The sequence below is a fragment of the Lissotriton helveticus genome, chromosome 8, assembly GCF_964261635.1.
Source record: "Lissotriton helveticus chromosome 8, aLisHel1.1, whole genome shotgun sequence".
Classification (NCBI taxonomy): domain Eukaryota; kingdom Metazoa; phylum Chordata; class Amphibia; order Caudata; family Salamandridae; genus Lissotriton; species Lissotriton helveticus.
In genome coordinates, this window is record NC_136069.1 from 1,728,910,398 (window position 1) to 1,729,054,576 (window position 144,179).

General features: G+C 47.0%; 1 protein-coding gene across 4 annotated transcripts; it reads right to left on the reverse strand.

Moving 5' to 3' along the window:
* Nucleotides 1-9,968: 9,968 nt before the first annotated feature.
* On the reverse strand, nucleotides 9,969-115,669 carry LOC144773669 (uncharacterized). Of its 4 annotated transcripts, XM_078658819.1 has the most exons (6): nucleotides 115,590-115,669; nucleotides 110,767-110,872; nucleotides 90,673-90,779; nucleotides 83,659-83,705; nucleotides 83,458-83,515; nucleotides 9,969-13,934 (listed from the first exon to the last, which is right to left on the reverse strand). In XM_078658819.1, exon 6 carries the CDS (start codon nucleotides 13,189-13,191, stop codon nucleotides 11,458-11,460), a length of 1,734 nt encoding a protein of 577 aa, XP_078514945.1. In that variant the 5' UTR covers nucleotides 13,192-13,934; nucleotides 83,458-83,515; nucleotides 83,659-83,705; nucleotides 90,673-90,779; nucleotides 110,767-110,872; nucleotides 115,590-115,669; the 3' UTR covers nucleotides 9,969-11,457. The 4 variants fall into 4 exon arrangements, with proteins under 4 accessions (XP_078514945.1, XP_078514944.1, XP_078514947.1 ...); XM_078658818.1 differs by lacking the exon at nucleotides 90,673-90,779; XM_078658821.1 differs by lacking the exons at nucleotides 83,458-83,515; nucleotides 83,659-83,705; nucleotides 90,673-90,779 and having other exon boundaries at nucleotides 9,969-13,929.
* Between the last annotated feature and the right edge of the window lie 28,510 nt (nucleotides 115,670-144,179).

Below are 144,179 nucleotides of genomic sequence, written 5' to 3' on the forward strand. Positions count from 1 at the left end.
GTGCCATTTACTATTCTAACTCCAATTGAGTACATATTCAGAGAAAGTGCTGTTTAGTGAAAAAGTGCCAATTACTATTCCAACTCTGTGAAAACGCTATAGTAGGGAAAGTGCAGGATAGAGTCCAAGTGCCATTTACTATTCTAACTCCAGGTAAGTGCATATTAAGAGAAAGTGCATGGTTAGTGAAAAAGTTCCAATTACAAATCCAACTCTGTGAAAGTGCATGAGTAGGGAAAGTGCTGTATAGTGTCCAAGTGCCATTTACTATTCTAACTCCAAGTGAGTGAATAATCTGAGAAAGTGCTGATTAGTCAAAAAGTGCCAATTACTATTCCTACTCCATAAAAGTGCATGAGTAGAAAAGGTGCTAGATAGTGTACCAATGCCACTTTCTAATCAAACTCCAGGTAAATGAATAATCAAAGAAAATGCAGGATAGTTTCCTATTACTTTTTAGAATTCTAACTCAAATAAAGTGTATATTCAGAGAAAGTGCTGGATAGTGCAATTAAATAACAGGATGTGTTGGATAGTCTAAAAGTGTCACTTACAATTCCAAGTAGAAAAAAATACATTTTAAACTTAAAATCAACAGTAAATACAAATAAATATTTTTCAAATTATGTGTAAATAAGAAAAATGAAAAATGTGTGTATCTTAAATAAAATATAATGTATATTTCTTTTTTTTCTACAGGAAATGGCAAGCCAAAATACTGCAACTTACACCAAATCTCGAAAAGGGAACAGACTCCTGAAACATTGTGGGTATATATATTGTAATGAGAGGCTAAGTGAACCCAGGAGACATTGGAGGTGTGTAAAATATTATACCGCCCATTGCAGCGGCAGAGCGGTTACTGTTGGTGAGATAGTGGTAAGAACCACAGAACATAACCACTCTGCCTCTGCAATGGAGATTGAAATACGCGATACTATCAATGAAATGAAAGATATTGCATCCACCTCCAATCAAACTCCTGGTCAGATTTTGAGAGAGGTTGCTCAACATGTGCCTGGACATGTTGCTTGTAATATGCCAACAATCCCAAATTTGCGTAGAATTATTCAAAGAAAAAAGCAGGCAAGTAACACCCAAACTGTTACTCCTCAAACTTTTGCTGACATTGTAATTCCTCATGATTTAACTCTTTCCTTCTCTAATGAACCTTTTCTACTGTATGATAACCAAAACCCTCTGAAACGCATGTTAATATTTAGCACTCCCCGTAACCTTTTTAAATTAGAAAATACAGAAATTTGGATGATGGATGGGACGTTTAAAAGTACGCCCCATCCATTCACCCAAATTTACAGTATTCATGCTCAAATTAATAATAATGTAGTACCTTTAGTATACAGTTTATTACCAGATAAGCAAACAGCAACCTATACTGAGTTTTTATCAGTTATTAAAGAAAAAACTTCTGGAATCAGTCCTAGGAAAATCATATTAGATTTTGAATTGACAATGATGAATGTCATCAACAAATTGTACACGGATACCCAAATTCAGGGATGTTTTTTTCATTTTTCCCAGGCATATTGGCGTAAGCTTCAAAAAACATCCCTGGTTGCTGATTACTCGTCTGATAGCAAATTACAAGTCGAACTAAAAAAATTAACTGCACTTTGTTTTGTACCACCTGATAGTGTAGATGACTACTACACAGCAATTTCAGAGTCAGAATATTTTGTAGAACATGAGGAAAAATTGGCACCAATTTTAAATTATTTCGAAGACACATGGATTGGACGTCTAGGCAGATCGGGTCGCAGGAGGAAGCCACGTTACCATGTGGAGTGGTGGAATTGCTACTCAACCTGCTTAGAAGGTGGTGCAAAAACAAATAATGCCATAGAGGGATGGCATAACTCCTTCAGTCACACGATTGGCAAACACCATCCTAATTTCTACTCTTTCCTGAAAACTTTGAAGAAGGAGCAAAGTTTTCAAGAAATGAGACTTGCTCAGGCATTGTCAGGTATTCTAAACCCACGTCCTTCAAGGCAAACAAAGGAAATGTCTGAGAGACTATTGGGTGTACTACAACAATTTTCGTTGTGTGTGGCTTTGGATTACCTAGAGAATGTAGCTAATATTTTACATTTTTAACTATATTTTATGTAACTTACTTTCCTGCTTTGCCCTAAACTAATTTTTCAATATTTTAATTCATTTGAATTTTTTTAAAATTTTTTTTAAATTATTACTTGTCGGGTTCCCTTACCTTTTTTAGATTTTTTTCTCTCTAAGTACACCTATTAAAAATAAGAAAAAATTATTTTCTTATCTCTTTCAAAATAAAAAAACCCTAACATAATAGTTGTTAAAAATCTTTATGAAAACTAAAATATAAATAATTTGCATTCCATTTTTTTTTAAATAATGTAAACATTCTGAACGTACCAAGAAAATTTATACTATACAAAATAACACCCCTTTATTTTAGAAAATTGATGCTGGCTTGTAAAAAATTATATTAGTAAACTGGTACAATTATAGAAAAATATATCTGTTTCTTTATTATATTTTTCAAAAATTTCTGTGCTATTTCAAACAGAAATATTTTTTGTAAAAGATAAGATCCTTTTTTTTTTTTTTAAATTTAAAGCATTATTATTTGTTTTGTATCAAATCTACCCCGAAAAATTTGACTTTTTCATTATTTATTTCACACCAACCTAACTGCAGTATTTCTCGCTAACTAAACAACCTAACTGCAGTATTTCTCACTAACTAAAAAATTCTAATTGGCATTTTCACAAAAAAAAAATTACTACTTTCAATGAAAATCCTTTTTTTTCCAATATGTAAACAATTTCATTGTAAAATAACGGACCTCGATATCAACTTTCTCAAACAAATCGATAACATCAAAATGTAACTAAATCAATCAATTTTGAACATTTTTATAAATGCTCAAAAAAGCAAATAAACGAAACTTTGCATGGTATTTAAACAAAGATCTTTCTTTTAAATTCCAAAAAAACAGTTTTCTCTTATACAAAACAAGCCAAATGCAATCAATTTTCTAATAAAATGTTTCTAACATTTCCTATCTGTGTTCATCTAATGAAAAGAATCCAAACTAATCTACCACTACACAAAACATATTACGTTCAAAATGTATACAATATAAATCATCACTCTATCTTTTTAAACATATTTACCCTTTATTTGTCCCGAAAAATAATCCGACAATGGCATATAACAGTGAAATGTTCGGTGACATGTTGTAATATAATCAAAACAACCAGGGCTCGAGTCGGGGTACCACGCGGGTGGACGGCGTCCCCCCACTTATTTTAACGTATCTTACAGGGTGGACGCCGTCCCCCCTGACCAAAAGCTGGACTGGACAATGATGGTGTTACTTACCGGACCGGCGCACCGCCGATCTCCGAACCTTGACGTACTCTGCGCATCCTGCTTCCTCCTCTCTCCACCCCTCCCATCACCCTCCCCTGCCCACTCACTCGCTACCCATCTCATGCTCCCTCTCCTGAAGTCTGTGCCCCGCTCTCCCCTCTCGCAGAAGCTCCCCCCCCCCCCCCGCGATCTGTTCATGACCTGCTCACGACCCCACCCCCTTTGAGCCTTCACACTTTCTTAACTATGAGGCGCGCATCCTTTCCCCATTTCTCGTCCCCTCACTCCTCTCTTCCCGTGACTTCATTCACCCCCTCCCCCCATATACCCAGGGGCGAGCTGCTACTGGCCCTGAGCCTTTTACCAACCAAACCACAACTTCACAATGATGGGCCCCACCTCTGCGGGCTTCTTCGGACCCTGAGCCAAACGAGGCAGACAGAGGCTGACAAAGTGGTTCTGAACGCAACGACCTTACACACCCGTGGGAAAACTCCATCTGCGTTGTTGCATTTTTTAATTCCAGAGTTCCCAGTCTGCCCGAGACATACAACTCATTAAGAAGACGTTGAAAAAGATGAACTTGCCTCGGACAGTTTCAAAGAGAATGTAGACTATAAAGATCCCTCAGAAACAGTCATTTGTAGTCATTATTGACTTAGGCAAAAGAGGAGTCCCTGCAGCATCATTTGCTAGTCGGTCAAACAAAGAAGACTAGTTTATAACCCACAAATAAAAGGTTTTATTTGAACTCAATCACAGTTTCACAAGTAATGTTGCCACATCCCCCCCTAAGGAAAATTCCGGCTATTCGTTCAAAGTAAGATTCTGCAAGACATTAAGATACTATAGTTGTTTAAAAAAACAAAACACTTATGATAGTGTTAAGGAGCGGAGCCTTAGATGGTTCTGGAGTCCCCTAAATTTGAAACTCGCTTCATCAAACTGATGTAGCTAATAACACAGTGTTTATAACAAAGTTACTACGAACTGGATTCCACTAGAGTGGCACACTGGCAGTACCAAGTATCACATTCCAATTTTAATTACTGTATTTCTGTTTTTTACCTTTCGTGACGTCACTTCCTGTCGTGACGTCACATCCTGTCTCTGAGCGTCCCCCCACTTCTTTATTTAGGACTTGTGCCCTGAAAACAACTATTAGTTTAATAAGCAACCTCTACTTAACCTCTCATTACATTATATATATCTTTTTAAATATGTTTTAGTGTAAAATAAGTTCGAAAAGTTTCCTACCTTTAGCGCAGATCAGCTTCCTGCTACTTCCAGCAATCGGAAAATCCAAGATGGCGGCTTGCGTCGACGTTAACGTGAAGACGTCATCCAAAAACATCAAAATAGAAAATGGACAATTACATTATATTATATTATATGTTTATATTAGTTTCAAAATCTATTATTTGTTAATAATTAAAATCATAAAAATATTTGCAATTGAAATAAAAATATATATATTTTTTTACATTTAATATCATCAATAAACAAAATTTTAATCGAACTAAATGTGGTTTTTGTTTTTATTATTTTTATTTTAATCGTTATTAATTACAATAAACACATAAAAAATTATGTTTTTTATCACTTACCATTTGTCTACCCTTATTTCCTTCTTCTCCCTCCTGCATCCGTTATTTTAAAAGCATAGCAAACTTACCCGCGGATCCCATTCAAGACGTCAACGAAATAAATGAAGGACAAAACGCTTCATTGAAATCAATACAAAAGCGTGGGAAAAAGTATAAATATGAATTTATAAATAATTTTAAAAATATTATTATTTCATTAAAAATATTATAAACATTAAACAATATTAAATAGATTTATTTATTATTAATGCAACATTTTACAATATTAAATTCTTTTTTTAAATAAAACCTGAGTATTAAAATTTGATTTTTAATCTTCTTTACTTTTTTTAATAATGTAATATTTAATTTAAACTACCAAAAAATAAAGTATTAACAAACATGATATTTATGTTGTAAAAAGTACCTGAGTATTAATACTTAAATTTTAATTATTAATAAATAATTACCTAAATATTAATACTTTCAACATTTTTAAAATAGTAATACATTATATATATATATATATATATATATATATATTTATATATATATATATATATATATTTAACTAAAACAATTAATGAAATTATAAAAAATAAATGTTTATCTTAATAGCCCCATATAAATTATTAATCAAAAAATAAATATATAAATATATATATATCTGTAATACCCAAAATCTACTAATAATCACTAAATATTATAATTAATTTTAATAAAAAATAATGTAATAACAAACATGATATTTATCTTGTAAAAAGTACCTAAGTATTAATACTTAATTATGTATTTATAATACATAATTTTCTAAATATTAATACTTCCTATATTTATGAAATACTAATAAACTAATTCTATATATATATATATATCAATTATTAATAAATTAATAAATAAATAAATATATAATTCTCTATATATCTATATAAGTATTATAATTAATTTTTTTAATATAATAAATAATTATCTATATATCTATAATATCTACTAATAATCACTAAGTATTATAATTAATTTTTTAAAATAAGAATAATTTTTTTAAATAATTATATAAATAACTATCTATCTAAATACCCAAAATAAATTATAAAAATGATAATACGATGTAAATACATGCGTTGTAATAGCATTAGCGTTGTAATACCATGCGTTGTAAAAACATGCGTTGTAATAGTAATTACGTTGTAATACCTGCGTTGTAATAGCTCTACGTTGTAATAGTTGCGTTGTAATGGATGTTCCCCGAACTTCCTACTGACAATATTTTGGCCTAGCCATCATAACACAATGGTTAAATAATATGCTATGGAATGGTCTCTCAATTTAATTTTTCTTTTCTGTACCGACTTAAGAGACATTTCATGAATGTATATTTTCGTTTTGCTTTGTAAATAATTGAAGGTATGCTTTCTTATTAGCTCATACAGTGTACTTTCACCTTTGTTTTTTCATGTAAACAAACCTTTTCAAATGCAATTTTGTATTTTGGATGGGATTGTGAACACTTACTTTAGATTTGATCAGTGCTTATAGGTCTAGTCTTATTGAACTTAAGATCGTGGAGTGGGTGTTGTAAACTAATCTAGGACCCTAGTGTAACTTTTCCCGATTCATGCCCTTACATAGGTATACTTTACCCTATCCTTATATAGGCATAGAAATCATTTCCATATTTGGCCTGAACCTTAAAGCCCAAATACGGCAAGGCTACCTCCACTAAGTTCCGAAAATTCACAACGATGTCTTGGAGAAACCCGCCTTCAGCAGCTAGGATGTTCCCCCTGCTTGAATATTAAGTTATCCAAGAAATCCTGCAGTTTTCTGGGAATTGAACCTTTCAGTGACGTTATTAAGTCCAATCATGCGTCAAACTCGGCAGCTTCATGGTATAAATATGCCTACATTTGCCAATACTAACACACAGTGGTTCTTGGAGCAGATCGACTAACTACTTGCCCGACGCCCTGCAGCAGCAAGTGGGGAAGGTAGCCGACCCTCCAGCAGATGCACTGAGAGACGCTGTTTCTTCTCTTGCTGAGAAATCCAGCTCCAGTGTTTTCAGCTTACCCTTGCGGGTATCTGGGAGATCGAGTCCTGAGAGAGAGATACAAGACCTCCTTCATTCTAAACCAAGGTACAGAGCTGATTAGACCCATAGAGAATTCTTGTTTAGACTCTTGGCAGATTCTAGGCAAAGAATACTAAACTTAAAACTACTCCTAAACTTATTTCTTCCCTTGTGCTAGGCTTAGGTCAGGTACATCGGGATAGGCATATTTTAGAAGCACCAGGTGAGTACTTTTAGCTATTTATTTTATCATTGTATGTATTTTATGCATTTTATCTATTTAAAGCAACATATGGCTTAGAAACCATATCATGCTTTTACAGTACTACTTTATAATACGGTTTGTATTATATGCCTTGTACTTTATAACCAGCATTACTATTGTAGCAGTACATTTCTCATGCTTGAGATAGAAGACTGTTCAATAAATACCTTTTATTGAAAACGCCCTTCTCTCTAATTTCTCAGCAACTCTGGTGAAACTAAGTATAAACGATTGACTGAGTAAAATAGTTATCTATTGTTTCCACGACTCTGAAGATTGATTTCTTATTCTTGGGAAACAAAGTTGTCATGTTATATGGTTGTCTGAAACTAATCCCTTCTTGTGCTTTTGAGAAAGTTTCTAGTGACCTCTGAGCTAGCTGGCACACACATAATTAAGTCTAATATATTCAGCAGAGACCTAGTAGACCTCAGTCCTACGTCTAAGCTGCAGTATATATATTGCAATGCGCAGAGCCTATTGGGAATATAGGAACTACACTACACTCTCTATTTGCCAGCTACTGCAGCTACATGTAACTGAATACAGGTGTATGCTCATCCAGCCTTTTGAAAGTGCAATAGGCAATCAAAAAATAACCTGAATTAATGGTTCAAGTGAGCGGATCTGTCCATTTAGACCAGCGATTCTCAAAGTGTGGTCCCCTGGGTAACAGCAAGTTTACTGCACTTGGCACTAACATTAATAAAATGTTAAATAGCCAGCAAGCATTTTTTGAAAGGTCCATTTCAGTTAAAGAAAGGAAGTAACTTTGGTTTACTGCACCCCAGGTTTTCCAGTTCCACACTGTGCAATTCAGTTCAGCCACTAGATGCACATGCTTCGCTTCGCTTCCCCCACAACCACTTTACACCCCCTTTCCACCATCCTGCCGGCATTAGTGCGGTCCTCTGTCGCACCAAAGACCAAACTTTTCAGTCCCCAGGAAAAAGTTTGCGAGTACCTATGATTTAGACAGTAATGGGCAAACCCTTTCTATTTTGTGACTCAGCATGTCCTTGTGGTCGGTTTGCATGCCTCACACAGGATTTATACACAACCCTGGGGATGTTGTAAATACCATACTTGAAGTCCTCAGGTGCCAAATTGGTCAAACAGTGCTTGACCATTTTGGGAAAACCAGGATAAGAGTCATGATTCTTAATTTCCTTTTCCACACTCCCACACTCTAGAATCAGAGGCAGCAGCGAAAAAGTGCAGGCAAAGATCCCTGACCAGTTTCTCTATAGTGCATTACTCACCGGCACTGAGTGCGGATACCAGGAGGCTGTTTTCTACGGTGGTGAGCAGATCAGCTGTGGATGTGTCCCATTTCCGAAATGTTCTGCTGAAGAACTTTAGCACTCATCTCAGATTCGTAGGCTAACTGATGCATCCTGCTTAGCAGGTCCACAAAGTTGTCGTCCACCCTAGACAGGCGCTCCCAATGAATCAGGATTTGTTTCTGAACGGGCCAATGCTTGATTGTTTGATTTAGGGCTGACAGTAGGGGAGTGTGAGCTCCCCCTTCGACCATGTTTTTGGATACAGTACAAGGTGGCCGTGTTATGGTTTTACCAGGACAGTTTCCCTTGAATGAGCATGAAGGATCGCTCTGCATTCCAAAGCAATCGCTGTCAGTTTGAAGAATTGATGTGACAATCCCATTGTTTCCGTGTCCAGGTACCCGGACGAGTTTGAATAGTCGTGGTTGAGATGTGTTCCCTTTCTCATGAGTGAGGAGTAATGCTCACTTGCAGCTGAGGCTCCAGAAATGACCTGCCCCGTTCCTTGTGGCACCACTTGAGACTGTGCTGAACTCTGTTCCACTAACCCTTGACCTTCCCATTGACCCTACTCTTGTTACCACTGGTAAGCCAGACATTCTTACAGTGGGCACTTGCATTCTTGTGTGGGTGACTAATGCTAACATTAAGCTATAATTACGGTGCTTTCTGAAGGAGTTTGCGTAGGACTTTTCTGGGATGGAGTTTGATGTAGCCCTCAGAAAAGGTTGCATTAGCTGTATAGAGATGTGATTTCTTTGAATTTACCAAACACACTAATCTATGTAGCAGACACTGCTGCCTGAGTTTCTGCTAGGCATTGTTCTTTGCTGCTGTTCTTTATCGACCAGTCGTCCAGATATGGAATGACAAACGTTATTTATGCAAACATCTGCTGCAACCACCAGACACATTTGGTAAACACCATCAGGGCTGTTATGACCCTCAAAGGCTAGAAGTTGGGTTGGTAGTGTTGGCCATATACCACAACCAGTAGGTAGTGGTGAGGTCCTGGATGTATGTCGACGTGGAAGTAGGTGTCTTGGAGGTCAGCGGTTGCCATTTTGTCTCCTGTGCAGAAGGATGACATCCTGCAGCACGGTCATATTAAAGTGCTCTGAAATGACTTCGCAATTCAGTGGACTGAGGTCAAGGATAGACTGACAAAATGCAAGGAGTATACTCACTGGACCCCCTAGTGTGAGGGCACTACCTCAATGGCACCATTTGGTAGAAGTGCTTGTGGTGCCTCCTCTTGAAACACTCTCTGTGGTTCCTGACTCTTTGAGTGTTGTTGAGGTGGAATGTTTGGTGTTGTGATGTAGAACTCTGCCTTATTTGTGTAGACATTATAACCTTGCCTTCCAGTAACAGCTCCTTCCATCTCTTCTAGTACACCTCTTTATTTATTTATTTATAACGTTGACCACCGGGGGTATCAGAGCACTTAACAATATATGTGGCAAGAGGGTACATGTAAACGACCAAACATAATCAGAGAGGGAATCATACACATAAAATATCACAGCAGGAGAAAAAAAAACAAAGTGATAATTACACAGTCATAGGAGTCCGAACATCCTCATAACCCTTAAATGTCCAACATGGTAAACACAGCTAAAATTTCACTGTCAAAAGTGATCATATATTCTGCTGAGTCATAAAATGTCAAGGCCGCAATATACAAAGTGAAAATTCACAGACATGAAAAGACAGAGCATTCAAATGGTCCAGGCCTCCGGGCCACGGATCGACGGTTAGGCCACAGCATCCAGTGGCGAGGCCAGACTGAGATAAGAATTTCTTCATTAAGAGCCTTTTGGCTTCTTTCTTGAAGGGGAACGTGGAAGGATTCGTCCTGAGTTTGAGGGGGGGAGAGGGAGTTCCAGATACTTGGAAGCCATACCAGAGAAGGCACGATTGTAGGTCTTTTTTTTTCTCTTAAATTTATGGGGTGTGAGTGTTAGGGTGCTGGCACTTCTGGAGGCTCTCAAACCACATGAGGGCTCCAATTTCAGCGCGAGGTATTGCGGAGTCTGGTGGTGGATGGCTTTGAGTGCCATGCATGCAATTTTTAAGTGTAGCCGGACTTCATAAGGAAGCCAATTAAGGGCTAACAAGTCCGAAAAGATATGGTTGACTTTTTTGTGCCAGTTATGAGCCTAGCAGAAGAATTGAGGGCAACCCTAAGAGGAGCCGTCTTCACTCTGGGCAAACCACACAGCGTAGCACTTCCATAGTCCAGCTTTGAAATCCCTATGGCTTGCACTGCAACCTTAAGGTCAGAGCAGGAAGGTAGGGTTTGATTTTTCGGAGGATGTTGAGTTGGAAGTTCACTCCTTTGGTGAGGGAACTGATGTGCTTCTACATGTTTAGGTTTTTGTCTAAAAACCTCAGACAGGTTTTTTAACAACTACACCATTCCTTCCCAATGATAAGGATTTTAAAGAGAGGTTGACAGAGTTGATAATACTCTACTGTGTTGCGGCCCCCACTGCACCACACTTCCCTAATGTACCCGTTTTCTTAAATTTGTTCTCAGGTGGGGATTCCCATTTTTTTGGGCACATGCTATCTTCCCGACCGCATGGACGACCAGGGTGTCCGATGGGACATGATCTTGAAATTAAGGCTGGTTACCTGGTGCTGGTTTTTTATTTTTCCAACCTTTTGAATCCGAACCCAGTGGAGGAAAAAACAATGTGTTTCAGGCTTTGTCCTGGTGCATTGTGGGCTAAGGGAAGTGTCACAAGAAGACAGAAGACTTCTCTGAAGAAAAACAACGTACACACATCTATGCCCACCACTACACATCAGTAGTATGCAGACCATGTGATCTACAGCAGCACATGCTACAATCCTTGTATTTCCTTATTAAAGTGGATTATTTATTTTCTCACTGGTATGGATTTTTTGGTGTGTTTTTAGGCTTCCAAGTACATGAAAAGCTTTGCCACAATCATCACATTTATGTGGCTTCTCGCCAGTATGGATGCGATGGTGAAGCATGAGATATCTCTTTTTATAAAATGTGTGATCACATTCAGTACATTTATATGGTCTTGGACCTCCGTGGACTGCCATGTGCTCTTTTAAAGCAGAGGTTGAACCGAAAGCTTTGCCACATTTGATGCATTTATATGGTTTTTCACCAGTATGGATTCGGAGATGTACATTCAGACGTGCCATCTTAGAAAATGCCTTGTGGCATTCAGTGCATTTATATGGTTTAAAATCTGTATGGTTTGCCAGATGATCATTACGGGCACCACTTGTACTAAAATATTGGTCACACTCAGAGCATTTATATGGTTTCTCACCGGTGTGAATTCTCTGGTGTATCTTTAACTTTTCTTTTATACGGAAAGTTTTGCCACATTCATCACATCTATGTGGTTTCTCCCCAGTATGGATACGATTGTGCAGCAGAAGATGCCTTTTTTTATAGAAAGCTTTGTCACATTCAGTACACTTGTATCGTTTTAGACCACCATGGACTGCCTCATGATCTTTTAGATATCTTCTTGTATTGAATGCTTTGTCACATTCAGAACATTTGTATGGTTTCTCGCCGGTGTGAATTCTCTGATGTGTAACCAGAAGAGTTTTTTTAGAATATGCCTTGTCACATTCAGTGCATTTATATGGTCTGATCGCTGTATGGGATACCAGATGACTCTTACAGGCACCACTTGTACTAAAAGATCTGTCACATTCAGAGCATTTATATGGTTTCTCACCGGTGTGAATTCTCAGATGTGTCACCAGCTGTCCCTTTGAAATAAAAGCCTTGTCACATTCAGTGCATGTATGTACTTTCTCCCCTGTGTGCGATTTGTTATGTAGCAATAATTGACGCATTTGTTTGAAAGCCTTGTCACATTCAGAACATTGATATGGTTTTTCTGCTGTGTGGTTTCTCAGATGAAACACCAGCTGTGCTTTTGTTATGAAAGCCTGGTCACATTCAGTACATTTATATGGCTTCTCTCCAGTGTGGGTTTTCAGATGCACTGTCAGATGCCCCTTCTGTCTATAAGCTGCGCTACATTCAGAGCATTTGAATGGTTTTTCTCCAGTATGAACTCTTTGATGTCTTAAAAGATCTGCCTTTTGAATGTAAGCCATGTCGCATTCAGAACACTTGTATGGCCTCAGTCCGGTGTGTAATGCTTGATGCGTCTTTAGACTGTCACTTCTAGAGAAACATCTGTCGCATTCAGTACATTGGTGGGGTTTCATATTGGTGTGTACTGTCATATGCCGAGATAGACGATTTAATCTGTCAAAAACTTTGCCACATTCAGTACATTTGTATGGTGTCTTACAGGTACTGCTCCTCTGATGATTCTTAAGCTGACTCTTTTTAATAAAAGCCTTGTGACACCCAACACACCTATATGGTATGATTCCTGTGTGGATTACCTGGTGCGTCGTCAGACTGCCCTTTGTACTATAGGCTTTGTCACATTCTGAACACTTATATGGTTTCTCATCAGCGTGCTTTCTCTCTCTTGGCGCATTATGGATTAACTGATGTTGCTTTAGATGACCACGTGTATAGAAAACTTTGCTACATTCGCAACATGTATAACGCTTCTCCATCATGTATTCTCAAACATATACTTCCTTATAATTAATTTGACAATTAGTATATAGTATCACCTGTGAAGAGTCTCTGACAAGCTAAAAAAAACATAGGTATAGAATAAAAAATGAAGCGAGATTCAGGACATTTTATAAGGCCTCTACTTGGGTTACTGTCTCCTGTGGGGGTTTTAAATCTTCTTACTGCAGTTGCCTTTATATCACTCTGTTCCTGGCTTGCATTATACAATTAAAGAAATAGTAGCATTTTTCTTTCCTTTACATGACCTCACTTTGTAATACTTCCAAATTAGGTACAAATGTAAATTATTGACGAGGTGATGTAGAAGCGCTGTTCTCACAGTCAGTGCAGTTTTATGGCGACTCTGCTTTGAAATGAATTATGCAGATATGCAAGTCAGCCTTTAAGGAATCCTGTTGCAGTCAATACATTTGTGTGGTATGTATACTAGGCATTTTTTCACGTTTTAGTCTTCTCTTTACTGACGAGTCATACTCATTACACATGAATCACCTCTCCAGCGGTACACAGAAAGTAATTGTTCACACTGTCTCACTTTTTTTTTCATCAAGTTTGTTTAGCTGGCATTAAATGCTTATGTGCCTCAGAAGACTTTCTTCGGCACATCACTGTCATGGAGAGGGTTTGATTGGTCGGCGTATTCACTGCTTGTCGTGCTCAAAAGTAATACAAAATATTTAAATGTCCTGTTCCTCTTCTGGGAATTGTTGCAAATACTGTGCTGAAACAGAAATAAGAATTTAATAAGTGCCATGAGCTTTAAGAGAAATATTTAAAAAAATTGCAAAAATCTTTATAAAACTCAGAAACGTTGGTCTCTTCTTTTACTGAATGAAATGCAATGGTACTGTGCTAGAGACAATTGTAACATCATTTATGCATGGGAACCACTGTGATGGTAAGAGGTTTAGACAGTCTGGACTTCTGCTTTCTGGTTCTCTTGCTCTATAGCAGCAACAACACAGACACCAAAGTACTAGTGACCAAAGACCAAACCCCACGCAGTTACAGAGTAGGGCCTAGCAAATGTAACTCCATAACACAGTTTATCTGTTCACCTACTACACAGAATTGTACTTTTTCATTAAAGTTTTTGGCAGACCGAGCCTATACAGAGATGTTAAAGGGTCATTCGTTTTTCTTTGTTTGCTGCTTATTAATGCAGCTGCTCTATTTTTATAGACAAGGCTCCAACACTGAGCTACAAAGTACAGTTTATATGACTAACTCTCAAAGTGGGGCTAGAAAAATTAAAACATTCTCACTAGACCTGCAGGTCTAGTAACTTCAAAAATCTCCTTGACCTAACGATTCGATTTATAAAACTTTATTTCAGTCAATTTGACCACAAAAGCATTTAAACAATATCTTGCATTTCATTTATAATACGACACATAAAAAAAAATATATTCATCGTATGCCATTGTATAGTAAGTACATAAGATAACCTGTGGAAATCTATACTGCAATCAATCCCAAAACCACAGTCTGCATTAAAGTGCGTATGCAGTGCATAAATACAATTTACAATATCTGGGTTTTTTTTGTGCGTTTTTGTCCGCTCTATCTCCCATATCAACTATTCAAACAAAAAATGTGTTTTTATAAAGTGCTTGTATCAGACAATAAGGAGATTAACAACATCATCACTGGTTACATTAAAGTGCTTGTGCAATATATAAATGAACAATGTACTATGCCTTATTTCATAAAGTGTTTCTATATAAAAAAATTGCTTCCATAAACGAGAAGGCTAAACACATTGTTGTAGACCCTTAGACAGCAATTCTACTTAATTGTCCAACCTGCCGAAATAATGTACATCCTGATAATACATTGTTAAAATACTAAAATACACATACAATTCATAAAAAATACCTTCAGTTAAATGGGGATGTACACAGATTTAATCGCCATATTAGGGGGACATTTTTAGGAATACTCTGCGTGTACACCACATAGAAAATAAAAAGCCTACCACCGAAAATGTTATGGGGAGACTAGCATCATATTTCAGTATCCTGAAAGCCTCTGAGCATTGCCTAGTTCCCAAATTTCTGCATATCTGAATCAACCATCGTTTTCTGGCTTTCTTATAGCCAACACAGGAAAAAAAAAAAGTGGTATTCGGGTTCTTCTGCGCCATTGCAGGCCGGGCACCCAAGTGTTTGTAGGGCAGCCCATTTATTCGTAAAAGCGTGCAGCGGTAATACCCTGTGCCTAAATTGTAAATTGAGCTTCCTTGCGGCAGCCTGCTTGATATCATTGAGTACCGGCTCTAGTATGTACTGCTCTTAAATTCCCAAGAAAGCTACAGTAAGCTTTCCTACCTAATGGTTCCCCTATAACTGGGCCAGTTTGTACTCCCAGTATCACACCTTTAACTCTTTCCTTGACACTGCGGGACACATCGCTTCTGGATTTTCCCACGGATTACCCTGACCCATAAGCCTGAGGGTGTTCCTGACATAGATACGCCATGGTGGTCTCCACGCCCCAGGTAGACTCATCACCTCTCTTAGTTCTTCCCTGTACTCAACCAGTTCTGGAGTGACCCACAAGCATCTCCAGAATAAAAGGGGTCTCAGAGAAACATCTTCCTCAATTGACCTGACCCCCAAATCTAGTTGTAGCGGTATGAGTGGGGTACCACGGGGGGAGACCAAACAATTGTCTGACAAAGATGTTTTCTGCTTGTGTTAGGCTATCAATGCGACAGTGGCCCCACATTTTAGCTCCATATAGAGCAGCACCTCGAGCTTGTACCTTGTTTATTTCTAATACTGGGCCCACCAGTTTATGGCTAGAGTTTCGGAATACCTTGGTCAGGCCGCCTGTTCTTTGCACTAGCTTCAGGCTAGTTTCTTAAATTTGTACACCTCAGTCCAGTTTTTCTGTCATTGTGATGCCGAGGTAATCAAAGACAGGTCCCCTCTCTAGGGGTCTGCCATCTAAACATGGGTTTAGTCAGGTAATTTTGGCCAAGTTAAACACCATAAATTTTGTTTCTTGCAGGTTAATCTCAAGCCCTCTTTCCTTGCAGACGGCATCAAACTAATTTAGGACCCTCTGTATACCCACTGGGGATTTGGATAATAGCAAGGTATAAATTGGCAAACATCATGGCCGGGATGTTACGTGCTGCCAATTTGGGTGGACCTAAATCCTGCTCAGGATTTAAAAAGTCAACTAACCCATTTATAAAAAGACTAAAAAGGGTCGGGGCAAGGACACTTTCCTGGCATACGCCTCTACCTACAGGGATGGGTGTGGCGAGTTACCTGTGTTTGCCAAATCTTATTTGCGGGTACTTTCCTTCATGTAACCGTCTCATGATTCAACACAAATATAACGGGACCCCCATCTTGTCTCTTGGCACCAGATCAAATGCAGCTTTCAGGTCTACAAAAATTAGATAGAGGCTGCCACTCTATATAGACACGGTCTTCCAGTGTAATAATTGTAGCCTGAAGATCTGTTCCAGTATGGACATTATTCCTCTAAACCCTGCTTGAAACGGACGGAGAGCTTTATGGTCTTCCGTCCAACTCTGCAGGCGGTATTCAAAGATTTTTTGGCTAATGTCGATAAGGCTTATGGGCCTGTATTTGGTGAGTAACAACAGGGATCCTTTCTTATAGACTGGTATTATTCCTGCCCAGGCCCAACTAGCGGGAATAGCCATGCCTTGCATTACAGCGTTAAATAAAATCTGCCATGCTATACATGGCGTAGCCTAATTTAGGAGTATCATCCCTTGCCCACGTTTCTTGGAACATACAGATTCCATATTGCTCAATAAAACTCCCCCATTCAGGCCGGGTACTTTCCAAGATAGAACTCACAACCTCAATGGATCCGGCAGACTGTCTATGGCAGCAAGTTCTGGGGACGGGGTGCGAAATCCCGCCGGTGCACAGGTCTAACATCTGGGAAGTCTAGTTGATGGAAATACGGGACTGGCTGTTAGTTGTAACCCTTTTGGATTTATCCTTATTCCCCCTTAACCCTTTAAGTGCTGCCGTCGGCCAACGGTCGTCACGGGCACTACCTCCCCAGTGCTGCGTGCGACCGTTGGACGTCCAATTCAGCACTGGATAATGGACAGCGCAGCACTGGGGAGGTATATTTACAATCTCCTAAGGTGTTAATGTCCCTCTCGACCTCCCGCCTGGTGTCATATGCTGGTCTGTGATCTCCCCCACTTGAACAATTTTCACCTGTAACTCTCCCTGGAGATGGTGCGCCTTCAACCCATACCCCTTCTGCTCAAGTCAGTCCCCTCCTTCTAGGACACCAACTCTATTTGTTGTGGGAATACTGAAGAGTGGTTGCCTAGGCCGTTGGTAATCCAAGTTGTCAATTTGATGATTTTCATTTAAAGCCCTCCCCTCTTATCCATTTTGCCCTCTACAGTGTTGGGGTCTCCATGGGGGAGTAAAAATAACCTAGCGGGAGGGGTCTTATGGTCCCCTCCTGTCTCCAATCATCCCTCCTTAGGATTTCTCAGGAAACAAATGTGTTTCTAATATGTATCACTACAGTCTCCCTGCATTGCCTTAGGTTTCCAACCCACCTTAGCCAACTCGACGGGCTGTTAGAATTTCTCCTGCATCCTCATAATAAAATTGCTTGTTATTGGCTAACCAGAGCATGCATTTATTTTTTAGATCCTGGTGCAATTCCTTTTGCCCCCTCCTAAGCTCAGGAATACCAGACAGAACAACAACGTAAGGGGTTGAGGCTGGTGGTAAGTTAATACACCGCGGGGAATAATTTTCTTTATTAATTTCAATACTTTTAATGGGTCTTACCCTCTCCTGCTGTCGACTTTCTTGACATTGTCTACTGCTATGTGGATGAACAAGCGTTAAATTGGCCCTGGTAGAGCTTGCAGTACACTGTCTGGCTTGGACTGTAGCGGTAGTGGGGGGGGGGGCAGGGAGGGGGAACTCTGTCTGGAGGGAGGGGCAGCCTTGCTGATACTAGATGCAGCCTGGGCTTCTTGACCACAGCCAATCCCTTCTCTTCCATTTGTTACCGCTGCACTGGCCTCAAGCAACATGATCAGCTTATCAACCCTTTCAACCAACATTTTAAGTTCATTCTTTACAATATCCCTTACTTGAAAGTCCACCACTAGATTTGTGACCCATGTAGGTTGTTCCTTGACCCTATCAGTACTACTGGACAAACATCCTTCCCCGTTTTCAATATCATCCATTGTTTCTTCTGCTACCTTCTTTTTCACCCCTTTTCTCGTTGGTGCTTTAGGTTTTCCTTTTTTCTCTTAACACGTAGGTACTACCTCCGTACGTAGTCCAGGATTGGGCACTTCATCAATAGTTATCTGGGCCCTGGGATTGACACGAATCAAGGGTCACGGAGCTTGTGATGTGTCCAAATCTATTGAGGGGAGGTCCAGGTTCGGAGTGAGCGATAGCCGTCTCTCGGTCTGTTATATTTCTGTTGCCACCGATTCTACTGCTCTCTCTAACATCCTATGAATGGAGGTGGGTTGGACTTTGGTTTCGGGAGTGCCGTTTGTTTCTTATCAGCACAAATTCGCTTGCCCATTTTTTCTACTTGTTTTCAGCTTGCTCTATTGATATGGTGGTTGTGGGATAACCGCTTATGTTCTAAATACCAATTGCGGTACAAAAGGGGGTGGTGATGGACGGAGCATCTGCATCAATCAAATACTCACACCCAGTCAAAAGATCTGGGTTTAATCCATCACCGTTCTTTAGCCCACTCTGCCACCCCAGTTCAGACATGGCTATATGCAAATCAGTCTGACCCTGTTCCTCATGGGAACAGTCCAGCCCGAACTGCCAAGCCATGCCTTCCCTGAACTGGAAACAAGCTTCCGAGGACCGGTTTCTGGCATTCCAGCCGTCTTCAGCCCGGCTTGCTTGAATCCAGTGGCAAAGTGAGCAAGGGACTCACGTCTGAGCATACCCTGCCACACTTATGGCGGCCAAAAGCGGTACAAAAGGGGGTGGTGATGGACGGAGCATCTGAACCAATCAAACACTCACACCCAGTCAAAAGATCTGGGTTTAATCCATCACCGTTCTTTAGCCCACTCTGCCACCCCAGTTCAGACATGGCTATATGCAAATCAGTCTGACCCTGTGCCTCATGGGAACAGTCCAGCCCGAACTGCTAAGCCATGCCTTCCCTGGACCGGAAACAAGCTTCCGAGGACCGGTTTCTGGTATTCCAGCCGTCTTCAGCCCGGCTTGCTTGAATCCAGTGGCAAAGTGAGCAAGGGACTCACGTCTGAGCATACCCTGCCACACTTGTGGTGGCCAAAAGCGGTGATGGTGCAAACGGTGATAGTTTGGTCTGCCCTGTTCCCATGATGCACTGGGCCAGGGACCGACTAATTTGCATATAGCCAGGTTCTGAACTGGGATGGTGCAGTGAGCTAAAAAACGGTGATGGATCAAGCCCTGATCTGTTGACTGGGTAGGAGTGTTCTGATTAACTCAGATACTCTATCCATCACCACCCCCTTTTTGAAATATTTAGGACTGTTCCCATGAGGCACAGGGTCAGACTGATTTGCATATAGCCGTGTCTGAACTGGGGTGGCAGAGTGGGCTAAAGAACGGTGAAGGATTAAACCCAGATCTTTCGACTGGGTGTGAGTGTTAGATTGGTTCAGATGCTCCGTCCATTACCACCCCCTTTTGTAGCGCTAAATACCAATTGGGCACCTGCTTTTGTCTAGGCCATGTACCAATTAGTCCCAGATGGAGTTCAAATAAAACCAAGTAAAACAGGGGAGCCCGCCGGTACAATAAAATATATAGAGGGTTAATGGGGCACTGACCTTAAGTCAAGTAATGTCTAGGAACCGACTCCACTTACTTCTTTGGCAAGAACCAGGAAGGTAGCCCAGCCCAGCCTCGATCGGCCACAGAGAGCCCGCCCTTGGCCCAGGTACGCCCGTGTCTGTCCAGCGTTGCGTGAGTGCAGCGGCCCCTTAGTGCACCTCCTGGCGTGAAAACGAGATGGTGGACGGGCCTCCTGTGGCAGGTGATGCTGGGCACTGTGGTCTTGTTCCCCGCAGCAAAGACGGTGTCCCCGACCTAACAGTAATGCACTTGACCTCTGTGAGCAAATGTGACAAGTGAACAAGATTTAAAGGCATTTTTATAGCTCATTCACTTTGTGAGCAATAAAGATGCCTTTAAATCTGATATCTTGTCACACTTGCTCTGCTTACAGAGACAGAGGTCAAATGTCAGTCTTCCTTCCTACTCGCCAGAAAGGGCGAGTAGGACCCCAAAATAGCTCGCCCTAATTAAATCTGGCTCGCCAAGTGCTAGCGGCTTTTTGGAGCCCTGGTGTGTGAGGACAGAGAAACAAAAACATATACACACACTGTTTCAAAACAAGATTCTCACACATATGCCATTGTGTCTAAAGCTTTACCTGGCATGATCTACTACTCTATTTGTAAGGGCCCTTTTTAGGTCTCGCCTATCCCATTCCGCAAGGAATAGATAGGGGAGAATTTTAGTAAGCAAAATAACTTCTCAAACCATCGGCGGATTTCCAACAGTTCACGTGAACACAAACACGCGCTTTTCCCCTACAAGAGCTTTCATTGGCTCTTCACTTTGTGCACGCAGCTGCCTAGTCCTCCCACCCCCTCCCTCTCCAGCGCGCGCTCCACTCGCATCTGCCTGCTGCTCCCCCGCCCACCCCACCACCCCCCACACAGCAATGCCGAGAAGCTTGTTTCTTTAACTGCCTGCCTCCGAGACCTTGGCCTCGCACACCACATCACCACATCAAAGGCTTCTTCTCCCCCTCACTCACACCTCATCCCCATATGCTCACTTCTTCCCTCCCTCCCACTCTTTGAAATTGCTTTGCCGCCCCATGCCGTGCCTTTCACGCGCACAACATGCCATGCCCGCTTTCACTTTCTCCTCCCCCCCCCTCCCCACAGCAATGCCAAGAGCTTTTTATCCTATGTGTACTAGTTGCAGTTTGCCACTTGTTTATTTCCGGGAGAGTCGAGCGGCTGTTTAAGCAGAAATTACAGTGGAACTGCAGCAACAATGCATTCACAAGCTTCCTTGAAGTGACTATTCACAAAGAGAACACAGTGTCATTGTAAACTTATTTTAAGCAAGAGCGGTTGCACTGCATATTTCAGACACTCGCCCTTGTCTTTTATTTCCACATCACACAGAAGCGCCATCCGCAATACGTAAACAGTTGGAATGTCGGATTAAATATGCTTTTGATTATTTGTTTTCTCTAAAATGAAGCGCACCATTACAATAAATTTCCCTTCGCTTCACTCCAGCGTGTGCACGGCTGAATACAAAAACCTTTGCATGAGAAGGTACAAACATCAAAAGCCCCGTTTACTGTTCATTTATAACGCTCGCTTGCTGCCAAAAAAACAACCTCAGAGCTACTGCGGGTCCGTTTCAAAAGGTGTGCTTTGTGTCTGGTACTGTACCTTGTCTTTGTAGTGTATTTTGCAAACGAGTGAGTACAGCAGGTAAAGGTGGCCGACACTGAAGAGACAGTTTAAGAAGCCGAGCAATGCGGCGGAGCAATCCAAGGAGCCAAGCTTCTGGCTTCACGATGCTACATTTTTACAGCCAGTGTGCGGTAGATAGTTTATCTGGGTGTGTGGTGTGATGGAGTTGGCAGCCTTTGTTTGGTAAAGACGCATTTTAAGAGACTGCTTGCATTAGTATTGAGGATGGGGGCAATTCTAAAATCTATGTGAAAACCCCACATGAAATCAGCAGTATCCATTCACAAACAGGAAAGAGAAACATATACAAAGGTCCACAGGCGAGCACGCATTAACTAGGAATGTGTTATGTTTTGCAACACAGATTTGTATAGCGCTCTACTGTCATTAGTATGCATTTGCAGCACTGTGGTGGTGGAGAATAATTTGTGCATTTGGTTGCAGTGTGGGTTGGGGGTGTATGTGTGTATCCAGAGATCTTTTACAGTTTGGATACATGTCAGCTGAAGAGTTTGAGCGTCAATGTCCGGCTTGGGGTTTGTATATTAAGTAACTCAGACTATGGGGACGGAGGGGGCACACATGACAGATGGAATTTGAAACGGGCAGAGTTAAGGGTCTGGGCTGGATTGGTAGTAAGCTACATAGTGGTAACAAAGAAGGAGATGCTGGGATGTCAGGGGGCTACACGCGGGAAAATAGCTAAGATTTAGAATGAATGCAAACATTAAGGTGTTGACACTGAATGTGTGCGGTCTGAACGATAGGCTAAAAAGGCAAAGGGTAGCTTTACTGCTGAAGAATACACACGCAGATTTTATTTCCCTCCAAGAAACTCATATAGAGGGCAACAAACCATTCCTGTTGGAACAACTAGGGTTACGCCTGCTGGCACACTCAAAACAGGGGGCCAAAATTAGGGGGGTGGCTATTCTAACAAAATATTTTAATATAGGGACAAGGAATAAGTTAGAGGATCAATGGGGGAGATGGGCATTGGTCGAATGTTTGATTGGAGAAGATTGGGTTACCCTAGGCTCGATATATGGGTCAACGGATGATGATCCGGAAATATTTGAATTTTTAGACATAGAATTGGCCACGTGGGCTCCGAGAGTTATTCTATCAGGAGACTTTAATATTAATGGGGCCTTAGGATTAGGTTTAGACTCAAAGGGACAATATCAAGGAAGGAAAAAGAGAGTATGTAGGGCAATCCAGAGTATGGTTAGCAACAACTCATTGGTGGACGTTTGGGGGGAATTGAAGCCAGAGGACGCCGGTTTCACCTATTACTCAGCCCCACACCGCAAATGTGTCCGTCTGGATTACTTTTTTACTACAAGATCAATGCTGCCTAACATTATAGTCGAAAGATTGCCACGAATTTAATCCGATCATAATCCCCTGATATTGACAATGGAGGGCAGTGGATTTAGAAGGCAGGTAAAGACCTGGACATTTGAAAAAGAACTATTGAAGGACTGGGATTATATTTCACATATGCACTCATGGATAAAGGGTTTTTGGGATATTAACAGGGGCACTGCTACTACAGGGAATGAATGGGACGCCTTTAAGGCGGGGGTACGTGGTGAAACATTTAGCTATAGTTTAGCTAAACAGAAGAAAGAAAAGATTAAGAGAGATCAGTTAAATACGACCTTGTTAGAAGCAGAGCAGAGGCTAGCGCATGCTACTATAGTATGCCAAGAGGTGGTACAGCGTTCACTGGAGGTTATGTGTGCTAAGGCCGCAGCAGAAGAGGTCATAGCAGGGACAGCAGCCAAAATATATAATGCGCAAAGGGAGAAGTGCTATGAATACAGCGAAAGGGTGGGGCGAACACTAGCAGCTTGTACAAGGCAGAGGATAGCCAGGGGGGAAGTTAAAGAAATAAAAAACAGCAGCGACAACATGATTATAGACAGTGTGGGTATACAAGAGGTGTTTAGGGAGTTCTATGGTAAGCTTTATGAGGAGGAACAGGATAGAGATAGAGTGGAAATACAGAGATATCTACAAAACTTACCTAACAAAGTGCTACAGGATGAGGACAGGGAGTCCTTGGATGCTTGTCTAGGTTTAGATGAAATCAAGGATGCCTTGTTGAGCTTACCACTCGGTAAAGCAGCTGGGCCTGATCTGTTGCCCGGTGAGTTGTATAAGACATTTTTTTAATCTATTTATTTGGACCTAGTTAGAACTTTTAGGGAAGCACAGACAGGGGCATCCATCCCCGCGAGTTGGGCTGGGGCAGACATCATAATAATTCTTAAAAAAGGGAAGGCTCCCGCAGAGCCACGATCATATCGTCCCATAACACTGATCAATGTGGATTTAAAAATCTTCTCAAAAGCACTGGCAGTTAGATTTGCAAAAGTAATAGGGCAGCTAGTGAGTCCTAATCAACACGGTTTTATTCCACAAAGAGGCACCACACTGCATGTTAGGAAGATGATAACATTGTTCGATGCACAGGGAGTGGAGGGAAAACCAATGGCGGCCATGTTGTTGGATGCCAAAAAGGCCTTCAACGTGTTTCATGGGATTTTTTGTGGGCTGTTCTAAGGAGAGGGGGCTTTGGGCTAGGATTTATCAAGGCGGTTCAAACATTATATCATAGACCCGCTGCCTGTGTTAGGGTGAATGCAGGCCGCACCGCTCCCATTTCAATTAGCCGGGGTACGCGACAGGGGTGCCCCTGTTCACCCCTGCTCTTCGCAATGTATATAGACCCTTTGATCCAGAGATTGGAGCTAAATAACCAAATTTGCCCTTTAAACACCCAAATGGGGAACGTTAAAGTTCTCGCTTACGCAGACGATATTGCGGTCATCACACCCTCTCCTGCAGAGGCTATAGGAGCAATAGAGCAGGAAGCAGAACAGTTTGGTAGGGTGGCAGGCTACGCACTGAATAAAAGCAAATCACAAATTATAAAGAATACTCATGCAGTCTGCACAGACACTCGGGTGGTGGCTAAGGGGGTTTATTTGGGTATAACTATAACCGCAGATCTGGATAAACTGGTGGAAATGAATATTTGCCCTATCATCAGTAAAGCAAAGAACAATTTAGACAGGGTGCACATTTTACACATGTCCATAGTAGGTAGGGTAAATTATGTAAAGATGAACCTGGTGCCGAAATTTTTATATTTGTTTAGAACTATTCCATTGTTTTTTAATTTAACCTGGTTTAGCAGAATAGATAATATGATTAATCGATTTGTGTGGTCACAGGGTAAGACAAGAAGAGCTATTAGATTTATGTCATTACCACGGGAGAGGGGAGGATGGTCGCTTCCAGATCTAAGAATGTACTATTGGGCAGCAGCACTACAACAGATGTCAGGCCTTTTGGGTGGCGCCGAGATGGAAAATGAAACACAGGCAGGATCAATTGAGATCTACGGAATAATTCTCGGGGCAGAGACAGAGAATATATTTCTTAGATATACGGAACCAAGTTACTTTAAGAGGACTAGGTTCAAGACCATAGATGCGGCATATAGGGTATGGAAGGCGTTTAAAAAAAGCTTTGGCATGGGGAGATATCATGCATATACCAGACTTGGGGATGATCCTACGTTACCCGCGGAGATCTTTGCCGAAAATACATTTAGGGACTGGAGCAGCTTGGGAGTAAAAAAGATGGGAGATTTGCTAGGCCCGACAGGTGTACGCCAATTCGTAGGAATCCAACGGGAATTTGGGATCAGTAACAGGAGTTTTTTTAAGTACTTGCAGACAAGAAGCTTCTTGGCCAGCAAAAGAGGGGGCCCACTAGGGTTTGGCGATAATTCAATATTGCGAGTAATAGAAGAGGGGAAGGGCTGTACAATCAGGAGGCTGTATGCTGAGCTTATTGTTCATAGAGGGGATGATTTGGTCAAATTTGAAACTAAATGGATGGACACATTAGGGATTCCCAAGGGCGTGTTTGGAAAATCACTGCAGCTAGGTCAGGGGGCTCTGTGCTCGTCTGCTCTACAAACCCAACACTATAAAACTCTATACAGGCTTTACTATACGCCAGCCAGAATTGTCCAGTGGGGATGTACACAGGGGATCACTTGTCCGAGATGTGATAGCACGGAAGGATACATAAAACATATGTTTGCTGAGTGTCCGAATCTTCTCCCCCTGCTAAAAGACATAGAAGCTTCTTTTGACAGATCTTTGAACTATAAGGTAAAATTAACAGCGGACATAATCCTTTTAGGAGTTGAGACAGGCACTTTGCAATTACAATTTGTATACTTTGTATTTGTGGCCATGGCGGTGCTACGCCTATGTATAGCTACCGCTTGGCGGGATAAACTACCACCAACCATGCAACAATGGTTGGCAAGGTTGTTGCATATACATAATATGGAAAAGGCCATATATGCGAGAAAGGGGAAGAAGGGTAGGTCATTAGGCTTACAGATATGGAGCCCGATCGCAGAATGGAAAAATAGGATGGTTAGAGTTTAGACTGAGCAGGAAACCTTGGGTTTGCTGGGTCATCGCTGCTCCTTACCTGTTAGGCCTACCTGGTTAAATTTCCAGGCAAGGCTTTGCATATCTGGTTAGATTGGTCTTATTCTTTTTTTAAAGTTTGTAAGATATATCTTGTGTTACTGTCTTCTCTTTAGTTCACGGATTAGCCAGAATGTAAGCAATTTGTAAATGCTGAATACTATAACGGCCAAAAAATCCTGCCCTATATCTATAGGTAACCATATGTAACTAGACTGATCATAGGCTTGTTCTTGACATATACCTGTGTATTTGACTCTCTCGCTTAATTGAAATGTCCTGTGCGGGGGAGGGTGGGAAGGGAATAAATGTTGTAAAAACTGTTTAATAAAAACATTTAAAAAAAATATAAAAAACTCAGACTATGGTGTTGTGCTAGAGCCCTAAGCACCACTTTGGGCTTCTAGGCCCTGGCCATCGGGGGTGCTGTCACTCCGAGGGGCCTTCTTACACTCAGCCCGGTAGGGAATCCGTGGAATCTCCAGGGACTTTCACATGCCTCTGCATCTCCCCAGGCCCTTCCTTACCTCACCCACCAGCAGTTTACATTGTGATGCAAACCCCGGCGAAAGAAACCACCATTTACGAGCCCAAAGCTTCCTAAACTCAAAGGTGGGCGTCCCCATTGGTGTCTTCTTACAGCTCACGGAGGATGGCGTGATTAGCAAAGGGCCGACTGGATGAGCTCGAGTCACACTTTGTGTCCATATAGCACACTGATTACTTTGTTTACAGTCTTGTAACACTGTAGATAAAGCTTCAGTGAAGTGCTGTTGATCCCACTGCCCCTGCTCTTCAGCTTCCTCCCGGGTCTGCCAGTTTCACCATAGACGTAGGTGTCTCTCTCTAGGTCCTTTCTTTATTTATTGATTTGCAGTTTTATATAGCGCAAACTCGATTCGAATGTATTGGATCGCTTTACGTGAACATCAGTTATATTAAACAAGGTCAAAATCATTTTTCAGGCACGGGGAGATTAAATGATTTGCTCAGATCTGGATGCCCTGACTAGAACCTGCGACCACAATTCAAAAGTAGACAGCGCTGAGCTTGCGAGAGGCCACATCCTCCCCTCCCCTCTTAGGGCCTCACTGGAGCACCTAAGAGGCTCACTATACGTGTGGCACCTTGAACCCCTTCTCATTTTTAGGCACCTGAGCTATGCGTCCTGGGATATTTCAATTCTGACTCAAAGTTACAACACTCTCTCACAGACACTGAGCATTACCACTCAGAACCACCACATTACCACTCAGCACCACACCAGCACCACTCAGCACCACACCAGCACCACTCAGCACCACCACAGCATCACTCAGCACCACCACAGCATCACTCAGCACCACCACATTATCACTCAGCACCACCACATTATCACTCAGCACCACCACATTATCACTCAGCACCACCACATTATCACTCAGCACCACCACAGCATCACTCAGCACCACCACAGCATCACTCAGCACCACCACAGCATCACTCAGCACCACCACAGCATCACTCAGCACCACCACAGCATCACTCAGCACCACCACAGCATCACTCAGCACCACCACAGCATCACTCAGCACCACCACCACAGCACCACTCAGTACTACCACAGCTTCACTCAGTACCACCACAGCATCACTCAGCACCACCACAGCATCACTCAGCACCACCACAGCACCACCACAGCACCACTCAGTACCACCACAGCATCACTCAGTACCACCACAGCATCACTCAGCACCACCACAGCATCACTCAGCACCACCACAGCATCACTCAGCACCACCACAGCATCACTCAGCACCACCACAGCATCACTCAGCACCACCACAGCATCACTCAGCACCACCACAGCATCACTCAGCACCACCACAGCATCACTCAGCACCACCACAGCATCACTCAGCACCACCACAGCATCACTCAGCACCACCACAGCATCACTCAGCACCACTCAGCACCACCACAGCACCACTCAGTACCACCACAGCATCACTCAGCACCACCACAGCAGCACTCAGCACCACCACAGCATCACTCAGCACCACCACAGCATCACTCAGCACCACCACAGCATCACTCAGCACCACCACAGCACCACTCAGGGCCTCCACAGCATCACTCAGGGCCTCCACAGCATCACTCAGGGCCTCCACAGCATCACTCAGGGCCTCCACAGCATCACTCAGGGCCTCCACAGCATCACTCAGGGCCTCCACAGCATCACTCAGGGCCTCCACAGCATCACTCAGGGGCACCACCACATCACTCAGGGGCACCACCACATCACTCAGGGGCACCACCACATCACTCGGCGCTACGACAGCCATTCAACAACAACTGGTTCAAATATGTTCTCTCAATGTTTGAAGCTTTATTAAAAATGTCACAAAAAATGTTAATATTTCACTTCTGTTCTTGGATTTTCGTCACAATAAAATACACTGAACATAATCTTCACAAAAGTTATTTACAAAAGTTAAAGCTATTGCCATTATAAATTACAATCACTTTTATTTAAGTATTAATTATTTAAAAAAATTAAAAGCCATTGTTATTTGCAATATCAATACATCCAAGTCACGTAAATACAAAACATGTTGCATTACAAATTCTATAGGTGTCACATTTGCAAAAGTCACAACTATTGGCATTGTAAATGACAAAGCTATTAATTTAGCTATTTTGAAAACCAACAAATAAATAACAAAATTGTCTTTTTTTTTTTTAAACTTTATTTTGTTTTTCAGCAAAATGAACAACACAATCCCCCCCCCAAAATTGACATCGGTAACAAAATTGTCTTTTAATACCAATAGCTCAAACTCATTCTCCGAAGTATTCTTCTTCGCCTCCTCCTCACCCTCTCTTCCCTTTCCTTCTTTTATATCTTTCCCTCGGTTTTCAACAGCCAATCCCCAAACATCCCTAATCTTTCTCCTTTTTGTTGTTCTTCTTGTTCCCTTACTTCTAGTCATTATATTACTTTCTCGTCTCCTCTTCTTTTATTTTTTGTTCTCCTCTCATGTCCCTACTTGTTTTTAGAAGCCTCACAGGCAGCACTAAGCCAGGAAGATATAAACCACCTGTTATATTTGCATAACGATTTACACCAGGGTGCTAGGCTCTCTCTTACACATGGAAAGATGGGAGCACAATGTGCTTGTTAAAATACCCCTCACACTCTAAAAAACCAAGTAGAGTCATGCTTCATCATAGGGGTCTTCCCGCCCCTATAACGGGACGGGGCGTGCTACGACCAGACGGAATACGCGGGAGCACTAAGATGTGACAGAGGCTATGTGTAGGTGTATAGGAGTCAGTGAAAGTGTAGGGACCTAACACTAGTGAGTGTGCAAAAAGTGAAAAAATGGAAAAAATTTAAAAATTCCCTGGCTAGTAGAAAAAAACATTTATTAACTTCTCCAGCTGGGAACATTAAGAAGGGGTTGTGTGGTAGAGCATTAGCTACTACCTTGTCGACATGTTTCGTAAGCAGTCCCCTACTGCTTACTCATCAGGACCAAAAGAACAGTCCCTACTGTTATTTACTCAGTTTCTAACAGGTAATGCCTACTGTCCTATAAACAACCAACAAAAATAAGTTGGATGTTTAGGCCTCAGGGCATGAGTTGGCCCACGGGAGGCAGAAAAGATCGACCTATTATGGTCTCTGTAAGAAAAAGGAAGAGAAAAACCAACATAAATTTATGCACGGACATTGTTTTCTAAGTGGGAGAGAAAACAAACAAACAGGTCTTTTCTTGTAGGGGACCACAATTTCAAATGTTTAAAAGCGGTTCTACTTTCATACATGAAAATCAGCATGTATTCATGTGTCTCTTAGTATCACTGCCCTATGTGGGAGACACCAATGGTACCGTTTTGTCGGGACCTTTGTCATAATTTCACACACACACACTACCAATCGTGACTCAATGCACTAACAACACACTAACAAAAGAGGGGAGGGGGACCTCCTTGTAAAATGTTTCAGAGTTCGGAATGGTGACATACTTATCTCAGCAGTTATCATGCCCCATGAGGTTTTGCAGGCGAGGGGTAATCTGCGCAGATTTACTGAGAAAGACAAAGGTTCATTTCAGGTGTTTGTTTCTAAAAAAGCGCAGCGAGATATTAGTGCGTTTGTCTACCCCCGCGACCTGTTTATTAAAGACTCAAGGTCGGAGTCTATTACTTACGTCTCTGCTAGCAAAAGGAAAGCATTGTTCCTACCCCCGTGCACCTCCGAGGATTGCCGGGCTCAAGTGGCTTGATGTTTTTGAAAGCCGTTATGCTTCCGCGTTCATTCCGCGCTGGGTACCGCCCCCTCTGTTTTGTGCTAGAGCGTCAACCCGTTAAGATGGCGGCCCATTTTTGGCACAGCGAAGGCGCAAAAGATGCGGAAGTCTTTTTTCTTGTCTATTAAATAGGATCCTAGTAAAGCAATGATATTATAAAAATTTTCGAGACCTGATTAAATATAAATTCAAATTGGGCAAGTCAATTAGAATGATTTAAAAGGTTTCTTATTTTATAACTACAGCCTCGTGATGGTTAGTAGTAGCGATATGAAAAAGGAGGGATTTCTTGGGGGTTGATATTTCTTACCGCAGTGGATCTGTGTGCACGACATTTGCGCAGAGTACTTATAAGATATATGTAGAGACTTATTGCTGATACGCTCTCACGGTGGGAATGACTGCTGAAGGGAGATATGCTGGGGCTAGCCTACAGTTGGCTCCAGGGTATGTCATCATTCAGCCCATGTTTATGTGACTGGACGCGGAAAACCCATCGCTGTTCTTTTTCCAGCAGGAATCTTTCGTTACTTACTAGTTCTATTACTGTCCGAACATAAGAGCACAATCAAATGCAAAAAAACAAGTACAAAACTTACCGACCATTTCCTCGAAATGAACCACAAACCCGAGGAAATTAAATGGACAGTAATAGAACTAGTAAGTAACGAAAGATTCCTGCTGGAAAAAGAACAGCGATGGGTTTTCCGCGTCCAGTCACATAAACATGGGCTGAATGATGACATACCCTGGAGCCAACTGTAGGCTAGCCCCAGCATATCTCCCTTCAGCAGTCATTCCCACCGTGAGAGCGTATCAGCAATAAGTCTCTACATATATCTTATAAGTACTCTGCGCAAATGTCGTGCACACAGATCCACTGCGGTAAGAAATATCAACCCCCAAGAAATCCCTCCTTTTTCATATCGCTACTACTAACCATCACGAGGCTGTAGTTATAAAATAAGAAACCTTTTAAATCATTCTAATTGACTTGCCCAATTTGAATTTATATTTAATCAGGTCTCGAAAAATTTTATAATATCATTGCTTTACTAGGATCCTATTTAATAGACAAGAAAAAAGACTTCCGCATCTTTTGCGCCTTCGCTGTGCCAAAAATGGGCCGCCATCTTAACGGGTTGACGCTCTGGCACAAAACAGAGGGGGCGGTACCCAGCGCGGAATGAACCCGGAAGCATAACGGCTTTCAAAAACATCAAGCCACTTGAGCCCGGCAATCCTCGGAGGTGCACGGGGGTAGGAACAATGCTTTCCTTTTGCTAGCAGAGACGTAAGTAATAGACTCCGACCTTGAGTCTTTAATAAACAGGTCGCGGGGGTAGACAAACGCACTAATATCTCGCTGCGCTTTTTTAGAAACAAACACCTGAAATGAACCTTTGTCTTTCTCAGTAAAACTGCGCAGATTACCCCTCGCCTGCAAAACCTCATGGGGCATGATAACTGCTGAGATAAGTATGTCACCATTCCGAACTCTGAAACATTTTACAAGGAGGTCCCCCTCCCCTCTTTTGTTAGTGTGTTGTTAGTGCATTGAGTCACGATTGGTAGTGTGTGTGTGTGAAATTATGACAAAGGTCCCGACAAAACGGTACCATTGGTGTCTCCCACATAGGGCAGTGATACTAAGAGACACATGAATACATGCTGATTTTCATGTATGAAAGTAGAACCGCTTTTAAACATTTGAAATTGTGGTCCCCTACAAGAAAAGACCTGTTTGTTTGTTTTCTCTCCCACTTAGAAAACAATGTCCGTGCATAAATTTATGTTGGTTTTTCTCTTCCTTTTTCTTACAGAGACCATAATAGGTCGATCTTTTCTGCCTCCCGTGGGCCAACTCATGCCCTGAGGCCTAAACATCCAACTTATTTTTGTTGGTTGTTTATAGGACAGTAGGCATTACCTGTTAGAAACTGAGTAAATAACAGTAGGGATTGTTCTTTTGGTCCTGATGAGTAAGCAGTAGGGGACTGCTTACGAAACATGTCGACAAGGTAGTAGCTAATGCTCTACCACACAACCCCTTCTTAATGTTCCCAGCTGGAGAAGTTAATAAATGTTTTTTTCTACTAGCCAGGGAATTTTTAAATTTTTTCCATTTTTTCACTTTTTGCACACTCACTAGTGTTAGGTCCCTACACTTTCACTGACTCCTATACACCTACACATAGCCTCTGTCACATCTTAGTGCTCCCGCGTATTCCGTCTGGTCGTAGCACGCCCCGTCCCGTTATAGGGGCGGGAAGACCCCTATGATGAAGCATGACTACTTGGTTTTTTAGAGTGTGAGGGGTATTTTAACAAGCACATTGTGCTCCCATCTTTCCATGTGTAAGAGAGAGCCTAGCACCCTGGTGTAAACGGTAAAAAGTATATATACAAAAAATATCACATATTCACTTTTTTGATAGAATCTCTGTGGTTATAAAAGCTTACTTTGGAGGGTGATTCTATCAGTACCTCTACGCTTCTCCCTTTTGGTTTGGATCTACTGGCAGCGCACAGCTGCAGGAGCAACTAAAGAATTGAACATTTTCTCGGTTTCACCACCACTTCAAAAGTGATTCTGCACTACATAACTAACTCCTGACGGAGAATAGGGGACCCCCTTTCTTTGACCTCACCTCGTACTACAATGGCCGACCTAGGCCTAGCCTTCACTGAAGATGAAATCTCAAATCTGATGGCATCCCTGGGAACCTTTGATGGCCTAAATACTGCAGGCCCTTCAAATAAAAACAATGATTGGGATGAGCTGGAGGAGCTAAGGAAGACACAAATTAAGACAGCCCTCCATGGACTACTAATGTCTGAATATCTAAAAGTAAACACCGCACCATCTGGCCTTGTTGTCCGCAACGAACCTTTCATTTTCCTACATGACAAAACCTTTAAAATAGATTGGTCTAAAATTTCATGGAGATGTACCAGGGACTGGATAGTCCTTATTATCAAAACAGCAAGTAGATTGGCGAGTGAGCTAAAAGTAGAGATACAGACTATAGAAGTACGTATCAAAAGCTATGAATCTCCAGCTGATATCAAGAAATATTTAGACGAAATGAACAAAACCCTGAATGAGTTTGAAACTACTCTAAAAGACAGTAAATATGACAAATTAAAGAAAGACAACAGCCGATGGTCAAAGGAGAGGATCTATCCCTACATTAGGGATGATTACAAAACAACAAATGATAACGTAACAGATGACGAAGCATCGGACTCAGGCTCAAACAGCTCAAGCTCAAGTAGAAATAGAAGCCCGAGGGCACGGGGAAATAGGAGGAATTTCCGCAGACCTAACTTCAGGGGTGCAAGAGGATGGAATACCTTCAACCCTCCCATGATGTACTCTCAGCAACAACCATATGGACCACCACCCTTCCAGCATCCGCAAGGACCATACCCCAACTGGGGCTATCAACAACAAGATTACGGATACTTTGATCCATCGGCTCCTTTTTTAGGGGCGCGCCAAGGACGACCGAAAGGAAGGAATCGGAGAGGGTCCACAGTCCATTGGAATACCGAGGAAGAAGAAACTCCTCGAGTCGCAACGAGGAGCATGACGGGTGCCACAACGAGCAAGAAGTGAGCCTGATTGTCAACCTTTCAGACACTGAACTCACCCCTCCGCAAAGAAGGGTTTTGGAAAAAGGCCTGGGATATGTGCCTACAGCCAACATGGACAAATTCCATCTCTGCCAAGAAGTCCAAGAATTCATGCGACGCTTAAAACTGCAAGTCTTCTTTAAAGACAAAGAGGACACCTCAGACCATGCGGATACAAATCTGAAACCCAAATCCAATTTTACACCTTTGGACAGCACCCTTCCAGTCGAACTCCTTGCTTTTGAAAAGGCAGTAATGAAGGATTTAGAGAACATAAATCCGAATGAAAAGCGCGTTTTTCAAAACACCACTAGTGAAGAGAGACAGGCTCTACGCGACTTGAGTAACAACAGAAGACTGATAATAAAACCTGCCGATAAGGGTGGTGCAACGGTGATACAGAACGTGGAAGACTACGACAAGGAGTGTAGACGGCTACTGCAGGATGAAAGAAACTACAGAGTCATCAACAATGATCCTACGGTCAGCATACAAACCAAGATAGGCACAATGGTCGAGGAGGCACTATCGCACGATTGGATCACAAAGAAGGAGGGGGATTTTCTAATTCAAAAGAATCCAAGAACCCCCTACCTGTATACCCTACCAAAGATCCATAAAAACCTCCAAAACCCCCCCGGGAGACCAATTGTCTCGGGTATTGGGTCGGTTCTGGAACCAGTCTCTAGGTTCGCAGACGCATTTCTAAGACCAATGGTCCAAAAAACATCTACGTATCTGAAGGATACAAAAGAAGTGCTAAACCTTCTGGAAGGGATACGTTTTGATCCTGAAACCCAGCTGTTAATCAGCTGTGATGTTGAGAGTCTATACACAAGTCTGCCCCACCAAGCCACCCTAGACATCATTGAGGATGTTCTGTTCGAGGACTTTTGGGAATACCAAACACCGCGTAATGTGGTATTGAACTGTTGTGCATTGGCTTTAAAAGAGAACTTTTTTGAGTATGAGGGCACCCTGTATGTACAAAAGCATGGGACCAGCATGGGAAGTACATTTGCCCCTAGTATAGCTGGTCTATATGTACATCATCTAGAGGTCACGAAAATATTGAACCCCAACAACCCATTCAGACCCAAGATCAGATTATGGAAACGTTACATCGATGATATCCTTATCATCTGGGATGGAGATGAAAAGGATTCGGGACAGTTCCTAACATGGCTAAATCTGCAGGACGAATTCTTAAGGTTCACCAGCACGGTATCCAGGAGCAACTTGGTCTTTCTGGACCTAAATATTTTTCCTAAAAATGGGAAATTGATGACCACGACTCATTTCAAGAGTACTTCCAAGAACTGTCTCCTCATGTACAATAGCTTCCACCCCAAACATCTGCGGGATAATTTACCATATGGACAGTTCTTGCGTTTACGCAGAAACTGCACTGAGATTGAGACTTTTAAAACCCAGTCAAGCGACCTCAAAAAGAAATTAAAAGCACGGATGTATCCTGACCATGTTATAAATCAGGCCTATACACGAGCAAGAAACAACTGCCGGGAAAGCCTGTTGGAAGAGAAAACAGCAAAAGAGGAAGAAAAACGTCCGATCTGCGTGACCACTTATAACACCAGCTCAAACTTAGTGACCAAGATCATAAACAAGAATTGGAAAATCCTGAACAGCGGGGGGTTGGACATATCAAAACCCATGTTCGCACATAAGAAAGCAAAGAGCTTGAGGGATGTCCTGGTCCACACAAGACCAAAATCTGACATCAACATACAAAAAACCCCCAACTTTGTCCAAGGTCACTACCCATGTGGCGGATGCAAGGTATGTGGACTGACCAAGAAAAGTAAAAAAATAACTTTCAGGAATGGCACGGTGTGGGAGCAAAGGGCATTCAGCAACTGCAACAGTGCGAATGTTGTATACCTGATTACCTGCCCATGCCAACTAGAATATGTAGGCATGACAAGCAGGGCAATCAAGGTTAGGATTGGCGAACATAAGAGCACAATCAAATGCAAAAAAACAAGTACAAAACTTACCAACCATTTCCTCGAAATGAACCACAAACCCGAGGAAATTAAATGGACAGTAATAGAACTAGTAAGTAACGAAAGATTCCTGCTGGAAAAAGAACAGCGATGGGTTTTCCGCGTCCAGTCACATAAACATGGGCTGAATGATTACATACCCTGGAGCCAACTGTAGGCTAGCCCCAGCATATCTCCCTTCAGCAGTCATTCCCACTGTGAGAGCGTATCAGCAATAAGTCTCTACATATATCTTATAAGTACTCTGCGCAAATGTCGTGCACACAGATCCACTGCGGTAAGAAATATCAACCCCCAAGAAATCCCTCCTTTTTCATATCGCTACTACTAACCATCACGAGGCTGTAGTTATAAAATAAGAAACCTTTTAAATCATTCTAATTGACTTGCCCAATTTGAATTTATATTTAATCAGGTCTCGAAAAATTTTATAATATCATTGCTTTACTAGGATCCTATTTAATAGACAAGAAAAAAGACTTCCGCATCTTTTGCGCCTTCGCTGTGCCAAAAATGGGCCGCCATCTTAACGGGTTGACGCTCTAGCACAAAACAGAGGGGGCGGTACCCAGCGCGGAATGAACGCGGAAGCATAACGGCTTTCAAAAACATCAAGCCACTTGAGCCCGGCAATCCTCGGAGGTGCACGGGGGTAGGAACAATGCTTTCCTTTTGCTAGCAGAGACGTAAGTAATAGACTCCGACCTTGAGTCTTTAATAAACAGGTCGCGGGGGTAGACAAACGCACTAATATCTCGCTGCGCTTTTTTAGAAACAAACACCTGAAATGAACCTTTGTCTTTCTCAGTAAAACTGCGCAGATTACCCCTCGCCTGCAAAACCTCATGGGGCATGATAACTGCTGAGATAAGTATGTCACCATTCCGAACTCTGAAACATTTTACAAGGAGGTCCCCCTCCCCTCTTTTGTTAGTGTGTTGTTAGTGCATTGAGTCACGATTGGTAGTGTGTGTGTGTGTGAAATTATGACAAAGGTCCCGACAAAACGGTACCATTGGTGTCTCCCACATAGGGCAGTGATACTAAGAGACACATGAATACATGCTGATTTTCATGTATGAAAGTAGAACCGCTTTTAAACATTTGAAATTGTGGTCCCCTACAAGAAAAGACCTGTTTGTTTGTTTTCTCTCCCACTTAGAAAACAATGTCCGTGCATAAATTTATGTTGGTTTTTCTCTTCCTTTTTCTTACAGAGACCATAATAGGTCGATCTTTTCTGCCTCCCGTGGGCCAACTCATGCCCTGAGGCCTAAACATCCAACTTATTTTTGTTGGTTGTTTATAGGACAGTAGGCATTACCTGTTAGAAACTGAGTAAATAACAGTAGGGACTGTTCTTTTGGTCCTGATGAGTAAGCAGTAGGGGACTGCTTACGAAACATGTCGACAAGGTAGTAGCTAATGCTCTACCACACAACCCCTTCTTAATGTTCCCAGCTGGAGAAGTTAATAAATGTTTTTTTCTACTTGCCAGGGAATTTTTAAATTGTTTCCATTTTTTCACTTTTTGCACACTCACTAGTGTTAGGTCCCTACACTTTCACTGACTCCTATACACCTACACATAGCCTCTGTCACATCTTAGTGCTCCCGCGTATTCCGTCTGGTCGTAGCACGCCCCGTCCCGTTATAGGGGCGGGAAGACCCCTATGATGAAGCATGACTCTACTTGGTTTTTTAGAGTGTGAGGGGTATTTTAACAAGCACATTGTGCTCCCATCTTTCCATGTGTAAGAGAGAGCCTAGCACTCTGGTGTAAACGGTAAAAAGTATATATACAAAAAATATCACATTCACTTTTTTGATAGAATCTCTGTGGTTATAAAAGCTTACTTTGGAGGGTGATTCTATCAGTACCTCTACGCTTCTCCCTTTTGGTTTGGATATTTGCATAACGACCATGCAAGAAGCCTCGGAAACAAACTCAGCGTCACTCAACGCCACAGCATCACTCAGCACCACTCAACGCAACAGCATCACTCAATGCCACAGCATCACTCAGCACGACGCAACGTCACATCATCACTCAATGCAACAGCATCACTCAGCACCACTCAACGCCACAGAATCACTCAACGCCACATCACTCTGCAACACTCAACGCCACAGCATCACTCAGCGCCACCCAACGTCACAGTATCACTCTGCACCACTCCACGCTACAGCATCCCTCGGCACCACTCAATGCCACAGCATCACTCGGCACCACTCAACGCCACAGCATCACTCAGCACCACAGCACCACTCAACGCCACAGCACCACTCAACCCCAGGGCACCACTCAATACCACAGCACCACTCAACGCCACAGCACCACTCAGCACCACAGCACCACTCAACGCCACAGCACCACTCAATACCACAGCACCACTCAACGCCACAGCACCACTCAACGCCACAGCACCACTCAACGCAACAGCACCACTCAACGCAACAGCACCACTCAACGCCACAGCACCACTCAACGTAACAGCACCACTCAACGTAACAGCACCACTCAACGTAACAGCACCACTCAACGTAACAGCACCACTCAACGCCACAGCACCACTCAACGCCACAACACCACTCAACGCCACAACACCACTCAACGCCACAGCACCACTCAACGCCACAGCACCACTCAATGCCACAGCATCACTCAACGCCACTGAACGCCACAGAATCACTCAGTACCACTGAACACCACAGCATCACTCAGCACCACTGAACACCACAGCATCACTCAGCACCACTGAACACCACAGCATCACTCAGCACCACTGAACACCACAGCATCACTCAGCACCACTGAACACCACAGCATCACTCTGTGCAACCACTCAACAACTGGTTCAAATATGTTCTCTCAATGTTTCAAGCTTTATTACAAATGTCACTAAAAGATGTTAATATTTCACTTCTGTTCTTGGATTTGTCACAATAAAATACACTGAACATAATCTTCACAAAAGTTATTTCCAAAAGTTTAAGCTATTGCCATTATAAATTACAATCACTTTTATTTAAGTATTAATTATTTCAAAAAATTAAAAGCCATTGTTATTTGTAATATCAATACATCTAAGTCACGTAAATACAACACATATTGCATTACAAATGCTATAGGCATCACAGTTGCGAAAGTTAAAACTATTGGCATTGTAAATGACAAAGCTATTAATTTCGCTATTTTCAAAACCAACACATAAATTTAAATAAAATCATTTACAATACCAATAGCTCAAACTTTCCTAATGCGAGACCTATTGCATTGCAAATGCTTGTTATGTCAGGCTACATAAAGGTTTAGCTGAATCGTAGTGCAGAAGACCTTGTATCACCAATGCATCGAAACATTATAATTAGTAGCAATACGAATAGAGTGGACTTCAGGTCAGCCCCGTCAGCTATTGAATTCAATATGTTTTTCCTAGTTTGCCATTGTGTCAGTGGGCTGTGCATCATGTTGTGGATAGTTACACTTTACCATTAGTGTGCCAATTGGGTTTTGGATTTGTGGCTTCAAATATTGTGTGTTCGACTGCAAACGTGACATGATATATAGCTTGTAACTGAGAACAAATATTTGTTGTTTCGGGTCAAATGTGTTTTATTCGTTTTTAAGAAAACATAACAATAATTATCACCTACATTCAGTGGCCGGTGAGGTAACAATGGGGTAGGTTGGGGAACAAGAAAGCGGGACAACTGGGGAGGGACGAAGAATCTTTGAGAGGGAGAGATTAACGCAGAACACACGAGGGTTACAGGTAAGTTGTCCATTTTCCAATGGGGTATAGCCAATTGCACATACAGTTTAGGGTCAGGGCCCTGGCACAGAGGTCTGGTTAGCAGGCCTCAGTGCACTTTTAGAATAAAAAAACAGCACCATCAGCTGAAACTTAAGGGGTACCTATACAAAAGAGGTATTTCCTCACACGTCCTAAATATTCCATTTTATTCTGCTCTAAATAATCCCTCGATCTCTTACAGCTGAAGCTCTCGTCATCAATACTTAGGAAGATGAGTGACAGAAATGGAGGAACAGCAGACAGGTAAGGGAGAATCCATGGGGTCAGGGGGCGGGGATAACAAAAGAGAAGGAAGGGAGAGAGGGTGTCTAGGAAAAAGCAAGCCAAAAGTGGAAGAAGATACAAGGATAGGGGACACGATAGAAACAAACTGAGAGAGAACTATGTCAAAGCGTTAGAGAAGAGTGAAAGAAGCAGGAAGCTAGAGAAATAAAGTAGGTAAATGAAAGGTGGAAATAGAAAAAAAAAAGATATACATATGGATAAATGTATGTTAATAGGAGGTTAGCATGGCTGTGTAAATAAAATAAGAGGTCAAAGAGGGAGTCCCACGGTACCAGTAGAAATAGTGGTACTGAATAAATTACATGGACCTCCATAGAGAGAACATTCAATTGAGTTCTCTATCAACCTCATTTTATAACTTCCAAATTTCATCCAATCACAGCAGAGACCTCAGAGTAACACTCCACAGAGCCACCACACCTCAGATTTCGAGTATACGTGTGCAAATATATATATTACTCTGAGGTAGGATGGTGAGCTTAACCGGGAAGGAGGGGGGGACGCATGTGAATCTATAAAAGACATCAATACTGGAGAATCACAGTGTACAGGTAAGTAACTTGTTTTTTCTCCAGTATTGTATCTTTTATAGATTCACATGCTTGAATCCGATTAAAGAGTAGTGTATTGGTAAATAGAAGTAACAATAAAGGCGGAAGGCAAACAATCCCACCATGACAGTAGCAAGAAAAAATATATATGAATAACCAGAATTCTCTTAATGCAAGTAGAAATAACAATCACATAGATATACAAGAATAAACAAAATAAGTAAATAAAGAAATCAGGATGGCTACAAGCCTCCTACCTTAGGCAAAGAGATGACGAAGAGCCACTTGTCCCACGGCTATATCTGCCTTCCGCCAATCATCCAGACACTAATGCTTTGTTAACGCGTGCGTCGTCGCCCACGTTGCTGCCCTGCATATGTCATGGAGGCAAGCCACTGTAAACAGGGCTGAAGAATCTTGCAGGGAATGGATGTCCAGCGCTCTCATGGCAGAAGACAATAGCTGAAATGACCCAGCCAGAAATACGGGCCCTAGTGAGGGGGGGTCCTTTCCTGGGTGCAGAGTAAGAAATCAGCAGTCGAGAAGACTTACAAAAGGATTTTGTCCTTTGTAGATAAAATTTCAAACAGCGTTTGATGTCCAGAGAATGGAGAGATTTTTCCGCAACCACAGACCGGTTTGGAAAAAATGTAGGCAGATTATAGGCTCGTTGAGGTGATAAGATGATGGTACTTCTGGTATGAAAGAAGGATTTGTAAGTAGAATAACCCTGTTTGCTAGAAATTGGAGAAATGGTTCCTTTATAGTGAATGCCTGGATTTCGCGGATACGTTTCGGCTGAAGTAATGGCCAAGAGAACAGCCACCTTCCAGGAGAGAAATTTAAAATCACATTTGTGTATAGGTTCAAAAGGGGAGCACATTAATTGTGACAGGGCTGTATTTAATTGCCACAGCAATTGGGTGGGTGGGGGGCTGGCTATGAGACCACAACGAAGATTGATCCAGACGGAGTCTGTATCTAGAAATCGCAGCAAGGTGGATCTTAATGAAAGAATGTGAGAGTCTTGCCTTGGCTAGGTGCAAGAGATAGGGCTATATGTGTTTCAGTGTGGATGAAAGTCTATGTAAGGAATGAGCGCTGGACCACACCCAGAAACTTTTCCATTTTGCAGAGTAACATTTGAACCTGAAAGGCGCTCGAGAATTTTGTAAAATTGCTTTGCAATCATTAAGTATGTTCAAATTATCAAATTCAATTAAGTGAGGAGCCAAGCCGACAAGTGAAGAGAGGGAATTTGAGGGTGAACCACTTGCCCCTTGTCCATGAAAAGAAGATCTTCCCTTGAAGGGAAGAGAATCGGAGTGCACTCTGATAGACGAAGTAGCTCTGTGAACCAACATTGCCTTGCCCACCCGGGAACGATGAAAATGATATGGCACGGCTCCCATTTTAGTTTTTGGAGAACGCAAGAAATGAGAGGAAACGGGGGAAGGCGTAGGCATATTTTCCTGCCCAGGAGAGCAGAAAAGCGTCTCCCCACAAACCTGGCTGAGTAGTCCTACGTGTGTAAAAGGTGCACTTTTTGTTGAGGTACGTAGCGACCAGATCTAATGTTGGGAAGCCCCCAAACCGAAAGACCATCTGCAACATCTGGTTGAGCTCCCATTCGTGGCACTGTTCGGACACACTGCTGAGAGAGTCGGACCACTGATTGTGGACCCCTGGCACATTCTCCACTCAAAGTGATATTTGATTTGAATACATAAATAACAATCATCTTTGGTCTACATGTACATACTTCCATTGTGCATCTATGTACCTTCCATGTACTTAGATCTGTGTGTCTGTTACTTTTCCCCTGAAAAAGCATATCCAATGCACTGCCCTATTTCTCATCCTGTGCCTCTATCAATATCTTCAATATATATATATACTTACCTCCTTTATGTATCTATATACTTTCAATGTACTTATGGATCTATATATTTATCACTTTCTTTCTAATTTAGCATTTTCAATGCACTACCCTATTTCTCAGCCTATACTTTGCTCAATATATCTTCTAGCCCAACCTGCTGACTCATCTCAAACTTCTTTCTACTACTATTTCCAATGCACTACCCTATCTCTCATCCTATACATCTATCAATATATCCTCTACATCCACTCTCATTTATCCCAAACCCCATACCACTACTATGATCGCCAAAATAACCCTTTCTAGACTTTCTCCTACTCTACCCCTCCTTGCATAATCTGACACCTCTTTTTACTATACCGATCCCCTAAAACAAACCTTTCTAAACTCTTCCCTCTGACTCCTCCCCTCCAAAACACCTTTTTACTCATCCAAAAGCCTCCTCCTATTGCCAAGACAAAAAAACAAAAACAAAAAACCTTCACTCTTATCTTTCCACTATCCTTTTCAATCAAAATGAACAGACTAACATGTTCACTTCTCAAATTCCATATTCAACTATACTAATTCACCACTAATCCTTTGTGTTCTAGAGTAGCGTGCTACTCGCCAATAAAATAGAGTCTCGAAACCCCATCTGGGTTACAAGCGCTATATACCCCTCCCCAACCCTTCTCAATCCAAATAACTGACTAACATATCCATCACTAAAATTACTCTCATGTTTCACCATACTAATTCAACACTAATCCTGATGGGTTCCAGAGTAGCGTGCTACTTGCGCTTCAAAACCCCATCAGAGGTAGCAAGCACTATATAAATACAAACCTCTCTCCCTCTTCTATCCCACCACCTACCCTTCTCTACCCAAATACCTGAATAACATATCCACTACTCAAATTACTTCATATTTTACTATACTAATTTTCCACACTAATCCTTTATGGGTTTAGAGTGACGTGCTACTCACCAGAAGAGCGCTTCAACATCCATTAGGGGCAACAAGTGCTATATCAATGCAAACCTTTCTTCCCCTTCTATCCCTCCGCTATCCTTTTCACTCCTAGTAACTAATATCCACCACTGAAATTACTTCATATTTCACCATATTACTTCACCACTAATCCTTTGTAGGCTTCCTGAATAGCTTGCGTCAACAAGCGATAAATGAATACAAACCTTTGTCCTCCTCTATCCTTCTGTTATCATTCCAAATCCAAATAACTGACTAACCTATCCACCACTTAAAACGTACTTGCATGTTTCACTATACTAATTCAACACTAATCCTCTATGGGTCCCGGAGTAGCGTGCTACTCACTGGAAAAGCACTTTGACGCCTCAATAGGGGCAGTAAGCGCTACATAAATTCAATTACAATACAATACAATACAATTAAGGAAAAGCCATTCCCCAATCTCCTGCCCATGAAGAGAGCCTGAGCTCTCATGCCACCCAGTTTCTGGAGATAAAACATGGTGGTGGTGTTGACCGTCCAGATCAGAACTGGAGATCCCTGAATCCGAGGCAAGAATGCTTTGAGGCTCAAGTACACCGCTCTCAACTCTAGAAGGTGTATGTGGCATTTCAATTCCTGTTTAGACCGTTTCCCGTGTGCTTGAAGCTCCTGAAGGTGAGCTCCCTATCCCTCCATGGACGCACCCAACATCATCACAAACTAAGGAGTTGAGTGAATGAAAGACAGACCCTGAGTAAGGTTTTCCTTAGTCCTCCACTAAGACATTGCAGCTTTCATAGCCGTCGAGATTTGAACCATGTTGTTGAATGACCCCTTGGATTGAATCCATTGATTGTCCAGTTGCTCCTGCATACGAAGACGGCAATTGGGAATTAGTTGAATGCATGAGTACATCATCCCCAGCATAGATTTGTACTTTCTGACAGAAACAGACCAATTTGATGATAGAAGGCGTGTCATTTCCTGGAGACGCGAGACCTTTTCTAGAGTCGGAAAAGCTTTGCCGGGATTTCGTATTGATGCAAGCTCCTAGGAAAGTCAGAGAGTTGGAAGGAATGAGAGAATACTTTTCTAGATTGAGGTGAAGACCCAGAGACTGGAAAAGATTCTGGCAAGTTTGAGTAGAATTCCTGGCTGACTGAAATGAAGGAGCTTTTATTAACCAATCGTCCAGGTAGGGGAATTGCTGGTGACCTGAACCTCTTAGAAAGGCAGCTATCGGAGACATGCATTTGGTGCAGACCCTGGGGGCCGACTTCAAACCGAAAGGAAGCACTCTGAACTGATAATGGTACTCCGCCACTTCGAACCAGAGATATCTTCGATGCTTGGGATGAATGGGGATGTGAAAATACACATCGAGAAGATCGAGAGATGACAGATAATCCCCTTTTTCCATAAGAAGAAAGATTTCCTGCAGACACAACATCTTGAAAGATTTGTTTTTGATGAATTTGTTTAGTAAGCGGAAGACCAAGACCTGCCTCCATTTCCTGGTTTTCTTTTTGATTAAGAAGAAGTGGGAATAAAATCCCCGATTGCGCTGATGTAAGGGTACCTTTTCTATGGAAAGAAGAGATTTGATTTCCCTCTTGAGATCTAGCAGATGACAATGTAGTACCTTCATCCGAGGAGTAGTTGGTGGATACTATTTAAACACTAGGGGGAGACCGTGACGGAAGACATCCAAAACCCATTTGTCTGATGAGATGGACGTCCAATTTTGTAAGAAGTTTGAGCAGGTTGCTTCGAATTGTTGTGTGACTGTAGTGGCAGGGGCCTGGAGAATAGCATTGCATCTTGTTTGAATCCTGCGGTCTTCCGGCAAATTGCTGCCTTTTATGACCAGTGGGCCGTGAATAGGACGATGCAGTGCTAGACCTGTAAGGTTGAATGTACGCCTGTTAGGTGCTTTGAGGTAATGTTGAAACGGTTGTTAGAAATGCGGTCTCGAACTCTGCCCGGAAAGGACTGTAAACAACGTTGTTGTAGCATTGCCAGGGATTTAGCAGTGTCTGTGTCCTTCTTCAACGACTGAAGGGCTTCATCTGTATGACTGCCAAATAAACATTTGCCGTCAAAAGACATATCTAGTACCTCAGCCTGAACCTCAGGACGGTAGCTAGCTACCTTCAGCCACCCCTGACATCTCCGCACCGCTGCTCCTGCCATTTGCGGAAATAAAGTAGAAGAGATATCCGTAGAAATCTCTATCATTTCAATGGAAGCCCTTTCTGCTTCTGATAAGATATTTTTTGCTTCCTTTTTCTTATCTTCAGGAATATGTTCTAAAAGCGAAGAGATGTCCGGCCACATCTGTCAGTTATATCTTCCCAGAATGGCCATAGGGTTGGAGGCACTTAAGAGGTAGCCGCCAGGGTGGAAAACCTCTTCCCATTGTTGTCAAGCCGGCGTACTTCTTTATCCGGAGGTGCAGAATACTGAGATGCTGGGCTTTAAGCTCTTTGTGCAGCCTGAGGAATGTGGATGAATTATCTGGGGCTTTATACCTCTTGTCGAGTTTCGGAATTACCACTGGGAAAGAAGCTGGTGTCCGCATCAGTTTTAGACCTTCTTGCCATAAGTAATTCACTATGGGAATTGGCCTAATGGATCGTTGAATGCTTGGCTTAAAGTCATACAAGAAACATAGGCATAGGTAGATCAAAGCGCTTCGAGGCACGTTCTAGAAGGCCATGAAAGCTCCCGATGTCAGCATGGGGGAGAGTCTGCAGAAGGAAGGATAGGAGATGACTGTGTGGGAGCTACGTAATCATCCCATTTGTCCTGGGTGTCTACATCAATGTGTTTCTCTCCTTCCTCTACCTGTTGTTGGTCCACATTTTGTGTATCATCAGGAATTTCAGTAGTAGGTCAAACCTTTTCCCTTATGGGCCTAAGAGTTACTTGTCCTGCGTACTCTAACGGAGCATGCTGAGGTGGCGGAGGATGTTGCGGAGCATTTGCCTCGGGAAAGCGCCTGTGGTAGTCATTTTGCATGTCACGCAAGTCTGTGACCAACAATATTGGAACATTAATAGATGGTTCCCTAAAATGGCAAGGATCCCTTTTGTCATAGGGATAACGCTCTTGAAAAGATTCTGGTTGTTGTACAGTAGCTCTATCAGTGAATGAATACTCTCCTGCAAGGTATGAGGAAGCATTAAGGTCCTCTAAGTCCTCATCACCAGAGTCCTGACACTTAACTTTTACTTGAGAAGGACTATACGCAGGGCCAAACATGCTACCATCCTCAGACTCCTAAAAGTCAAGCAAACGTGCTGGAGGCAATGGAGAAATGTTTACAAAATCCGGAATCTTTGAAGATACCAAATGGATTTTTTCTTCAGTCAACGGTGTCGACGCTGATACCACCACCATCGGCAGGAAAGGAGGACAGCGTCAACGACGGAGTGGTCCTAGACGGAGATATTCTAGTTGGTGGAGGAAGACTTGTTGACTAAAGTCTTGTCGATGGAGATGGTCTCTTCGACGGTGACGGCATTGTCAAAGTGAACTGCGGGCCCGTCGACGCAGCAGCCGTCGACTTTGTGACAGTCAAAGTTGTCGCCGTCACTGAAAAAGCCGTCGACAGTGAAGAAATCACCTCAGGACTACTAACAGAGATAGCTCTCGTTGGCGAGGCCGTCGACTGACAAGAAGGAATATCTCTCACAGGAGAAGCAGAGACTGGAGCAGAAGATGATTTTAAAGTTCCTTCTCCCTGTTTTCTGTGGCGTTTCTCCTTGGATTTTTCCTGCTCCTGTGACTTAGATCTTGTAGGAAGGGGGAGTCTCTAGTCGGCGCAGTGCAGCACTGGCGACAAGCAGGGACTCTCTCTTCCCCGTCAGGGCTGAGGGTTACCTTCAAGACAACCTCTGCTTACCCTCTAGGTAGTGTGGCTTAAGCAGTCTTAGGCTAATCTCTGGGGCACATAGGGTTAAACATTTGCAATATTACACCATCACCACCAACCCACCACACAATGACACCAAACTGTATTTTGTAAAAATATATACTCTTTATATAAATTTCAAGCAGGCTTGTAAATACAGTCATGGTTCACTTTAAAACGGTTCCAGTGTACTTTAGATTAGGTTGCCACAGTTCTTTCTAGCAATAAGCAATCCTTGTTCAGTGTTTTCAAAAACAGTTCTTATTCGGCTTATTTCCCCCAAAAACGGGGATTCCAGGCTCCTCACGGTACTTTTCTCTGTCCCGATAGTCAACCAGGATTCCCCCAGCTGTCCGCGGCCTCTCTGTGCCCCTAGGTTACCCCGCGATAGAAAAACGGGCCCGGTCTGCCCCCTCTCACGCTTCTGGCGGGAGCGGCGGCCGGGGAATCAGCGCCTGCCTCTCTGGGCGGGCTGCGCGGCTGTGCACGGCTGACAGGGGGAGAGAGCGGGGGCCCTGGGAGCGCTCCACACGCAGCTCCGAGGGCTGGGCGGGACAGAGGGAAAGAAACAGTACCTTGCCGGGGAGTTGGCTGGGCGCAGGTCAGCGCTGTAGTCCGCGTCACGTTGTCTTCCGTCCGATGTCAGGAGCGAGCGGCGGCTCGGCTCTGGCTCGGGGGTTGGCGGTGCGGCGCGGGCCGGGTTGCACTGGACAAGCGCCTCGGGATTTCCTGACGGGAGAGCACACACGGAGGGCCGTGATCCTCGGCGCAGGCCTCTTTTGATCCAGGCGACGATCAGGCGCCCCACGCAACAGCTGTTTCAGCGGCGGCGCGTTCAGGGGCACAAGACTCGAAGGGGTGCAAGCAGGCACCGGGCGCCGCCTTCTCTTCACGATGCGAGCTGCAGCTCGAGCCAGTCACGGTGCTTGGATCAGCTGGGCTGGTCTTCACGTTGCTTCTGGGCCAGGCAGGCGGCAGTCACTTTGTTTAGAGCGAGGGCAGCTCCCAGAGTGGTGCTAGAAAGCGCGATTGTCAGAGCGCGCTCTGCTTTTCCTGGAGAGGCTCGCAAAAGGAAAACAGCGTCTTGCAGTGGTTCCTCTGTCAGGGGGTAGCGCCCACTGTTCCTGGGGCGCTGGTCAGGGGGCAAGTTCACAGGCAAGCCCTTGGAGATCTTTCAGCAGAGTTTGGCACAAAGTTTCAATAAAGCAAAAGTCTCTTGTAGTCTTTTCTTTTCTCTCCTTTGGCAGCAAGGCACCAGACACAGGCCAGAGACAGCACTCCTCCTTGTCCTTCCAGGTCCTTCTCTTCGGGCAGAGTTTCTTCTGTAGCGCAAACAGGATCTAATTTACAAGGAGCAGGGCTCCTTCTTTTATACCCAGTTTCTTTTGTTCTAGCAAGCCAGGGGGGCCTCTGCATAACTGCTCCAGTCTCTGAGCACTTGTTGTGGGTACTTCTGGCTTCTGCATTCAGTGTGAGGGCAGGCACATCAGCCGCTCCCCAGGGGGGCGGAGCCGGCATTGTGAAGACAGGGGCAGCTTGAGCACTTTGTTGACAAGCTTCGGTCCTTCCTGGGCCAGGTGCAGGCTGAGTCATCAGTCGCTCCCCAGGAGGGCGGAGCCAGCATTGTGGAGGCAGGGGCACAGCCTGATGCATCATTCAGGGGAAACTCCCACCACCCACTAAGGTGTCATCCTGCTAATCACTACCTGTCAACTCCCAGCCCTGTCACTCACACACACCAGACAGTCAGATCCACATCCAAGCAGAGGCGGGCTGAAATGGTTAGGCCAGCAAATGCTAACTTTCTAAAAGTAGCATTTGCAAACCCAGGATATTAAAATAAACTTTACTAAAAGAAGTATTTTATTATTCTGAGTTCAGGCATACTAAACATGAATTTCTACCATGCTCCCTGAGCCTGCTGGGATTATAGAGTGTAATAATTCCAGCAGCCCATCTGGCCTAGAAGGGAACTGGTAGCCTTACAATAGTGAAAAACGAATTTGGCAGTAATTCACTATTAGAACATGCCACACACATCAGGGCATGTTCTACCTTATACTTACAATGCACCCTGCCCTCAGGCCTACCATAGGGGTGACTAATATGAAGTTAAGGGAAGGTTTTAGGGGCTGGCAAGTGTGTGCACTTGCCCAGCCAGCATGACAGTACCAGACTGCACGCAGGTTCTGCAATGGCAGACCCTAGACACATTTTAAGGCTGCTTCTGTGGGTGGCGCAACCAGCGCTGCAGGCCCACTAGCAGTATTGGCATTTACAAGCCCTGGCACTCCTGGTGCACTTTACTGGGGACTAACAGTAAATCCAATGAACCAATCATGGACATCAATCACATGTACACTTTTCACAGGGAGAGCATATGCACTTTAGCACTGGTCAGCAGTGGCAAAGTGCCCCGAGTCATTAAACCAACAAAAACAGGTCAGAGAGAGTATTGGAGGAAGGCAAAAAGTTTAGGGATGACCCTGCCAAGAGGCCCAGGTCCAACAGATCTCTTGGGAGTCTCCTTGGTGAGAAGAGGAGCTGCCTTCTTTTCTTTTCCTGGAGGAAGAATGGGTCTTTTCCTCAGTGTCAGAGCCAGATTCAGAAATCGCTTTTTTCTTCTGGAGCCGTAGGAACAGTCTTCCTTCCCTATCCTTGAGGGTCTCGGCCGAGAATGTTCCGTAGTATTGCATTCCCTGGGTCAGGGTAGAGTTAATAGAGACATTGCTTGTGGGGATCTTCTGAGAAAAGTCTAGATTTCGCACAAGTTTTACAGGGCTTAAACAACCCTTTTTTATCTGGCATTGTGAAAGTCACAGAAAGGAATACCTTCAGCTAGAAGCTGGAGGTCAAAAGTTGAAAACGCCAACTGTCACTGAGCAGAGCTCAGACAGGCTCCCACTCATACGACGTGCGGTAAGAAATCTGAGGTGTGGTGGCTCTGGGTCGAGTTTCTCCGAGGTCTCCGCTGTGATTGGCTGAACTTTGGATGTTATAAAATGAGGTTGATAGAGTGCTCAATTGAATGTTCTCTCTATGGAGGTCCATGTAATGTATTCAGTACAACTAGTTCAACTGTTACAGTGGGACTCCCACCATGAGGATGTCGAAGATTCAAGCATGTGAATTTGTAAAAGAAATCAATGCTGGAGAACCGCTGTTTATAGGTAAGTAATTTGTTTTTTCCATCTTTTAGCCTCTGTGACATCTTATTTTATTAACATAAATTTATCCATCTGTATAGATTGTTTTCTATTTTCACCTTTCATTTACCGGCTTCTTTCACTCTATCTAGCGCTTTGACATATTTCTCAGTCTGCTATATAGTTTGTCTCTACTATTTGTCTACAATTTCTACTATTACCATGGGACTCCCACCATGACGACGGGGAAGATTCAAGCATGTGAATCTATAAAAGATATAATACTGGAGAATAAGGTAGAGAGATAGCGGGTATACAAAGGAGAGAAGAAATCTAGAGAAAATGAATAAAGTCCGTGGAAGACAGGAGAGAGAAAGTTCAACTGAGGAGGTCGAGACAAACTGTGATAGTGGTAGAATGGACAGACCAAGAAACAAAGGCTGATAAGGGACACAAAGAGAGAGACTAAAAGGTGATAGAGCCGGGGGAGGGAGCTAAAGAAAACCTAATGACAGTCTTTAATTTGAATTTAAAGCTTATCAGGTTTTGACTAATATTTTGCACTCATTTTCTAAAAATGTTTCAAAGCTAGACCAACGGTTCTTGAAATGGTAAACTTGTCCTTGAGCCCTGGGGGTCTCTGAGGCCTTCTTAGGTGACCTGTGAATATTCAGAAAGTTTTACATAAGCAGATTTATAAAGTCTGTTTTGGCTGGCACATACTAATGCTTCATTTAAGGCCACCAACAGTCCAAAATGTAAAACTAAAATGTAATGTTTTACAGATGTGAAGAAATTTCGAACATTAACTAAAAATGTAGTTGGTATGAGAACATTTCCACATTGGTTTTGGCAAAGCTCTCACCAGTGGCCCTCCAAATCCCGTGTTATTTTTAAACATGCTCTCTTACTGTTACTAACATTTAAAGCTACAATGTCCTGATTTGCTTGTAGGTACAGTGGCTATAAGGTAAAAGGCATGTTGAGAAGCGGTGGTAATTTTGCAGAGGTGATATTATGGTATGCTAAATATTTATAGAGCACGCATACACCATACGGTCTCTTTGCGCTAGTTATAGACAGTAGCTTGCAAATCGTGGATTAATTCATATGCTTGGGAGAATAGACAAGTTTTTAGGAGTTTCCTGAATTGAAGATAACACGTTGAAGATCTGATGTTACAAGAAGAGGATTCCAAAAAGGGAGGGCTAGAACCGCAAATCTAGCTCCATCGTAATCTCTTCCTTTTAAAGGTAGGGATAACTAGGGGGTTAAGAAGGGATGACCTCAAGTTCAGGGCAGGGACGTACTTCTGGATGAGGGTAGAAATAAATTCTGGCCAGGTGCCATGCAGGGATATGAAGATAAGGCATCAAATCTTAAATTCACTGCATTGTGTTACAGGTAGCCAGTGCAGCTTCCTCATTACTGGGTGGCATGGTACCATCTCGGCTAGTGGTATATCAATCTAGCTGCTGGTTTTGCACCAACTGCAACCTTCTTGTTAAATGTATCGGTAGGCCAAAGTAGCGTGAGTTTGCATAGTCAATGTGGGAAATGACCGTAGATAGAACAACCTGAAAAAGAGCTTCGGAAGTAAGGAACCTACTAACTTTCCTGATCTTCTAGAGCTGAAAAATACAGATGGAGAGTACAGACCCAATATGGGACTTCAAAGAGAGATTGCTATCCATTGTGACTCCCAGGCTCTTTGCTGAAGTTGAGGGTAGGGTAGGCGTTCCCAACTCAGCAGGCCAAAAATTGGAGTACCAAGGATTAGGAGAGCCACGACTAAGACAAGTTCTGTTTGTTTGGATTTAATTTTAAGTGGTTGCTATTCATCCAGTTACATATATGTAACATAGTTGTCTGGAAGTTCAAATTAGAGACAGGGTTATTGTCAATAGTAACAAGCATTTGCAATGCAATAGGTCTCGCATTAGGAAAGTCTGAGCTATTGGTATTGTAAATGACAAATATTTTATTTATGCGTTAGTTTTGAAAATAGCAAAATGAATAGCTTTGTCAACTTTCGCAAATGTAACACCTATAGCATTTGTAATGCAATATGTGTTGTATTTACGTGACTTAGATGTTTTGATATTATAAATAACAATGGCTTTTTTAAAAACAAAAAAAGAATACTTAAAGTTATTGTAATTTATAATGGCAATAGCTTTAACGTTTGTAAATAACTTTTGTGAAGATTATGTTCAGTGTATTTTATTGTGACGAAAATCCAAGAACAGAAGTGAAATATTAACATCTTTTTGTGACATTTGTAATAAAGCTTTGTTAGAAGGGGCGATCCCAGGGGAGGCCAGAATATGTACCTGACCACCCTGTGACCCAACTCTCCTAGGAACGCTGCTGAGCACTGGCGGGAGACCCTTCAGGGAGAGAGTCTCGAATCTAGGATCACACGCGCTGAGCTAGCACCACTCGACAAAGGGACACCACACTGTAGTTTTTCAGGAGAACGTATTCTTTATTATTTCAAGTAAATGGATCTTTATGATCCGCTGGATTCTTATGTACAAGTAGAGCAAGGGCTCAAAGAGTCTCGGTAGGGATTTGGGTAGCAGGACAGTCTTAGGGTTCAAGTTAGGTGCAGGGGCGTATCCGGCGCACAGCTCTCAATCCTCGAGCTGGGGGATACGAGTAGATCTTGGGTCCAGCCGGACCAGGATAGTCTCTGAGCCGCGACCACGTCCGCAGGGCTCGAGCAAGGATGTGGCAGTTCCTACGGTCTTAAGGGAGCCGCGATCGAATCAGCAGGGCTCAGGTGTTCTCAAGGTTACGAGGGAGCCGCGACCACGTCTGCAGGGCTCAGGTGGTTCCGGGCAGAAGTCCTTCTCTGCCGGGTAGGAGCCGCGACGATGTCAGCCGGGCTCAGGTGGTTCGGGCAGAAGTCCTTCTCTGCCGGGTAGGAGCCACGACGATGTCAGCAGGGCTCAGGTAGTTTCGGGCAGAAGTCCTTCTCTGCCGGGTAGGAGCCGCGACGATGTCAGCAGGGCTCTCGTAGTTCCAGGATACAATTAACTTGATCGTCCCAGAGCACCCCTTGATATAGGATGGCTCCTCGTTGATGTCCGGAGTCCTCGCAGGCAGAGGTCTTAGCACCTGGGGGCCGCTTGTTGGGGGTTCCTCCCACGCGGGCCCTTTCATCCTTTCAAATTGGGTCTGGAGGGATCCCAGACACGCAGCAGGCTTGGAGCCAGCCCTTAGGGAGGCAGGATGGGCGATCAAAACCCATCTCTCGAGGGGAGGTGGGAGGTGTGATCAAACTACTCCTCCCTTTCTCACTCACTGGGAGCGCTCCAACTCCCCAGCCGGGTATGGCGCGTCTAGGGCCGAGGTCGGCTGGGGCCAGGGACAGTCATCTTAGGTGCAGGGGAATGGGCACCGGGGCCTATAGGGTTTGGGTGCGTCCGGTACCGGGCAGATGAGAGGGGAGGACGGGGAAGTCCAGTGTCGTAAGTGTGGATCATGGAGGGAATGGTCGGGTATGCCGTGATAATCAGTGGCCTGGTGTGGTGCACGGGCCAGGGTAGAGTCACTACGGGTCAGGGAGGACCACGCCACGAGGCCGGGTCTAACACGTGTCCCCCCAGCTGAAAGTCGGGGAGAACTACCCATCCTCTTTGGGGTTCTCTTCGCTGAGGCTGAAGAATCTGGAGAGGCCGTCAGCGTTGGCGTGGTCAGTACCAGGGCGATGCTCTACTGTCAAGTCCATCCCCTAGAGGGAGATTGACAATCGCAGCAGTTTGGGGTTGTCTCCTCTCATCTGCATGAGCCACCGTAAGGGTCGATGATCTGTTTGTACTCGGAAGTAGGTTCCGAACAGGTAGGGTCGTAGTTTCTTGAGGGCCCAGACTACTGCGAACGCTTCTCGTTCGATGGTGCTCCATCTCTGTTCTCGGGGCAGTAACCTTCTGCTAATGAATGCTACGGGCTGATCTATGCCTTTCTTGTTGAGCTGTGACAGTACGGCCCCAATGCCATGCTCGGAAGCGTCGGTTTGGACTACAAACTCTTTTGAGTAGTCGGGCGCTTGAAGCACGGGGGCAGTACACATGGCGGTCTTTAAGGCGTCGAACGCCTCTTGGCAGGAGGGGGTCCACTGCACTCTCTTGGGCTGTTTCTTGGAAGTCAATTCTGTGAGGGGACCCACTAGGCTGCAATAACTTTTTATGAACCTCCGGTAGTAACCGGTGAGACCCAGGAAGGCTCGGACCTCGGTTTGTGTCGTGGGTGGTTCCCAGGCCAAGATGGCATCGATCTTAGGCTGGAGAGGGGCGACCTGCTCGCTTCCGACCTGGTGCCCTAGATAGACCACTGATCCCTGCCCAATCTGGCACTTGCTAGCCTTCACTGTCAAGCCTGCCTGACGCAGGGCCAGCAACACCCTCCGGAGGTGCTCGTTCCATTGTGAACTGAACACCGCAATATCGTCCAGATATGCGGCACTGAACTCTTCCAGCCCGGCCAGGACTCGATTTACTAGTCTTTGAAAGGTGGCCGGGGCATTTTTCATCCCGAAAGGCATCACTCGGAAGCGATAGTGCCCGTCCGGGGTGGAGAAGGCGGACCGCTCCTTGGCTCCCTCTGTGAGCGCAATTTGCCAGTAGCCGCAGGTCAGGTCGAAGGTACTTAGGTAGTGAGCAGACCCTAGGCGGTCAATGAGTTCATCTGCGCGGGGAATAGGGTGGGCGTCTGCTCGGGTGACTGCGTTGAGCCCCCGGTAGTCCACACAGAACCTTAGTTCGGGGGCGACACCAGGGGCAGCGACTTTTGTGACCAGTACCACCAGGCTGGCCCAGGGACTGTCGGAAGGTTCGACCACCCCCAGGGTGAGCATTTTTGATACTTCGGCCTGGATGCAGGTCCGGACTCGGTCAGGTACGCGGTAGGCTCTGTGTCGCACTGGCGGGCTGTCTCCGGTGTCCACGTCGTGGACACACCAGTCGGTGACCAGAGAAAATAAGTCTGAGAACTGCCCCAAGAGTTGGCGGCAGTCTTCACGTTGCTGGGGAGTGAGGGAGGGAGAGAGGCTCACTCCCTCTACTGAGCCACCTTTCTCCTTGGCACACAGGAGGTCAGGGAGAGGCTCTGTTTCCTCTTCGGCCCCATTGTTTGTGGCCAGGAGCAAACTCAACTCTGTCTGCACGAAGTGGGGCTTGAGGCGGTTCACGTGGAGGACCCGAAGGGGGTTCCGAGGGGACTGAACGTCCACCAAGTATGTCACTAGGCTCTTCCGCTCCAAGACCTTGAAAGGCCCGGTCCATTTATCTTGGAGGGCGCAGGGTTTCACCGGGGACATCACCCAGACCTGCTGGCCCGGTTGAAACTCGACCAGAGTGGCATTCTGGTCATACCAGCGCTTCATATCCTCCTGGCTCGCCTCGAGGTTGGCCTCGGCCAGCGCTCGGAACTTCCGAGTCTGGTTTCTGAGGGCTAGGATGTATCTAAACACATCTGGGTGTGCTTCTCGGGGTGCCGCCTCCCACCCTTCCTTGACCAGGCTGAGGGGCCCCCGGACGGGATGTCCGTAGAGCAATTCAAGCGGGCTGAACCCCAGGGATTTTTGGGGGACTTCCCGGTAGGCGAATAGGAGGCAGGGGAGGAGGACGTCCCACTTACGCCGGAGGGGCTCTTCCAGACCCATGATCATCCCCTTCAGAGTCCGGTTAAACCGCTCTCCTAGGCCATTTCCTTGGGGATGGTACGGGGTGGTGAATTTGTAGGTCACTCCACATTGTTGCCTCACTATAGATAAGGGGAATTTAGTAGAGGCACACTGACACCCCCTCCTCACGCTCTAAAGCTCTTGTTTCCGCCTCGCCTGCCGCTTTGTTGATTCTAGGCGGCGGCGGGCGCCATATTGGGTGTGGGCTGGGGCTGCGCTCTAGTCGCGCCGGCCTCCCGCCCTCCCAGAGTATTTAGTTGGCTAGAACTCGACGCTCGCTGCCATTGAGCTCTCCCTGGTGTGAGCGCTAGGGCTGCGAGCTAGTTCGTGTCAGAATCTTCATTGCTGCTTTTTAACAATTTGATACTCGTTTTTAACAGCTTTTAAACCTCGTGCTGAAAACCGTTTGGGGGAATTTTTATTCACTATAGATAAGGGGAATTTAGTAGAGGCACACTGACACCCCCTCCTCACGCTCTAAAGCTCTTGTTTCCGCCTCGCCTGCCGCTTTGTTGATTCTAGGCGGCGGCGGCGGGCGCCATATTGGGTGTGGGCTGGGGCTGCGCTCTAGTCGCGCCGGCCTCCCGCCCTCCTCACGGCCTATAAATGAGTACAGTATCCAGACGGCGCAGCGGGCTGGCGCAGCGGGCGCGCGCCGAAGCCGCGCCAAAGCCATGCCCGTCTGCGCCCGTCCGCGGCCGACCTCGGCTCAGGGCCAATACCCCTGGTTCCCGATTGCTGTACTCATCTCACTATCTAAAAGAGCTTAATCCTGGTAAGACACATCAGGACTGTACTACTGCCTCTCTTACTACTGTGATGGGCACTCGCCCCCCCCCATGTCCAGGTTGTAGTTACCAACTCCCGCATTCTTATTTACTAGCCCATCTAGACCCTAATTATGTCCCGCCACATGCCCCAGATAACGCCCCTCCACATGGCTGTCGAGCTGCGCTCATTAATACGCGCTCACTTCCATGTCATAGTTTTCAGATTAATGAGTTCATTCTCGCTCATGACCTGGATCTATTATTTGCCACTGAGACCTGGGCAGATGCCGGGTCAGATCCGGACTTTTGCGACGCTACCCCGGTTGGATATAGCGTCGCTAGACACGATAGGCCTATGGGAAGAGGTGGTGGCCTTGCAATTATTTACAAGGACAAATATCGTACCACACTCGACCCCATAAATTCCGCCAATTGTGAATCAGCTGCCTTCACTATTAGCATTAACCCCAAGCAAGCTCTAAAGGGCATAATACTATACCGACCCCCTGGCCCCCGTAACTTTTTTCTCTCTACTTTCTCTGACCTGAATGATAACGTTATAGGTTCAGAAAAATATACGATATTGGGAGATTTTAACTTTCATTTGGAAGAGCAGGACAATTCTGATACTATTCAACTCATTACTGACCTTTCTAACCTAGGACTGCACCAATTAGTTAAGGGCATCACACATCAAGCTGGACACACCCTTGATGGTCTGTTCACTAATGATCCTGACATTTCTGTGCTGGACATTATTCCCATCACGTGGTCAGACCACAGGGCTATTATATTTCAGCTAGATATACGGACCGTGTATCCTTCACTTCCCAGGCCCCGAATTAGGGTGGGGACTCGTGCTTGGAAAAACGCAGACATCCCTCAGATGCTAGATTCCCTGGCCCCCTCCTGTACTCAGGGAGGAAATATTCCTGCATTATCAGCCTCAGATTTCCAGGATTGGATCCCAAGTGCCGCCGACTTAGTGGCCCCAGAGAAACTCACGAGACCTAACAGAGTATCTCCTTCGGCCGCCTGGTATAATGAAGATCTTAGACTTCACCGCCAACACTGTAGGAATCTAGAAAGGCGCTGGAGGAAAGCTTACTGCCCCATAGCCAGACAAACTTATAAACAGGCCCTTATTATCTATAAAAAGGCGATTATTGCCCGAAAAACTGTTTTTTTCTCGGCGCAAATTGAGACCGCTGCTAACTCTGCTAGAGAGCTGTTCTCTGTTGTCACGACTTTGTCCACCCCCTCCACTGGCCCTGGAGTCGAGCCCTCACAGACCTTCTGTAATGAACTATCTACTTTTTTTACCACAAAAGTGGCAGATATATATGCATCATTTGAAGGGGATACCAAAACTGAACATAGAGGTGATACTGTGAAAGAAGTACTTCCCCATCACAATCATGATTCCTTTCCATGTTTTTCACCTGCCTCACATGATGATGTTATCAAACTTATTTCTACCATCAAATCGGGCTCACCTCTGGACCCGTGCCCTCCTTCTGTGATGCTAAAACTCACAGAAGTGATCTCACGCCCCCTCATGGAGATCTGCAATACTGCATTTCAGACAGGCCACTTTCCCAGTATATGGAAGAAGGCTGTTATAAAACCCCTTTTAAAAAAACCTTCCCTAGACCCTACAGCTGTCGCTAGTTATAGACCCATCGCGTGTCTGCCCTTTCCTGCCAAAGTATGCGAATCCCTGATGAATAGACAGCTCTCAGAGTTCGTCGAGACCCACCAACTTCTCGACGAAACGCAGTTTGGTTTTAGGAAAGGGCATGGAACAGAGACCGCCTTGATAAAGGCCTCTGATGAGATCAGGGCAATCATGGATCAGGGAGGGGCGGCTGTCCTCATCCTTTTGGATTTGTCAGCGGCCTTTGACACGGTCGACCATGTCATTCTAGTCGACCGTGTCACAGCCCTGGGGATAAACGGTCTGGCCAGGGATCTCATTTCATCTTTCCTGGCAAACCGTACCCAGACAGTGAGGCTGGGAGACTTTTACTCTCCTATCTCTGCACTCCCTTGTGGAGTCCCACAGGGCTCCTCGCTAAGTCCTATGCTATTTAACATATATGTAGCGGACTTAGCGAGGGTAATAAAGGCCCATGGGGTACGGCTTACATCCTACGCAGATGATACCCAGCTGGTTCTGGGTATCCACAGGGACGGCCTCACTGTGGCAGCCAACTTCCAGAGAGCAATGCTTAAGGTCAGTACCTGGATGGCCTCGAATTGTCTCAGGCTCAACTCGGACAAGACCGAGATTATGACCTTCGGAAAACTCTCCCCTGAATGGTCCCCTAGCTGGTGGCCGGAAAAGCTCGGCCATCCACCTGTTCCAGTGGAAAAAGCCAGAAATCTGGGAGTGATTTTCGACAGCAAGCTGGCTTTCGACCTCCACACCAACAAGGTTGTCTCGTCAGCATTCTTTATTTTGAAAAAAATTAAGAAACTACTACCTTATCTCCCTGCCTCAGCTGGGAAGACTCTGGTCTCTACCTTAGTCTTCTCTAAAATAGATTATGGGAACGCTCTCTTTCTTCATACCCAGAAGCGTGTCATAACTAAGCTGCAATCCATCCAGAATGCGGCTGCTAGGATCCTTCTAAACATTCCTCGCCGCAAATCTACCACTCTTGGCATTCGCCAGCTTCACTGGCTGAGAGTTGAGAGCCGCATTAAAATTTAAGGCCCTCTGCATTGCATATAAGGCAGTACATGGCATAGGACCCAGGTTCCTGACCGAAGCTTTTCAGCTGTATACTCCTAGAAGGCAATTAAGATCAGCCAACACCAGTCTCCTTCCTGTGCCACGCACAAGAACGGCCACTTGGGGAGACAGGCGCTTCCTTGTGGCCACTCCAAAACTTTGGAATCTTTTGCCACTGGCCATCAAAACTGCCCCGAACCTGATGAGCTTCCGCAGGCTCTTAAAAACATGGTTGTTTAACCAGTAAGAGGATGGCTGACTCCACTAGCTCTATAGCGCCGAGACACCCCAGGGTATTTGTTGCGCTATAAAAATTACGTAAATAAATAAATAAAATAAACATCATATTTGGAGATGAAATTCGTGCCGCGGTCGCTCACGACCTCTCGGGGGAAACCTACTCATGAAAAGATCCCCATCAACGCCCGGCCCACCATGGGGGCGGTTACTGTGTGGAGGGGAATGGCCTCGGGGTATCGTGTGACATGATCCACCAGGACTAAGATGAATCGGTGACCTTGAGAGGTTCTAGGGTCTAGGGGCCCCACAATGTCGATCCCGACCCGCTCGAAGGGGGTACTGACGACGGGGAAGGGCTGGAGGGGAGCCTTGCGCGTTCCTCCACTTTTCCCACTAGCCTGGCACGTGGGACAGGACTTGCAGTGGGCCTCAACTTTCGCTTGCATCTTTGACCAATAAAAGAGTGTAACTAAGCTGTGATATGTCTTGTCCTGGCCCAAGTGTCCCGCCACGGGTACGTCGTGGGCCAGGCCCAGGAGGAAGTCTCAGAAGCGTAGGGGTACCACCAGCACGCGGGCCGACCCTAGCTCGGCAGACTTCTGCTCGCTGTACAGGAGGTCATTCTCCCGATAGACTAAATGGTTTCCGGACTGGTCGCCCGCAGCTTGGGCTTCGGCCTGTCGCCGGGGTCTGGGCAGGTGGCTCCCGGCAGACCTCCTCTCGGGAGTGGCCCCCCCCTCGTGATGCCATTGTGCCAACTCGGGCAGATCACCTAGCTCAGTGATCTGTGTGGGATCGGGATGCAAGATTTCGTCATCGGCGACGGGTTCTCCTCCTGGGGAGATGCCGTGGGGCTCGGTCCGGTCGTCCCTGTCTTCGTCTACGGGGGTGTGGCTGGGAGGTTCGGTTTCGACTTCCCTGAGGGGGGAACAGTCGGGCAGACATGGATCTCGTGGTGGCGCACACCCATTGGGGTAGGCCCATCATGCTCAGGTGGGTTTTGCGCTCAACTTGTCCCCACGGGGAACTTTCTAGGTCGTTGCCCAGGAGACAGTCCACAGGTTGTGTGGTTCGGACAGCTACGCGTAACTAGCCTGTCACTCCCCCATTCGAACGGTACCAAGGCCTTTTTGCACAAGCTCTTTGTATTGTCGGCGTAGAGTATGGGGCAAAGGACATTCGGGATTATTTGGTCCTCCTTGATTAGGTGACTGAGGACACCTGTGATGTTCGCCCCGGTGTCACGAAGGGCCTCCACTCGGTGGCCATTAACCGTCACTAGCTGCCGGTACTTTTTGGTGTTAGCGGGTAGGGGGGCTCCGGGAACCATTTCTCGGTCTCCTAGGGAGACTAGGGTCATGGCAGCAGGTTTCCACTCTTCGGTGTCCTTCATCTCCTCCCCTAGGGCTACGTTGGCCATCTGTCGGGCTGGGGGAGCTGTCGTGGTGGGTCGCTGGGCCATGGTACACTGGGGGTCACTGGCGTAATGCCCGGGCTGTTGGCAACGGAAACATGTGATGGTGACTCGGTGCCCGTGTTTACCTGGGGGACCGGAACTGGCTGGCGGGGGTGCTGGAAAGTTCAGGGGTTGTCTTCTGGGGGGACTACGCTGGGGACTTGACTGGAATTCCCTCTGTCTTCCTTGGTCCCCCCCTCTCTGGCGGGGAGATCCCCGATTGTTTCGGGGGTAGTCTCCTACGGGGCCCCGGGGGACCCAGGTGTTCACCCAGCGATCTGCTTCGACGGCCAGCTTCCTCGGGTCTGCGAGCTTGCTGTCAAGCAGATGCTGGCGTAGTTCCACAAAACAGTTCGCGGACAAGTGTTCCCATGCAATGAGGTCGGTTAGTTCTTCAAAGGTAGTAACTTTGCTGCCCTTGATCCACCCATCTAATGCTCGACTGTAAAAGTTCATGTACTCCACCCACGTGGTGCCAGGGAGCTTCTTGCAGTTTCGGAACCGCTGGCGATACATTTCGGGAGTGAGCCCGTATCTCGTGAGGAGGGCCTCTTTCATGTGGCTGTAGGAGGTCTGCACTGAGGACGGCAGGTCAAGCAGGGTGTCTCTTCCCTCGCTCAGGTTCCGACCCCACAACCCAGCCCCCCAATCCTTCTGTGGAACCAGGTGGGAGGCCATGGCGACTTCGTAGGCCTTGAACCACTGCTGGATATCGTCGGTTTTATAGTATTCTTTCACCACATCCTTGGGTGTGTGGACTTTTGGCTCTACCGGGGGAACGGTCTCTCGGTTCCCCGGGGGCCGGCCTTCTTCGCTTCTTGCCTTTAGTTCGATCTCCTTCAAGCCGCGCTCATGCTCTAGCTGAAGTCTCTTGCCTTCATGTTCTCGTTGGAGTTTCTTCTCCTCCAACTCTCCTTGCACTCGTAGCTGTTCTACCGCTATCTTCTTTTCTGCTACTTTTAGTTCGCCCTCGATTTTTAGTATGGCCATTTCAAGTTTGTGATTGCGGCTTCTCTCTCTGTCCGCTAGCTCTTCCGGGGAGAGGCCCCCATCTGGTGCGCTGCTTCGTACCTGGGCGCTGCTGCTTCCCGTTTGGACGAATCCGGGTTTGGCCGGATGCTCCGCTTCTCCTCCTGTTTGGGGAAGGGTTGCTCTGGACTCACCCAGGCTTGTAGGGCTTTTTGCATATCTCCTTTCGTGTTTAGGCCTGTGGTAGCGATTTTCCGTTCTTTGCAAAATTCCTTCAATTCTTTGTGTGTGTACTCTTCCAGCTGTTCCGCACGGAACGTAGTACTCTCATCGGTTTCAGTGGGACTCATGGTGTTTTCTTCTGCCATCTTTGTTCGGTGGTGTGTCAGCCGCTCACTGTACGATCTCTAGATTGTGGGCTTGGATCCCGTCGCTTGCCACCAATGTTAGAAGAGGCGATCCCTGGGGAGGCCAGAATATGTACCTGACCACCCTGTGACCCACCTCTCCTAGGAACGCTGCCGAGCACTGGCGGGAGACCCTTCGGGGGAGAGTCTCGAATCTAGGATCACACGCGCTGAGCTAGCACCACTCGACAAAGGGACACCACACTGTAGTTTTTCAGAGAACGTATTCTTTATCTCAAGTAAATGGATCTTTTTGATCCGCAGGATTCTTAGGTACAAGTAGAGCAAGGGCTCAAAGAGTCTCGGTAGGGATTTGGGTAGCGGGACAGTCTTAGGGTTCAAGATAGGTGCAGGGGCGTATCCGGCGCACAGCTCTCAATCCTCGAGCTGGGGGCTACGAGTAGATCTTGGGTCCAGCAGGACCAGGATAGTCTCTGAACCGCGACCACGTCCGCAGGGCTCGAACAAGGATGTGGCAGTTCTTACGGTCTTAAGGGAGCCGCAATCGAATCAGCAGGGCTCAGGTGTTCTCAAGGTTACGAGAGTGCCGCAACCACGTCTGCAGGGCTCAGGTGGTTCCGGGCAGAAGTCCTTCTCTGCCGGGTAGGAGCCGCGACGATGTCAGCCGGGCTCAGGTGGTTCGGGCAGAAGTCCTTCTCTGCCGGGTAGGAGCCACGACGATGTCAGCAGGGCTCAGGTGGTTTCGGGCAGAAGTCCTTCTCTGCCAGGTAGAAGCCGCGACGATGTCAGCAGGGATCTCGTAGTTCCAGGATACAACTAACTTGATCGTCCCAGAGCACTCCTCTTTGATGTCCGGAGTCCTCGCAGGCAGAGGTCTTAGCACCTGGGGGCCGCTTGTTGGGGGTTCCTCCCACGCGGGCCCTTTCATCCTTTCAAGTTGGGTCTGGAGGGATCCCAGACACGCAGCAGGCTTGGAGCCAGCCCTCAGGGAGGCCGGATGGGCGATCGAAGCCCATCTCTCGAGGGGAGGTGGGAGGTGTGATCGAACTACTCCTCCCTTTCTTGCTCACGGGGAGCGCCCTACCCCCCCAGCCGGGTATGGAGCGTCTAGGGCCGAGGTCGGGCTGGGGCCGGGGGCGGCCATCTTAGGTGCAGGGGAATGGGCACCGGGGCCTATAGGGTTTCGGTGCGTCCGGTACCGGGCAGATGGAGAGGGGAGGACGGGGAAGTCCAGTGTCGTGTGTGTGGATCATGGAGGGAATGGTCGGGTATGCCGTGATAATCAGTGGCCTGGTGTGGTGCACGGGCCAAGGTAGAGTCACTACGGGTCAGGGAGGACCACGCCACGAGCCTGGTCTAACAAGCTTGTTGTTGAATGGTTGCACAGATTGATGCTGTGGTGGCAGGGAGTCATGTGGTGGTGACGAGTGATGCTGTGGTGTTCAGTGATGCTGTGGTAGCGCATAGTGATGTTGTAGTACCCCTGAGTGATGTTGGGGTGCCCTGAGTGATTCTGTGTTGGTGCTGAGTGATGCTGTGAGGATGCGATAGATAGATAGAGGGAGGGCGATAGATAGGGGGAGGGCGATAGATAGAGGGAGGGCGATAGATAGATAGAGGGAGGGCGATAGATAGATAGAGGGAGGGCAATCTATTGATAGATAGAGTGATGGCGATAGAGCGAGTGAGTGCAATAGATAGACAGATAGTGAGGGCGATAGATAGAGTGAGGGCGATAGATAGATAGAGTGAGGGCGATAGATAGATGGGCATATAGAGTGAGGGCGATACGATAGATAGAGTGAGGGCAATAGAGCGAGGGCGATACGATAGATATCTCAATGATGAGAGAAGATCCCACCGGCAATATGAAAGAATCTGGAGACAGCACCCCTCGACAGATCACCTAAAACTTCTTCGCCAGGCCAGAAATATCTACAACAAGAACATCGTCAACTCAAAAAATGAATTCTTCAGAGTGGAACTAGGAAATGCCCAGAACAGACCTCGCAAACTCTTTGAGATGGTCAAACTCCAATCGAACAAACTGTCCAAAACAGCGAAAGAAAACCCCAAGTCTCTCATCTCCTCTGAGGATTTCACTTCATTTTTCGCAAACAAAATCAAAACTTTAGATACTGAACTCAAGGCCGCCTCCTTCCCCCCTCCGAACTTTGACCCTCTGCCTCCTCCCTCTTTGCCGCCATGGTCCTTGCACCCTATGATGAAGTCTCTGTCGCAAAAATCCTTGCCTCCCTGAACCCCAACAACCACTTCAATGACCCGCTCCCTTCAAACTGTCTCGCGACTGTTACCAAATCCATCATTCCCAGCTGGACTGCAATCATCAATGCCTCCCTACGACAGGGATCGATACCGACCTCGCTGAAAACAGGCCAAGTCATACCCATTCTGAAAAAGCCGTCGCTGGACCCAGCCTCCCCAGACAACTTTAGACCAATTTCCAACATTCCGCTCCTGGCTAAAATGCTGGAAAAGTGAGTACAAATACAGCTAAGTCACCACATCAACAACTTCCATCTACTCGTGGGGGCGGGGGAAGAAGGGGAGTGAGCGAGTGGGAGGGAAGCGCTGGTGAAGCGTCGCGCTTCAAGAGCCTGGTTAGGTGAGGGGGGGAGCCAGCGAGTGGGAGGGAGGAAAGGAGTATATGGGGATGGGGTGTGAGTGAGGGGGAGCAGAAGCCTTTGATGGTGGTGTGCGAGGCCAAGCGCGCGCCTGGGGAAGCTTCATGCTCCACTGCACAACATGCATTGTAGGAAATCCGGCTTGTTCAGAGAGTTTGTTCTAACACAATAGGTGAGGTCGATAGAATGAGGTTGATAGATAGAGTGAGGGTGATAGATAGACAGACTGAGGGCAATAGATAGATAGATAGACTGAGGGCGATAGAATGAGGGCGATAGAGTGAGGGCAATAGATAGACCGATAGATGGTTGTGTGTGTGGGTGTGTGTGAAGGGGTGTGGTGGTGTGTGTGGGGTGTGTGTGGGGTTGTGTGTGTGTGTGTGTGTGTGTGGGGTTGTGTGTGGGGTTGTGTGTGTGTGTGTGTGTGGGATTGTGTGTGTGTGTGTTTGTTTGTGTGGGGGGGTGTGGTGTGTGTGGGTGTGTGTGTGGGGGTGTGTGTGGGTGTGTGTGTGAGGTTGTGTGTGGGGTTGTGTGTGGGAGTCGGAGCTACTACGGTTATTATCTATGGAAGCAGTAAACACTGCAAAAGGATGATGGAAAGAAATGTGGCGGCTCATTTGGTCAGATAAAAGTTTTGGGTTTCAGTAACCGCGATCACAAAAAAAACAAGTCAGATGGGGGTGGGGGCGGGGGAAGAAGGGGAGTGAGCGAGTAGGAGGGAAGCGCTGGTGAAGCGTCGCGCTTCAAGAGCCTGGTTGGGTGGGGGGGGAGCCAGCGAGTGGGAGGGAGGAAAGGAGTATATGGGGATGGGGTGTGAGTGAGGGGGAGCGGAAGCCTTTGATGGTGGTGTGCGAGGCCAAGCGCGCACCTGGGGAAGCTTCCATCTACTCGATGACTGCCAATCAGGCTTCCGACCGGAGCACAGCACCGAAACCACCATGCTCCACATCGTTGATGACGCTCTTCAAGCCCTTGACCAAGACAAAACCTGTCTCCTGATCCTCCTTGATCTATCATCGGCCTTCGACGCGGTCAACCATGAGATGCTACTCGAACGCCTCAATCTCAGGATGGGATTAGATGGCACAGTCCTCGACTGGTTTAGTTCCTACCTCTATAACCGATCTCAGAGATTCCTAGTCAATGGCGAACTGTCTGCTACCTCCGTGGTCACGGTGGGAGTCCCTCAGGGATCAACAATGCTAAGAAAACTGAGTTCCTTCTAATCTCCCCGCCCAAGAACAACCCTGATATCCAGACATGGATTAAAGCCATCACAGTCTTGAACTGTTCCCCGACCATTGTGAATTCAGCCAAATCGCTGGGAATTACCTTGGACTATAACCTAAATATGCGAGACCACATCAACACAATGGCCAAATCAGCCAGATTCCACCTGAGCTACCTATGGATATTGAAACCCTTTCTAGACGCTCCAGACCTAAAACTCGCAGTCCAATCATTAGTCATCTCTCTACTAGAATATGGTTGCTCCACCCTCTCTGGCTTACCTAAGATCTCGCTGGCACCCTTAAAAGCCTGCCTCAACGGAGCCGCCAGACTACTTACAGGCTCCAAAAAATTCGATCACATCACTCCTCACTTGAAAGCGTTAAACTGGCTCCCCTTCGAGGCTAGGATTCACCTCAAGCTGACATGCATCACGCACAAAGCCCTACACTCGAACTCCCCTGAGTATCTTGCACAGAAGCTTGTGTTATCCGAAAACTCAAGATCGACCAAGGCCCTCCTACTCCGGCCTGCATGCTTCAGGAAAATAAAAACCTACAATCGGGCTTTCACCGGGACTGCACCAAGAATATGGAACTCCCTCCCTCCCGACATCAGAAAAATCCCTTCCTTTGCACGCTTCAAAAAAGAGGCCAAAGCCTTTCTCATGGCTAAACTCGTTCCCACAGCCACCCGAGAGACTATTGCCTTATCCTGCGTCCTTGTACATTACTCTTTTGTTTACTGTAATATTTTTGTCCTGCTGTTATAGCTTATCCTATCCCTCAATGTACAGTACTTGTATGCTACCCCGTCCCACCTATGACCCCCCTGATTCTGTAAGCTCTCCTACGTACTAATTTTTCCTGTTTTTGTTTGTTATGTCCTGCCATACTTGTATTACTCTATTGAATCTGTAAGGCGCTCTGATACCCTCACGGGTCATGTTCGCGCTCTATAAAACCTTAAAATAAATAAATAAATAAATAAATAAGTGAGGGCGATAGATAGAGTGAGGGTGACAGATAGATAAATAGAGTGAGGGCGACAGATAGATAAATAGAGTGAGGGCCAATAAAGTAACATGGTTACATGTTTTATATAGTTGGTTACTGTCCGCTATATTTTCCTGATATTTCCTTTTTGCAATTTTTCCGACATAGGTTACTACCTTGGAAATAATCATTAGTCTTGGATTTTGAACATTTATCCATATCTTGAAACATACAGAATTGAAATTTAAGGTATGCATTTGTTCACATACCTTTATGTTTACATTGTCATTTCAATATCTTTATCTGCTTAAGCCGTTCTTTGGCTTTGCGATGTTCTCTACCCAATTGAACTGATGTATTCCAATAATTGTTAGAACTGTTTATGGGTTTCTATATATTTTTTTAAAAATCGCTTCTTTGCGTTTTTTTGCAGTCAGATTCATGCCATAATATAACGACATAATATTGAGAAAACTTTTGTTTACGTACACAATTATCATATGATGGATAACTCCATGGAATGTGTACACCACTCTTAACATGGGGTGTGCCTCAGTTTGTTTGATATAAATGACCTTTTTGGATTAGACCGCGCTTGACACAACTTTTGGTATGTAACCCTACATGTTCATTAATATTATTTTCATACTTGTGCTTTTTGTATATTTGAATATGGTCGGATTTCCATTTGTTGCTATAGATTTAGATACGAACAAATGGGGTATGTCAAATGGTCTGTAATACTCGATACTTGGTCATTAGTCTCTGCCTGACTTTATTTTTCGTATTTTGAGCCATGACGTATGCCGTGTCCCCTCTTTTTCGCTACCAAACTTTATTGAAACAGCACTATGAAATATATGTCAAGATCTGGTATCTTTACTCTATACAAATAAGTTGGTATATTAGCTTTTCGCTCTTTAGATGAAATTTTCTGACTGATTGGGATGAAAATGTCATAATATTTCCTTGTGTTATCATTGAATAACCGTTTTTAGGTTGCTGTAAATGAGTCTTGGAAATGTAAAGAATACCTTTTTTAAAAAAAAAAAAATCTTTTCCTTATGAATGAAATACACTATGGGTGTTCTAACATTGTGATTAGTAATGATAATCATTTTGATTATACTTCACAATAAGTGAAAATGTCTATTGTAGATACATTTCTTGTATATATGACATGTGACTATTGTATGTTTATATGTGGTTATACTTTTGTAAATATGATTAGATGTATATATTTGTGTTACATTATGTATATTACCAATTCTGTCTTTTTATGTGTTTTTAACATTACAGCCCTGAAGAAGTTCTGTTTCAGAACGAAAAGCGTTGGCTGGCTATCATTGAATTTTTCTAAAAGGAATATTAAATAAGCATTGAAATATACACCAAGACTCAGCGTATATATAAGGACATTCAGGGCCAGATGTAGGAAAAGCGTATTTACCGATTCATAAATACCGAATTTTACCGATTCGGTATTTATGAATCGGTAAATATGAAGGAGGGAGATTTAGGAAGATTCGGTAATTGAATTACCGAATCTGTAAAAATCGGTATTTACCGAATCGGTAAATACCGATTCGGTATTGCCCATTAATTCCTATGGGCCTTGAAGCACATAGGAATCAATGGGCAATACCGAATCGGTATTTACAGATTCGGTAAATACTGATTTCTTCAAGGGTGCAGGGGGTGTCACTTTGACACCCTCTAGCACCCCGAATACAGGCACAAGGGGCATGTCTGTCTGTCACATGGCATAGGTGTGCATGCACACATGTACACATGTGCATGCACACCTGGATTCGGTATTTTACCACCCAATTGGATTGGGTGGTAAAATACCGAATCTGTAAGGCCTGTGGGACTCAGAAGAGTCCCACCTACATCTTGCAGTTACCGAATCGGTAAAAATACCGATTCGGTATTTTACCGATTCGGTAAAATAGGGCCCCTACATGCCAATTCTTAAATACCGGTCGGTAACGGCCGAAATCGGCCGTTACCGACCGGTATTTTGGCTCCTACATCTGGCCCTAAGAGAGTTATTTATCCCTCTCACTGATTGGATTTATTCACCAAGCGGTGCTACCACACCGGGTTGTATAAATAAGTATTCTTTATATAGACTTATCACAAGACCACAAATGACAAAAATCCTCAATACTGTAATCACAATGAATACTTCACGATGGTAAAAGTAATTAAAAAATAGGTAATTCACCTAATCAGTCTTTAGCAACAGATAACCCTAACTGGAGTTATCACGATGTCAAAGGGTTCCCAAAGTACGGCGAGGATCGCGAGGTGCGCAGCATCTCGCCCGGAGTTAAAACAGACCCCCACAGAACAGTACCTTGGAAAGCGAAACAAAGACAGCTCAGACCGTCGGGAAGAAGCGGTGTTGTTGGCACGTTGCAGAGTCGGTTCCTTTCTTCGGGGGAGATGCTGCGTCAGTGTCCTGGATGCTTGCGCAGAAAGGGGAGGCGTCAGTTCCTGACCGGAGAGGAGGTGACTTTGATCTGGCGCCAAAACCACGGTTCCTTACAATGTAACGATGTCGATGAGTTCTTGGCCACATTCGTCGAGGATCGGCTTCGCGATGATGTCGGTTTCAGAGTCGATACGGCACAGAAGCAGGAGTCGGACTACGCGTACAAGTCAGAGCAGCGCTCATGACTTCAATGCAGATTGCGGCGGCGTTCGCTGGCGTTGGTGTTGCAGATTCCTTCCGTAGCGACTGATACAGCAAGTTCCAGAAGCAAGCAAACAGAAGGGGTGAAGTCTTTTGTATGTATCCCTGAGACTTCAACCAGGAGGCAAGCTCAGTTCAAGCCCTTGGAGAAATATTCTGCAAGATGATGGAAGTTCTGTAAAACTTCTCCTTTCCTTGGCAATGAAGACACCACTGAAGGCCAACCCAACAACAGCACACTGGCAGAGGGGCGTCCAAACTCCTGCAGCTTCCTTCGGTTCTTCTCCTCAGCAAAGGTTTGTCTTGTGTTCCCAGAAGTGATCTAACTTCTTGGGGTTTGGGTCCCCATATTTATACTCCAAAATCCTTTGTCCTCTGAAGGCAGAGGGTCCTGTAACTAGTGCAAACCAGTTCGGGGTGCATTCTGCCAGTGCACAAAGGGCTGGACGGGCAGGTCTTAGGGCTAGGAGTGGGGTGGTTATTAAGGTGTCAGAGTAGGCCAGGGTCATCAGACGCACCACAGGAGGTGGAGCCAGCATTGTGGAAGGCAGGCACAGCTCTATTCAGGCCCAGGTGCTACTCCTTCCACCACTCTTCAGGTAGATCGGCCTATTCAGCCTAGTGCTGACTCACCCTGTCTCCTGGAGCCCCCCCAGACCCTGTCACTCACAAAACCAGACATACAATACACACGCTAGCAGAGGCCAGATGGATGGTTAGGCATGAAAATACCTACTTTCTAAAAGTGGTATTTTCAAACCCAGAATGTTAAAACTAACTTCACTAAAGGATGCATTTTATCATTCTGAGCTGAGGCACACTAAACTGGAATATCTACCTCGTCCCCCAAGTCAGTTACGGTTATAAGATGTTATAATCAAACAGCCCGTTCTGGCCTATGGGTACAGGTAGCCTTGCAATAGCGAAAAACGAAATAGGTTGTAATTCACGATCAGGTCAGGTCACACACACCAGGGCATGGCCTACCTTTTACATACAACCCACCCTGCCCGTACGTCTACCCGTAGGGGTGACATATGCAGAAAAGGGAAGGTTCAAGGACCAGAGAGTTGGTGCTCTCGCCAAGTCGACACAGCAGTCTCAGACTACGTAGGGGCTCTGCAGTGGCAGGCCCTAGTTACACTTTACAGGCTGCTTCGGTGGGTGGCACAATCAGTGCTGCAAGCCCACCAACAGCATTAGATTTACAGGCCCCGGGCACACGCGGTGCACGATACTAGGGTCTGACAGTAAATCAAATAAGTCAATCATGGAGTCACTAATCAAAACATAAATTTAACACAGGCAGCACTTGCACTGTGGCACTGAATAGCAGTGGCACAGTGCCCAAAGCATCTAAACCAGCAAAACATATCAAAACAAGAGGAGGCAATCAGTAAAAAACATTTTTAATGGAGACTCATGCCAATGGAACCAGGTCTAACACAGACTCTTAGTACAAAATCCGGAGCCACATGGATGACTTGGGCTGGTTGCGCTTGATCTTCTTCAGCACTCTGGGCAGAAGTGGTATAGGCGGAAAGACGTATACAATACCGCAACTCCACTCGCGACGCCGAGCTCTCTCCACTGCTGAAAGAGACCTTGCGCCACGTCTAAGTGAAAACACCATTCGTGAGCCATCATGCAACTGCGGCGGAGTTTGTCCGCCGTGGCATTCAGAGAAACTGCCAGGTGTTGAACCACCAGGGATATGTCCTGATGTTCCAGCAATGTCCAGAGACGGAGAGCCTCTTGACATAGGGTCCACGACCACACCCCGCCCGGTTTCTTGCAGTACCACATGGCAGTGGTGCTGTCCGTGAACACCTGCACAACTCCCCCTTTTAAAGAGGGAAGAAATACCTTCAGTGCAAGATGGATCGCCCGGAGCTCCAGAAGGATGATGTGGAGCCCGGACTCGGCCGGAGACCAAAGGCCTCTGATCTCCACCTCACCCATGTGGCTGCCCACCCCAGAAGTGATGCGTGCGTCACCACTGTGTACTCTGGTTGGGGAAGGGTAGGGATCTGCCGTTGACCCAATCCTAGTTCGTTAGTCACTACTGCAATTGCCGTGCAGTGCCCTCCAAGATCTGAATGCAATTGGACAGATTCACCAGATGCTGTGCCCAATGGAACTTCAGGTCCCACTGCAGAGCCCGCATATGCCACCTGGCATGATCTATCAGCAGGATGCAGGAGGCCATGAGGCCCAGCAGCCTCAGGGTCATTCTGACTGAACCCCGGGATAGAGGTTGAAAGATCGGAATCATAGCCCGAATATCCTGGACTCGCTGCCCAGAAGGATAAACCCGAAACTGCATCATGTCCAAAACTGCTCTGATGAAAAGGAGCTTTTGATAGGGAGTCAGGTGTGACTTTGGCACATTGATAGTGAACCCCAGCGAGTGCAGGAGGTCCGCCTTAGTCTGGAGGTGGGAGACGACTGCCTGGGGAGAGTCCGCCTTCAACAGTCAGTCGTCGAGATAGGGGAAGACTGGAACCCCTGATCTGCGCAGATGAGTTGCAACCACCGCCATCACTTTTGATGAACACCTGAGGGGCGCTGGTAAGGTCAAAGGGGAGCACAGTAAACTAAAAGTGCTCGTGGCTTACCATGGACTGCGGGTAACACCAGAGAGCTGGCAGTACGGGGATGTGAAAAAAAGCGTCCTGCAAGTCCAACGCTGCCATCCAGTCTCCAGGGTCGAGGGCAGACAGGACCTGAACTAGCATCAATATTTTGAACTTCGCCTTCCGGGGGAAGCAGTTGACGTTCTTGAGATCAAAGATAGGACACAGGCCTTTGTCCTTCTTGGGCACCAGAAAGTAGTGGGAATAGGAACCGCGACCTACTTCTGGGGCAGGAACTCGCTCGATGGCTCCCTTGGCCAAGACAGTCGTAACTTCCTGTTGGAGAATGACCAGATGATCCTCCGACATGCGATGGTACTGAGGAAGCATGGCTAGGGGTAGTCTCGAAGGGGAGGGTGTAGCCCCGTCAGACTATCTGCAAAACCCACCTGTCCATCGTGCTGGTGCGCCAGTGGGAGAGGATGGCGAATCCTGCCGGCCATTGACGATTGGTGGTCCTGAAAGGTCAGACTAGGAGGGTTTGGATGCTGCTGCTGAGGGCAAGGGCGGTTGGTGAACTGGCCCGCTCGCTGGCCCTCAGACCCACAACGGTGGGTCATGCATCACCCTCCATTGGTTGCCAATCTGGCCTGAAAGGAACACAGGGTAGACGAGGGGTACAAAAGTAGCGGTCGGCACCAGATCTGGCATCGGTCAAAGCCGATGCGGATCCAAGGGGACACTGCGGTGCCAGGCCGGAGCTGCTGGCGTTGAAGGCCAAGGGCTCTCAGCTGAGTCTGCGGGCCCGAAGGCACGCCAGCAGAGTTGGGTTTCCCAAAGGTTGCATGCATCACTTCGTAAAAGCTTTGAAGCTGGGCAGGGGTCGCTCCAGCTCCAGGAAAAGAAACTGAGCTGACCCTTCGGGCTCCGCAGGCGGAGCCGCGGGTGGGGCACCGCCGGCACCCCTCATCGCGTCAGTTGAAGGATGGGGATAAGTCGAAGAGCGACAATGCTTCTTCAACTTCTTCTCGTGCTTCGGCTTACATGAGGAGTGAGAAGAATTCGAAGACGAGTGGTGGTGGTGGTGGCTCCGCGACCGGTCCCTCGACCTCCCGTGCGACCGGGAACTTGAACGGCGCAGAGCGGACTGCCGGGCCTCGAGAAGCTTTCGGGACCGCTCCCGCAAAGACTTCGAATTCATGGTCCGGCAGTCGGAACAAGACTTGGGGGCGTGGTCGCGTTCCAGGCACCACAGGCACAAGCGGTGCGGATCCGTCACTGACATCAGCTTTCGGCAGGAACCGCCGACTTTGAAAATGGGCATCCCTAATGTGCACAGGAGTCGAAAGACTCAAAAACGGTGTCGACAAAAGTCGCAAAAAAGTCAGTTAAAAACTGACTGGAGGTACCTCTCTCTCAGGTTCTTCGAAGGCTGGCGCGGAAAAAGAAATAACTGACATCAGCGTGCGAGGGAAGCGTCTAATTAGCTGCTGCGACGGCATCCCGCCGACCAGGACGAATGCCGAGCCGACCGACACCACCTTTTGACACACAGGGGTACTGCTGATGAAAAATTCTTCAGATCCAGTCTGACGCCTGGGGGTAATTCTAAAGGTAAGGCATCTATAGCTAATTGTCGCTTTCAGATGTGCTTTTTAGTCAAAGTTTGGGGATTGCAAGGGATTCTGGGTAAAAAAACAAGCATAGGAAATGCAATAGGTCTCGCAATAGAAAAGTTTGAGCTTTTGCCGTGGAAAATGTTTTTTGTGTGCAAAATATAAAAGTATTAATTAAGTTTTTAGAAATGACAATAGTTATAAAATTATCACATGTTACATGTATAGCATTGGTAAAGGTACAATATATAGTTTTCCCCTGTCTTACATGTATTGACCTGACAAATAAAAATGTTTTAACATGAACAGAAGTGAAAACCTTTAATATATTTTTCAGACATTTGTAATAAAGTTTCAAACATTGCTAGAAAATAATTGAACCAGTTGTTGCGCTCAGTGATGTTTTGGCTACAAGTAATGCTGTGGCGTTCAGTGATGCTGTTGTTGCGCATAGTGATGTGTGGTGCCCCTGAGTGACGCAGTGGTGCTGCTGAGTGATGCTATGTTGATGCAATATATAGAGTGAGTGCGATAGATAGATAGAGGGAGGATGTTAGATAGAGGAAGGGCGATAGAGGGTGGACGGTAGAGGGAGAGCGATAGAGGGAGGGCGATAGAGGGAGGGAGGGTGATAGAGTGATGTAGGGCGTTAGAGTGATGTTGGGCGATAGAGTGTTTGAGGGTGAAAGAGTGAGGGAGGGCGATAGAGTGAGAGGATGGTATAGTGATGGAGGGCGGCAGAGTGATGAAGTTCGATTGAGTGAGGGAGGGCGATAGAGTGAGTGAGGGTTGTAGAGAGAGTGAGTGAGTGCGGTAGTGCGGTGAGTGCGGTAGAGTCAGTGAGGACGTTAGAGTGAGTGCGTTAGAATGAGGGGGACAGAGTGAGGGTGGTAGAGTGAGGGTGGTTGAGTGTGGGTGGTTGAGTGTGGGTGGTTGAGTGAGGGCGGTAGAGTGTTAGGGTGAGTTTGGTAGAGTGGTTGATTGAGGGTGGTAGAGTGAGGTCGTTATAGTGGTAGGGTGAGGGCGGTAGAGTGGTAGAGTGAGGGGGATAGAGTGGTAGAGTGAGGGCGGCATAGTGTTACAGTGAGTGCGGTAGAGTGTTATAGTGAGGATGGTAGAGTGAAGGTCGTGAGGGCGGTAGAGTGAGTGCGTTAGAGTAGTAGAGGGAGGGCAGTAGAGTGAGTACGTGAGGGTGGTAGTGAGGTATAGTGTGTGTGGTAGAGTGAGAGCGTGAGGGCGGTAGAGTGTGAAAGTGAGGTCGGTGGGGTGAGGGCGGTAGAGTGAGGGCGGTAGAGTGAGGGTGGTAGATTGAGGGCGTGAGGGAGGTAGAGTCGTATAGTGATGGTGTTAGAGTGAGAGTGGTAGAGTGGTAGAGTTAGGGCGGTAGAGTGAGGGTGCTAGAATGGTAGAGTGAGGGCGGCATAGTGTTATAGTGAGGATGGTAGAGTGAAGGTCGTGAGGGCGGTAGAGTGAGTGCGTGAGGGTGGTAGTGAGGTATAGTGTGTGTGGTAGAGTGAGAGCGTGAGGGCGGTAGAGTGTGAAAGTGAGGTCGGTAGAGTGAGGGCGGTAGAGTGAGGGTGGTAGATTGAGGGCATGAAGGAGGTAGATTCATATAGTGATGGTGTTAGAGTGAGAGTGGTAGAGTTAGGGCGGTAGAGTGAGGGTGATAGAGTGATAGAGGAAGGGCGTTAGTTGTAGATTGATGTTGGTAGAGTGAGGGCAGTAGAGTGAGTGAGGTAGAGTGAGGGCGTGAGAGCGGTATAGTAAGTGCGGTATAGTGGTAGATTGTTGTTGGTAGAGTGAGGGTATTAGAGTAGTAGAGTGAGGGCGGTTGAGTGACAGCAAGATTGAAATTTTTGTTTTTTTCGTGTTATTTATTTATTTTTATTGTTTATTTCGGAGTGATGTTGTGGTGGAGTTGAGTGGTGGTGTGTTGATGCAGTTGTTCACATTGTAAATGTTGTGATGTTTATTCTTAATGTTGTTCTGCTGATTGTTTCAGGTGTTTTGCGGATTGATGCAAATTTTTTATTTTTTTGTGTGGTGCTGAGTGATGTTGTGTTGGTGCGGAGTGTTGCTGGTGTTGCGCTAAGTAATGCTTGTGTGTTGCTGAGTGATGCTGGGCTGGTGCTGAGTGTTGCTGTGGTGTTGTACAGTGATGTTGTTGTGTTTAATGATGCATGTGTTTTTCTGAGTGTTGCTGTGGTGTAGCTGAGTGTTGCTGTTTTGATGGTGAGTAATGCTGTATTTGTTGTGAGTGGTGCTGTGCTGTTGCTGACTGTTGATGTGGTGGTGCTGAGTGTTGGTTTGGTGTTGCAGAGTTGAGTTGGTGTGTTGCTGTGATGGTGTGTATTAATGATGTTGTGTAGATGTTTGTTATTACTGTATTATATGTTGTGGCGTTATGCTTTGTGTGTGATGTTTTATTGTATTTGTCAGATGTGATGTTGTGTGAGTGTTAGTGTGTCGCATGTATTTTTTTTGTAACATGTGTGTGTATTTATATATTTGTTAATTATGTGTTATGTGTGTTAATGTATTGTTTTGTAACGTTGTTTATAAAGTATTTTTTTTTTAAATGGCAGACGCTATGTGTTTCCTTTACGTGATTTACGGTTTGTGTTTAGCGTTCTAGTGTTTTAGTGAAGTCTCCAATCGCAGCGCTACGTTTTGTGACGTAGCGTTGCGTTTGACTACGTCAATTGGGAAATTCCCAGATTTTAGGCAACTTTCGTTTGGGAAAGGTGTGTTGTTGTTCCGGTCTTCTTCCTGCGTCGCTTGACAGGTAAGTTTATAATGTAAGATTATATAATGTATTATGTGAATGTATTATTTATTTTGTAGAGATTATTTTTTATTTGTATGACTGTTTAATAGTAATGTTCGACATTTGTGTATCGCGCCTTTATTTTGCTTTAGCGATGTACTTAGTATATAGTTAAATATGTATTGAACTTTCTAAATTGTGAATGTGCAATGTTTTAATGTACTTTTATGTAATGTATAGCAATGTATTGATTTAAAGTTATTGTCAATGTGTAAATATTATACATTTTCTTATTTTGCTTAAGTATTTTGTGTTTGTAAATAGTATTTACCTTTATTTATGAGCTGTTATGTATTAATAATTTTATGTATTAAAGTATTGCCATGCTTATATTAAATCGGTATGTATTTTGTAGGTGTTGGGTTATTATTTCTGTTATCGTATGTACAGTATTGGTCTTGTATTTTAATAACATGATTGTTTTACTTCCGTTCGTCTTTTAATGTTTTTTTTGTTGCTAACTTGATCATTTTCTTTGGCGTATGTGCAGGATTGGCCTTTTAAATAGAATTCCATGAGTTGTTGATTCGTTAGTAAGTTATTATTGAGTGGGTTTTATTTTAGGCGTGTTATTTGGTCCTTCATTGCATGAATTCATTGATTTTTTATCAGTTGTTAAGTTTTGGCGTAATTGTATTTTTTGAGTGTTTGTAATTTGGCCCTTTTTTTTTGGTATTGTTGGTGGTACTACATAATGGAGATATTTTATTTGTTTGTTAATTTTTTATTTGTATTCTCCTCTACTGTTTGTAATGTAATTGTTTCAGGAAAAAAAAATTCTTGCTGAGAGATGGTGTGGTGTTGCTGAGTGTTGCTGTGTGTGTTGTGAGTTATATTGTGGTGGTGTGTAGTTATAATGTGGCGTCGCATAATTATTTTGTTGTGGTAATTTATATAAAGGAAACGTTATTTTAATAACGCCGACAAATATTTTTGAATGCAAGTGCAAGTCTGGAGTCTGAATGTAAAGTAATACCATTGAGCATGCGCACGCTGGAGAGGGAGTGTTTAAATAAGTAGTCAGGTAAATGGGAGAGAGCCTGTGTGTTTCGTTATATTTTTAGACGAGTATGTTTAACTAAAGGTAGCCATCCCTCTTGTGACAGTTGTGTTACTGTAAAAAAAAGTAGTGTGATGGATGGATGAAGTGGTATGGATGGATGGATGGATGGATGGAGTGGGATTGATGTGTGGATTGAGATGGATGTATGGATTGATGTTGTGTGATGTATGGATGTATGGATACAGTGGGATGGGTGTTTGCATGGATGGATTATTGTAGGTGGATGGATGTTTGTAGTGAGGGGATAGATGGATGGATGGGTTGAGATGATGGATGCAGCGTATAGTAATGTTGTGGTGGCTATAAGTGATGCTGTGGTGATGCAATGGATAGTGAGGGTGATAAGAGTGAGTGAGTGTGAAAGATAAATACAGGTAGGGCAGGTAGGGCAATAGAGAGACAGAGTATAGATGGATGGATGGAGTGGGGGATGGACGGATAGAATGGGGGGATTAATGGATGGATGTATTGATGGATGGAGAGGGGATGGATGGAGTGAGTGGATGGGTGTATGGGTGGAGTGGGGTGACGGATGGATTAAGTGGGTTGCTGGATGGATGCTTGGAGTGTGTGGATGGATGTATGGAGTAGGGGGATGAATGGTTTGATGGATAGTCAGATGAATGAATGGATGCAGTGGGGTGGATGTACTAGGATGGATGGATGTAGTGTGTTTGTTACATGAATGTATGGATGGATGAATGGATGGATGCAGTGGGAGTGGCGTGATCAGCGCGAGGCGCGCGAGTCAGCTTCAAAGAGCGTTGACTAAGTGGAGAGCCAATGGGAGAGAGGCTGTGGAATGAGTGTGTTGGCTGTGGGATGCATGATAGCGTGCTGGAGAGCAAGGGGGGTGATCAGCGCGAGGCACGCGAGTCAGCTGAAAAGAGCGTGGACTAAGTGGAGAGCCAATGGGAGAGAGGATGTGGAATGAGTGTGGTGGCTGTGGGATGCATGATAGCGTGCTGGAGAGCAAGGGGGGGTGATCAGCTCGAGGCGCGCAAGTCAGCTGAAAAGAGCGTGGACTAAGTGGAGAGCCAATGGGAGAGAGGCTGTGAAGTGAAGAGCCAATGGGAGAGAGGCTGTGGAATGAGTGTGGTGGCAGTAGGATGAGCGTGGACTAAGTGGAGAGCCAATGGGAGAGAGGCTGTGGAATGAGTGTAGTGGCTGTGGGATGCATGATAGCATGCTGGAGAGCAAGGGGGAGTTGATAAGCGTGAGGTGCACGAGTCAGCTGAAAAGAGCGTGGACTAAGTGGAGAGACAATGTGAGAGAGGCTGTGGAATGAGTGTGGTGGCTGGGGGATGCATGATAGCGTGCTGGAGAGCAAGTGGGGGTGATCAGCGTGAGGCGCGAGATGGAGAGGGTGGGAGGACTTAAAGTGACGAGCCAATGAAAGAACTTAAAAAAAGTGCATGTGGCAAGATTGCACGTACTTGTGTTCACGTGCACTGCATCCAATCGCCAGTTTGGTTAAACTCTGGATAAGCCCCTATATCTCTCGCCAGCTCGAATGCGCAAGCGCATTGGCAGGCGAGACCTAAAAAGAAATCTGGTGAAAGCCACGCAAGGCACCTTCCCTCCCACCCCTGGGATTTCCCCAGATGTCTAGGTTTCAAAAATGTGCAAGCTTACTAGGATTTACTAGGTACCGGTTGAGCTTGGGCCCAAAATTCACAGCTACCCACTTTCCCAAAAAAAGGGGCAGTTTAAGTGGGGAAAATGTGAAGTATCCATGTTGCTTTTTGGTTAGTTTTTTGTTGAGGGCACTAGGACTACCCACACATGTGGGGTAAAGATTCTATCGGGAGACTTGCGGGAATGCTGGGTGGAAGGAAGTTCGTGGTTTCCTGCAGATACCAGAACTTTCCATAACAGAAATGTGAGGAAAATTCGTTTTTTAGTCATCAGTTGAGGTTTGCAAGGGATTCTGGGTATAAAAACCTGTTGAGAATCACTCAAGTCACCTTCCCTGGATTACCTCAAGTGTCTTGTTTTAAAAAATGTGCACGTTTGCTAGGTTTCTTTACGTTCCGGCTGATCGAAGGCCCAAAATTCACAAGTTCCCACTTTCCAAAATAAGCATTCGCAATGCAACAGGTCTTGCATTTGTCAGAGTTAGAGCTATTGGCGTTGTAAATGACAATGTCTTTTATCTATATGTTCTGGTTTGGAGTGCAGTGGATGTATGAACAGAAACACAGATGCAGCACTGCCTAGAGGACTTAGAATAAGGAATAACCATTGAGAACAGAGACACAGCCGCAGCACTGGCTAGAGGACTTAAAATGTGAGAATTACCAACGGGACCAAAGTAGCAGCTAGCAGCACTGCCTAGAGGACTTAGGATGAGAAATTACCAGTGGCACCAGAGAAGCATCACTGGCTAGAGGACTAAGAATGAGGACTTAACACCGGGAAAAGAGATGCAGCTGCGGCACTGCCTAGAGGATAAAGAATGAGGAGTTTAGTCTAGTTATCAAAAATGTGCAACCTTGTTAGGATTCCTATGTGCTGGCTGACCCAAGGTCCAAAATTCACAGCAACCCACTTTGCAAAAAAAGGATCCGTTTTTTAAGTGGGAAAATGTGATGTATTCATCTTGCGTTATGGGCAGTTTTGTGTTGCGGGCACTAGCTCGACCCATACAAGTACAATTTTTAATCAGGGGGCTTGCGGGAATGCTATGTGGAAGGAAGTTTGAGGCTTCACGCAGATTTCAGAGCTTTCCATCACAGATTTGTGAGGAAATTGTGTTTTTAGTCAAGGGTTAATGTTTACAAGGTAGTATGGGTTAAAAAACGGGTGAGATGGAGATAGTTACGCAAGTCACCGTGCCCGGACTGTCTCCAGGTGTCTAGTTTTCAAAAATGCGCAAGTTTGCTAGGTTTCCCTTGGTGCAGAGTGAGCTAGGATCCGAAACCCACAGCTACCCACTGTGCAAAAATTAAAAGGGTCAGTTTTGAGTGGGAAAATGTGATTTTCTGTTTCCTATCACGGGCACTAAGCCTACCAACAAAAGTGAGGTACCCTTTTTATCAGACTTCGGGGATAGGTGGGTGGAAAGAAGTTTGTGGCTCCCCGCAGATTCTAGAACTCTCCATCACTGAAATGTGAGGAACCTGTGTTTTTTAGTCTAAGTTTGAGGCTTGCAAGGGATTCTAGGTATACAAAAACTGGTGACAACCACGCAAGCCACCCTACACTGGGTTACCTAAGGTGTCCAGTTTACAAAAAAATATATGTTTGCTAGGTTTCCCTAGGTGCCTGATCAGGTAGGGTCCAAAATCCATAGCTACCCACACTGGGGAACAAGCATTTGCAATGCAATAGGTCTCGCATTTACATGTGTTTAAGCTATTGGCATTGTAAATTACAATGTCTATTATTTTTAATGTTATAAAACATAAATAAAAGGCATTGTCATTTACAATTCCAAAAGCTTAAACGCGAGTAAATGCAAGACCTATTGCATTACAATTGCTTGTTTAAGTTTAAAACATTGCGCTCATTTTCTTTCTCTTTTACTTTAAAACTGAGCGAGGTGTCCTTGAAGCAGTTTTAAAGTTTTTAAAAAACCAAAGAAACAGAGCACCGTGTTCTTGAAGTGTGGTGTCCCCAAAGCGGGCGCCGCGCTGAGGATACAAATACAAAAAAATAGCATCAGCCATTGTCCCCATTAGTGACCATAAACACAATACTGCTGATCCCCTAGATAAAGCCCACTATGTCACATGCCAATTAAAAGGTCCAGTTGTTATGGGCCAATAAAAAATATGGGAGGAGCGTGGGTGAGGCTTCCACAGCATACTCTACTACAGCATGCCTCGCAGAGCGAGCAGTGCATGCGCGCTGCCGCTAGGCTCGACCTAAAAAGGGTCAGTTTTGAGTGGAAAAATGTGAAGTGTCCGTGTTGCTTTTTGGGCTGTTTCCGGTTCCGGGCACTAGGCCTACCCACACAAGTGAGGTACCATTTTTATCGGAAGACATTCGAGAGCATAGAACAGCACAACATTTTATTATCAATTAGATTTCGCTGTATTTGTGCCTTCCAAATGTAATGTGTAAGAAAGAAGATATTTTGGAAAAATATCCCCTAAGTCATATGCTGGTACATGTATAGACAAATTCAGAGACGTACAAATAACTACTGCTCCTAAATTCCATTGCTTGGGTCCATTTCAGAAATCCGTAGCTTTCCTTGATATCCATTTTGACTCTCCATATGAAATGGCCTATACTGAGTACACAATGAAAACCTGTTGTACACTTTAGCGCACGTGTTGGCTCTGGGTACCTTGGGTGCTAGGAGGAACCTACAACCAAGTAACCAGAAGGGTCTAGCAGACGTAAATGTATACTGCTTTTGTAAATGGGTGCCATTAATCTAGGCACACAAGTTGGCCAGTCTGTGGGGACGATCTCTGTCCACTTGCGCAAAAGGCACAGTAATGCTTCTGGTGCCCTTAAACATGGTGATCTATCTTGGACCGCTTTAATCAAAAGGCGGTTCCCCATGGTGTCTGTTTAGCTTGAGGTTGGCGCTGCATTCTCTGGGTGATTTGTGCGAGCCCTTGAGCACAGCTGAGGCTCGCGCTGGCTCTGAGTACCGCGCACTTCACTGAGACAGTTAAGGCAGTTAGAGGTGTTTTTGAATTTTCCTTTGCGTCAGTGAAAGTGTAGCCAGGAGAAATACTCTTGTTTCTTCACCGGCGTAGTTAGTTTTCTATGCGTTTATCCTTAGCAGTTAAAGACATACTAAAAATATTTCTTGAGTCAGTTCGTGAAAAAAGAAGGAGCATACCAGTCACAAGGTCATCTGCACAGCGTCTGCGAAGAGAAGTTCCAAGTCACTCAAGTAACTTTATGGAAAAAAAGCAAAGAAAAGTCAATTTGTTTTGTTCATAGTTTACATGTTTCAAGCAGCAGACACAGTTTGTAAATATATTAGCAGCCTCATTGAAAATACAGAGTGTATCAGTACTTCATAGATAATCAACCTTACCTGAATATTTTGTTTCTGTTGGGGTTCATCACCTACTCGAAAAAAACCTGTAGTATCAAAAGAAAAAGAAAGATAGGTTAATAAGAAAAAGAAAATAAATAACAGAGAAAATAGTAAATAAGTAGGAAATATTGTTTGGTTTTCTTTACAGGATATAAGAACGTCATCACCGTTTTAACTGAGGTGTGTTTAAAACTATCGCTACAAAATATCCTTTTAGGAGAGGGGCAGTAGCTCGGTCTCCTTTGGGTAGGTAGCATAGGAGTAAAGAAAAGAATGCACATAAAAATATTATTGTGGGTTAAAATCAAGTTAGACTCAAGTAATCTTTGTTTGCATGTTACAGTGTATACAGTGCCTGAAGCAAGTTAGAAGCAGCTGTAGAGGACATCAGTCTAAGAAGACCAAGCTGTCTCTTCTCTGTCCCATACCCCTTTACCCCCTCGGAATTCCTTCACACTTCCAGATTAATACCTAGTGAATGTGGAGGGAGCCTCGGAGAGGCGCTGGGAATGTTTGTACCCGGGAAACTTCAATTAAGACTCTTGACAATCGGCCATTGTGACAAAACGTTACAAATGAAAACGTTGTTGCAAATTGCCATTTTTCCTGCTCATTTCCAGTATTAATTTATTTAGACAGCTGCACTGGGAAACCTTGAGGGATCTACATATATATCCACTTGCTGAATTTGGTATTTTGTCTACTTTTCAGAAATCTATACCTTTCCTGGATGACCCATGGGTTTCACTCTGGTTTCCATCATAACCCGAGAGTAGGTTGTGAGCACAAATAATAGCAAAATCGGGTACCTGTTTGAAAAATGCAAAACTATGGTAAAAATGCGCACGCAGGTGCTAGACCGTGTGGCAGCACTTTTAAAAGCCCTAACTAAATGTTTTGCAGATAAGCGCATGCGCTGGTTCAGGCAAGACCTACAAAAGGACTCCAATTTGGTATGGATACCTTATGTGGAGAAAAGTTGTGGAGTCCCAAATAGCCAAAAAAGGGCACAGCACTATTTGGGGCAGCAGTAAAGGGGTTAAATACTTTACTCATAACCGTAATTTAAGCCTGACTTTGTGTCCAAGTATCGGGCACTGGTTTATGTTATTCAACTTGTGTGACGTCTAGCATGGGGTGGCCATATCCTCTGAGAGGAAAACTTGGACCCACCCCATCTCAAATAATAATCCTCTTTCCTACAGGGCAGGTTTCTACGGAATAGCATTTAAAACACAAGTCTGAGATCTTCACTCTTTCTGACTTTAGCTGAAGTCACCCAGACTTTAAGGTTACGTTGAACCCAGCCAACCCACCACTGTTGCCCATCCACAGAGGGCAGGACTCCTACATCACAAGATCACTGACTTCTGATGGTACACACCCACAACAGCTAAGGGGCTTCACAGCTGGAGGCTTCCTCAGCAGAGAGCAGCCACTGACGAGTGGTGTTTGTCACTCCTTGACCCTCAGCAACATCACAACAAGCAGTGACATAGCCAATAGGTCTCGCCTTTGGGACCTTATGTGTTTAGCCAAAACTTTTGGCTATGTTGTGCATTGTGGCTGCTGTGCATCATGTTGAAAAGTTATAATAAAAAGTGTTAGGCATTTTTGTTACCTTTACATAAACCAAGATGACATTATATACAACTAAACAACCTGATTAAAAATAGATTTTAACATAAAAAATGTCTTCTAGTTTTTATGTACTTGCACTGCTGGCAACTTCTTCCGGCCTGTTGTCATGCTGGTTTGTTATAATTGTTTTTGTTATGGGGGAGCAGGACATAAATAATAGGGGAGTGGAGGTTGGAAAACAGTCATTTATTTAAAACACGAGCAGCGAACGGACACTAGGGGAGAATCAACAGATCAATACAAAAGGGGATGATGGACGGAGCGTTTGAGCAAATCAAACACTCACCCCCATTCAACTGATCTGGGTTTAATCCATCACCATTCTCTAGTTCACTCAGCCACCCCAGTTCGGACATGGCTATATGCAAATCAGTCTGACCCTGTGCCTCATGGGAACAGTCCAGCCCGAACCGCCAAGCCATGTCTTCCCTGGACCGGAAACAAGCATCCTGGGATGCTTGTTTCCGGTCTTCCGGTTTCTTGGAATCAACAGAAGGCAGATTCCAAGGGCAAACTGGCGTGATGCTTAGGTGGTGCGCTAATGCAAAATGGTGGAGGTGAGTGATGTTTGGTGCTCAGGTGGTGCCACTATATGGTGTGGATTGGAGGTACGTTGTGGATTGTGGAGTTGAAATATGTTGTTTGGTGTGTAATTATGTGGTGTGTATTGGAAATGTGTGGAGTTTAATTGTGTGGCCTGGAACTGTGGAGTTGAGTGAAATTATGCTTAGTGAAATTGTGTCATGGTGTGGAGTGCATTTATGTTGATTGGTAGTATGTGGCATAGAGTGCATTTATGTGGAGTGCATTTACGTTGCATTGAGTAGAGTGTAATGATATGGCGTGCAACTATGTTGCACTGAGTGGTATTTGTGGAGTGCATTTATGTGGAGTGTATTTATGTTCCATTGAGTAGAGTGTAATTATGTGGCTTGTAATTATGTGTTAATGAGTGGTATGTGGGGTGTATTTATGTTGCATTGAGCAGAGTAATTATGTGGCGTGTATTATGTAAGGCACCTGTGATGAACAAGCCACTTCCTCTCGCAGCTTACGGCTGTTTCCAATGCCAGTGACAGCTAACGGGACCAACCCCATCCCCGACTGTCCATCATCGGCAATCAATGACATGAGATGCGCCAGGCTCCAGCCCACCAGCCCTGCCCCGAGCAGTATACGGCATTGCTTAGGCCTCTGAGCCTGGCGGTTGTTGTGCTATGTCAGCGGTTGGGCCGCGCCTAAAACAATGGACTCCCGCCGCCCCGGGTCAGAGGCACAACCAAAAACCCCAACAACACCGATAGACTCGCTATTGTGCTGAAATGGAGATCCATGCACTGCCTGCAACCCTAATGGCAATCTACTTAGCGGGCATGTGCACACGGCATAAAGGAAACGCCTGTCACACACTCTGGCGTACCACGCCCTATCGAGGGACGCGTCACACACTCTGGCGTACCACACCCTACCGAGGGACGCGTCACACTCTGGCGTACCACACCCTAGCGAGGGACGCGTCACACACTCTGGCGTACCACACCCTACCGAGGGACGCGTCACACACTCTGGCGTACCACACCCTTTCGAGGGACGTGTCACACACCCTGGCATACCACACCCTACCGAGGGACGCGTCACACACTGGCGTACCACACCCTACCGAGGGACGCGTCACACACTCTGGCGTACCACACCCTACCGAGGGACGCGTCACACACTCTGGCGTACCACACCCTACCGAGGGACGCGACACACACTCTGGCGTACCACACCCTACCGAGGGACGCGTCACACACTCTGGCATACCACACCCTACTGAGGAATGCGTCACACACTCTGGCGTACCACACCCTACCGAGGGACGCGGCACACACTCTGGCGTACCACACCCTACCGAGGGACGCGGCACACACTCTGGCGTACCACACCCTACCGAGGGACGCGTCACACACTCTGGCGTACCACACCCTACCGAGGGACGCGGCACACACTCTGGCGTACCACACCCTACCGAGGGACGCGGCACACACTCTGGCGTACCACACCCTACCGAGGGACGCGGCACACACTCTGGCGTACCACACCCTACCGAGGGACGCGTCACACACTCTGGCGTACCACACCCTACCGAGGGATGCGTCACACACTCTGGCGTCACACAGTCTGGCGCACCAGTCTGGCGCACCACACCCAACCGAGGGATGCGTCACACACTCTGGCGTACCACACCCTACCGATATGATAAATAGATAAATAGAGCTTGTAAAGCGCACATACACCTACGGTTTCTTGGCGCTGGGGTGGGAAGGCTGTCCAGTACAGATCAGGTAAGCTAATTATACGCCAACGAGAAGAGCCAAGTTTTCAAAGATTTCCTAAAGTGGGCGTAGGATGAGAGAAGGTGAAGTGCAGGAGGTAGAGAGTTCCAGAAAAGAGGGGCCGTAACGGAGAATCGTAGACCACCGAGGGACGCGTTTCACAGCGGCTGCAAAACAGCAAACATCGGCCAACAGTTCCAGAGTAGAGTGGACCGGCCGAAGTGGCAGGCTTCGCATATGCACTTACCTATTTATCCTACAGACTTTAAGCTGTAAGAATCATCAAGTCAAGAGGCTAGAGAATTTAAAACGCTTAATATTGTCAACAGCATTCAGTCTGGCTCCCCTCATGATGTGATTTCTCCTAATCGCTGTAAGGGAGTCCTTGAATGCATGATTGATCAGATCAGACACATGGTCACTCTATCTTTTCAAGAGTGCCATGCGCTTGACGTATGGAAAATGGCCCAAGTCATCCCTTTGGAAAAAAAACCTAACATACATATCTCTCAGTTACAGAACCTCCGCCCCATATCCCTTCTTCCTTTCTGTGCGAAAGTGGTGGAGAAGGTGGTTAATAGCCAACTCATGAAATACCTTGAGGACGAATCTCTCCTCCATTCCACACAGTGAGGGTTCAGAGCAGGTCACTCGACTGAGTCACCTGTTCTCTTCTCCACAGAATGTCTTAGACAGTTAGTGGATGAAGGCCAGACAGCAGCGTTGGTTTTATTAGATCTTAATGCAGCCTTTGACACCGTGCTGCACTCAACGCTGCGGTCTCGCCTCTCAGACATGGGAGTGGAGGGATCTGCCTATGAATGGATAAGATCTTTTCTAGACAATAGGAGCTTTCAGATGCATTGCCCTCCATTCAAGTCTTCCCCCCGTAAGCTGAGACATGGGGTTCCACAGGGCTCAAGTCTGAGCCCTACGTTGTTCAATCTTTACATGAAACCCCTAGTTCACATTGTGGAAGCCTTCGGAGTGGATATCGTCACGTATGCTGACGATACCCAACTGATGATTAAACTCACGAACAATCAGATGGATGATGCCACCAACTTTTCCAACTGCATGCTATCTGTGGCAAGATGGATGAACAACAACTGCCTGCGCTTGAATGGCGACAAAACAGAACTGCTGGTTGTTGGCAAATCACCCTCTGCCTGGTCGCATGCGTGGTGGCCCACGGAATTGGGCGTGATCCCCTCCCAGGTAGAATCCGTCAGACATCTCGGAATTATGCTTGATGCCGAGCTTTCTTTTAAACAACAGGTCAGCAAAGTCACTGGAAGATGTTTTGGCATACTCAGAACTCTCCGCAAAGTTCTTAACCTTCTCCCCATTAGCGCCAGGAAGACACTCATACACGCCCTAGTTACACCGCACCTGGACTACGGCAATGCAATGCTCTTAGGCCTAAACAAAAAAGACATACATCAACTGCAGTGCGTTCAAAATGCTGCCACTCGCCTGGTGCTCAACCTCCCGCGCAGAGCATCAGGAAAGACAGCACTATCTAAACTACACTGGCTCCCTATTGAGGAACGCATTAAGTTTAAAGCGTTATGATTTGCACACCGCATTGCCCAGGGGAAAGGGCCCAGGTTACTTGCGTAAACTCCTTACCATCCATCGTCCTATCCGGAACTTAAGATCTGCCGGAGCGATGTTGTTCAAACTTCCCCGCATCCATAAGGCCAGAATGGGAGGTCGCTCCTTCAGGTTTTTAGCAAGCAAACACTGGAATGAACTCCTGCTTGCCTTACGCATGGAACCCTCTGAAACTAGATTCAGACTGAGACTCAAAACCCATCTCTTCCCACACTAATAAAGTCCTCCTGCTCCTTTGACTTGGGCCACTTGCTTCTGGACTTCTTTCTCGCTGGGAGCAGCAGCAATTTTAGCGCGGGGACACACTGTCTTGAGTGTAACCAGGCGCTCTAAAAATAGCTTTATTATTATTATTATTCGCAACAATATTGTGTTTGAAACTTCTCGATGCAACCACAATTCAGCAATGCATGTACATATTCCAAAAACTGTACTTTTCTTATTTTTATTTTGACATATCCTGTGGTTCTGAAAATTCTGGGTTCATATAATCATTCTGGACTCGAGAATTAAAACTTCGTCGAAATACGACGAATTTGGTATCAAAAGACCGAGAATGACGAGCATACCATGGACATATATTTTCAGCACAATCGAGTGACGATTTCACCTCGAAATCGTCATTTGCGTTCTGAACCCTTGGCTTCCATATTGTGTGTTGCCCTTTACATAGGCCTTAATCCAGCTGAATTCGATTCCACAAGGACACGTACACCTTAATCGACTTTCCTATGACCTGTACAAGTTGGAACCATTGCCCCAGGCCGAACTCGTTAGGTCAGTTTCCCTCCCAGTGGCCGAGCAAGATAGCATCTAGGCTCAACAAGCCATAAAACCATTTCAGCGCGCACACCTGCCGTATCTCGCTCACATCTGTCTCCACTCTTTTGCTTCACTTGCTTTATGGTAGGGAGCTGCCCGTTTTATTAGGGGTCCAGCGATATCTGATGAAATGTTGGGCCTTGCCGGGTGATTTGTTGTGGGCAGCACGACATGAAATATGTACATGTCATCATGACTCTGCTTTTCTTTTGTAACCAAAACCTGTAAATGATATATTGCAAAATCGGGGAATGTTTGCCTGAAGCCGAATATTCTGTATAAAGAGAGAAGCCTGACTTTGTAAATTCGAGCAGTCTCCTGAGAATATACTTCCCCGTGTGTGGTACTTCTAGGACACCTGTTACCTTAGTTGCAGCCAATAAATCGATCTTTGACTTCACCCAGAAGACTCTGAGTTTCTGTGGTCTGGATCAGGAAGAACCCGAGGTCTCTGGGTGTACCCTGGCACCGCTGGGTTACCGGTTCTGTGCCGGTTCTTAAAAACCCAGTACCTCAATCCTTCTGTGTTTTCGAAAATGGTATCCATTAGAGCTTATTCCGACACATTTGTCATCACAGATTAACTCCAAGGCAGTGCACGCGCGCCTTTTACCTACAATCACTGCAACTGATGGTCGAAAGTCACACTTGGCACAGCAAACGCCCGTGCATGCAGCTGCTGGTAAAGGATTAACCAATCCGGACCGGTCCACACCCCCACTGTGAATATAGGAAGAATACAGAGATTGTTTCTGGCGATCCGCAGAGCTCAGATTTTCACCGAGTCGTCTGTGAATGAAATAAAAGGCACTATTGTGGTGTGGGAGGGACTGACTTGCATCAGCAGCAAATGTGTATATGTTACCATTCTGACAGTAATGGGGCATTATGGGCAGGCAATTTTAGAAGCTGTTTCCCATAACTGGCAGGTTGAATTATAGGAAAACACGAACTTCAGAGCCTACAAAAGTAGACGCAACTCTACCAACTGCGGTCGTCGAAGGGCACCTCCCTTACAGTCACAATACATTCCAGCTACTCGGACACTTGCATTAATAGTCTTTGCTCCACTTTTTGGCAACACAGAGTTTTCTTCAGTTCGCCAGGACACACTGCGACGGTGCCAGTAAGGAGCCCAGAGTCTCACTGCCTTCAGTCCTGGGATCAGATTACAACCCCACCCTCTAAGGTCAGAAGGATGAAGCGCGGAACAGCCCAGCACACCATTAACTGAAACTGGCAACAATAAACGCTTTTGTTGAAAAAATAATGGAAGCAAAAAACACTGTTCCACATAGGCGCCTTTCTCTTTAGAACGCAAAGAACACTGTATACATCGTGTTAGGTCTGAATACAGCTTCAGCTACCGGGCCCTATAATAGCAATAGTAAAAAAACAAGCATTTGCAATGCAATAGGTCTCGCATTTGCAAGACTTTGAGCTACTGGTATTGTAAATTAAAATGCCTTTTATTTGTGTAGGTTTTTAAAACATAAATAAAATGCATTGTCATTTACAATGCCAATAGCTCAAACTCTTGCAAAAGTAAGACCTAGTGCATTGCAAATGCTTGTTTAGATTGTGCGCGGTTTCATGCGTCTGGTGCTTTGTCTTAAAACAGCAATAGTTTCCCCTGCCTCAAATAGGAAGGTGGCAATGTAGCGCCCGATTGCCTGGCTGGGCTCTATATCGGCTCGCCAGATCCCATTGAACAGGCTTAAAGTCCTACTACTGCCCTGCTTGGCCACAAACTAGTGAAGCATCTCGGGGTGGGTGAGCCACAAATTAACAGGGATAGCTGAGGCAGACGTCCGCTCCGCGGCAAGCCTCGACATAATTTGGAATGCAAATCACGTAGAAAAAAAAACACGATAAAATGTCTTTAAAGTAAAAAAGAACATTCTTTAAAATGCAGAAGCTTTTCAGAGGTACTATATTAAAATCACAGTGGTAAAAGGTTAAAAGATGCTCAAATGACTTGGTATGGATGGATGCATGAAGAATGAACAACTATGGGTTACTGACGGTATGAGTTGTTGAATGGGGAAAGTAGTGGCAATAAAATGAGGTTTAAGGGCGGGGGTGAGAGGTTGAAAGGTTTACAACTGGTATTGATGAGGTATTTTCTTATTGTATTAGAGGACCGGTTTCTACATTTGTATCCATGCCGCCGTCAGTCCCAGGCTCGGCTGCCGAGACCCCCCCTGTGCCACCGAGCAAACACTGCAGGTAGCTTGAGAGAAGCCACTTTCCAAGTGACGAGATGGCCTGAATATTGTGCGCTGGTGGGAGCAGTAATCAAGGGGAGCTGGTCACCAGCTTCTGAGGTCATTGACCATCCGCAGCGGAGCAGGACAGGTTCACCGGCCCACCACTGACTGGAGCTTTGTACGGATGGGATCACAATTCTTTAAACAAGCCCTGGCCCTGCACTCTCTCACCTTTTGCTGCCTAGTGCCGCCATGCTTGTGTTCCTGCAGTATACGTGATGTACACTTTCGGCTCAACATGCAGCTCACATGGAGGGGCGTGGCTTAAGGGTGACCAAATACATTTGCCGAACACAAAGAGCAGTAAAACACTAAGGTCGGTCGGGCCGCATCGCATTCTATAGTACACGGAAAATGTATATTTAAACACGATCACATGTCAACACATACCTCATCCTTGCTCCCTGTGATTCCTAATGCAGGGCTGATCTTGTATCGGGGACGCTTCCTGAGAGTGGAGCAGCTGAGCCGGTCGGGCTTGGTGACCTGACCGCGGGGGGCACCAGGCTGATCACTGACGAGCCCTGCAAGTGGCCTTCGACACCTCTTTGTGACTGCTGCAGCGGGCTTCCAGCCGCTAAGATGCTGACTGTAGAGAGCGTGAACCCTGATAAACACAGAGATGGGGAGCTACTGTGAAAGTGAAAGCGCTGTATGGCGCCTTGTTAAAACAAGCATGTGCCGCTTTGTGAATGCAGGCCACCCCACGCCCAGAGATTTATTTATTTATTATTTTATTTTTTCCATTTCTAAGGCGCTACAGCTACCCAGAAAGGGTTTCCCGGCGCCGAGACACAGCATAAGAATGTCAAAAGAAAAGATGACTTCAGAGCCAGGGTACAGCCTGTTGCCCACCGCCTTTTATGACCAGCCGCGCCTGGGCAGAGGGCAGAACAGAAAAGTGAGCATGGACAGTAGACACAGATGGTGCCAGTTTTGGCCAAATCTCTTTAATGTTTTCAAGACGAAGAAAGGGAGGGGCTATTGTAGAAAGATTAAAATGGTGAGAAAGGTGGAGGGCGGGGACACCAGCATGATGGATGACGTGGAGAGAAGATTCCCTACGAGGCTATGATTTTGCTTAATTTTTTTTTAAAAAGCCTATTTTTTATTTTTTTACAAGCTTCTTTCTAAATAATAACCCAAACAATATCCTAACTGCACCCTGGGATCAGATCACAAACCGTCATACTACACAATATATTAGATAAGAACAGTGCGAGCACTATCTCTCGTGCAAATAGTGATGTTTCTTTGTCCTCTAGGTATTTTTAGCCCAACAGTGTGCTGCTGTGGGAAGCAGGGCGCGCTTGAAATGTGACACGGCCTCAGAAAAAATGCAAGAGTAGTTGGAAATGAGGGAAAGTTCCACGCCGGGGGTCCAGTCCGTGCATCTGTTTTCCAGAGGAGGGAGCCGGGCCCCCCACGTAAAGCATGACCCGTGGCCGCGCCCTCTCGGCCTGGTTTGCATCACCGGCAGATGTGCTGTTAACAGGACATATTCACCCAAAGTGATAACATTCTCACCTGGACGTCGGCAGCAAAGACTCCCTGGGCTGTGGTGCGAGCAAAGGAGGTGGCCCTTTTGACTACTTTTGGTGCAGTAAAGTACAGCAATTATCAGGGATCAATGCCCCCTCTGAGCTTTGGTACCCGGTGCCACTGCACCTATGACCCCCTGGACACCATCTCATCATAACGAAGCACTTCCAAATTGTTGGATAAGCCAGCGCGCAACACGCCACATTCAGAAATTGCAATTGTACTGCAAATCCCTCTAGTGACGTTTACAAACATTTAAAAGACTTTAGGGCTGCGAAGGAGTCTCCCACTATTAATAATTAAAACAAAAGCAAGACTCACGAGCTGGAGGAGGCACTGCACTACGAGTGACGCAGGGTGAGGGCACCTCATTCTGGCGGGAGACTAGAAGAAGCGTCCCCTTTCCTGCTTCTTGCACATATTCACTTTGGATCGGAGGACCGAGCGCGGGGACATGCTAATGCGGTTACCTTAAGGAAACAAGTATTGATACTTATTTATCTTATACAACTAACAACAATTGACAAAGGCAATAGTGGTGATTTGTAGGTGTTATGTCACTTGTCTGGATGCAAGGACATAAACAGGCAGCTGGGTTGAGCCGTGGGAGGAGTTTCCACGTTTTGGGGCCGCCCCCATTACGGAGTTGGGAAGATGGTGGGCGGGTTCTTGGCGGGGCGGACTTTGCACTCAGGGCGGGTATAAGGAGCGTGTTCTTGGGGACGGGCTGACGTGCCTCTCCGGGATTGGCCTCTGAGCATATACCCTGAGCAGGCCGCGGGCCTGCTTCTCAGCATGCTCAGCTTTTCCGAGCAGCACTGGAGCCCGGCCGAAGTGAGTACAAAACCCTGGGAAAATCAAGGGCTTACGGTTCCCTCTCCAAAGGTCTTGGGTGGGGGGGGGGGGGGGGTGGGGGGGGGTAGAAGGACTCTTCGGATAGAAAGAAGCAAAGGTCACTCCCCCTCAGCGAAAAGACTTACAGGAAAGGTTCTGATGTCCCCTCCATTGGAGCATAAGTGTTTGGGGGGAGGGGGGTTCGTACGGAATCAGTTTAAGAAGCTTACCCTAATGGTTGTATCTTCGCCGCGAAAGATAGAATGCTTAATGCTAACACAGAGACGAAGGTTAATGTAGAAATAGAGATGCAAAGCTTAATGAAGAAATAGAGATACGAAGCTTAATGAAGAAATAGAGATACGAAGCTTAATGCAGAAAAAGCTGTCTCCGTGGAGCTGACGGAAGGGGGGGGGGAATGGAAAGTGAAACTGCATGCTGGCTTGCGAGAACGGTAGGGGGACAGGCACGTGGCTGTACGTGCGCGTTCACAGACCCCAATCGCCTGCATGTGCCCCGGTCTGTACCACTTGAGAGGTAACACAACCACAATAAGTCTCGCTGGCGACAGCGCTTCGCGCACCAACGCCAGGAGAGACCTAAAAAAAGGAAAAATAAACGATATCTAGCGAGCAAAATACAGGAAGTGACCAAGGGAAAATAAACGGAAAATAAACGACTAGAAAGAATAATAACATAAGGGGAGTGAAAGCGTAGCAAACGCAAAAGGAAGACTTGAAGACAGCGAGAAGGGAAGACAAGGGTGGCAACGCGGCCGCGTTAAAGTTAAAGCGACGCTCACTTAAAGGGGTTTCAGTGGCACTTTTCCTTTGCAGGAGCGAGTGGGGGCACCATCTGTTTGCAAGTTAATTATAAACAGATGGTTTCAAAGCTCGCTCCCGTAAGGGACTCGCAAAACGTGCATGCGTTGCCATTGAAAGCAATGCAAAGCGTGCACGTTTTTGCCCAAAAAAGTGAATTGATTCCTAAATGTCTCCTCCTATGCAGCGCATGCGCGCTGCATAGGCGAGACTTTAAAATGTTATCACTATTGCAAAAGGTTGCAAAAATTGCAAGCATTACCGTCAATAAATAAAAGGGCATGGAGAGCTGCGAAGAGAAAGACTGCACTTCTTGGCACACCTACTTTAAATCCCGGGACGTTGAACATAAAGTTAATGGCCATGTGTGGTTCGAAAAGCACCATTTTTAAGTGTTCCATCCAAGTCTTAGGGTAGAATGACACTAATAATGACATGTGCTTAAGACCTAGACTCATCATACTATTCTCTACAGTGAAATAATCCACCCCAATGCCACGCTTTTAATCACAGGGCCCCAAGCTCTGAGATTTGAACGTCAGAATAGAGGGATGTTCTGTTTCCTCTCCCTGTCTTGTATTTTCTACTGTTGGACTTTGGCCCTTAGGGCAGGTTCACCCCTAGACTTTTTGCTTGAAATGGTGACCTGGAGATGGTGATTTTTGGATTGTGCGCACTTTCACTGTGTCCCAGTGGAAAGTGCGTGCGCACTCTGAGTGCATGTGCTGAGCTAGGCCTGCCCGCCCATAGGAATGCATGGGGAATGTATGTGTCCCTGGTAGTTCCTGATGCGTGGGGTGTACAGGCTTGAGTCTGGTATGTGTGAACTCGTGAGAGTGAATGCTGCGAGATGGTGTATGCAGCATGTATGTGTCTAGTAGCGAAGCGCCATTTCTAGACATGGCTGTACGTGTGCTGTGAGGGTGCTGGCGTGTGATTGGCTGGAGCTGGCTGGTATGCCAGGCTCCAGGAAGTCTGGATGGGTCTGCCCGGTGGTGAGTGGGAGATCTGCATGAGTAATGTGTGGGAGGAGTGTACCTGTGTCCTGGATGGGCTGGGTTTTCCCCACACAATGCTGGCTCCGCCCCCCTGTGGTGTGTCTAATGACCCAAGCCCTGCCAGTGAATAGAGAGGGTGGTTGAGGTAAACAGAGTACTCAAGAACCAGCTGCGACTGGTTCCGCCCCCACTCTACACCCTTGAACAAAGGAATGCACTGTATAAAAATGGGGCTGTGTCCCCACTGAAGTTGTTCTCTTCCAGGATCCTGAGGGGGCTGCTGTTGCTGCTGCTGGGCCAGAGGACCGCCACTTGGGGTGTCTCCCTGCCTGGAGACCCAGTGTGCTGGCTCTGGGCCCAGCCTTGCCCCCCTGCCTACCAAGGAGGACTTCTGCTGGGCTTATTAGCCCCTAGCGCCTGGGAGCGCTTTTTATTGACTTTTGGCGCTTGAGGGCGCTTTGCTGTGACCCAGCGCTTAATAGCGCTTGAAATTGCCATTTGAGCGCAGGGAGCGCTTTAAATTTCATTTGGCGCTTGAGAGCGCTCTGGGTGCTTTTTCCTGCTCTATTTGCCAATTTGGAAGCCCCTGGCGAGTGCCCACCTCGCCAGGGACTGTGCCGCTATTGTCGTGGCCATAGCGAGAGCCCACCTCGCCTGCTATCTAAATTGGAGGGTTCACCGCCGCTGCCCGGAGTTTGCCTCGAGGGCCCGCCTCCCGACCGAGGGCCGCGCTGCCATTGGCGGCCCCCAGTCACCGGAAGTCAGGCAGGCTGTAGCGGGACAACAGGAAGTCCCGTCCTGCCCCGGCCCCCAGGAGGAGAGAGACCCAGCGAGGAGCAGCGCGAGAAGAAGAAGCCGGCACCTGTCCCCCCCGAGGCTCCAGGAAAGTGAGGAGAGCCCCGGGGAGAGGGGAAGCGCCGGCGGAGCAGAGACGCCGCCGAGACCCAGCGCGACGGCGGGAACCCGGTGAGTGCATCCAAAGGAGAGGGGGGTGTCGGGGCACATTGCCGGTGCCCGCCCCGCCCCTCCCGTGCAGGCCTTAGTGCTGAGAGGCCCGTGGGGCCTCCCTTGATCCCGAGTCCCCCGGGAGCGACTCCAACGAGTGGGAGCCTTTTCTTGGAGCCACGAGGTGCCCCGGGGGCACCAGTTGCTTTGCAGAGCCCAGAGAGGCTCGTGAGCCCCACCATTGTGTTTCAGAGCCAGAGAGGCTCTTAGGGGGCATTTCTGGGCAATTCGAGTCCCCAAGAGGGGGACTCCAACTAGAGCCAGAGAGGCTCGAGGCGCTATTTGTTTACCGAGCCCAGAGAGGCTCTAGGGGGCCTGCTGGTTTTGTGAGAGCCCTGAGAAAGGCTCATTGCCCATTTTCGTTTTGAGAGCCCTGAGAGGCTCTGGGGCCCAGTGGTCCTGGAAAGAAGGGCCTGAGAGAGGCTCAGCAGCCCCCTTACTTGTCCAGGAGCCCAGCGAGGCTCCGCAGTGCCACAGTGGTGGTTCTTGAGCCCAGAGAGGCTCCAACGTTGCCCTAACTTTCCCTGCACCAGTTGCCCAGCACTTTGTGGGCAACTGCGACGTTTAGGCCCTGACATTGGGACACAGGGACAGTCACAGGTGGTGACTGATCTAAGTTTTGCGCAATGTTATTTCTTTACACCTCTGAATGTATTGTGATGCAGCATGTGTTTTCCTCTTTACACCTCTGAATGAATGTTATGCCTTGCATCATGTGTTTTCCTCTTACACCCCTACAGGTATTGTAATACATAGGTGGTTGTTTTCTCCCTAGTACAGGTGGTGCTAGTGAGATCCTGGTTACCAGTGATTACTGGTTGTGTGCTATTTTGTGCTATATTCTATGTACTAAGTGCTATTTCTGAAAGTGCTACTTCTGATTCCTGACAGTGGTCCAGGTGGCCCTGTCTTGTACATATCCCCTTGTAAATTCTGCCCGTGCCTCTGGCACATTGTAAAGTGTGTGTTTTATCTAATGTGTTTTGGTGTAATACAAAGGCTATTTTTATATAACCTTGTGTGGAGTTTCCTTTGTGGTGGGCCTTTGGTTGTTGTTGCTGGGGTGCGTGCGCAAATACTTAGCCTACATCGCCTCCAAGTTTAGCCTTGCTGCTCGCGCCACGTTACCTAGAGGGTGAGTAGGGGTTATCTTGGCGTGTAACTCCCTTGCCCTGACTTGGGTGTGGTGGTCTCTGACTGACTTTGGCGAAAGCCCTGGCCAGCCGGGGATCCCACTTCCAACATTGGCGGCAAGCGGTGGGATAAGGATTTGTGTTTGCCTTGTACCTTAGTAGCGGCTGGCTGCACCACAAAACTCTGCATTTTAGATGACCACATTTTAAGGGGATTGTTTTTTGGAAGTTTCATATTTTCTTCTCCTGAAGGTATCATTGTGCAATTGTGTCCAGTGCATTTGTTCCCCTGCCCCGCGCCCAGAGTCTGGTACCTGTGTCACTTGTGGTCAGGTTGAGAAGTCAGGGGTGGTAGAAACTGCCTTACTAGTCCGAGGGGGGGGTTGTGTGTGGATGAATGGTGTGTGGCACTAGGCAAGTGAGTGTGAGTTCTCTGGGGTAGAGAGCTTGCTGAATACCTTGTGAATTGTGTACTCCTGTGTTAGCTCAGACCCCTAGGTTCCCTGTGTGATCTCTTCACTAGAACGTCCGCCAGAATGGTGCCTGCTTTTGATGTCTGTGATCTGTTTAGATACAGTATGGGAGAGTTGGTAAGGTTCTGTGAAGAGAGAGACATAGGGGTGGATGAGTTAGACACTCAGTCCGAACTTAGGAGCAGCCTGATCCTATGGCAAAAGTGTCAGTGGGACCTTGAGCGCAGTGAGGAAAGGGCCCGGGCTTCACACCAGGAGGGTGGTGGGTCTGTGGGGAGCCCTGAAGATTCAGAAGAGGAGGAAGAAAATGATAGCACAGGGACGCCAGCAGATAGTGAGGACCCCATAGATAGGGAGTCCCTTGCTGGGTCCAGCATAGGAGGCAGCGCCTCATCCCTTTCCCTGTCCCCAGAGGAGCTGGAAGATAGGAGGAGAGAAAGGGAGCACCAGCTGGCTTTAGAGAGGCTCAGGTTGGAGCATGCCCAGGCTATGGCACAGCTGGGCATTAGAAAGCAACAGCTAGAGACCGAGAGGGTCTTAGCGCAGGAAAGGATAGAGGAGGCTGAGAGGGCCTCCACCAGAGGCGAAGTAGCTCTTTAGGGTAGACTATCCCCTGCGCGCAGTGTTGAGTTTCTGGATCCCCCAGGGAGGGTTGGGTCCAGTGGTGGCAGCTATTTAGATTCCAGTGTAGGAAATCCCAGTCCCAGTTCCCCCAGTCTGGTACCTGTTTCCCAAGAGGAGGAGTATAGGTTGAAATTCAGGGGCAGTAGGAAGCTGCCTCACCAGTCGTGGGAGAAGTTTGAGGATGAATGTTGTGGAGCACTGTGGGCTTGGGTAGAGGTTCACACTGACTCTGATTTTGAAGTCTTGTTTGATCTTATAGTCAAAGAGCAGGTGCTCAGTGGTTGTTCGCCAGAGTTGCGCCAACACCTGTTGCAAGTTGGATTTACTGATACAGAGTTACTGGCAAGGGAAGCCGACCGCTGGGAAAGGGCCAGAGGTTCTCTAGGGTCATTGGTGAGTGACTCCAAAAGTAGTGGTTCAGGGATCTTCCAGCCCAGCGTGGTGGAAGAGGCTCAGTGTAGCCCAGCTAGGTCCCAGTATAGTGAGAAGGGTGTAGGGGCTGACTGCCTGGCTCAGTGGAGCAGGAGTCAGTGGGTGGCTGAGAGCCCCCAGAGGCCCGAAGCCCTGTCTCAGAACCTGGGTGGTTTCTTGAGGGAACACCAGGTTGGGGACCTAGGCTGTCCTGTTAGCCCATTTGAGGAAGATCTCCTAGTGAGTAGAGGACCTGGAGTGTCTGTAACCAGAGCTCCTGTGGTTCTAGAGTCTGGCGGTACCGCTCCGGTAGGGAGGGTACAGGAGTCCAGAGTGAGGAGTGATTGGGGGAGTTCCCCAGTGGAAGGACCAGTGGGTCAGGGACTACCCAGTTGGGCTAGGTTCCCGTGTAGTGACCATGGTAACAACACTTCTGGTCTGGGGGATCGTCACGCACTGTCAGGTGGACAGAGGGCGGGAGATCTGCGCCAGACAGACAGTCACGCAACAGATGTGACATTTGTTAGCCTCAGGGGGATTGCGTGTGAATCCCCAGAAGTCCTGGAGTGCCAGGCAATTGTTCCACCGAAGGTTCTAGACCAGAGGTTGGGAGGCCAGGTTCAGGATCAGCCTGACCTGAAGGGTAGGACGACTGTAACCAGTGTCCTGACCGGTTCTTCTTCCAGAGGAACTTCTCCAGGTGGGAGAGGGCAGACCTCTGGAAGGGGGTGCAGAGGGTGGGAGAGCCCACCTCTGACCCCGGTGCAACCTGAGTGGATAAGTCCTGGGTTGGAATGGCGTTCTAGGGGTACCCCTCGCAGAGGGAGGAGGAACCCTAGGAGAAGAGGTAGGGGGAGGAGAGCCTTCCCTGAGACTCCTGGTCCGCCTGAGGTTGTAGGCCTTAGGCTGGAGAACCAGTGGCAGTCTAGTCCTGTCTTGCAGACAGGAAGAGTGGAAAATGGCTCCTATGTGCCAGGGGTTACTACCCCCCGCTCTGCGAATTGGCATGGACCAGTGGCACCTGGGTGGCCCAGGGCCTGGTCCTGGCCGCGGACAACTTGGGAGTACCAGTGGGGTAGCCCAGTTGGTCCAGACAGTGTGTTTAGAAGGAATCCCCTGGGTTCACCATGGCGTAGAACAGGAGGGTGTCCCTGCAGTTGTGGGCCCGCGTCCGTGTTCTATCGCCCCAAGCAGGGAAGTCCATCACGGTGGTGATTGGTCTCCCCTGCGTTTTGGCTGGAAGGGGGTTATGTTGGACTTTGGCCCTTAGGGCAGGTTCACCCCTAGACTTTTTGCTTGAAATGGTGACCTGGAGATGGTGATTTTTGGATTGTGCGCACTTTCACTGTGTCCCAGTGGAAAGTGCGTGTGCACTCTGAGTGCATGTGCTGAGCTAGGCCTGCCCGCCCATAGGAATGCATGGGGAATGTATGTGTCCCTGGTAGTTCCTGATGCGTGGGGTGTACAGGCTTGAGTCTGGTATGTGTGAACTCGTGAGAGTGAATGCTGCGAGATGGTGTATGCAGCATGTATGTGTCTAGTAGCGAAGCGCCATTTCTAGACATGGCTGTACGTGTGCTGTGAGGGTGCTGGCGTGTGATTGGCTGGAGCTGGCTGGTATGCCAGGCTCCAGGAAGTCTGGATGGGTCTGCCCGGTGGTGAGTGGGAGATCTGCATGAGTAATGTGTGGGAGGAGTGTACCTGTGTCCTGGATGGGCTGGGTTTTCCCCACACAATGCTGGCTCCGCCCCCCTGTGGTGTGTCTAATGACCCAAGCCCTGCCAGTGAATAGAGAGGGTGGTTGAGGTAAACAGAGTACTCAAGAACCAGCTGCGACTGGTTCCGCCCCCACTCTACACCCTTGAACAAAGGAATGCACTGTATAAAAATGGGGCTGTGTCCCCACTGAAGTTGTTCTCTTCCAGGATCCTGAGGGGGCTGCTGTTGCTGCTGCTGGGCCAGAGGACCGCCACTTGGGGTGTCTCCCTGCCTGGAGACCCAGTGTGCTGGCTCTGGGCCCAGCCTTGCCCCCCTGCCTACCAAGGAGGACTTCTGCTGGGCTTATTAGCCCCTAGCGCCTGGGAGCGCTTTTTATTGACTTTTGGCGCTTGAGGGCGCTTTGCTGTGACCCAGCGCTTAATAGCGCTTGAAATTGCCATTTGAGCGCAGGGAGCGCTTTAAATTTCATTTGGCGCTTGAGAGCGCTCTGGGTGCTTTTTCCTGCTCTATTTGCCAATTTGGAAGCCCCTGGCGAGTGCCCACCTCGCCAGGGACTGTGCCGCTATTGTCGTGGCCATAGCGAGAGCCCACCTCGCCTGCTATCTAAATTGGAGGGTTCACCGCCGCTGCCCGGAGTTTGCCTCGAGGGCCCGCCTCCCGACCGAGGGCCGCGCTGCCATTGGCGGCCCCCAGTCACCGGAAGTCAGGCAGGCTGTAGCGGGACAACAGGAAGTCCCGTCCTGCCCCGGCCCCCAGGAGGAGAGAGACCCAGCGAGGAGCAGCGCGAGAAGAAGAAGCCGGCACCTGTCCCCCCCGAGGCTCCAGGAAAGTGAGGAGAGCCCCGGGGAGAGGGGAAGCGCCGGCGGAGCAGAGACGCCGCCGAGACCCAGCGCGACGGCGGGAACCCGGTGAGTGCATCCAAAGGAGAGGGGGGTGTCGGGGCACATTGCCGGTGCCCGCCCCGCCCCTCCCGTGCAGGCCTTAGTGCTGAGAGGCCCGTGGGGCCTCCCTTGATCCCGAGTCCCCCGGGAGCGACTCCAACGAGTGGGAGCCTTTTCTTGGAGCCACGAGGTGCCCCGGGGGCACCAGTTGCTTTGCAGAGCCCAGAGAGGCTCGTGAGCCCCACCATTGTGTTTCAGAGCCAGAGAGGCTCTTAGGGGGCATTTCTGGGCAATTCGAGTCCCCAAGAGGGGGACTCCAACTAGAGCCAGAGAGGCTCGAGGCGCTATTTGTTTACCGAGCCCAGAGAGGCTCTAGGGGGCCTGCTGGTTTTGTGAGAGCCCTGAGAAAGGCTCATTGCCCATTTTCGTTTTGAGAGCCCTGAGAGGCTCTGGGGCCCAGTGGTCCTGGAAAGAAGGGCCTGAGAGAGGCTCAGCAGCCCCCTTACTTGTCCAGGAGCCCAGCGAGGCTCCGCAGTGCCACAGTGGTGGTTCTTGAGCCCAGAGAGGCTCCAACGTTGCCCTAACTTTCCCTGCACCAGTTGCCCAGCACTTTGTGGGCAACTGCGACGTTTAGGCCCTGACATTGGGACACAGGGACAGTCACAGGTGGTGACTGATCTAAGTTTTGCGCAATGTTATTTCTTTACACCTCTGAATGTATTGTGATGCAGCATGTGTTTTCCTCTTTACACCTCTGAATGAATGTTATGCCTTGCATCATGTGTTTTCCTCTTACACCCCTACAGGTATTGTAATACATAGGTGGTTGTTTTCTCCCTAGTACAGGTGGTGCTAGTGAGATCCTGGTTACCAGTGATTACTGGTTGTGTGCTATTTTGTGCTATATTCTATGTACTAAGTGCTATTTCTGAAAGTGCTACTTCTGATTCCTGACAGTGGTCCAGGTGGCCCTGTCTTGTACATATCCCCTTGTAAATTCTGCCCGTGCCTCTGGCACATTGTAAAGTGTGTGTTTTATCTAATGTGTTTTGGTGTAATACAAAGGCTATTTTTATATAACCTTGTGTGGAGTTTCCTTTGTGGTGGGCCTTTGGTTGTTGTTGCTGGGGTGCGTGCGCAAATACTTAGCCTACATCGCCTCCAAGTTTAGCCTTGCTGCTCGCGCCACGTTACCTAGAGGGTGAGTAGGGGTTATCTTGGCGTGTAACTCCCTTGCCCTGACTTGGGTGTGGTGGTCTCTGACTGACTTTGGCGAAAGCCCTGGCCAGCCGGGGATCCCACTTCCAACATCTACTCTATAACCCTCACCAAGAAATGCGCAGTTTGTGCGCGCCACAGCCATTTGCCTTCTGTGGCCAACCCAAATCGGCAACTTTACCCCCAAGAGGGACCTAGAGGAGGGGCCCTGATGTGTTTATTTGGTGGTCTTTTATATATACTTTGTGCAGGAAATCTCCCTTTTCTGCCTGATCACATCTGGATTTTTCACGTGTGACGGACCCTACTGTTTGCTGCTTTAGAACTCTGTGCACATTTCCCAAGACAACCAGGAGTGAAGTGCTTGTGCTCCCCTTTTAAACAAACCTACAATGGTGTACTACGGATTAGTATGTTTGAATTGTGTATATGTCCCTAGTATTAGTATATGGTCAGGGATCACACATCCACTAGCCACAATGAGCCAGATTTAATCAGGACAAGCTATTTTTTTAGGGACTACTCGCCCCTTCTGGCGAGTTGACAACAGGTGTTCTGCTGGCTCACAAAGTGATTGAGCAAAAAAGGTGTCTTTAAATCTTGTTACCTTGTCACATTTCCCCTCTTTCAGAGACAGAGGTCAAAAGTCAGTTTGTCTTCCTACATTTACTTGTCTTCCTACGACTGAAGTTAGAGGATTTTGTAAAGTGAACTGTGTGACAATGGGGATGAGACCAGTTCACAGCTCTAGTAACTTTTTTATGATTATTTGAGCCCTGATGGCTTTTAGCCTCCAAGCCATGGGTACAATCTGAACACCTAGTGGACTGCAGCATCTACTGTGCCATTCACTACAGTGGCAATCCAAACATAGCTTCAGGCCTGAATGCGTCATTGTAAAACCTTGTCATAGTACCTTTCAAAATAGCCCTTTTGGCAGGTAAAAAGCTCCCTTTAAATATGAGTAAGCTATCCCTCTGTAAATCTTGTACCCACAAAGTAGGGCCCATGGTATTTAAAAGTGGATTATGAAGAAAAGGAATAATACCATTTCTTGACAGCAACATGTCCCCAGCTCTCCAGCAGTAGCCCAGACAGTTATTAGCCGCAATAGATGCCAATGGGGTGTGAAATGTCTCCAAGGACCAAATAGTAGGTTGGTCCCAATGGGCAATGATGACTCATCCAAGCTCAATACAATACGCAGGACGAGGCAGAGGGCCTCCTTTTGACAGCATGGTGCAAAACTCGGCTTGACAGATCTTTTGTCCAATCAGATTTCTGTCTCTGAGTTTGTTGTGGGAATGGTGGCTGCCTCAAACTGGATTTTAGTGTCAGGAGTGACAGGACATTGGGATTACCATACACTCCCCACTCACAGCCGGATGTTAGTCTAGTCTGGTCCAAAACGTAGATCCTTGATGAAGAGTACCTGAAAGCAGAGGGGACAGAGTCTGGGTCACTTAGGAGTGACCAGTGGCTTAGTAGACAAATGTCCACCGATGTTGGGTGCTTGAGGATAGATGTCGAGTGCTGAGGGGTCGGGGTCCGGCAAGAGCACCAACAAACCTTGGCAAAAGCAACCCATGCAGGAAGTCAAGAAGTGGTGGGAAGAGGACCAGCAATGTCAAGGAGACTCACCACAAACAGGGGAGTGAGGGCAGGCCCCGAGTAATCAGGTGAGGCCAAGGAAGTCATAGATGATCCTCCACAGGACTAACAGGCCGAAGGCACCGGAGTCGCAGGAGGACCTCGTGCAGCTTTACAAAACAACAGGCCACAGAGGTGACGGTGCGAGGTGACTGAAGATCTTTGCAGGAGAATTAATCTTGTTTGTGATAAGATGGCCCTATATATATATATATATATATATATATATATATATATATATATATATATATATATATATATATATATATAACTAATATTTTTTAGGAACTAAAAAAATTGCAACATAATAGCAAAGCAAAACAACGGCCACCGAACCAACAAATGCAAAGCTATTCAACCCCGATGAACAAACTCAAAAAAGATAACACCATAGTCATCAATCAATCTAATAAAGCTGGTAATATCGTTCTTTGGGGAAAAAAGACTATATTAAAGAGGCCTATCGGCACCTCAATGATGGTGAATGTTACACTAAAACAAATATGGCAGCAGTACAAACAATCATTAAATCATATAGGGATGATTTAAATGAGTGGAAGAGTGAAGGACTTATCACCAAGGATGAATATAAGTTTCTCAACAAAGATCATCCTATTTTGCCCAATATATATTATATACCAACGGTGCATAAGAAAGAGACTCCGGTTCCTGGGTGACCCATTGTGTCATCCATTAACAGCACCTTTGAGAACACTCCGAAATATATAGACTTTTTATCTTCAGGAGTTTGTGACCAGCCTTCCGGCCTATATCAGGGACACAACGGAATTTCTACATTTATTGAGTAACTGAGTGGTCAGATGATTATTTATTTTTGACAATGGACATATCCGCTTTATACACAAGTATCGCCCACATGGACGGCATAAGAGCTGTGGAATTTTATCTTGGTAGAAGACCAATCCATATGTACCGCCACAACCAAATGTTAATCAAAATGATTAGCAAATGTCTACACAACAATATTTTCATGTTTGACAATTTGGTGTTTAAACAACTGAGAGGTGTGGCCATGGGGGCATGTTTCTCGCCCAGCTATGTGGGGCTCCACGTTGGCTGGTGGGAGGAACATATCCTCAGGGTACAGCATGCTACATTGTGGTCAGCTCATGTGGTGAAATATTGGGGATACATTGATGATATGTTCATCATTTGGCGAGGAACCAAAGATCAGGCAATGAGTTTTGTGAATAAGATCAACGAAAATACATTAAATCTTTATTTTACTGTTAATATTGATGCTATGGTGGCCAACTTCCTTCACATCCAAGTCAAGATTATCTCCGGGAAGATCGAAACATGTCTATACAGGTAGGTAACATCAGGGAATACCATATTGCACGTAGGAAGCTTTCATCCCCAACACACTATTGCTAGTGTTCCAAACGGCAAGTTTTTACGAATACATAGAGCATGCAGCACCATTGAGGATAGACAGCATTGCCAATTGGAGGCCAAGATGAGATTGGAGGCCAGGGGTTATACATCCAGTAGTCTGGAAATAGCCATGAGAAAAGCTAATGCCCTGAATCGTTCCTCTCTTTTGGACCCCAATAGGAACACACGAGGCAGAAGCATGCTCCAATAGCAAAGGGGAGATTAGATTGATCACAAGTTACAGCAGGCAGGCCAGGCAGATTAAGAATATCGTCAAAAAAGAATGGCCCGTTATACTCACTGATCATACACTGAGAGAAGTTGTCCCCACAACCCCAACAGTTACCTTTAGGAGAGCATACTCTATGCGGAATGAACTGGTGAGGAACAGTCCGGAATCCAGTTCTACTGGCAACTGGCTGTCCCCACGTAAGGGTTTTTTCAAATGCAGCTCATGCCGAGCATGCAAATTTGCAAAAAACACAGTTGATGGACAGAATGTAGAACAATGTCATACATTCACCCCAGTACAAGGATCTGGGCCTAAATCCATCGTTTTTTTGCACTCCACACCACCCTGGGTTAGACACTGGCTATATGCAAATCAGCTCTGACCCTGTGCCTCATGGGAACAGTCCAGTCCGAACTACCAAGCCATGTCTTTCCTGGACCGGAATCAAGCATCCAAGGACCGGTTTCTGGCTATCAGCCTTCATTCAGCCTGGATAGCTTGACTCCAGTGGTGTGGAGAGCCTGAGACTCACGTCTGAGCATACCCAGCACACTCGGGGTGAAAATTGCAAAAAACACAGTTGATGGACAGAATGTAGAACAATGTCATACATTCATCCCAGTACAAGGATCTGGGCCTAAATCCATCGTTCTTTTGCACTCCACACCACCCTGGGTTAGACACTGGCTATATGCAAATCAGCTCTGACCCTGTGCCTCATGGGAACAGTCCAGTCCGAACTACCAAGCCATGTCTTTCCCAGACCGGAATCAAGCATCCAAGGACCGGTTTCTGGCTATCAGCCTTCATCAGCCTGGATAGCTTGACTCCAGTGGTGTGGAGAGCCTGGGACTCACGTCTGAGCATACCCATCCCACTCGGGTGAAAATTGCAAAAAACGCAGTTGATGGACAGACTCATGTCTACAATGGCGATGAGAACAGGTTGGAGCAGCTTGAGCGTCGAAACCAGTTACCATAGGTGCACTCTGCAAGGAGGCGGAGTAAGTAGGAGCAGGCATCTGCACAAAAGACAGTCTTTCACAAACGTGTGAAAAGCTGCACACCCTGCTTAGCGCAGATTACTGACCAATATACCTTTATGCACAAGAGAAGAACAGACATCAAGTCTCCAACCGGGCGATGCCACCTACATAGACAAACAGACGAAATACAGGAGCAGGGAAGAAGCTAAAAAGCTGACGTCATTTATATTTTTCTCCATTGTTAGGAGTCAATCACGCAACGGTCCCTTCTCTTTAGGGCGAGCGGTAGTGCCTCTTAAGGGTTCAGATGGTCGCATGTCTTCAGAGGCACCAGTCTGACTTCAATAGAAATCTGGAGGTTTCAAGACCATCACATCAACTATGGTCCCACAATAGTTTAAAACAGAAGACAAAAGAAATCATTGGGCAAATCCGATCTCAATCTCAGTTGAACTAACTCCTTACAAAAGTAGGCATTATATTGTGGTAAAAGCAGACCACCACATAACGATCTGTATTCGCATCAGACCCGCCACAGCAATGCCGAGAGCTTCACACTTCAAAGGAATGCTCTCCCCCGCCCCCATGCCTCTTCTATCACCCTTTCGCTATCTCCCCCGCCCTCCCACCTTCAGCCTCTTCCTCTGCAGTCTCCGCTGGACCTGCCCTCCCTCGCCATTGGTATGCACAGCGTACTCTCTCCCCCCTCCCTCCTCCTCACAGCGCTACACGAAAGTTGGCACCCCGGCTTGGTGGAGAAGGGTGCTTTACACTGACATCTCCAAACTTAAGTTAAGCGCCCCTAGACTGTACTTCCCATGCTGCGGATGTTTATATTGATTTGTTTGTACTTTGTAAAGTAAGCACGTGTCTTTCTATATGTAAGAAAACCTCTTGAACACCAGGGACTTCTTCAATCTGCACCCGCCCAAGAGTTTCGTAAGTTAATATTAAAAAAATAAAATCCAGAGTGTTGTAAGAGAAAGGAATTGCAGGCAGAGCTAAACATTTTTAAATATTTAGCAGCACTTTATCAAACAAAGTTGGCTGCCGTGAAACATTTTGTAGTTGAACGCATAGTAAATGTGCTTCAGGACAAAAAATGTAAGGTGTTTTCATTATTAATTTTACATCTGTCCGCCATCAAGGATTTATAGGGGTGGGGGCTGCAGCACCTCCTTCTCCCCTACTTCCAGTGCATCTGCTTTTAGACCCACAATCCCTTCATGGGATCTAGACACACACACATTTTTTTTTTTTAAAAAGTCTCTGACTCTTGGACAGCTGATAGCGACCTTTGATACAGCGCATTGCAGACTCCTACTCATCTCCAGGCGCGCCAAACAGGTGTCTGTGTTACCCGACTCAATGGTTCTCGATTCTTTGACGTCAGAAAGATGTGACGCTAGTTTTAGTCTACAAGTCCCAGGCAAATGTCTCGGGTAATCGCTTTAGTCCACTCAGCTATCCTAGAATATATTTCTCTCTCTCTCCCGCTCTTGGTCACTCCCATATCATTCTCCTCTTGCATCCCCCCCTTACTTAGTTTCACTTCCTTTCTAACAATACTATAAAATCTCCTCTCCTCTCTCTCCTGACTCTCCCCCCCCTCAGTCTCTCCTCTCTCCTCTCTCCCCTCCTCTCCCCTCTCCTTACTCTCCCGTCTCTCACCACTCTCCCCTCCCTCTCTCACCTCCCTCTCACTTCAATCTCCCCTCTCCTCACTATCCTCACTCTCCCCACTCTCTCCTCTCACACCACTCTATCCTCTCTCTCCACTGTTCCTCTATTTCTGTCTCACTCTCTCCTGCCCCTTCATTGTCTTGGCCTCTCCACTCTTCCTCAGTTTCCATTTCACTCTCTCCTGCCCCTTCACTGTCTTGGCCTCTCCACTTTTCCTTTATTTCTGTCTCACTCTCTCCTGCCCCTTCACTGTCTTGGCCTCTCCACTCTTCCTCAGTTTCCGCCTCACTCTCTACTGCCCCTTCACTATCTTGGCCTCTCCACTCTTCCTCTATTTCTGTCTCACTCTCTCCTGCCCCTTCACTGTCTTGGCTTCTCCACTCTTCCTCAGTTTCCGTTTCCCTCTCTCCTGCCCCTTCACTGTCTTGGCCTTTCCACTCTTCCTCTATTTCTGTCCCACTCTCTCCTGCCCCTTCACTGTCTTGGTCTCTACACTCTCCCTCTATTTCTGTCTCACTCTCTCCTGCCCCTTCACTGTCTTGGCCTCTCCACTCTTCCTCAGTTTCCGCCTCACTCTCTCCTGCCCCTTCACTATTATTATTATTTGCAAATCCTACATACATAGCATTTTGCGATTCTCAAATAGCGATTTAATTGAGAATCACAAAACCAAAGTTTCATACATATGGCCCTAAAAGACCTAAATCGATTAGAGTATGTAAAACCCATGGTTAGGACTCCAAGTTTCAAACAAGTAGTTTTTCACAGATTCTACGTGTGAATTTTAACCGTCACTCTAAAACCCAAAGGTTTAGGACAGAAACACTTACCGGCTTCTTTTCTCGGAGGACGAGGACCACAGTTCCTTGGACCGGTTTAGAGGACATCACGCACATGACACTTTTGAGAGCAAGGAGACCACACTCAAACTGGACACTGAAGGTATAGAACAGAGGCATTAAAATGACAACCCACACCTGCTGTGTACTAAGCAAGATGTAAGACGGACATTACAAAAAAAGCTTGTTTTTAACAATCAACCTTAGTGCAGGATTTCCAACAAGTTATGCACTATAATTATCATCCATGATTCATAATTAAGAGGTTTCACCCAGGGACATTTGGAATATCTTTTGATTAAGAAGTGTAACAGCAAGAACAATGCAGCATGCCTTTTCCATCGATGCATCCTGGACCTGGAGTTGAGGATTTATCTTGAAAAGAATACTACATCACACTGCATTAACAGTCCACAGGCTGTGTGTTGACTTCATGCTTGTTTTTAAACCTGTACAGAGCTCCACTGACGTTTAATTATGTTCACGCTAAAGCAATATCATATACACACGAGTGCATGAGTGAATAAATGAATGAAAGACATCCGTTCTTCAGCTTTTGAAGAGAAGACAAAGCTACATTATGGGAAACAGGCATAGAGGCAAAGGGGTCTTTCTCACTGTTGTATGTAGGAGAACGTTATTCCAGGGAAAACATTTAAAAACTTGGAGTGATTTCTTTCTGAATAAAGTTGCCTGGAGGAGATAATGCTTCAAGATTTCTAAACATTCTTTTTTCCGTGGCTTAAGAACCTGCGTCCTACAAGTAAACCTACTCGCAAACCAAGCAGGCTGCACATTTGCCGAGATGGAGTTGAACCCTCTCCCATGGGTGGCACAGGCACCTGTGGGAGCAGAAACCCGCTGCCCTCGATCAGCTGTGATCCAAGAGAGGTCCCCAGAGGGAAGAGAGAGCGTCCGGCAGCGAAGGCCACAGCACTGGTGACGAGGCCAGAGCTGCCGCAGCGATAAAGAGTCACTCTATCTGGAGAGGCTGCGGCACAGCAATGGCGACGAGGCCAGAGCTGCCGCAGCAGCAATGAGGAGTCACTTTCTGGAGAGGCTGCAGCACAGCAGTGGCGACGAGGCCAGAGCTGCCACAGCGCCTAAGAGTCACTCCTTGTATGCAGAGGCCGCGGCACAGCAGTGGCGATGAGGCCAGAGCTGCCACAGCGATAAAGAGTCACTCTATCTGAAGAGGCTGCGGCACAGCAGTGGCGAAGAGGCCAGAGCTGCCGCAGCAGCAATAAGGAGGCACTTTCTGGAGAGGCTGCGGCACAACAGTGGCGAAGAGGCCAGAGCTGCTGCAGCGATAAAGAGTCAATCTATCTGGAGATGCCGCAACACAGCAGTAGCGACGAGGCCAGCGCTGTCGCAGTGCCTAAGAGTCACTCCTTGTCCGGAGAAGACACGGCACATTAGTGGCAACGAGGTCAGAGCTGCCACAGCGCCTAAGAGTCACTATCTGGAGAGGCCGCGGCACAGCAGTGGCGACGAGGCCAGAGCGCCCAAGAGTCAGTCGATCTGGAGAGGCCGCGGCACAGCAGTGATGACGAGGCCAGAGCTGCCACAGCGCCTAAGAGTCACTCTACCTGGAGAGGCCGTGGCACAGCAGTGGTGACAAGGCCAGAGCGCCCAAGAGTCAGTCGATCTGGAGAGGCCGCGGCACAGCAGTGGCGACGAGGCAGGAGCTGGTGCAGCGATAAAGAGTCACTCTATCTGGAGAGGCCGCGGCACAGCAGTGGCGACGAGGCCAGAGCGCCCAAGAGTCAGTCGATCTGGAGAGGCCGCGGCACAGCAGTGATGACTAGGCCAGAGCTGCCACAGCGCCTAAGAGTCACTCTACCTGGAGAGGCCATGGCACAGCAGTGGTGACAAGGCCAGAGCGCCCAAGAGTCAGTCGATCTGGAGAGGCCGCGGCACAGCAGTGGCGACGAGGCAGGAGCTGCCACAGCGCCTAAGAATCACTCTATCTGGAGAGGCCGCGGCACAGCAGTGGCGTCGAGGCCAGAGCTGCCGCAGCGCCTAAGAATCACTCCTCGTCTGGAGAGGCCGCAGCACAGCAGTGGCGACGAGGCCAGAGCTGCCGCAGCGCCCAAGAGTCACTCTATCTGGAGAGGCCGCGGCACAGCAGTGGCGACGAGGCCAGAGCTGCCGCAGCGCCTAAGAGTCACTCTATCTGGAGAGGCCGCGGCACAGCAGTGGCGACGAGGACCGAGCTGCTGCAGCGCCTAAGAGTCACTATCTGGAGAGGCCGCGGCACAGCAGTGGCGACGAGGCCAGAGCTGCCACAGCGCCTAAGAGTCACTCCTTGTCTGGAGAGGCCGCGGCACAGCAGTGGCGACAAGGCCAGAGCTGCCGCAGCGCCTAAGAATCACTCCTCGTCTGGAGAGGCCGCATCACAGCAGTAGCGACGAGGCCAGAGCTGCTGCAGCGCCTAAGAGTCGCTCCTTGTCTGGAGAGGCCGCGGCACAGCAGTGGTGAAGAGGCTAGAGCTGCGGCAGCGCCCAAGAGTCACTCTATCTGGAGAGGCCGCGGCACAGCAGTGGCGACGAGGCCAGAGCTGCCACAGTGCCTACCAGTCACTCTATCTGGAGAGGCCGCGGCACAGCAGTGGCGACGAGGCCAGAGCGCCCAAGAGTCAGTCGATCTGGGGAGGCCGCGGCACAGCAGTGATGACGAGGCCAGAGCTGCCACAGCGCCTAAGAGTCACTCTACCTGGAGAGGCCGTGGCACAGCAGTGGTGACAAGGCCAGAGCGCCCAAGAGTCAGTCGATCTGGAGAGGCCGCGGCACAGCAGTGGCGACGAGGCAGGAGCTGGTGCAGCGATAAAGAGTCACTCTATCTGGAGAGGCCGCGGCACAGCAGTGGCGACGAGGCCAGAGCGCCCAAGAGTCAGTCGATCTGGAGAGGCCGCGGCACAGCAGTGATGACTAGGCCAGAGCTGCCACAGCGCCTAAGAGTCACTCTACCTGGAGAGGCCATGGCACAGCAGTGGTGACAAGGCCAGAGCGCCCAAGAGTCAGTCGATCTGGAGAGGCCGCGGCACAGCAGTGGCGACGAGGCAGGAGCTGCCACAGCGCCTAAGAATCACTCTATCTAGAGAGGCCGCGGCACAGCAGTGGCGACGAGGCCAGAGCTGCCGCAGCGCCTAAGAGTCACTCTATCTGGAGAGGCAGCGGCACAGCAGTGGCGACGAGGCCAGATCTGCCGCAGCGCCTAAGAATCACTCCTTGTCTGGAGAGGCCGCATCACAGCAGTAGCGACGAGGCCAGAGCTGCTGCAGCGCCTAAGAGTCACTCCTCGCCTGGAGAGGCCGCGGCAAAGCAGTAGCGACGAGGCCAGAGCTGCTGCAGTGCCTAAGAGTCACTCTACCTGGAGAGGCCGAGGCACAGCAGTGGTGACAAGGCAAGAGCGCCCAAGAGTCAGTCGATCTGGAGAGGCCGCGGCACAGCAGTGGCGACGAGGACCGAGCTGCCGCAGCGCCTAAGAGTCACTCTATCTGGAGAGGCCGCGGCACAGCAGTGGCGACGAGGACCGAGCTGCTGCAGCGCCTAAGAGTCACTCCTTGTCTGGAGAGGCCGCGGCACAGCAGTGGCGACAAGGCCAGAGCTGCTGCAGCGCCTAAGAGTCACTCTATCTGGAGAGGCCGCGGCACAGCAGTGGCGACGAGGCCAGAGCTGCCGCAGCGCCTAAGAATCACTCCTCGTCTGGAGAGGCCGCATCACAGCAGTAGCGACGAGGCCAGAGCTGCTGCAGCGCCTAAGAGTCGCTCCTTGTCTGGAGAGGCCGCGGCACAGCAGTGGCAATGAGGCCAGAGCTGCTGCAGCGCCTAAGAGTCACTCTATCTGGAGAGCCTGCGGCACAGCAGTGGCGACGAGGCCAGAGCTGCCGCAGCGCCTAAGAATCACTCCTCGTCTGGAGAGGCCGCATCACAGCAGTAGCGACGAGGCCAGAGCTGCTGCAGCGCCTAAGAGTCGCTCCTTGTCTGGAGAGGCCGCGGCACAGCAGTGGCGACGAGGCCAGAGCTGCTGCAGCGCCTAAGAGTCACTCTATCTGGAGAGCCTGCGGCACAGCAGTGGCGGCGAGGCCAGAGCAGCCGCAGCGCCTAAGAGTCACTCCTCGCCTGGAGAGGCCGCGGCACAGCAGTGGCGACGAGGCCAGAGCTGCCACAGCGCCTAAGAGTCACTCTATCTGGAGAGGCCGTGGCACAGCAGTGGCGACGAGGCCAGAGCTGCCACAGCGCCTAAGAGTCACTCTATCTGGAGAGGCCGCGGCACAGCAGTGGTGACGAGGCCAGAGCTGCCGCAGCGATAAAGAGTCACTCTATCTGGAGAGGCCGCGGCACAGCAGTGGCGACGAGGCCAGAGCTGCCGCAGCGATAAAGAGTCACTCCTCGCCTGGAGAGGCCGCGGCACGCAGCGATAAAGAGTCACTCCTCGTCTGGAGAGGCCGCTTCTGGGTCTGAAGTCACACAGGCCATGTGTCCGAGCCGAAGCCAACGCTGACATTTCTCAATGATGCCATGGTCGTGGCAAGGGTCCCCTGAGGTCATTTCCGGTAATGTCAGGCGGGAGGGTGTGGCCTAACGGCCAGAGCGGCGGACCTCGACGCTCCACACCCTGTGATCCTGGGCAGATCACTTCCCTCTCCTAAGAAGCTGTGGGTCGGTGACGTGGGTCGGTGACGCAGCCGGCGCTCGCGGCGCTCATGAACTAGTCTCCTGCGCGCGCGCTCGAGGGGCATAGACGGGGGGGCGGTGAGCGGGGGGGGGGGGGGGGGGCCATGTGCAGCTCGCGGTCCAGAGCCGACCTCACCTCACGACTCAACCAAGGCCGCCATCTTCCGAAGGTCACGGACCCGGATATCCGGTCCCACGGAGTTCGGAGCACCCCCTTATCCGTACTGCGCATGCTCCGTGGGACACCCTCAGGGCGCGTCTACAATCACCGCGCATGCGCAGCAGCACTGGCTGCCCTCGGCTCTGCGCGCGCTCCGTCAGCGCGGCCGCCAGACCGGCGGTTTCCGGTTCCGGGTCACTGAGAGCAGCGTCGGCGCCAGGAAGAGGAGGAGGGCTCTCGGGGGCCTCAGGGGTGGAGAGGGGGCGGGGGCCCAGGGCGCCGGTGTATGTGCCAGGGGGGGGGCCCGGGGGCGCTGCCCTTCACAAGACTCGGGGGGGGGGCAGGGCGACCCCCCAGCCCCCCCCAGCCGCGGCCTGAGGGGGCTTCATCAGCATGAGCCCGCCATCAGAAGGACCCCGGGGGCGGAGAGGTGTTTATTCATTTATTCATGAGATTTTCCAGAGCGCGAACTTCACCCGAAGGTGTCGCAGGTGCTAATGGTAATTCATGTATTCAGTCAGTGCGCTGCAGGGTTAGTCTGGCTGTAATAGTATTGTAGTCCTTTAATGCTAATAAATAATATTAATGTATGGACTGCACTCATTGTGTCAGCTGAGTAGAGGTCTGGGGCAGCGTCCTGAGAGCAGTGAGCTGCGGGCTCTGGCAGAGCAGGGACGCTGTAATTAAATATAACGTACTCTTGACTCGAAAGTTCAACGTCACCTGACCACATTTAAACAAAAAACCAGATGGGACTGACTCGTACATATAGTACAATTTACATGAGACAATAGTAAATCAGATGTAATGATCAATGAGATCTGGCTCATGTTCAGAACTAAGCGGCGCTGCTCAGCGCAGCCTGGGCGAGTGGAGCTGTAACGGGGTCTCAGTCAGGCTGCTGTGAGTGACGCTCTACATTAAATATATAACAGGCACTGCCAGGTCCTGTATTAGTTATATTTTCGCGCCGGCTGCAAAACTACGTGTTGCAGCCAGTGGAGGTTAGAGCAAACAGATACAGGGCTCGGCTGAACCACCAGGCACAAAACGAAAACAAACATTATTGTTGTTGCCGTCTATTTGACATACCAGCGATGGAGCGCACACTGCGTCCTTAAATGCACAGCTCCTTGGTGTGAGGCGCCTTGCAGGAATCCAATCCATGATTCCACGCATGACCGAGTCTGACCGGGTGGCCTGGGCTATGTCCATGTGGGAATGACTGAGAAGGCTGATAGGCACCAGCGCGGATAGATCAGCTCACCAACATTAACGGGCACCAGCTGAGAGTTACAAAATCAGGCTGACTCCAAAGAAACATTCCCAGCAATAATATACATTTCACACACCTGTGTCAGTGCGGCCGCGACGAGTTCTGTAGCACACACCAAGGCAGTCAGATCCTATTGTAATGATCACTGACTGATCCCGCCTCTGCCATGACTGTGCGACCCATTTCAACGTCGTGAACTCCAGTGCCCATGATCGACGCATGGTGGGCAGCGGCAAACGAAAGCCATTTACCTGCCGCTCGCCCTGCCGCGCACTCTGCGTGAGTAATGGATACACTGTTTGCATTCACGTGGCCCCACCACGTCACGTGAATGCCGTGCCGGACGGCCCGCAGCAGCTGGGCTAAACATGAATGCTCATTGTGCAGCCAGCGCAGCAATGAGCCACCAGGTTAGTGCAACGATCCTGACCTGCCATTGGCATTCAAGTACAAACTGCACTCTTGACACCAATGACACAGTCTACTGTCAGAGCAGCACGCGGTCCATTTGCGCTGCTTCCTCGTGAGTCACGACTCACTAAAGTGTTTGGCCTGGATGGCGATTTCGGCCCGCTTGTCTTTTCCTCTGCACCGACAGTGGTGGTAAGGAAGCCCCGCAAATGCGTGACGTTAAATTTTTGTGCGGGAATGCGGACCACCTAATGCGTGATACTTGGCAGGTCTGTGTCAGAGCGCTTTACATAAGAACCAGAACATAAGGACTTAGGATTACATGCGTTACATAAAAGATACAAACAGAAAACAATTGCAAATGAACAAGATGTAAAGTCACACAAGGAGGAGATACAAATGGACATACTGTAAGAGTGACATAGGAATGGTAGAGAGTACAAACGTCTACGCATATACTAGGGATTAGAGTTATCTCTATATACATAGGGAAGGGATACAAATTGATATACTCTAAGAGTCACATAGGAATGGTATATAGTACAAAGGTCTACTGCATGTACTAGTGATTAGAGTTATCTATATATACATAGGGAAGGGATACGAATGGATATACTCTAAGAGTCACATAGGAATGGTAGAGAGTACAAAGGTCTACGCATATACTAGTGATTAGAGTTATCTCTATATACACAGGGAAGGGATAAGAATGGATAAACTCTAAGAGTCACATAGGAATGGTAGAGAGCACAAAGGTCTACACATATACTAGTGATTAGAGTTATCTCTATATACATAGGGAAGGGATACGAATGGATATACTCTAAGAGTCACATAGGAGTGGTAGAGAGTACAAAGGTCTACACATATACTAGTGATTAGAGTTATCTCTATATACATAGGGAAGGGATACGAATGGATATACTCTAAGAGTCATATAGGAGTGGTAGAGAGTACAAAGGTCTACTGCATAAACTAGTGATTAGAGTTATCTCTATATCCATAGGGAAGGGATACGAATGGATATACTCTAAGAGTCACATAGGAGTGGTAGAGAGTAGAAAGGTCTACTGCATATACTAGTGATTAGAGTTATCTCTATATACATAGGGAAGAGATACGCATGGATATACTCTAAGAGTCACATAGGAATGGTAGAGAGTACAAAGGTCCAAACATATACTAGTGAATAGAGTTATCTCTATATACATAGGGAAGGGATACAAATGGATATACTCTAAGAGTCACATAGGAATGGTAGAGAGTACAAAGGTCTACTGCATATACTAGTGAATAGAGTTATCTCTATATACATAGGGAAGGGATACGACTGGATAGAGACCCCTGCCTGGGTGGAAAGAAGGGCGAAGAGAGCCCTGCCTGGGTGGAAAGAAGGGCGAAGAGAGCCCTGCCTGGATTGAAAGCAGGGCGAAGATAGCCCTGCCTGGGTGGAAAGCAGGGCGAAGAGAGCCCTGCCCGGGTGAATAGCAGGACGAAGAGAGCCCTGCCTGTGTGGAAAGCACGGCGAAGAGAGCCCTGCCTTGGTGGAAAGCAGGACGAAGAGAGCCCTGCCTGGATGAATAGCAGGACGAAGAGAGCCCTGCCCGGGTGGAAAGCAGGGCGAAGAGAGCCCTGCCTGGATGGGAAGTAGGGCGAAGAGAGCCCTGCCTGGGTGGAAAGCAGGGCCGAAGAGAGCCCTGCCTGGGTGGACAGCAAGGCGAAGAGTGCCCTGCCTGGGTGAAAAGCAGGGGTGAAGAGAGCCCTGCCTGTGTGGGAAGCAGGGCCGAAGAGAGCCCTGCCTGGGTGGAAAGCAGGGCGAAGAGAGCCCTGCCTGGGTGGAAAGCAGGGCGAAGAGAGCCCTGTCTGGGTGAATAGCAGGACGAAGAGAGCCCTGCCTGGGTGTAAAGCAAGGTGAAGAGAGCCCTGTCTGGGTGAATAGCAGGGCGATGAGAGCCCTGCCTGTGTGGAAAGCAGGGCCGAAGAGAGCCCTGCCTGGGTGGGAAGCAGGGCCGAAGAGAGCCCTGTCTGTGTGGAAAGCAGGGCGAAGAGAGCCCGGCCTGGATGGGAAGCAGGGCGAAGAGAGCCCTGCCTGGGTGGAAAGCAAGGTGAAGAGAGCCCTGCCTGGGTGGAAAGCAAGGTGAAGAGAGGCCTGCCTGGGTGGAAAGCAGGGCGAAGAGAGCCCTGCCTGGGTGGAAAGCAGGACGAAGAGAGCCCTGTCTGTGTGGAAAGCAGGGCGAAGAGAGCCCGGCCTGGATGGGAAGCAGGGCGAAGAGAGCCCTGCCTGGGTGGAAAGCAAGGTGAAGAGAGCCCTGCCTGGGTGGAAAGCAGGGCCGAAGAGAGCCCTGCCTGGATGGAAAGCCAGGGTGAAGAGAGTCCCGCTTGTGTGGAAAGGAGGGACGTAGAGAGCCCTGCCTGTGTGGAAAGCAGGGCGAAGAGAGCCCTGCCTGGATGGAAAGCAGGGCGAAGAGAGCCCTGCCTGGATGGGAAGCAGGGCGAAGAGAGCCCTGCCTGGTTGGAAAGCAAGGTGAAGAGAGCCCTGCCTGGATAGAAAGCAGGGCGAAGTGAGCCCTGCCTGGATGGAAAGCAGGGCGAAGAGAGTCCTGCCTGGGTGGAAAGCAGGGCAAAGAGAGCCCTGCCTGGTTGGAAAGCATGGTGAAGAGAGCCCTACCTAGGTGGAAAGCAGGGCCAAAGAGAGCCCTGCCTGGATGGAAAGCAGGGCGAAGAGAGCCCTGCCTGGATGGGAAGCAGGGCGAAGAGAGCCCTGCCTGGATGGAAAGCTGGGCAAAAAGAGCCCTGCCTGGATGGGAAGCAGGGCGAAGAGAGCCCTGCCTGGGTGGAAAGCAAGGTGAAGAGAGCCCTGCCTGGATAGAAAGCAGGGCGAAGAGAGTCCTGCCTGGATAGAAAGCAGGGCGAAGAGAGCCCTGCCTGAGTGGAAAGCAGGGCGAAGAGAGCCCTGCCTGGGTTGAAAGCAGGACAAAGAGAGCCCTGCCTGGATGGAAAGCAGGACGAAGAAAGCCCTGCCTGGGTGAAAAGCAGGACGAAGAGAGCCCTGCCTGGGTGGAAAGCAGGACGAAGAGAGCCCTGCCTGGGTGGAAAGCAGGGCGAAGAAAGCCCTGCCTGCGTGAATAGCAGGACGAAGAGAGCCCTGCCTGTGTGGAAAGCAGGGTGAAGAGAGCCCTGCCTGGGTGAATAGCAGGACGAAGAGAGCCCTGCCTGTGTGGAAAGCAGGGCGAAGGGAGCCCTGCCTGGGTGAATAGCAGGACGAAGAGAGCCCTGCCTGGGTGAATAGCAGGACGAAGAGAGCCCTGCCTGTGTGGAAAGCAGGGCGAAGAGAGCCCTGCCTGGATGGAAAGCAGGGCGAAGACCGCCCTGCCTGGATGGGAAGCAGGGCGAAGAGAGCGCTGCCTGGGTGGAAAGCAAGGGGAAGAGAGCCCTGCCTGGGTGGAAAGCAAGGGGAAGAGAGCCCTGCCTGGGTGGAAAGCAGGGCCGAAGAGAGCCCTGCCTGGGTGGACAGCAAGGCGAAGCGAGCCCTGCCTGGGTGGAAAGCAGGGCCGAAGAGAGCCCTGCCTGGGTGGACAGCAAGGCGAAGAGAGCCCTGCCTGGGTGGAAAGCAGGGCCGAAGAGAGCCCTGCCTGGGTGGACAGCAAGGCGAAGAGAGCCCTGCCTGGGTGGAAAGCAGGGCGAAGAGAGCCCTGCCTGTGTGGAAGCAGGACAAAGAGAGCCCTGCCAGGGTAGAAAGCAGGGCCGAAGAGAGCCCTGCCTGAGTGATAAGCAGGGCCGAAGAGAGCCCTGCCTGGGTGGAAAGCAGGGCTGAAGAGTGCCCGGCCTGGGTGGAAAGCAGGTCCGAAGAGAGCCCTGCCTGTGTGGGAAGCAGGGCCGAAGAGAGCCCTGCCTGTGTGGGAAGCAGGGCCGAAGAGAGCCCTGCCTGGGTGGAAAGCAGGGCGAAGAGAGTCCTGTTGGTCCCGGCTCAAAGGACCACGTACTTGGGTTTAGTGATAGACTCTCCAGGGGCAACTCGCAGCCTTCCTTCTCGGAAGATGTCCAAGATCCGTCACGAGCTACGCCCGACATTGGTCAAGGAGAGAGTGCCCCTCAGACAAATTGCCTACGTGGTGGGACTCCTGTCTGCCTCCAATCAGGCCATTTTTCAAGGCAGTTGCATTATCACGCCCTGCAGAGGCTGAAAGCGGGACACTTGCGGAGAGGGCTTCCGTACTCTCATCCAGTGTCCCTGTCCGACAAAGCACGGGAAGAGATTCGCTGGTGGCTCACCCATATGGAGGCTTGGAATGGCCGAGCAATATTCGGTTTCACCCCAGACCTGGTTATCGAGTCAGACGGCAGCAGATCTGGCTGGGGCGCCAGGTGTGGGGATTTTTCCACAGGAGGTTCTTAGTCACCACAGGAGCAGACTCTGCATATCAGTTGTTTGGAACTTTTGGCTGGGTCTTTCGCTGTCTGTTGTTGGACCAGAGACCGGGTCGAATCATGTGTCCTACTTAAGATGGACAATATCTCGGTGGTCAGGTACATAAATCACCTTGGTGGCACTCGCTCAAACGTACTCGGACCTAGCGACAAACCATTGGCAGTACTTCCTCGATCACCTGATTTCGGTGACAGCGGAGTATCTGCCCGTACGGGAGAATCAGGTCGCAGATTGGCACTCCGCCCCTTTTGAGATTCCAGTCTTTGGAAGTTGCACCCAGAGGTCTTTGCCACATTGCAGAACCTTTGGTACCCATTCTTGTGTGGATCTCTTTGCCTCCAGACTGGATCACCAGGTTCCCCGGTTCTTAAGTTGGAGGCCGGACCCTCTGGACGCGCCCACAGACGCTTTCCTGCAGGAGCAGGCTTATGCGTTCCCTCAATTTGTGATGATCACAAGAGCGTCTACTCAGATCAGGCAGCAGAGGAGGAGGTGGTTCTAAATACCCCGATTTGAAGTCGCAAGTTTGGTTTCCGGTTCTACTGGAACTTTCTTGGAATTTTCCAATCCATCTCCCCCAGTTTCCAGAGCTTCTCAACCCAGATCAGTTTCCACATCGATAGTTCTGGACAGATCCCTACACCTCATGGAGTGGAGGATTACAGGAGTAGATGGTCGATCCCAGGCATTTCGGAATATGCTGAGGACCTCTTCCCAATTCCAAGTCCGACAGCACGATCAAGAGATGCCAGTCAGCCTAGAGGCGATGGTGTCATTGGTGTGTGCAACGGGGTTGTGATCCCGTGGGTGCAGACATAGTGCAGATCTTGAATTTTCTGGTAAGCCAGGCCCAATAAGGTTTTGAATCCTCCATTTCGGCGGGCATGTTTCCGTACAAGGGGCACTGGTGGGGGAGTATCCTTCTGTGTGTCTGCTTCTGAGGGGGCTCAAATTGTCTCTACCCCCTGAGCTGCGCTACTCAAAGTTATGGGATGTGAACAAGGTTCTCAAACTCTTCTTGTCCTGGCAATCAAATGAGTTCATGTCGTGGAAAGAATTGTTGGCTAAGTTGGAGATGCTCATCTGCCTGATCTCGTGTAGACGAATTTCAGACATTAGAGGCCTGGATATCACAGGCAGGGTTGTTCCTCTACCGGAGTTTCTTTCACAATTTGCTGAAGGACGAAATGTCACACCAGAGTGATAGAGTACCCCGCATTTCCAGATTCCTCCATGCTATGTGTGGTGCGTTCTTTGAATGCATTTATGGAGATGTCTTTGGAACTTAGACATCCCAGAGAGAGACAACTTTTGATCTCCCACCGGAAGCCGAATAAAGTGATGTCATCTCCTACAGTTGCATGTTGGATGCGGTGGGTCATGCAGGAAATGGGTGTTAACCTTTGACGTCCATTCTGCTAGAAGAGTGATGGCCTCCACGGCTTTCACTCTAGGAGCGAGTTTCGAGGACATAATGAACGCAGCAGATTGGTCCTCAGACTCAACTTCTAAGAAGTTCTACTTCAAACCTATTATTGATGTGGCACGCTTGGTGGTAAGTAAGCTTTGAACTAGCATATTCCGAAGCTGCCGGTCCTGACATAGAATGAAAACGTTCCTAGCTAAGTAACGGAAAGTGTCAATTCTATTATGGATTCAGAGGCGAGGATTATCCCACCCGCGGAGAGGTGCCAGAATGCCCGCCCGTAGACAGTAAGTAAAGTGTTCATTCTGGCACGCTTAACATGTTTTTCATGATGTTAGAACAGTGTGGTAATGTTTCCAGTTAAACGACGGTTTACTTACTGGTGATTTGAGGTCAGGGTCTTCCTTCTGTGAAATATTGATTGTTAGAATGCATTTAATTTAGCACTGATTTTCTTCTAGTTCTGATCCGTCTTCCTTGGTTCCAGGAGGAGATTCTGGGAAGCAGGATGCGTAGAGCAAGACAAATGGCGTAGCTCGGGCAAAGAAATAGAAGGACCAGGAGACTGTAGATTGGCTATATGCTGGATCCTGGACTCTGATTGGACAATGCCCTTTCATGGATTGTGCTTGTCCGTTGTTTGTTTCTCCAATTTCCCTAGGGTTCCAAATGTGTATTTTTATGGATGTTTATTAATGGCTGCTGTGGAATAAAGTGAAGAAAGGATACGCACAATCCTTGCCTCCGAGTCCTTATTACAACTGAAACTTTCTGTTATGTTAGCTAGGAACATTTTCATTACTTTCTCTGTAAGCACAACCCTCCTGCTTCTACTTGGGTCGCTTCGCCCACTGCTGAGGTCATAGATATCTCTTAATCGAGACTCTGGTAAGTATATCGATAAGATGCTTTTTTTAAAAGTTCTGTCAGCTAGCACATCTCTGTATTCAGACCCCCCAGGATATAGCGGCATGGATTAGCAAATTTAGCGGCACAAAAATGGAAATTTAGCGGCACAAATATGGAAATTTAGCGGCAATTTTGCGGCATTTTATTTGGCAGTTTTCCCTACAACAAACACAGATATCTTAGTGGGCACTTTTGTAAAAATCACGGCATTTATACAAAAGTGCAGATTTAGCGACAAAACGCGAAATCACGAAATCCTGGAGCATATGAATAGTGGAGAAGTTACTGACGTTATGCCAGGTGAGCATTGTGGGGGAAGGAAATCCTTTAAAGAGTCATTTTCTTTCTGGATTTCCCTTCTCTTCTTGAAACGCAAGAGCAGCAACATTGTAGTGTCACCAGGGCTTTAAGTGGATGCTTTTTCAATATTACATGTAACAAGCCATAGTTGCAATTATTTATCTTATGCAACTAATAACCATTGACCTAGCCAATAGTTCTGCCTTGTTGTAGGTATGATGTTACTTTATATCACATATCTGGATGCAATGACAGAAACAGCAAAATACAAGTCGGGCAGCACACTATGCTAAGCACAGATTTTTAGCGTAAGTGTTTTAGTTGCGGATCCTCAGAGCAAAGGATTCTATGTGCCAGGTCCACAAACCCTTTAAATATTGGGTGAGCTGGTGTTAGTTTCATGAGGTCGTGACATCCAACTGGAGGTCCTCCATTCAGCCCGCAGGCACCACTTAGATGGTGTTATGGAGCGGGGTTGAGTTCCTCTCCACCCTTAGTGGCCACTGCAAGCCCCGATCCAGAAGATATGTTGGGCCCATCAGTCCCTGGACTTGGGAATGAAGGGCTTGTCTATGGAATACTGGTGCATGCAGAGCACATATAAATGCTCCTCAAAAGGCAGCCTGGCGTCGGGCATGGGTTAATGAGGGTGGACGTGCATGATTCTCCATTCTCTTTAAACAAATACAAAGAAACGTGCAAAAAAAGATTGGCAGCCACCTTTGGGAAAAGTCTAATAACCCTATTAAACAGGATCAATATTACAATTTGAGCAAATGTTACCCTTCAAACAGCTATTTACAAACTGCTAATTTATCACACACAAACCTACACATCAACAGAATATATAGAACAATAGCAAGCAAAAGAATGTAAACACTGTAGTCAACCTTGAATTGTGGCAAAATTACAAGTATTGTGCTGTCTGTACACAATTGAAGAAGCAATGCACTCGCACAAATCTGAAATGCAAATACTGCCCTGGGCAACGCAAACTCTTAAAATTCCAAAATAGAAAGATGGATTTCCACGCCGATAAGTCCTATGCAAGAAAGCATAAACCACTTTCACTGGAAAGTTGATATTTTGATTAAAGCCTTGCTTGCTCCTTTCTAAAATCACGGAATACAATTCTCCCACTTCTGCCCCAAAATCTCCCTCCTAAAAGTGTACCCATCCATCCTTCAGTCCCACAGTTTTGTCTCTAGTCGAGCTACAGCTCTCAAAATGACATGGTCTGCGCATAAACCAATTGAAACTCAGTTGGTATCGCCCTCGGAAGGATGAAAGATTGAGCTGGAACAGCTCACAGTAAAATCTGGCCACGTACATACTTGTTTCTCCTGTACTGGCCAAACCTGCGACCTGCTCAGCCCTCCCCCCCCCCCTCTATACACATCAGAAGGCGAGAGGAAGGTCAGGCTGCCTGGATCCAAGACGATCTAATTGCAGCCGCCCCGAGTACTTAACAGGTGCGTAAAAGACCATTTACATGTAAATTAGGGTTTTGCTGTGTTTTAACCCCTTCTTTCAGTCACTCTGTCTATGGCTCGAATAATTAGCACCCCCCCGAAATTTGGCTCTAGGTGCCCGCCTGTGTCTGACTCACCTTTCATCTTTTCTACAGGGCGTGTTAAATACAGCACCTCCTTGCTGTAAAATTTACGTGAGTGCTAATCTGAAAGCACATTGTTGGCTGTGATTGCTGTAAAGCAGCAAGATTGGACTTTAGTCCTGCCGGCAACGGCTGAACTGAATGTAACATGTTTGCGCTTTCAGACGAGGTGTCAAGAGCCCCCTTCATCAATGCCCCACTCACAGGTGGCAGTCTTGCTGGAGCCATAAGCTGTCCTGGCCTCTCTAATCCACAATGCGTGTACAATTACTCACCACCTCTAAATTAGCTAGTACGGCACGACGTAATGACGTGTGCCCGTACAGCTAATCAAAGGTCACCATTTTGTGAGCTGTCTGTCAAGACCTTTTTTTGCGGCAAAAAACATAAATATCGCGGTCATTGCGCTATTTCGCCGATTTTGCGATTTAATTGCAAATCGCGAAATCGCGAAATACTGGAGGGTCTCTGTATTTGATTGCTGCTGCCCTCTGCACTTCTTTATATTCAAATGTCATGGCTTGTATAGCCTCTTTTCTATACCTTGTTGTTTCCACCTTTAGCGTCTCTCTACAGTTGGTTGTTTCCACGTATAGCGTTATCGTTCCATATGAGTTACAGCTCAGTGTTTTGTAGTGGCACAGTACCTCTTTCACAGCCTTACCAGCAGGTTTCTGGCCAGAGATGAGTACATTTCTCACTGAGGCTTTTGTTGTCTTCAAAAGCTTCACACTGGCTGTTGTGGCGCTTTAACCCCTCATACGCCAGGCATCAAGCTTCACTTCGACCGAGGCACGTGTGGCACACACCGGCAGTATTGTGGACCACGGCAAACTCTCTCGGAGAGCACTGTTGATCTTCGGGCTATGCATCCCCTGTCACGTCGCCGGTTGTAGCGTCCTCCCAAGCCTGGGTACTCATAAATGAATACGCCAGACATGGAGCTTGCTATTACTTGTCTTTATTCCTCTGCCTGCAAACGCAAACTCAACATTCTAAACATGAACTCTGTTCACCACACCGAACACTTACGTCACAGTTCTATGGAGCTCATCAGGAATCAATAGAATTCCATCATTGCTAACGCAAACAGCACGACAGTGGTGCTGGTAGAAATCCAGCCAGGTGGCTATCCTACTCACCTAGGATGAAGGAAAAGGGAGAAGCCGTGAATATAAAGGGGTTAAGACGAAGGAAAGAACTAAGATAAGAAGTGGGGGAGAGATGACAGAGGAAAAGTACAGCAGAGCGGTGACAGATGAGCGTAATGGGAGCAGAACAGCAAGAAAGAGTAAGAGGTTCGAGGAAACAGACAGGGTAAGAGGAGCATTGTCTGTGACGGGCAGAATCAGTGAGAAAAGAGAAGAGCCTGGGGGTTGATTTGCAAACATGTTGTGCCACAGAAGTGACGCAAATCGGCGCAACGTGTATATTTGAAATGTAATTTCCAGCGCAAAACTTGTTTTGCACTGGAAAGTCACCTGAAAGTCACCTGAAAGCAGCACTCATGCTGCTTTGCTTCTGAGGGGTGTTCCATGTGTGGTGCACGGGCGTTCTCTTGCAACACTCATGGTTTTTGATGCAAAACTCTATCTAGTAGACATGCTTTTGCACAAAAAAATAAAAGCCTTTTGACTTTGGCCTTATCGAGGAGAAATGCTTTTATTTTTCCATCCTTTTCCAACATTGTGTGTGTGCTCCACTATACTGCTGACATACAAGCATAGTATTTTGTACTGGAAGGGTGTGTGCGTGGGACTGGCAGCCCAACGATGCACCGATGGTGGGGAGTGAGCAGGACAGCGCAATCTCTCTGTAGATGCCACTGTCCTGTTCTCTTGCTCTCAAGAAAAGCAGCACAGAATTGTTGTATGGTTCTCTGCGTTGCAGGACATTTGAGTAAATATACTCGTTTGGTCAAATATGAAGATGAACGTATAGCATGTAGAGGTGGACAAGCCAACAAATTAACAGGGAGAGTCAAGCCAGAGCCTCGCTAAGTCAAACTGCCCACGTAAAGCTAAGCCTTGAAAATATTTGGCTCGCAAATCATGCAGCAAACATCTGTTGGACTTGGCCCTTCTGGCAGGTTCATCCCTGAACTTTTTGCTTTTAATTGTGAACTGGTGTTAGGAATTTTTGGCTTCTGCGCACTTTACTACTGTGTCCCAGGGTAAAGTGCGTGCATGTAGCGAGGTTGGCCTGCCCTCCCATAGGAATGCATAGGGAATGTATGTGTCCCTGGTAGTTCCTGTTGCGAGGGGAGTGCAGGTGCAAGTTTGGTATGTGCAGACTCGTGTGATTAAATGCAGCGCGATGATTTGTGCGGCATAAATGTGTCTAGTGTGGAAGTGCCACTTCTAGAAGTTGGCATGTCTGTGTAAATTATGTGAATTGGCTGTCTGGCTTGTGATTGGCTGGAGCCGGCTGGTGAGCCTGGCTCCAGGAGTCAGGATGGGTCTGCCCCGGTGGTGAGTGGAGAGATCTGCATGATTGATGTGAGGGAGGAGTGCACCTGGGACCTGAATAGGGCTGGGCTTTCCCCACACAATGCTGGCTCTGCCCCCTGTGGTGTGTCTTATGTCCCTAGCCTGGCCAGTGAATGAGAAGAGGGGCTCAGCACAACAGAGAGCTCCAAACCCACCAGCTATGACTGGTTTTCCCCCACCCTGCAGACACAGACAGAGGGAAAATGTGTATAAAAGAGGGGCTGTGACCCCATGAAAATGTTCTTGCTGATCCTAATCTGAGGGGGGTCTGCTGCTGCTGCTGGGCGCCAGGAGGACCGCCACTGGGGACTACCTCCCTGCCTGGAGAGCCCTGTGAGCTGGCCCCTGGGCCCAGCCTTTGCCCCCCCCCTGTTCTTCCTAAAGATTTTGTGCTTAACCTTTGCTTACAGCGCCTGGGAAGCGCCGAATTCCAGGCTTTAGGAACGCTTTTGTTTTCCAGTAGGAGCGGAGCGTGTGGAGCCGTCGCAGCGCTGAGCTGTCTTTCAGCCCGAGGGATTCCGTCCGTGCTTGATACCCCTGGGCTGTGCTCCTCTAGCAGGAGCCCGCCCTGCATTGCTGCTGGTTATTTCCCTAGCCGGTGCCCACCCCGCCAGGGACTTTTGTGCTGTTTTTGTAAGAAGGACGGAAGCCTACCCCGTAGCGGCATCCTTCGCGGTGCCCACCCCCCCTTGCCACGCACGAAGGAAGACAGAGAGACGAGCCGGCGCCCGCTCCTGACGGTGGGCGGGGCCGGCTGGGACAAAGAAGAGCCTCGTGGGCTCCATTTCCGCTTCCCCCAGGCGGGAGGAAGCTGTTCCCCGTCACGCAGGCAGCCGTGCACAGTTCCGGTCCCAGGAGCGGACCGGGCAAGAGACCAACACCAAGCGGGGGCTCTCCTGTGGTAAGAAGAGCCCCGCTCCCCGCCTGTAGCCTACTCGATGCGTGACGGACTGATCAGCGCAGGAGAGCACAGACGGCAAAAGACGGGGAGAAGTGGTGCCGCTCAAGAAGAGACCGGAGGAGTCCCGGTGAGTAAGGCTCCGGGTTGTTGGTTCCTTTGAGGCACATGCCCCTTCGCATCAATCACCGAGCGGCCCCGGCTGACAGCGGGCCGCTCCCACGAGGCTCCCCAAGGCTCCTGGGGGCATTGATGCTTTCCGAGCCCCGGAGCTCCAACGTTTAGGGGGTATATTTTATTTTAGAGCCAGCGATGCTCCAAAGGTGGCATTTTGTATTTCGAGCCCCGTGGCTCTCACAGTGTTTGGGGGCCATTATTCTTTGAGTCCCCCGAGCGGGACTCCCACATAATTTAGGGGGCAGTTTTGGGGGTAGATCGGCCCCGGCTGGCAGCGGGCCGCTCCCCCCACGCTAGGGCATTTATTTATTTAGAGCCACAAGGCTCCTGCGGCCCCAGCTATTTCTTCAGAGCCCACGAGGCTCCCACATTGCGTTTGGGGCCCTACTGTTCAATTCGAGCCCTACCGAGAGCCAGGAGGCACGCTGGTGCCAAGCTCAGGTTCTACAGCTGCCCAGCATTTAGTGGGCAGCTGCTCCGTGTAGGCCTGTGCCCATGCGCATTTCTTCGTTGGCTGCCTGCACAGCCTGCCCTGACTTTGCTGGACAGGGGACGTGTAAGCCCCTGAGAGGCCAGGTTGGCCTGGGGTCAGTTCTGTGTACTTTTGGGCGCAAATGTGTTACCTGCCTAATGTGATTTATGCAATGTTTTTGCCGATACCTATAAATGTATTTTTATGCCTAGGAGGTTGTTTACCCTAGTATAGTGATGCTAGTAAGTTCATGGTTCCCTGCGTGATATTTGCCTAAGGTGTTTAGGATTGCGTAGGTGGTACTTACCTTTCACCAATGGTTACTGGTTGTGTGCTACAGTTATTATATGTTCTAAGTTCTACCAAGTGTAGGTGACAGGCCGACTCCACGTTGTCTCTTTGATAGTTTTACATAGCGTGACCTTTGTCCATGGGCATTAGAACACTTCACAACAGACTATGTTCAACATTTGTTTCTTCTGGCATCTGGAGATTTTCCTGGATTGCATTGTATGCTCAGCTAAGACGAGGATTGAGCCTGGCTCCCCATGATGCATGCTGGGGAGCTGGGGATAATAGGCCACATCACCCCCTGTGAAAGGTAGGCTTATTTGGTCTTGAGGTTGCAAAAGGACCTTGACCTGAGCCAGAGCCAGGCATGCAAAAATGTAAGTGGCTTTCATAGAGTGGGAGTAAGGTGAGAGGTGGGTGTAAAGAAAGAGAACAGACGAAACAAGGTAAGAGGCTGTGTGGAGAAGAGTGGAGAAGGGTGGCTCAATGGTTAGAGCGGCAGACTCTGATGCAGAGGTCTAGCCCGGGACCAGGGTTCAATTCCCCGCCTCGGCGGGGCTTGGGATCAATATTCCACTGACCTGATAATTCTCGCCTCGGTGCCTATTCCAATCATGGCATCCCACTCTGCAACTCTGGGCAATAGCTTGCTTAATCTCCGCAACTGTTCCCACAACGCCAAGGATGCCTGGCCTCATGAGAGGAGAGGTGGATGTAAGAAGGACAGAACAAGCAAAAGGAGGGTAGAGGCAGGAGAGGGATTGAACGAGAAAAGTAGATCATGGAGAGGCGATATGGATATAAGAGGGGCAGAACCAGCAAGAAGAAGTTGAGGCTGTAGGAAAGGTGATAGTCGAAAAAGTGGTGCATGGCTATAAGAGGAAGATCTAAGAGAAGCAGAACCATCAGGAGGGGTTATGTGGCACGAGAAGGAGTGTTGAGAGGTGGGTGTAAGAGGGCAGACCACCAGGAGCAGGTAAGAGGTTTGAAGACGAGAGGCGGAGAGGACTCGATGTTAGAGGGTTCGAACCAGCGCGAGACAGAGGCTGGGGAGGGAGGAGAGGTGACGGATAGAGCAGGGAGGGAGAGGTGGTTGTTATTGGGGCAGAATCAGAGAGAAAGGTAAATGAGGTGGGAAGGGCGAGGTATCGTCTAGAGCATAGAAGGAGAGGTGCATGTAAGAGAGGCAGAACCAGCAGGAGACCTGAAGAGGAGCGGAAAGAGAGAGAATGGTGAGAGGTGGGTGTAGAAGAGCTGAATCACTGAGAAAGGTACGAGTCAGGGGGAGGGATGAGGTAAAGCATAGGTGTTAGAAGATGGGTTTCTTGCTGGCAAAGGTATGCACCCTGTCCAAGCGGGAACCACAATCCTAGTCAGGGTAATTCACAAACACACCCTAAATTACCATGGGATTCCCCTGGTAGCTTGGCACAGAGCAGCCGGGCTTAACTTAAGAGGCAACGTGTAAAGTATTTGTGCAACACTTCAAACAGTAAAACAGTGAAAACACCAAACAAAAGATTCCACACTTAGTTAGAAAGAAAGAGCTAAATTGAATGAACAAAAAAACACACAAATTAAAAATATCCAATAAGAAGGCCATGAGCTAAGATTTTTTAAAGAGTAAACTGAAATGTAGTGGTTAATGTGCTAACCAGGGCTATCTAGTCGCACTAGACCGGGTCAAATCCACAGTACAGGCTGACCGCGATGGAGCGCGCGTCAGATACAAGGACCAGCCTTGGCCGTCTAAACAGATGAGATGCGAGGCGATGCGTCGTCATTGATCTACGAAGGAAGGTGATGCGTGGGTCCGAGCCGTGCAACAGCGGCGATGCATTGAAAATGGAGTTGATGCACCGTAGTCGATCCTCACGACAGCGGCATTGCATCCGCAGTTGGGGGAGATGCTCCGGTTTGAGTCCTTGTGTCTACGGCGATGCGCGGATTCTGCTGGACCGGCACTTCAAATTCACTTCCAAGGGTCCAGGACGGAGTTGGCAGCACTTGGCAGGGTGACTCGTCATCATTATGAATCAAGCTTTATTCGGTTAAAAAGTCATAATAGACGTATAAAATACATATAGAAATGAATACAGGAGTGAATCTCATCATAATAGCACAGAGGTACAGCATTAAACAGAGTGCTGAGATACAGACAATCTATCGGGATGCCATAAAGTGTCGTGCATTGGACAGTTTAGAGGGGCTCAGGACCATTATAAAGGTCAGGGAGGCCCAGAGTATTACTCCTATTGTTAATGTTCAATAGCCATGTGACGTGAAAGGCCTTATCTAAACACATTCAGTCTTCAAAACTTCAAAATACTTTATTCGGTTTTGCATATGTTAAAAGCCATAAAAGCAACATTGCAACATGGACATAAAAACTTTAAAAAAGATATATAACAGGATCATAACCCCTATTTTTATACAATTCATTTCACTTACGGAGGGTGTAAAATATATCAATAAAATACAGGTATAGTGACAAGATAAAAAGACTGTCAGAACTCTCTTCCGATTCTGGATTTTAGTGCTGATTTAAGAAATCCAACCGCATATAAAGTGCTTTCGGGTTTTACCATTTGCAGGTAGCACAGGGCAGGGCAGACCTGATTAAAATAAAAAAAATGTATTAAGGGTTTCAATAAGGACCTCCGGGGAGCATTATAGAGAGGGCAAATAAATAGAAAGTGCACCAAGTCCTGCGGAGACGTATTGTCGCAGCCGCAGGGAGGTAACACCTGGCCTCTATGCGATCCCCGAGGTACAGCTAATAATAAGTGATAATAGTCCAGCCGAAACCTTGTTAGTAAAAACCGCTCATGACTTGTTATGGGCCATGATAGATACGGCTCCATTAGAAGCGTGGTTTTAAGCAGCGCAAGTTTGCGTAGGCTGGGTTTTACCGATTCCGCATCATCTCTGGCTAGTTTTTTCATTAGTATAAAAGTTTTTTTAACAAACTCTACAACAGCGGTAACAATCAAGTCTGGATTAAAAAAAAGGTCCGGACGCCCCAGCTCAGTAAAACAACTTTTTAGGTATTTAAGCCATGGTACATTGAGCATATGATCCTGAGACGACACTTCTCTTAGCAGCTGATGGTTGAGGGCCAGGTTTTTATTTAACCAGCACTTAAGCCAAAACAATAGAGGCCGTAGTGCTATAGTATCGCCAATAAAGGGTATTCCGGTTTCCTCGTGAACTATTAGGTTGGCTGTTCCCCTAGGTACCCCCAATAGCTGTTTCAAGAAGGTATTCTCAGCCACCTCGATACATTTGGCTGGTGCATTCCCCCATAGTTCACTGCCATAACTACCCAGTGCAACACTTTTTGCCTGGTATATCTTCAATAATGCGGCTACTGGACGTTTGCCCATTTTAGTCGCAAAATTGAATATTGCTGAGTTTGCCCGTATTATCTCCCCTCTTTTCCTTTGTACCAGCGGGCCCCATTTTAACTGGTCGTCAAATAAGACTCCCAGGTAAGAAAATGATGTGGTCAGAGGTACCTTCTCTGCATTTACCGCGAATGAGTACTGTTTCTTAGGGCGCACCCTTATCTGCATGATGTATGATTTAGTATTATTTATGGCAAGATCGCGGTCAGCCATAAAGCCATGGAAGGCATTCAATAGGGACTGCAGGCCTCTGGCAGTTCTTGCCAGGAGGACGGCGTCGTCTGCGTATAGCAAGACGGGCAGGCCCCTGCGCCCAACATAGGAGAAATCAACACCAGTCTTTACCAGGAACGTGTCCAGCTCGGTAATATATAAGTTAAAAAGAAAGGGGGCCAGGATACAGCCCTGCCTCACTCCTCTCTCGACGGGAAAGTCCCTGCCTACCCTAAGATCTAGCGGGTATCTAACATTTGCCTTAGTATCCTTGTGAAGGTCCCTTACGAAGTTGACCAGGGAAGGCTCCACCCCCATGAGATCCCATATTTCCCCCGGTTTACACAATCAAACGCGGAGGAGAGATCCATGAACGCCATGTAGATGGGGCCCCATTGAGCCATGGTATACTTCCCAAGGAGTGGCCAGGGCAAAACCCGTATTGGATGTCCGATGTAATCCTGTTTTCCTCAGCCCATGTTGACAGTCTGTTCAGGACCACACCTCCGACAACCTTAACCACAGTATCGATCAGGGAGATCGGTCTATAGCAGGTAGTGCTATTCCGATCTCCCTTCTTGAAGACTGGTACAATCGTGGGGTACCCCATGACCCAGGACAACCCAGGGATGCTGCTGCATTGAGTACTGCTGTAAGGACCGGCGCCCATAATGCCATGTTTGATTTTAAAAATATGCTATTAAGAGAAATAAATGCATAAATCAAATAAATCTTTTCAGACCTAATTAATTAGTCAAAACATATTAGCATCTAATCCTATCCTGATCCACTGCACTCTCTGTCTGTCTGTGTCTAAAGAGGAAAGCAGCCCCTCCTTCACCAGACCTCAAAGGAATGCGGCATGAAGTGCCAAGATATGACGTGGAAGCAAGAAACCTCCCCCTGAATCTCCTCGGACGCAAACCTGCCCTTCAGCAATCTCCCGAGACGTTTCTCGTACCTAACCCATAGAAGCCAGCTGAGCTGAGAAAAAAAGAAGAAGTGGCAGTTCCCATCCAGAGAGGACAGTATTTATACCATAATTATTGGCAGAGTACACAAAGATGTAACATTTTTCAGGAGAACCTTACGTGATTGGTCAGTCATAAAGGCATGAGGTCACACTTCCCTGACTCATTCTAAAAACCTGACTTCACTAGTCTTAACAAAAGAAGCATACATGAATAACTACATTTATAAACATTGCAACATTTACTAGGAAAAATTTTTCAATCTAATTCATCTTTCCTTCCTTCTCAGCGCAGTAGATGGACACTTTTAACTAACTAGTAAATTGGCAGAATGACAAGAATTCAGGTTGTCCTTGACTTTTTGTCATGAGGAAAGCTGCCACAGTCTGCGCATGCTCCCTTCTCATTAAATTGCAAGCCATAGCCTTGATGGATTCACAGGCAGCCATGTTTTGTGTAGGCTCCAAAAATAAAACAAACACAAAGATAATATTAATTTCATGTAAATCAGTCCATTATGTGTCCCAAGTGCATTATTAATTCACACACATTATAAAAAGAGGTGTTATTAACTGAAAATGTTTATCAAAATATGCAACAAGTCAAAGTCTATTAAGACAGGAATAATACATTTAGTTTACATGGATGTGCTGGGAAGAGAGAAACACATTCTATTAAAAATCTTCAAAGGTAAAAAGGCCACTTTTTCTCTACATTGCAAAAAAACACATGTTAATTTAATTCAGCAAAAGCATTTTCAGTCTGAAGTGAATAGGCCTCACTTTTCATGTTTTTCATGTGCCATGTTTTTAACCTGCACCAAAATGTGCGTGGCAATTTAAATGCAGCCTGTCTGAAGCACAAAAAAATAAAACAATGCCTGACTGCAGATGAAATCTGCTCCATCAATGTGTCTGTTCCTCATTGCTTGTGCAAAGTAGGTGATGCGTCTGTTCCTTACCGGAGAGGAGGTGATGCGACGATCTCGTGGTGCGGCCAGGTTGCAATGCGACAAGATGGCGCCTTGATGCGATGCGACGATCCGGTGCGATGCGTGAAGATGTGGCCCTTGGTGCGATTCGACGACATAAAGGTGATGCGTTCACGTCAGATGGCCATGCGGCTACTCTGTAACTTTGGACCTGCGACAGGTCCTGCGGCACACTGCTCTAGTGTTGCGACGGCGACCCTTGCGGTAGCAACACGCTTCTCCGGTAATGCGACAACACAAAGCTGCATTGGAGACACCCTTCTCTGGTGATGCGATGGCGACCCTTGCAGTGGTGACATGCTTCTCCGATGATGCGACGGCGACTGCTGCGGATGCGACACGCTTCTTCTTGTTGATTCGCGCTTCCAGCTCCCAACAACACGCAGGCTTCTGCAGACAGAATTCCCAGCAAGGAAATTCAGGTGGGAGCTGGCAATGAAGTCTTGTATCCCTGAGACTTCAGCAGGAGGCAAGCACAGTTCAAGCCCTTGGAGATTATTCTTCAAGAGGCTGAAAGTTGGAAATAAAAGTCTTTCTCCTTTCCTTGGCAATAAAGAAACCACTGCAGGCCAACCCCAGAAAGCAACACACTGGCACAGGAAAAGTCAATCATTGCAGTTGTAAAGCGCACTACTTAAACGTGAGGGTCTCAAGGCGCTGGGGGGGAGGGGAAAGCTGCTACTGCTCAAAAGCCAGGTCTTGAGGAGTCTTCTGAAGGTCAGCAGGTCTTGGGTCTGCTGTAGGTAGATGGGGAGGATGTTCCAGGTCTTTGCGGCGAGGTATGAGAACGATCTGCCACCTGAGGTTGCTCTTTGGATGCGGCGTGAAGTCGGCGGAGTGTAGCTGGTGGGTGGGGGTGTAGAAGCTGAGTTGTCCGTTGAGGTATGCTGGTCCGCTGTTGTGGAGTGCCTTGTAAACAACGCCGGTGGGACGCAGCATCGAATTCCAGAGTATGGATGGTTTACGGTCATCCGTGTCAACTGATCACATGTCCTTGTGAAAACCATCCATACTCTGGAACTCGATGCCGCGTCCCACCGACGTTGTTTAGGAGCTCCGACACTGAACGCCACATGTGGCGTTCAGAGTTGACACGGATGGCCCGTAAAGGAGGTTTGTGGGTATGCTGTAACTTCGCAACCTCTAGGTGTTGAATATAAACACAAAGTGAATGAGTGAAAGGACGAACCCATGTTAGCCCTGATGAAGTTGCGCTAAAAATACAGCAACGAAACATGCCGGCAATGAAGTATTAGGTTTGGTGTAACAGGAACCAATTTTAGTTTGGAAGGCTTTCAGCCCAGAACAAAATTGGGCCAGCAAGCCTTACAATTTTAATGGTGAGAATTACACTCATTATTTCTCACTGGGGGGTTTTTGGTTGACTTTTGCACGAGTGAGCATCACTAATTGTGTCTTTCTATAAGGGAAACAAGTACTGGTTCCACTTTCTTTTCTTTCCTTTTGTCTCTTTTTCTTGTTCACTAATGAGAGAGAGTTACCAATGATGGTAAGTGGGTAAATTGGTAATTGCTAGCCAGTAACCCCGTTGGCGGTTCTACCGTGAGGGACTCTCTCTCTCTCCTCACATGTTTTCATTTGAATGAAAGGCGGGGATTATAGATGGTAGCGGACATGGTGTTTCTTTTTAAATTCGACACTGTGACCTAAATGAATAATTGAATTTATATACACAAGGGAGTGGAATAATATTGAAAACCCTGATGTGTCACGTTCAATGGGAATATATATATCTATAAGGTGGGGCCTTGCGTTGTTTATAATGGTTTGAGTGGGGGGCGGCCTCTCCCCCTTTTTTTCCCCCTTGGCTCCGAGTAGATTGAAGTGTATTGGTGACAGGCTACAGGCATATAGGGCTAAAAACTGAAAAATGCCATCTTTCTAAAAGTACAACAAAGGGGAAACCTGTTATTCTTGATAATTCATGCAATTTCCTTACTGCAATAATGACAATATATTATTTTATGTGATTTGGGGCAATCGGTGTTTTGGTATGTATGAGCCAAATCGCAAAAATTGTGATTCATTATTTTGCTCAAGCATTTAAGGAATCGCAATTTTGCAATTCCTTAAATGCTATGCATCAAGCATTTTATTTTTGCAAATCCTCATTAAGAAACCGCAAATTACCACCAACTTGAAGTTGGTGGTAATTTGCAAATTCTTTCACAAATGCACTTTTTTGCATTTGTGAAGGTGGCATGTGGCGCACATACATGCCCTTAGGGCATGTATGTGCGCCATATGTGCACACATGTAAATTTCAGGGGTGCTTCAGGGTGTCATTATGACACCCTTGCACGCTTGAAATTATTCTCAATTTGCGATTCTCAAATTGCGAATCGCAAATTGAGAATAACTTCACATTCATTCCTATGTGCCTCCTGGCCCATAGAAATGAATGGGAAATTATTCCTCAATTGCGAATTCGCAAATTGCGAATTCGCAAATAAGGAATAATAAGAAATCACTAAAAAGTGCAATTTTTTTAGATACATACCACTTTGCAATTCTCAAATAGCGATTCTCAAAAAATCGCTATTTGAGAATCGCAAATAGGTATTTTGATACATCTGCCCCCAAGTCATTTATTTAACCTTTCTTTTTAAATAGCTTTTATCTTTTTGAATTTATATAGATAAGAACACAAATTGTCAGGACCTCTAATTTACAAGCTGCAACAGTCTTTCACGCACTGAATCGTCTAGCAAGGCTGGAGCCAATGACAAGTTCCTGGTCAGAAAGAATCAGGAAGTGGAACTTCAAGATGGCCGCTGGTACTCGCCGCGGTCAGCATTCTAGTGTTTAGTCTCATTAACAGTCGAGTTCAGGTGATGCGCACTTCACCAACGGCGTAACCCGGAGTGGAAGCGCATTCAGAGTCCCTGAGGAGTTTTTGGTTAAAGCATCCTAGCCCTGAGAGTAACGAAAATCTTAAGCCCCAAGTTCGTTTCTAAGTACCCGCGAGTTGTGCTAGCACATAGGCGCGCGAGAAGTTATGTTCCAGAGTTGGAGCAGAGTTCTGTGGTGAGAAACTTTGTCGTATACAAGTCGTGTGAGGAGGAGTTCAGTGTCAACTCACCACGTCAGCTGTATCACGTCGGAGAACCTGTGAAGAAAGAAAGCGAAAGGCAGAGATAAGTGACAAGAATATTCGTGAATTCAGTTTAAGTTAAAAAACGAATTTGAGTCCGTTAACTTACCTTGACACATGTGGAAGATATCCGCACAATTGCATACGCTCAAAACTGGAATAGAGAGCGGTTGGAAATCTAACAAAGAAGTACAGGAGAAAAGACGAAATAGTGAGAATTGCAGGAATAGTGTACAGAGAAAACAAGCTAAATAATAAGTAAGTCAGGAAACCAAATAACAATACTTACAGAGTAGTTCTAAGGGGTAGAGCATCGAAGTTTAACACAAAATTATATGTATTCGCTGTTGGCAGGAAGAATTCCAAGAAGACAGAAAAAGGCATCAAGGTTAACAGAACAGGAGAGCAGATAGATAGGTGAGTAGTGGGAGTAAAAAATAGATAGAGGCAGGACTGGGGTAGGAAGGACTAATACATTGTGTCATTGTAAATTACAGGAAGGAAGCAAGACAGAGAAGTTCAGTTATATCTGAAGCCTTAACCAAACAGAAGAGAAGGCAGAACTCTTGACAGAAATGGTAGGTAAGAACTAGGGATAGTTGTAGGAAAGAGTAGAGAGGGAGAGAGAGGCATAAAGTTAAGGATATTGTAATCTTCCCACAGGTTCCAAGCCAGCGCAGGTCTGCAGGTTGGGCTGACGAGCGGAGCCATCCAAGAGGATCTCTTCTTTGTCATTTATTATTTTATCCAATTTCCCCTTCCCCCTGAGGTAATGAGTTGGAGTCTTATATTAAATGAGCTCTAAGTTATTACCCTGGGTGGATTCGGAAGCCAGCATCTCTGTTCCCGTGCAGTTTCTACGTGTATCCTTTTTTAAGATCTGACACAAATCCTTGGGGTGGCGAAGTGAGCTAAAGAACAATGATGGATTCAACCCAAAAAACCTTGAAGCGGTATGCTGAATCTGCTTCAACCACAAAAACAACTGGAGACCCAGCATTGGGGACCCCATAGTGTAACAAATGTTGAGTAACCGCTGAGCGGCAATGTGCCGGAATTGCGTTTGGTTGAGCCATAATAAAATGTTGTAAAATAATCTTGCTATCGCCCAAATGGGTCAAAAAACTTTTAAAATTCAAGCTTGAAAACCTACAGTAAGAGGGGTACTCTACCTACTGAGGAGGCAAAGCCCACCCAACATGGACGTTCCCGTGAACCGGTGTGAGAGTATTGTGGACCAGCACAAGGGTTACTCAGGCGTTCCGTGAATCAGTACCAGACCAAGCGTTGACGGTGCCATGTTGCAGGGATTCAGCGGAGTCACAGAACTAAGCTTGGGATCATGTAACCTTAGTTGGCAGGGACTGAGTCATCCTACCACCTGAGTATCTATGACCTCAAGGACCAACTCGCTATAGTGTCTCACTTGCCCCCCTACTCACTCACAGAGGAACAAGTGATTAGACACCCCAGAACACAATACCCCCGGCCCTCTCAGGAATCGCGGTTGCAGGACACAACCTTTCGCTCACACTCTCGTACCCGTCTACAATATGATCTGACAAAGACAAAAGGAAAGTTTAAATCTTTATTTTAACTATCGTGCGATGGTATGCAGTACTCGTGCCACAACAAATATAAAAATTCTGAACACAAATACAGTTAGCATAGCAAGTAGTCTGTAAATCATAAAAGAAGAAGAAAGCAAAATAATTATATATCATAAGATTTCTGGGTGTTTGCAGCAGACCCCGTACATCAGTCTATAGATGAAAGGTCTACATCACAGATGCTGTCAACCTCCCTTCTCTCCAAATGTGTGTTACTCACCCATGTACCTAAATGACCAAAGAACTTGTTCCCAAACAACAGCTCCTCTGCGTGTTCTGTCTAGGTGCTAAGGCCTGACCAGAACAGAATTACAAGGGGCATTGTTGTTCGACCTTGTCTGCAGTGTTCAGACTTAATACCAAGAAAGAGCAGAACGCAAAAACAGCAGTATGTTCTGTGTGAATGTTGCAGTGTGGCGCAAAGCAAAAATATGTTTGTATAGTAACGTGCGCAAAGCACAAGGCAGTCTTCGGTGGGCTCCGGCTAACATAGGGGAAAACAAAAATAGCCACATGGAGCACGTGACACACTATCAGGTCACAGTTTAGTTCATTTCAAAATGCACTCTTGAAATCTTGCGTACAAGTTACAACGGTAGTGATAGCAGCCAGCTAATACTTAATCGTTACTTCAGAAACAACGTGGCTCTATATTCAACCAATGAGGGGGTGTTTCTACCTATTCATATTGCACAGTACAAGAGGAGAGCATAACAGAATGGGACTTTTCTGCAAAGCTATATGATGCAAAGCAAACAGTGAACTATATAATCCCTAAGGAAAAATGAAAGACTAAAAACAAGACAACAACTAATCTGTGTTTCTCTTTAATTCAATGAGTCGACATAATCAATCTTCGATCTCTTGACTGGAAAGAGGCATAGTTGGTCCAAATCTTAAGAGTGGACTGCCACCCCCAACTGGGTACCCTTCAACAGGATAGGAGTGTTGGACCATGATGCATTTTCCAATAGCAGGGTAGATGAGGTGGGAATGTATTTATTTCATTAGCTCCCCAGTACACAAACAACAGTCAGCGGTCTCTTCCCATCCCAACTTCATGATCCAAGGTCTAACCTGCTGCCTACGGTGACACGTGTTCATCCGCTGTACACAGCACAATGTAATGTTGTAGGGCCTCGGGGCCCTCATGCATACAATATGACCACACGGACACACTTAGATAGTTTGTGGAACTAGTTACGGGCACGTGCGTCCAGCACCTTTAAAGCTAGGGTCACATGTACAGTGACGCCTGTGCTGGATGTGTGTGTGTGGGGTGTGTAAGTCAGCCCACACGGAGTGGTTGGTGCTGGCAACAACTTGAACAGTGAACACCATTAAAATGGAAACTGAAAACACCAGCATTGCAGAGACAACTGCGGAGCATCATGGAGGGAGCCGGAGCAAGTACAGATGTCACCCAACATGCAAACAGAAGTGTCCGTGAGCTGCAGTGCACTGAGGTTGGGGCACTAGAGCTGAGCGCACTCATGTGAAAAAATTGTCCAGGATTGTGTCCCTTCGGGATATTCCTGATGCAGCTGCAGTGAGGTGTGTTAGACCTGCATCATCTTCCTCATCATCGTCCCAGGTCTCCCACACTGCCCGAGGTGACACTGCTGCGTAACCTCTCCACAGCACAAAACTCTATCAGTAACGGTCCATGGGTTGCGGTGCACTGGGTTAGTGGCACCTGGAGTTCTGAGCAGGGGATCAGGCAGATGATGGCATCCACGACAGGTCTGAGCAACTCCGTTAGTCTGCCAGTACCACTGTTTTGACTCTGGCAGTTGGCGTTTGGAGGTGGTCCTGGCGGTGGTGGCGTGTGCCTCCTGCGGTGATGCGACATTCGGGCCGGTCAGGACTCAATTTGATGTGTGAGCCCTGGTGGACCGCAGTTGAGGCCGGAGGTAGAGGACAGCGCAGGGCCATATGCACAAGGCCACTGACCCAGAAGCCATCCAATATCTCATTAGACAGGGTCCCTGACTTGAGCTGCACAGAGTTAGTGGCTCAGGATGCACAGCGGCCGGCACAGGTACACCGCCACGGGACGGTGATTTGCGGCGGACTGAGCGGGTCCTCACCGATGTCCAAGGAGAATGTGACAGAGGGTTGCGGGGAACAGTGGAAGGTGTCCTCCAGGGCATTATGCAGAGGGCAGAAACAATCCGGAAGCGGTAAATTGAGGAGGGGAATGCTACAGCCTCGTCAATACCAGCACGTCGGTATCAGCTACATGAGGATGAAGACAACTCCCAGTCCATAGACTCAGACGCCACCAAAGTTCAACCAGAGAGTGTCCATGAATGTCAGGAACAGACTTAGTGGCACCGGGGCTGAGAGGGGATGCAGTCTGCGATGATGCCGGTACAATTATATGAACTCGGCCATTGCTAAATCAAGACCCAGTCCCAAATGTGTGACCTACTCGCTGCAGTGTAGGCCGGAGGCAGCGGTCAGCAGTGACCCACAACCAATTGTCGTTGTCTCACGATGCACAGAGTTAGTGACACCTGGGCAGTTGACCCAGGTGTCACTAACAACACCAGGGTTCTGAATCTCAAACCTGGCAAGGAGGGACAGCAACGGCATCATACGAACTGCAACTCATCTAATGTCGTGTACTTAATCACCTGCCCTTGTGGCTTGAAATACATAGGGATGACCAAAAGACGTATAAAACTGTGCATCTGCGAGCATCGCAGTAATATCCGTTGCCAAGGCAATACTACAAAACTGACATCTCACTTCCTGGAACAAAAACATGCGCCTAATGACATCAGATGGACCATTATTGAACAAATGGATAATGGTAATGATAAAGGTCTTTTTGAGAAAGAACAAAGGTGGATATATCGCCTGTCCAGTCATATTACAGGCATGAATGATGACATTCCATGGGGGTCGGTAATGAGACGTTGAGACTCCATAGTAATGTATTCATTCATTTATTTATTTATCTATACTAATACCACCTTTGACACTAATTTTTCCTTGACCGGCAAGTTGCACACATCATGTGCCATTTGTTCCTTTTTCTCTCTCTGAATGCCATACATGAGTCGCTTCAGGCCAAAATAATACTGGGGGATTTCTGAAAACTTGTTTTTTCCCAATCTATAAAGAGAGTCACACTTTAGAACACCCATGAGAATGTGTTGTCTATCTTATCTTAGTTAATAACAATTGGAGGTCTCTTCTGCAGGAGGCACGATCATGTCATGGATAGTTGAGACATGATTTGGGTCTAAAATGGGCTAATTTAGCTTCTATTTAGCCTTTGCTGAAGGTTTGTCAAACTTGGTTGCCAATAAAGCATCATTGAAGCCCACTAACAAAATAAAATTTCGCCAGTGAGATAAGTCACGTGAGGCGGTTCGGATTGTAACCGGCTTCTTCCCTTTTCGCATAATTCATTCTGTTAACAACAGCGAGTTAAGGGTCCTGTTTGTAATCCGGTAACTTTGCTACGAATACCGGTATTTTCATTTGTTCTAAGGTAAAGGAAATTAAAAACTTCTTTTCCTTTAAATATAACCGGGTTTGTTTACATCACGAAC

What these genes read in the sequence shown, in the direction of transcription:
- LOC144773669 (XM_078658821.1), bottom strand. Translation starts at nt 13,191, where the DNA reads ATGATGGAGAAGCGTTATACATGTTGCGAATGTAGCAAAGTTTTCTAT.